Raw genomic sequence first — 144,179 nt, 5'->3', positions numbered from 1 at the left:
AAATAAATAAATCTTTAGGGAAGGGGCCAATGCTGTGGTGTAGCAGGTAAAGCCTCTGCCTGCAGTGCCGGCATCCCGGGCATCCCACATAGGCACCAGTTTGAGTCCTGACTGCTCCACTTCCAATCCAGCTCTCTGCTATGGCCTGGGAAAACAGTAGAAGATGGCCCAAGTCCTTGGGCCCCTGCTCCCACATGGGAGACCTGGAGGAAGCTCCTGGCTCCTGCCTTGGGATTGGCGCAGCTCCAACTGGCACTTGTGGACGGTTGGGGAGTGAACCAACAGATGGAAGACCTCTCTCTCTCTCTCTCTCTCTCTCTCTCTGCCTCTCCTTCTCTCTGTGTGTAACTCTGAATTTCAAATAAATAAATAAATCTTTTTACAAAATAAATATTTAGGGAGAAAAAAACTGTGAAGACAGCAGCAACAGAATATTAAACCAAGGGCAGGGCACCCACTCCTGCCTAGGCCACCCACCCATGGAGCTGGCCCTAAAGATGGGCCTCCTATCTCTGTTAGAAATTCAACACAAAATGAAACAAAACCCGCTGGGAGAGCTGCCTGGCTGTCTGTCAGATATGGAGTGGCGGCTTCCTGGAGGCTGTGATAGATGCTGGTGCTACAGGAGTGTGTGCCCGGTGACTCATCCAGGAGTCTGCCAGGGGTCTCGGGAGTCAGGCCTATGAAGGTCAGCCTGGCTCCGTCCCTGAATGGCAGCCAAGGGCAAGTCAAACCCCCTGATGGATGCGAGCTCAGAGACCCGCAGAATTAATCACACATTCATTACAGCTCGCCTCTGGGGGCTGGTCAGGTTCTGGCCTGGCAGTTGTGGGGCAGAATGCATCATGCCCACCTCCAAGAACTCACAAAGTAAAAGAAGACGACGGGCCGGCTGAGTCACCCATGGTAGGCAGTGTGGCTGACAGCAAAGCGACAAAGAGTGCTGACCAACAGCGGCGACCATCCAGCGCTCGGCCCAGCTCATGAATGGTTAAAAATTTGGAGCACAATCAAGTACATCTGAACCAGGCAGAGCCCATCAGGCAAATAGAAACCATTCTGGCTATTTCAAACAGAGGGAAGGTAACATCGGCAATTGGTCACTGTGATAAAATAGTGTGCAATTGCCATCTTGACCCAGTTTTGAAGTCAAGGCTACAAACATTGAGTTTCACCAGCTGACTGCTTCCCTCATTGGACTTTTTTTTTTTTTTTTTTTTTTTTGACAGGCAGAGTGGACAGAGAGAGAGAGAGACAGAGACAAAGGTCTTCCTTCGCCGTTGGTTCACCCTCCAATGGCCACCGCAGCCGGTGCGCTGCGACCAGCACACCTCGCTGATCCGAAGGCAGGAGCCAGGTGCTTCTCCTGGTCTCCCATGGGGTGCAGGGCCCAAACACTTGGGCCATCCTCCACTGCACTCCCTGGCCACAGCAGAGAGCTGGCCTGGAAGAGGGACAACTGGGACAGAATTCGGTGCCCCGACTGGGACTAGAACCCAGTGTGCCGGCGCCGCAAGGCAGAGGATTAGCCTACTGAGCCACAGCGCCGGCCCCTCATTGGACTTTAATGTGCCTGAACTACAAGTACCACACGTACCCAAAGCCAGACACCCCAGATGCCTAACACTCAGCGCTGGTCCCTTAATCAGGGGTCCAAAAAAGTACTACAAATATCCAGTCCCTAAGAAGCCCATGCATTTGTGGCACAGTGGGTAAAAGCTCTACCTGTAATGCTGGCATTCCATATGGGCACTGGTTCCTTTCTGGGCTGCTTCACTACCAATCGAGCCATCTGCTAATGACTTGGGAAAGCAGTGGAAGATGGCCCAAGTGCTTGGGCCCCTGCACCCATGTGGGAGACCCAGAAGAAGCTCCTGGCTCCTGGCTTCAGGTCCGCCCAGCCCCAGCCGTTGTGGCCACTTGGGGAGTGAACCAGGGGATGAGAGACCTCGCTTTCTCTGTAACTCTGCCTCTTAAATAAATAAATAAGTAAATAAATAAATAAGAAGAAGAAGCAGCAGCTCATGAAACCCATCTCCCCACACCCTGCCCGCCTCCAGTTGCTGGCTGTGGAGTCCCCGTCCTGGGTGTAACCCCACTGGGGCTGGGGCCCTGTTGAGCAGCCTCCTCCACTGGAGCTGTGACCAAGATATCTGCCTGTCATCTGCTGTGTTGTGTCCCACGAGCCAAAGACTGCGTCTAGGGGAGCATGTGTCCTAGCAGTTAGCATACTGCATCCCACATCCGAGCGCCTGGGTTGGAGCCCTGCCTCTGGCTCCTCCTTCAGCCTGGGAGGCAGTGGCAGAAGCTCAAGTAACCAAAGCCCTTGCCACCCTGTGCGGGAGACCTGGGCTGAGTGCCCGCCTCCCAGCCTCCGCCTGGCTCGGTCCCAAGCATTATGGGTATCTGCAGGGTGAAACAGTCCGGGGGAGCTCTCTGTGTCCCTGTGCCTCTTGGGGTGGGGGTGGGGGAATGAAAAAGGAGACTCTTTAAATGTTATACCATAGTGTGATAGGGACCTTCTGGAAAGAGACGAAGAGAAGGGCCGTATCTGCTTGCTTGTAACTGTTTCAACGTCTGCTTGTCAGCACGGTGCGATGGTGCTGGCCAGTGCCAGCCAGCATATAGCTCACTATGTGTGGGGAAGAAATATTAGGTCTGTTAAGAGAAACTAGTTCAACGTTATCAGTAACTATGCACACATGAGTAGTCTTACATCTATTCCTACGTAGCATTAGAATAGCCAGTCAAAATATATGTATCCGTATAATGGAGAAAAAAAAAAAAAACTAAAAGGTATGTAAGAAAATGCCCATTTGTTCAGGGCCCAGTCCTTTTGGATAGGAATCCAACTGAGCCTTATGCTCAAGTCATAATAAAGATTGCTCTCTAAGGGTCTGTTGCAGTGGCAAAGCAGGTAAAGCAACTGCCTATAGTGCTGGCATCCCATATGGGTGCCAGTTCAAGTCCCAGCTGTTCCTCTTCCAATCCAGCTCTTCACCATGGCCTGGGAAAGCAGTAGAAGATGGCCCAAGTCTTTGGGCCACTGTACCCACATGGGAGACCTGGAAGAAGCTCCTGGCTCCTGGATTCGGATCGGTGCAGCTCCGACTGTTGTGGACAATTGAAGAGTGAACCAGTAGATGGAAGATATTCTCTCTCTCTCTCTCTCTCTTTCTCTGCTTCTCCTCCTCTTTATGTGTAACTCTGACTTTCAAATAAATAAATAAATCTTTAAAAATAGCCCCCAACATTTAAATGTATGTTTTGATGATATTGCTGTCACTTTCTGCAAGTTCCTTTTTTTCTTAAAGATTTATTTATTTATTTGAAATGCAGAGTTAGAGAGAAAGAGCTATATGGAGACAGAAAGAGAGTGAGAGAAAGAACATTTTATCTGTTGGTTCACTTCCCAAATGGCCTCAACCACTGGGCCTGGGCCAAGCCAAAGCCAGGAGCCAGGAGCCAGGAGCCAGGAACTCCATCCAGGTCTCCCATGTGGGTGCAGAGGCCCAAGAACTTGGGCCATCTTCTGCTACTTTCTCAGGAGCATTAACAGTGAGTTAGATCAGAAGCAGAGCAGCCAGGACTCAAACTGGCACCCATAACTGAAGTTTTTCAATGTATTTCCTTCAGAAGTGAGCCAGCCAATTAGCTCAAGGTGTTGGGGAATCTTTGATTGAGATCCCCACAGCTCTTGGCATACCCAAAGAATCTTCTGGAGCATGTTAGGTTTATGAGACCTACGAGTCTTATGACTCATATCAGCACTTTAATTTCCCACTCTCCATCCATGGTTATAAATTAACAAAGGGCTAAAATGCAATAAAATACTTAAAAGCGTGCACAAATAATTCCTTAAGAAGGCAACACCTCAGACACTGGCAGAATCCGCAGGTGAGATCACAGCCTGGCTGTCAACTCAGAGGTGAAAGTTCAAATCCAGCAGGAAGAATGATCCCAGGCGTGTGGGCCAGTGTGCATTGCTGACCTGCTCATTGCACAATCTGTTCTGTGGTACCCCTGAAAAAATATTCGGACTATAACAACAAACATTTTTTATTCCATCACTGAGATCCCAGCACATCCTAAGAGTTTACCATTTGTTCTTCATATTTTTTTCTAAAGAAATAAAACATTACAGATGCAGTAAGTTTAAGTTTCCTGGTCCAGTGTTGTGGTATAGCGGATAAAGCCACTGCCTGCAATGCTGGTATCCCATGTGGGCACTGGTTCGAGTCCCAGCTACTCCACTTCTGATCCAGTTCCCTGCTAATGCGCCTGGGAAAGCAGTAAAAGGTGGCCCACGTGTTTGGGCCCCTGCACTCATGTGGGAGAACGGGATGAAGCTCTTGGTCCAGACCCGGCCATTGCGGCCATCTGGGGATTGAAACAGCAGATGGAAGAGCTCTCTCTCTCTGTAACTCTGACTTTTAAATAAATAAATACATACATATTTTTAAAGTTCAAGCTTCCCATACACCTTTTCTCACCCTATTTCTCTCCTTTGAATAGTTCATATTGTACAACTTCAGTAAATTAATCACAGAAAAAGCTAGAAACCACCAATATAAAAATTTCCCTTCGGAGGCCCGTGCTATGGCTTAATGGATAAAGCCACTGCCTGTGGTGCTAGCATCCATATGGGTGCCAGTTCTAGTCCTGGCTGCTCCACTTCCAATCCAGCTCTCTGCTATGGCCTGGGAAAGCAGTAGAAGATGGCCCAACTCCTTGGGCCCCTGCATCCACGTGGGAGCTCCTGGCTCATGGCTTCACACCGGCCCACCTCCAGCCATTGTGGCCATTTGGGGAGTGAACCAGTAGATGGAAGATCTGTCTCTCTCTGTCTCTCTCTCAGTCTCTGCCTCTCTATAACTCTGCCTTTCACATAAATAAATCTGGAAAAAAAAAAAGAAGAAGAAGAAGAAAGGAAAAAAACTTCTACTTCGAAAAAGTACACTTTTTTGGTGGTAAAACTGAGAAGCATACTTAAAAAGAAAACACACAATTTACTTTATCAACCATTGAAAGTGCCAGCTGGGGGCAGGTGTATTGGGCAGCACATCAGAACACTGTATGGGACACCCACCTTTGTCATCAGAGTGCTGCTTCAAGTCTCAGCTGAAGCGGGAGACAGCTACGAGTTAACTGGAGAAGCTGAAAAAAGCAAATTCCAAAAATGCTTTTGTAGTCTGTCTCTAAGTCCCTTATCCTTGACCTTGAGGTGGGAGACATAAAAGGGATAATTAGGGAAGCTGAGAAAAAAGAAATTGCAAGCTTAAAACCCTTCACTTGGAAGCTGTATGGAGGGATGGCAGTGGCCGGATGGGCCACTCACCAGGTAACTTCAATAGGGCACTAAGAGCCCCTCCCCCAAGACCACCTCTTATAAAATCACAGCCCCAGTGATCTACCTTGAGTCTCAGCCTCAGTCTGAGCTTTGACCCTTGGCTTCTACGCTTTGAAGAAGTGACCTGTCTCTTCCTGGAATGAACCCTTGCTCTTATCCTTATCTGCGTGAGCTTCCTTCAATTCATTGTCACTAAAGAACCCATGCCAGGCTCTGTTCCCCTTTCTACTCTTGATTCCCACAGCACCACTACTCCATGCTTCCCATCCAGCTCCCTGCTAATGCTCCTGGGCAGGCAGCAGACGGCCCAAGCTCTTGAGCCCCTGCCACTCATGTGGGAGACCAGGGTGGAGCTCTTGGCTTCTGGCTTCTGCCTGGCCCAGATCCAGCTGTTGCAGCCATTTGGGGGGTGACCCAGCAGATGGAAGATCTCTCCCTTACTTCCTCCTCCTCCTCCTCTTCTTCTTCCTGTAAACCTACATTTCAAATGAATAAAAAGTCTTTTTTTTTTTTTTTTTTAATGTTGACAAGGACAGGCGTTTGACCTAGTGGGTAAGCCACTGCTTTGGATGCCCACATCCTACACTGGAGTGCCTGGGCTCAAATTCCTGCCCTGCCCCTGATTCCACCTTCCTGCTCAAGGGCACCCTAGAAGGTAGCAGGTGATGGCTCAAGTACTTGGTCTATGCACATAGGGGAGACTTGGATTGAGTGGCTGGCTCAGTTCTAGCCATTGCAAGCATTTGAAGGATTTGGGTAGTAAACCAACAGATGGGAAAGCTCTGTCTCTCTCCCTCTCTCTCAGACCACATCGCATGCATTTTTTTCCCTCTCTCTCTCTCTCTTTCTGTTTCTCAAATAAAAAGAAAGCATTTAAAATGGTCAGAGGGGGAGTTGAGGGACAGATAGGACACTAATTTGTGAATATCTTATAGTCTTAGGCAGCATTACACTTGCACAGTACTGGCGAATAGCGTTGCTCCAGCCCTTATGGATGTCACAGGTCACAAAGTTTCAGAGCTGGAATGTGTTTGGAGCCACCTTGAACTAATATGTTTGTTAGCAGAGATGAGTGGGATAGGTTCTTGTCTGCGCAAGAAAGAATTCAAATGTGAGACAGAGAACAGCAGTAAGCAAGGTGGTGAGGTTTAATATGGTGGAGCATCTGTCAGAATAGTTGGGACAGGATCCGAGAGAGAAAGTGCGCAGTCATTCAGACCAGGGGAAGCAAGGTAACATGGCTTAAGGGGGAGAATACACATGGCAGGAAAGGCAGGCATCTCAGGAGAGAGCTGAGAGCTGAGATCCAATCTGTATTTAGACTGGGGCTTATAAGGGATTGGGGGTCCAATTCTTCCCACCATCCCTCCTTCCCCTCTCCCTCCTCCTCCAGGAGTGTGAATTGGGTTCTTCCTTGGGAGGAAGGCTGAGAGCACCTGTAAAGTATGGACATGGGCAGGACTTAGTGTAAAATCCTGGGCTCCTTCCAAGGTCTGCTTCCTACCTCCTGCAGATGCTTTGTTTTCCTTAGGCCTTTCCTCACACACACGAGCTAATTTCTAAATTCCTACCTAACACTGTTGCCCCCATTTTACACTTGAGAAACTGAGGCCCAGAGAGGGGGAGCAACTTGCTCAAAATCACACAGGAGATTCATGACAGAGCTTGGTCTTTGTTTCCACATAGCATCACCTTCCACACCGGTAAGGAAGACAGATTTTGGAGGGGAGCTTTGCAAAGTGGAGCTCCTGGAGGGGTGAGAACAATGCTGAGGTGTTGGAGATGGGGGTGGGAAAGGATGGAGCCTGGAGACCTTAGGAAGCCAGGAAATGCCTATTAACTGTTCACCAAGGCAGGGGTGGGGGTGGGGATGTTGCCTTGTTTGTCTGAATTTCAGGTGTTGCCTGCTGGGACTGATATGGGGGAAATAGGCAGGAAGATGAGGTAGGAATAGTTGAGCTGGAGATTTTCCACAATTTGTGCTTCTAGCCCTGTCAATCTGGTATGCCCACTTTCCCATGATGCACCTGCTTCTCCTCCACCAGGTAGAAGAAGATGCCATACTGGCCACGTGGAAGTTAAAGTCCACATGGCAGCACGATAAAACTCCCAGAAAGCCTCACACGCACAAAGCCCTGCCCAAACCCCACCCAGTTTGTGTATGTAATGAGGGCAGGCGACTGCTACATGCGGGAGTAACAGTCTCCCTTTGCTTTTTGGCTTCTGGCCCTTGTTGGTCCTTCCTTGGCCTCCTCCCACTCTGCCCTCTCCCACTCTCTGGCCCACACATGACGGTATCTCTCCGTGTGGGGGTGCTCACCCGCACGCGTGAATGCATGTGCACTCGCCCCTGTGCCCCCAACTTTTGCCTCTGCTGTGATTTCTTCTCTGTGGGGACAAGCATTTGGAATACAAATGAAGATACTTTCCCCTAACAGGATCACCTTGACAACCAGAGCTTCCTTAGGAGGCTAAACTGGACTTGATCAGGCTGTGACCAGTCTCGAGGGGGAGGGTGGTTGCTGGAGGAGTTTTGTGGGTTCTTTCTCTCAGCTCAGTATAGGAATGAAAAGCTGGGAAACAACTTGTAAAGCAGCAGGAACTTTTATTTGATTGGCAGGAGACAGAAAAGCCTCTGGTCCGAGAGGAGACCAGGCGGAGTGCCCAAAAGGGACACTGGCTTTGAGGAAGTGCCCCGGGTTTTTAAGGCATTACCCTCTGTTCATTGGGTCATGCTATGGGGGTGCCCATTGGACAGGGTTTTCACATACGGTTTCTTGATTGGCTTGGGGCTCATAGTGGGGGTCTCCTGGAGACAGCCCAATTCTCCTTAGGGGCTGAGCCCCCTCCTCTGCTAGCTGTGGGTGGAGGATTGCAGCTAACTTAAAGATGCGATTTAGGGCCGGCGCCGCAGCTCACTAGGCTAATCCTCCGCCTAGCGGCGCCGGCACACCGGGTTCTAGTCCCGGTCAGGGCGCCGGATTCTGTCCCGGTTGCCCCTCTTCCAGGCCAGCCCTCTGCTGTGGCCAGGGAGTGCAGTGGAGGATGGCCCAGGTGCTTGGGCCCTGCACCCCATGGGAGACCAGGAAAAGCACCTGGCTCCTGGCTCCTGCCATCGGATCAGCGCGGTGCGCCGGCCGCAGCGCGCCAGCCGCGGCGGCCATTGGAGGGTGAACCAACGGCAAAGGAAGACCTTTCTCTCTGTCTCTCTCTCTCACTGCTCACTGTCCACTCTGCCTGTCAAAAAAAAAAAAAAAAAAAAAAAAAAAGATGCGATTTAGAACCACAGGGTCACACATGCAGCACAAGAAGCTATAGCGGGGGAGATGTCAGCTGGACCGGAAACACGCTTTCCCGCCACAGCTGGCAGCCTGCTTGTGAAGAGGGGCCCACGGACCCCCAGGCCCACTGGGCGGCCTCGCAGGCTCTGCTCTTAAACTGGGTGCAGGGGCCTCGGTATTCTGAGGGCCCCAGAAAAGCCGGGATGTGCCAAGGCCATGGCCGGCTCCTTCTCTGGGACCAGCTCTGCAGGGGCATGGTGGTTGCTTTTGTCGTTTGTTTTTGTTCCTACGCTTTAAGGGAGGTTGCTGGCTTCTTTTGGCATTGGCTCCTTTACATTTTGCTGTGGTTTTAATAAAAACCAGGAACAAAGAATGGATTTAAATTTCGTTTCCTTCTTGAAATGAGGGATCCTATCAGATTAAGTGAATCCCAGGGACATTTTCAACAGGGTATTTTATTTTTTAATGTTCTTAAAAGATTTATTTATTTGTTTGTTTGTTTGAAAGGCAGAGTGACACAGAGAGAGAAAGTTTATCTACCTGCTGGTTCACTCCCCCAAATGGCAGCAACAGCCGGGGCTGGGCCAGGCGGAAGCCAGAAGCTTAGAATTCCATCCAGGTCTCCCATGTAGGTGCAGGGGCTCAAGCACTTCCACTTCCACTCCCAAGCATTGTCCACTGCTTTCCCAGACGCATTAGCAGGGAGCTGGATTGGAACCAGTGCTTATATGGGCTGCAGAGTTGATGGCTGCCCTACAATGCCAGCCCTCCTGCAAGTCATTGCAACCTAGTCAACCTTTTCAGATTATGGGAAGCAATCCTGTTACCTAGCCAAGTCCCCTGCCACACTGAGGATTTAGCACATGGCTCAGAGGTGCTTGAAGCAGCCGAAGGGCTCTTTGTTTCTGGGAATGCTTGGCAGCCTTCCCTGTTTTTCCCAAGGCGGGAGTGGAATTTGCACTTTTAAAAATTGGCTGGGCTAACATCCGGGACTCCATACTGATATAAACAGATGCCTGAATAAATAAATAAATTGGGGAGAAGACAGGACTTCCCCATGCAGAAAACCTCAAATAGTTATGTAGATTAAAAAATAATATGCACAATTTTAGTACAATTAAAAAAAACAGATTGCAGTGTTTAAAAAAAATCCCCGAACTTACTATTAATTCCTGAGTTTGCTGTGCTGCCACAACACATCAAGAAATTAGAGAATTAAATATTTAGGAACATTCAACATGAGAAAAAAGCCAATCAGAAAGCTAAAACCTGCATTAAATATTTTTTCTTCTCTACCAAGAATCTTACCAGATGTGCAAAAATCTGTAGCTTTTATACTGAAGCGGATATTGAGCTGTATGACTTCATATTTTAGCGAAACCATGACCTGAGCACACACGCACTCCCCACGCATGTGTCACTGGGTTCCAGATCTGAGGTTCTTCAAGAAAAGAATTTCTCGGCCCGGCGCCGCGGCTCACTAGGCTAATCCTCCACCTTGCGGCGCCGGCACACCAGGTTCTAGTCCCGGTTGGGGCACCGGATTCTGTCCTGGTTGCCCCTCTTCCAGGCCAGCTCTCTGCTGTGGCCAGGGAGTGCAGTGGAGGATGGCCCAAGTGCTTGGGCCCTGCACCCATGGGAGACCAGGAGAAGCACCTGGCTCCTGTCTTCGGATCAGCGCGGTGCACCGGCCGGGGTGGCCATTGGAGGGTGAACCAACGGCAAAGGAAGACCTTTCTCTATGTCTCTCTCTCACTGTCCGCTCTGCCTGTAAAAAAAAAAAAAAAAAAAAGAATTTCCAACCCAAGACAGAGAGTGGCAGTGAGCAGCTGACTGAGCTGGCGGGCACCTCAGGGAAGAACTGAGGGCACAGCCTGCATTCAGCCTGCAGTTCTTATGGGTACGGGCAAGGCCCCCCGGTTCTCCTCCCCACACCCTCTTCTGGGATATTGGAGGCTGGAGGGCTTTCTGGGGGTGGTGGAATTCCAAAATGCCTCCCAGGAGCGGGCAGAGAAGGGTCTCCACTCAGCTCCCCCAGGAGAAGGCTGGAACCCACCTAACAAGGCTATGGAACCAGGGCAAGCCTTTTTTTTTTTTTTTTTTTTTTTTAAAGATTTATTTATTTGAAAGTCAGTTACAGAGAGCCAGAGGCAGAGAGAGAGCTTCCATCCGCTGGTTCACTCTCCAAATGGCCGCAACAGCCTGGGCTAGGCAGATTGGCAGCCAGGAGCCAGGAGCTTCTTCCAGACTCCCATGCGGGTGCAGGGGCCAAGCACTTGGGCCATCCTCCTCGCCTTCTGGTTCATCCTTGGAGGGCCTCTCTCTTTAGTTGCGTTTGTGCCCTTGGCACGGCGTGTGGCAGTACCCGTTTCCCGTTTCCCAATCCCCTTTAGCTTAGCTGCTCTCTGCTTGCAGGGCGGTTCATCTTGGGCTTTTAGAGCACACCCCACCCAGTGTTTTTGCAGTGTCCCCAGCGAACAGGCCTTGGTGTTCATTGTTGGCCTTTGGGTAGTTGTCAAGGCAGAACAAAAGAAGGCAGCTAGTGGTCTCTTAGGAACCTGGGGAGCGCTCCGCTTTCCCTCTGGGGCACTTCTGGGGGAAAGGTAGTGTTCCAGCTCCTTGCCATGGCCAACTTTACCATGCTCTGTCTATCTTAAGACTTAAGATTCCCATCTCTCGGAGGAGTTCTTGGAGAAAGTGGCCAGATTGATGGGATGAGGACAGGGTGTTTCCTCTTACACACTTCCAGGCAGGGCTACACCAAGAGGATGTGTTGCTCTGCGGCTGCGTGGGCTCTCCCTAACCCATGACGCCAGAACAGCACCTGCGTGGTGCGAGATTTTCCCAGGAGTTCCGAAGAGCAGCTGGACCTAACAAGGACACTGCTTCCCCTGGGGGCTCCGTCCGGGTTGCCTTCCAGGAGTTGGAGCACAATTTTCCAGTCCTGAAGTGTGGGCGGAGCATCCTGACTTCCTTCGGATGAACCCAGCACAGAAAGGGAGAGAACCCACAGTGACTTTACCAGGAGAAACTTGCTTCCCTTCAGAAATATAGCCAAGCATGTATAACCACATAGTTCTAAATTAATGTGTCTGGGGCTGGCACTATGGCACAATGGGTTAAGCCTTAAGCCGCTGCCTGTGGCATTGGCATCCTGTATGCACACTGGTTCAAGTCCTGGCTGCTCTGCTTCCGATCTAGCTCCCTGCTCATGCACCTGGGAAGGCAGTGGAAGGTGGCCCACATACCTGGGCCCCTGCCACCCATGTGGGAGACCCAGATGGAATTTCCGGCTCCTGAATTATCCTGGATGATCTCTCTCTCTGTGTCTCTCCCTCTCTCACTCTCACTCTGCCTTTCAAATAAATAAATCTCAAAATAAAATAAAGTAACTATTACCTGAGAAGTGGAGATGGACACAGAGAGATGAGAGACTGAGAGAACGCCCATCTGTTGATTCACTACCCATGTGTGGCCAGCTTGGGCAAAGCCAAAACTGGGAACCAGGAACTTAACTCTGATCTCTCACGTGGGTGGCAGGAACTCAGTTACCTGAGCCATCACTATTGCCTCTGTTAGTAAAATGGCGCTGTCTTATCTGTGGCGTGATCTACGCCCCGGACACCATCCTAGGCTCTAGCCACCCTGCCGCCATCGCTGGAAGCCAGGTGACCACTCGACCCAATCACAGGTGTCAACTCCACCCCCACCCTAATGGGATTCCCTGGTCCTACTTCCCTGCCCCCTCTGCAAGGGTTTAATAGGAGCTGTTCCTGTACAGGTGCTCTCTCGCTCTCTCTCTCTTACACTCTCCTACTCTCTCTTACTCTCTCACCACCACCACCCTGCTGGTGGGGCTTCCCTCACCCAACAATAAACCCTATCCCTTACACTGGTGCTTGGTGTGCTTTGTGGTGGCCTTACAGCCTCCCATTGTTTGCAAGAGCAGGAAGCTGGATTGGAGGTGGAGGCTGGACTCCATCCCCGGCACTCTGATATGGAATATGGGTGCTCCAAGTGGCAGCTGACCCTGCTGCACCACAACACCTGCACGTACAGCCAAGTTCTGATCAACAGCCGACACTCATATGGGACATGACCACACAACACTGCCTTCCCCTGCTCTGCCTGCCAATAGCTAACGCCCTATCCCCCTCACTCACGCTGTGGATCCAAGTCTAAAGCAACTCCTGTTTTAAAATACAAGTGGGAATCCAAGGTAATGTCTCAACACAGAAAGGTCTACAGTGACTATGCTTCTCGCCCGCTCGGCTTCCTCATGTACCCTTGCCTCCTCTCTCCACCTTCCCTCTTCCTTACGCATGAACCTCACTGGGTTCCAATTGCTTCGTGGTCTAACTTCTGCGTTTTCCCTTCACCATAGGATTCGGACCTAAGCATAGCTTGCAGTGTTCTCTACATGGCTTTGCAGGATTGACAAGCTTGTTATGAAGCTCCCTTCTCCTCTGACTGTTCAAACACATGGTGTTACCCACGTAGGTCAGTGGAGGAGCACCCAGCACAGCGTAGTGGGAAGACGTTGGCTGTCCCCTGGGGCTTCAGATCAGACAAGCATTCGATGAACACGTGTGGACTAGTGAGCAGGTGCCAGGTGCTCTGCTGGATATGGGTTGAATTAGAATTCATCAAAGCACTTCCCTTCCATCTGCACACACACATAGAACAACTGTCCCAGGCTTCCTTGCAATTAAATGGTCCATGCGGCAGGATCTGGGCCCTGAAACATGGGTGAAAGTGATGTAGGCCCCTTCTGGGCCTGGCTCACAAACAGTGCCTCATCAACATCCGCTTTCTTTCCTGACCAAGAATTCCTTCCCCTGGAGCACAGTAGATGATGGACACATACTTGGTAATTAGGTCATCTGACTCAGATTGCAAAATGCTAACACTGGGAGGGATCTGTTAGGTTCCTATCACTGAGATGACTAAAAGCAAGTTAGCACCATTTATATTGACTTCCCTCTAAAACACATTCCTTTAAAAAATTTATTTACTTATTTGAAAGGCAGAGTTACAGAGAGACAGAGGCAGAGAGAGAGAGAGAGAGAGAGAGAGAGAGAGAGAGAGAGAGAAAGAGGTCTTCCATCTGCTGGTTCACTCCCCAGATGGCTGCAATGACCAGAACTGAGCCGATCAGAAACCAGGAGCCAGGAGCTTCTTCCAGGTCTCCTGTGTGGGTGCAGGGGCCCAAGGACTTGGACCATCCTCTACTGCTTTCCCAGGCCACAGCAGAGAGCTGGATCTGAAGTGGAGCAGTGGGGACATGAACTGTCGCCCATATGAGATGCCAGCACCGCAGGCGGCAGCTTTACCTGCTAAGTCGCAGTGCCAGCCCCTTTTTAAAGCACATTCTTAGGGCAGGCGTTTGGTGCAGGAGTTAAGCAGCCACTTGGAATGCCTACAAACTGTACCAGAGGGCCTGGGTTCCTGTCCCATCTCTGCTCTCCATTCCAGCTTCCTGCTAATGCACAGCCTGGGAGGAGCGATGATGGCTCAAGTAGTTGGGTCCCTGTCAACCCCAGGGGAGACCTGAGTGGAGTGCCAAGCCCTTGACTTCAGCTTTGCCAAGCTCAGGTTCTGGTGGGTATTTGGGAAGTGAACCAGCAGATGGATTTCTGTCTCTCTGCCTTTCAAAAATAAATAAATAAATAAATAATAAATATTGTAAACACATATTAAATAAAATACACCTTTGGAGTTTGCTCAACTGAGTGATGCTTGAAATAAAATTCCTAAATACCACCGTTTCCTTATCTATTCCACTTCCAATAACACTATTCCAAAGCAGTTATCCTGAACATTTAGTCCAGTCTTACTTCCAACATTTCTTCTGGCCCTGGGTAACATGGTTCATTGACAGTCAACCATCGCCACTCCCATAAAACATTTTGCTGCAAAGCAGAACTTCCAAGATTCATCCTGTGTGATGTTAAGCATTTTTTTTTTTGCTTGTGCTATAATTCTCAGATGATTATTGTAATTACTTTTCTTTCAGATTCCGGGGAATGTATAAAAGTTAAATTTGAAAAAAAAAAAAAAAAAAAAAAAAACAGAGAAAACCGGTCATCCTGACACAGCTTTCCGTGTGAAGCCCAGGCAGCTCCAGCAAAGAGTTGTAAAGTGTGAGCTGAGAACCGAGAACCAGGCAACAGCAGCTGAAGCCAGTCTTCCTAAGTGCTTGGAAGCTTCTGTGTCTACAGCAAGATAAATAAATATTAAAGATTTGTTTTATTTATTTGAAAGGCAGAGATACAGAGAGAGGGAGAGACAGATCTTCCAACTGCTGTTTCACTCCCCAAATGGCCACAACAGCCAGGACTGAGCCAGGTGGAAGCCACAACTCAGGAGCTTCTTCTGGGTCTCCCACATGAGTGCGGGGGCCCAAGCACTTGGCTCATCCTCTGCTGCTTTTGCAGGCCATTAGAAAGGAGCTGGATTGGAAGTGGAGCAGCTGAGACTAACCAGTGCACATATGGGATGCCAACACTGCAGGCGGTGGCTTAACCTTATGCCAAATGCTAGCCGCCAAAACACCAGCCCCATCTACAACAATCTTTTTTTTTTTTTTTTTTTTTTGACAGGCAGAGTGGACAGTAAGAGAGAGAGAGACAGGTCTTCATTTTGCCTTTGGTTCACCCTCCAATGGCCGCCATGGCTGGCGCGCTGTCCAGTGCACCGCGCTGATCCAAAGCCAGGAGCCAGGTGCTTTTCCTGGTCTCCCATGTGGGTGCAGGGCCAAGCACTTGGGCCATCCTCCACTGCCTTCCCAGGCCACAGCAGAGAGCTGGACTGGAAGAGGGGCAACTGGAACAGAATCCGGCGCCCCAACCGGGACTAGAACCCGGTGTGCTGGTGCCGCAGGTGGAAGATTAGCCTGTTGAGCTGCGGCGCCGGCCTACAGCAATCTTAATGACAGCATAGATGCTCTGTTGGACAAGGGGTTAGAGTTCTGCTGTGCTTCATTTTTGACTCTCAGAGTCTTGGTTATGAGCAGGTCAAATAAGATCAACCATCAAGCAAAGATAATCGTTAACAAGAAGGAAAGAATCCTGGAGACTTTAATAAGCTGGTTGTGTTATAGGATATGGCTAGACAGAGGTTCTTGTCTTCCTGTAAAAAGAGAATTTCAAACGTGAGACAGAGAGTAGAGGTGGGCAGGCTAGCAAGTTTTAAAGGGATAGAGCCTGTCAGCATGGACGGGCATCCCTCCAGGTGGATCTGAGAGTGCCCAGTCATTCACATAGGGGTAAGTGAGGTTACAAAGTTTAATGAAGAGAATACAACTGAGATGCCAGGCGACATCTCAGCAAAGAACAGAGAGCTGAGAGCCCAGTCTGCATTCACACGGGGCTTGCAAAAGAACCCAGTCCAGCTCCTCTGGCCCTTTCTCCCTTCCTTTCATTCTCTTCTCTTGGGAAAAAGGATTTGCTGGGTGTGAAATTCCTCCCAGGGTTTCACTCCCCAGTGTTATCAGGCTGGGTAGCCCCCCCCGGGGGGGGGCAGAGAGGGTTCTCCTTGGTGGTGGTGGGGAGTGGCCCAGCAGGTGTGGGAAAGGCGAGGACCACCTATCAAGTTACAGGGGTAGGGCAGGACTTTGTAGTGTAAAAATCTGGGCTGCTACCCAGCTTCTGAGGCTACTGCATTCCTCTGCACAGGTGCTTTGTTTTCCTTAGGCCCCTACCACACACAGGTAGGCTCATTTCTATCTTCCTAACAGTTACATCCAGAGAAAATGTTATTTATTTTTTAGAAGGAATATTTCTTAGACCTCGACTGTTGCCATCTGTCTCCCGGAAGTCACAGCCCAGTGATTCTGACCTATCAGGCTCCTGCTCACAGAGGGTGGGATGTCTGAGTGAGGGAGCAATGTCTGGGGACTAGCAGGCAAGCAGCACTGGACACGCTCCTGGAGGGTGACCAGATGTCCAGGGTAGCCTGGGTCAGGGGGTGGGCATAAAAGAGAAGGGTCCAGAATGCAGGATTTGCAGTGCTAAGACCAACAAAGTCCCATTAAGGTAGCTAGGTAGACAAAAATTTATGTGTGTAAGGGGGGCCAAAGAAAATAAGACTTTTTTAAGGAAAAGATTTATTTATTTATTTATTTGAAAGTCAGAGTTACAGAGAGAGAGAGAGAGAGAGAGAGAGATCCATCCGCTGGTTTCACGGCTGCAGTGATCAGGGTTGTGCCAGGCCGAAGCTGAAGCCAGAAGCTTCATCCAGGTTTCCTATGTGAGTGGCAGGGGCCCATCTTCTGCTGCTTTTCCCAAGCCATTAGCAGGGAGCTGGATCACAAATGGAAGAGCTGGGACTCCAACCAGCACCCAAATGGGATGCCGGTGTCACAGGTGGTGGCTTTACCTGCTATGCTGGCCCCAGAAAATGAGAATTTTTAAAGAAAATGAATTTTTGTGCAATGGAGCAAGGACAGAAGCCCTGAATGCAGTCTTGCAGTTATACCTGAAGCCACTGCCCTTGTTCTCTCTCCCTGTGAGGGGTTTCAGCTCTCCTGAGGGGGGGTCCCCAAGGGAATCCCCCTGCCATAACACTGCGCTGATGTGAGGAGTCAGACGTGTCAGTAGGCAGTTAGGCTAGTCCCTGTGAACAATGAGGAAATGGGAGTCCCTCTAAGAGAGTGCAAGATGCTTGCTCCCCCTCCAAGTCTTTAGCAAGATCAAAGTGCCAAATCCCACTGTTTGTCCCTGTAAGCTGCCTTTAGCAAAACAAAAGTACCTACCCCACTCCTAAGGAGCTTCCAGTTTTATCATGAGAACAGCAAGGAAGAGGAGAGTCCACCCTTCTGATGAATTTTTGTCTTATCTTGAGCAAGCTCGACAGGACAGGCAAGATTGCAAACTCAGACTTTTGGTGGGTTGTGTCGCCGCCTTCTCATTGTTAGCTGCTGTTCTGTTTGCTTGTTTGCTTCCCCAAAAAGTGTGCTTAAAAGACTCAGACCCTCACAGTTCAGGGCGTCTGTCTCTCTTGGAGCCCCCTGCAGGCCACTTTCTAACTTAAATAAATCCTGCTTTTCTCTCTGCCTTGTCTGCGTGGAAATTCTTGCATGCAAAACAAAGAACCGAGGTCAGAGGTCGTCTTTTCACTCGTAATACTGATGGCATCCTGGGAGGATCTGCAGGAACTTACATCCAGAAATCCCCTACCCACAATTTCCCAGAGGAAGGAGGAGAGGGAAGAAGACACAGGAGACGCAGGGGCCAGCGCTGTAGCATAGCGGGTTGAGCTGTCAATTGCAATGCCCAGCATTCCCTATGGGCCTGGGGTTCCATTCTCAGCTTCTCCATTTCTGTCCCATCCCCATTGTCACAGACGCTCTCCCACTTGTTATCAAAGGGCCAGGTGGGTCTACAAAAAACCAAGTTTCCCCACCTGCCATAAAGGCCTAGTCCCATACCTAAGATAAGATAGCTGTGTGCCTTCCGAAATTGCCTTTAAGTTATAATTCCTGTATCTTTTTTTTTAAAAAAGTTTTTATTTAATGAATGCATTTTTTCATAGATACAACTTCAGGAATACAGTGGTTCTTTCCTCCATGCTCACCCTCCTGCCCCCCCCCCCCACTTTTTTTAAGATTTATTTTATTTATTCGAAAGAGTTACAGAGAGAGGGAGAAACAGAGAGAGAGAGGGAGTGGGGCTTTAACGTACTGGTACTGTCCCACAGCTTAGGCCCCTAATTCTTATATCTTAAAACTGTCTTTCCTTGCAGTTGTGATTTGTTAATCCCCAAGGACCTAAGATAGCAGTGTGCTCTCAAATTAACTCTTTACTGCCTTGCTAAATTTAGGCTATAAAAGTAGGGAAAGACAAAGGATCAGGCTTTACTCATGAGACACCGGTCTCGCCAAGCCCAACACTGTGCCTTTCCTCCTGAGGTCTCCAGGGCCGTCTGGTTTCTGTGGTCTTTGTAACATCATCACGTGGTATCTCTATGCCTGATTTATTTCATGTGATACAATGTCCTCCAAGTTCACTCATGTTGCTGCAAATGATAGCATTTCATGCTTTCATTTTTTAAAAAAAGATTTATTTATTTATTTGAAAGTCAGAGTTACACTCAGAGAGCAGGAGAGGCAGAGAGGGGGGAGGGAGGGGGGGAGGGAGGGAGAGAGAGAGAGAGAGAGAGAGAGAGAGATCTTCCATCCAATGGTTCACTCCCCAGACGGCCGCCGCAACAGCCGGAGCTGCACCAATCTGAAGCCAGGAGCTTCTTCGGGTCTCCCACACAGGTGCAGGGGTCCAAGGACTTGGGCCATCTTCTGCTGCTTTCCCAGGCCACAGCAGAGAGCTGGATTGGAAGAGGAGCAGCCGTGACTCGAACAGGCACCCATATGGGATGCTGGCACTGAAGGCAGTGGCTCTACCCTCTATGCCATAGCTCTGGCCCCTATTTATTTTTTCTAAGATTTATTTATTTGAGAGGCAGAGTTACAGAGAAAGAGAGAGAGAGAGAATCTTCCATCTGCTGGTTCACTCCTCAAATGGCCACAACGGCCAGAGCTGGGTTGATCCGAAGCCGGGAGCTTCTTCTGGATTTCCCACATGAGTACAGGGGCCCAACCACTTGGGCCATATTCCACTGCTTTCCCAGGCCACTAGAAGAGAGCTGGACAGGAAGTGAAGCAGCCAGAACTTAAACTGGCGTTGCAGATGGAAACTTAACCTCTTATTCCACAGCACTGGCCCAGCGTTCCATCCTTTTTATTTTATTTATTTTTTTATTTTTAATTTATTTGACAGGTAGAGTTATAGACAGTGAGAGAGAGAGACAGAGAGAAAGGTCTTCCTTCTATTGGTTCACTCCCCAAATGGCTGCTATGGCCAGAACTACACCAATCCGAAGCCAGGAGCCAGGAGCTATTTCCTGGTCTCCCATGCAGGTGCAGGGCCCCAAGCACCTGGGCCACCCTCCACTGCCCTCCCGGGCCACAGCAAAGAGCTGGACTGGAAGAGGAGCAACCAGGACTAGAACCTGGTGCCCATATGGGATGCCGGTGCTGCAGGTGGAGGATTAACCAAATGAGCCACAGTGCCAGCACGCATCCTTTTAAAAACATTAATTTATTTGAAAGGCAGAGTAGTAGAGAGATGGTGACACACACTCCCATGTGCACACACACACACCTATACAGAGTGATATCATCTGCTGGTTTACTCCCCAAATGGCTGCGATGCCACGGCTGATACAGGCTGCATCCAGGAGCTGGAACTCTATCTAGTTCTCCCACTTGGGTGGCAGGGGCCCAAGCACCGGGGCCATCATCTGCACATCAGCCCAGAGGTGGATGGGACACAGAGCAGTCAGAACCTCTAACTTATTAATATGAGAGGCTGGCATTGCAAGCCACTGCAGCACAACACTGGACTGTCATCCCTGTTATGTTTTGGTACTATTCCATTGTGTGTATGCACCCCCTCTCCCTTATCCAGTGATCTGTTGATGGTCATCTAGGGTGAGTAGCATTCCATTGTGTGTATGCACCCCCTTTCCCTTATCCAGTGATGGACATTTAGGGTGAGTCCATGTCTTGGCTATTGTGAATAGTGCTGCAGGGAGCATGATGGCTGGCACCGTGTCCTGAACATTGCAGGTTCTCAGTACTGCAGAAAGAGAGGGTAACTCGTTGGCTCTTGTCTGCGTTGGTAGGCCAACTGCAACTTCTTTATAAAGTGGGCAACACGTTTGACCTGAATCCATCTATAGATGTGGCCATCAAATGAATATATTTTAGCATTCCGACTAATTCAGATTAGTTGTGGGCTTGAGGTGCCAGGGATACACTGATAAGCCCAACAGATACAATCTTTTATACAGGACGATGTTTAGAATAAATTCTTGGCAGCAGATCTGAGCTTGGCTGGGCTCACCTTCTCTTTTCCTTCAGAGGAGTTTTAATTCTGTGCTTCTTACAGTAAGTATTCAATAAATCTTAATTGAAACAAGGACAGAGTGGGAGATTTTAAATGTCCTCATTATCATCCCAATTTCCTCTTTAAAGATGTCGCTCGGTCACTCTTCCCTTTGAAGTTTTATAGCGCTGCAGAAATGAGCAGTTGGATAATAAGCGTGGGATATGAATTCCAATTCCTTTTCTGAGAATGTGTCTTTGTAACGCTCTGTACCGTTTCTCTTTGGACTTTGGTTGTGTAGAAATTTATGCAGAAGAGGCTTTCAGAGGCAGCTGGGCACACAGCATCACAATGTTATCTTTCCTGCTCCCAAGTTCTTAGCATTAAAGGTCTGATGTGCCACGGAAGCCCCCAGCTGCCATCCCCATTTCTGTACAGATTCTTCAAAGACCCATTTCCCTAAGCCTGAGATGTAAGTTCACTTCCAGTCAGTTATTGGAATAAAAATAGTATTTTCTATTTTTCCATCTTACATACATGTTTGTTCAAAAATGCATTTCTCGGCTCATCTGCCTTGATGGAAAGGAATGGAAGCAGCATATTCCAGACTGGGGCTCTCCAAACGATGGAGTCTATTAGTGTTAACATGACCAGGTATGGGCTTAGGTGAGATCAAAGACAGACGTTTTTATTAACCAAGGTCAGTGTATTCTGATCTAAACACAAAGGATTTCTTTTCTAAAGATTTATTTATTTGAAAGCCAGAGTCACAGAGAGGCAGAGGGGAGAGAGAGAGAGAGAGAGAGAGAGAGAGAGAGAGAGAATCATCTATCCACTGGTTTACTCCTCAGATGGCCACAACAACTGGAGTTGGTCTGATCTGAAGCCAGGAGCCAGGAGCCTCTTCTGGGCCTCCTGCATGGGTGCAGGGGCCCAAGGACTTGGCCCATCTTCCACTGCTTTCTCAGGCCACAGCAGAGAGCTGGATTGAAAGTGGAGCAGCCGGGACTAGAACCAGTACCCACATGGAATGATGGCACTGCAGGCGGCAGCCTTACCTGATTCGGCCAGTACCTGACCAAAGGGTTTCTTTTTCTCCATTGACACCTTCATTTCCCTTTCCTGGCCCTTAGAGATATGCAGAGGACTCCCCCATTTTCCCATCCTCATCAGTAATTCAAAGTCCACTCCAGGGGCAGGTGCTGTGGGGTAGTGGGTAAAGCCACCAGCTGCAGCACCTCCATCCCATATGGTTCAAGTCCTAGCTGCTCCACTTCCAATTCAGCGCTCTGCTATGGCCTGGGAAAGCAGCAGAGGATGGCCCAAATCCTTAGGCCCTGCACCCACATGGGAGACCAGGCTCCTGGCTTTGGCCTGGTCCAGTGCTGGCTGTTGTGGCCATCAAGGGAGTGAACCAGTGGATGGACACGTGCTCTCTCTCTCTCTCTCTGCCTCTCCTCTGTGACTCTATCAAATGAAAAAAAAGAAGAAAAAAGGCCCACTCCAGTGTATTATTTATTTTTTTAAAGATTTACTTATTTCACTTGAAAGGCAGAGTGACTAAGAAAGAGAGAGTTGCTTCCATTTGCTGATTCACTTGTCAAGTGCCCACAATAGTCATGGCTAGGCCAGGCTGAAGCCAGGAGCCAGGAACTCCATCTGGGGTCTCCCACGTGGGTGGCAGGGGCCCGAGCACTTGGGCCACCCTCTGCTGCCTTCCCGGGTGCACATTAGCGGGATGCTGGACAGGAAACAAAGTAGCTGGGTCTGGAATTGTCACTTTCATATGGGATGTGGGCAGCCCACGTGGTGCTTCAACCCACAACGCTGACCCCTGTAACTCCAGCTTACCTCGGGCCTGTCCTCTCCCAGTGTGGGCCAGGCTGCTGCCTGGGGAAACACAGTCGGCTGGAGCATGCTGGGTGCCTCCATCTCTTGCCCTCTCCCACTTGGGAAGTGCAGGTGGGGACTAGGGTCCTCCTTGGGGACTTGCTCTTCCAGACTCCTCGTTTCTCTGATCCAGGAGAGAGGAGGAATCTATCTTCCAAATGAAGGCTCCTTTCTGTTGGAGGCTGTGACGCTTAATGGAATGTGTCACAGGCGGCAGCTTCACCTGCTGTGCCAGTGTCAGTGCCCGCAGTGGGCTGACAGAGTGCACACGGTGAAGGGCTGTCTTAGATGATCAACATTAAGGCAGTAGCCTTTGACACAGAGTATTCTTCCTCTGGGGGATCCCTTAGCGGCTCTGAAAGAACAGCTGAGACTCCCACAGGGGGCAGGAATTCTGCCTGCAGTCTGCCCGTGGGCTCAGCGGTCAGCCCCGGCCATGGCACGGCCAGAAGTACATCCCTCTGTGCCTCGATCCATCGGTGGCGTTTCTCTGGAGGAGCCCGGTATCGGGGTTTCCGCTGATTCTCTGCCGTCGCCAGCTGGCCCGGGTCGGTGGAGACGCTGTCTGCAAGCAGCCCGATCCGCGCAGGATTTCTCCCGGCGTTCCTCTTCGTTCTGCAGGTGAAGCACACTTCCCCTCTCCGCTGCCCAAAGCGGAGGGAAGCCCGGAGGCTGCTCTCCATCACATTCCGCCCTTGCCACTCTCTTCCCAGCTCCCCTCCTCGGCCTTTCTGGATGGCAACCGGGATGGACAAGACCGACGGAGGACGCCCCGGTGTCGGCAGTTCTCTTTGGAATGGGGCATATCTAGAGGCCCTTTGTCCTCAGCCAAAGGCCTCAGTGGTCAGTTCCAGGGCAGTGGGAACACTTCAAGTCAACATCAGTTACAATAAGCTTCCAGGATGCTGGAAGACAGTTCTTGAAAAATGAGTTCCAGGGCGGGCCTTGTGGTGCAGCAGTTAAGTGGCTTCTTAGGGACACCCACATCCCATACCAGAGTGCCTGATTCGAATCCTTGTTGTGCTTCTGGTTCCCACTTCCTCCTAATGAGCGCTCTGGGAGGTGGCAGATGATGGCAGGTTCTTGGATTCCTGCCACCCACATGGGAGACCCGGATGGAGTTCTTGGCTCTTGGTTTTACCTTGGCCCAGACCGGGCTGTTGTAGGCATTTGGGGAGCGAACAAGTAAATGGAAGATATTTCTCTTTCTGTCATTCTGGCTTCAAATAAATGAAAATAAAGATAAAGAAAATTTTTTAAAAATGAGTTCCAGGTAGAAATATATTTAAGCATGACTAAATGAAATAAGCCCTTTTCTTTAGTGTAGGGCTTCTCTGACTCAGTAATATGCTGATATGCTGATGTGAATGTAAACGCCTCAGAGGGGAAATAGCTAGAATGCTTTAAAAAAAAAAAAAAAAGATGTATCTGTTTATTTAAAAGGTGGCGGGGGCAGTGCTGTGGCATATTAGGTTAAGCCTCTGTCTATGATGCTGGCACCCCATGCGGGTGCTGGCTCCTGCCCCCGCTGCTCCTCTTCTGATCCAGCTCCCTGCTAATGCACCTGGGAAAGCAGGGGAAGATGGCCCAAGTGCTTGGACCTCTGCTCCCACATGGGAGACCCGAAAGAAGCTCCAGGCTTGTGGCTTCGGCCTGACCCAAGCCTGGCTGTTGCAACCATCTGGGGAGTGAATCCGTGGATTCACTTCGATCTCTTTCTCTCTCTCTGTCTCTCCTTCACTCTGTGTAACTCTGCCTTTCAAATAAATAAGAAAACTTTAAAACAAGATTTGTATTTATTTTATAAATAAAATAAACCTTAAAAAGATTTTTTTTTGTTTATTTTAAAGGCTGAGTTACAGGCCGGCGCCGCGGCTCACTAGGCTAATCCTCCGCCTTGCAGTGCTGGCACACTGGGTTCTAGTCCCGGTCAGGGTGCCGGATTCTGTCCCGGTTGCCCCTCTTCCAGGCCAGCTCTCTGCTGTGGCCAGGGAGTGCAGTGGAGGATGGCCCAAGTGCTTGGGCCTGCACCCCATGGGAGACCAGGAGAAGCACCTGGCTCCTGCCATCGGATCGGCGCGGTACGCCAGCCACAGCGGCCATTGGAGGGTGAACCAATGGCAAAGGAAGACCTTTCTCTCTGTCTCTCTCTCTCACTGTCCACTCTGCCTGTCACAAAAAAAAAAAAAAAAAAAAAAAAAAAAAGGCTGAGTTACAGAGAGGAAGAGACAGAGAGAGAGGTCTTCCATCTGCTGGTTCACTCCCCAAATGGCTGCAATGAACGGGGCTGGGCTGATCTGAAGCCAGGAGTCAGGAGCTTCTGGGTCTCTCATGAGGGTGCAGGGGCCCAAGGATTTGGACCATCTTCTCCTGCTTTTCTAGACCATAGCAGAGAGCTGGATCAGATATGGAGCAGCCGTAACTCGAACCAGTGCCCATATGGGATGTTGGCACTGTAGGCAGCAATTCTACTCGCCACACCACACCACCTCCCCTTCCCCACCTAAAAAAAAACCCAATTTTTTTAAAATTTTTTTTATTTTTATTTTTGACAGCAGAGTGGACAGTGAGAGAGAGAGAGACAGAGAGAAAGGTCTTCCTTTTGCCGTTGGGTCACCCTCCAATGGCCGCCGCAGCCGGCGCACCACGCTGATCCGATGGCAGGAGCCAGGTACTTATCCTGGTCTCCCATGTGAGTGCAGAGCCCAAGCACTTGGGCCATCCTCCACTGCACTCCCTGGCCACAGCAGAGAGCTGGCCTGGAAGAGGGGCAACCGGGACAGAATCCGGCGCCCCAACCGGGACTAGAACCCAGTGTGCTGGCGCCGCAAGGTGGAAGATTAGCTTATTGAGCCACGGTGCCGGCTAAAAAACCCAAATTTTAACAACAAGAGAAAAAGGCAGAGAGACAAATCTTCCACCAAATCATTCACCTTCCAAAAGGCCAGGGCTAGGCCAGATCAAAGCCAGGAGCCAGAAACTCCATCCTGGGCTCCTGCACCTGGTCTCCCACGTAGGTGAAGGAGCCCAAGTACTTGGGCCATTTTCCTCTGCTTTCCCAGGTGCTCGGTAGGGAGCTGATTAGAAGTGGAGCAGCCAGGACTCAAACCGAGGCTCCAATATTGGATGCTACAATGCTGGCCCCATTGAATTCCAAAACTTTGATCCTGGCACACTGGTTTGAGACTCAGCTCGTGAGAACTCCTCAAAGTGTGTCACCGGTGGTGACTCTGTATTCCCTGCCGATTCCCAACTGGACAGCCTCTCTGGTGTCTGGGACTAAAACAGCTTCCTGAGCTTTTGTGACTATTTGAGATGATATCCATAAAGTACCCGCTGGAAACAGAAATTTCATAAGTAATCTATTAATTAAAAGCATCTGAGGTTCACACATGTGGATAAACACTCATCATTAAAAAGTATATTTTGGGGCAGTTGTGACGTAATGGATTAAGCCACCGCCTGCAATGCCAGCATCCCTATGGGTACCAGTTCGAGCCCCAGCTGCCCCACTTCCAATTCCGCTCCCTATTAATGTACCTTGGAAAGCAGCCAATTATGGCCCAAGTCTTTGGGCCCCTGCACCCACATAAGAGACCTGAAAAAAGCTCCTGGCGCCTGGCTTCAACCTGGCCCAGCCCTGGCCATTGTGGCCATTTGGGGAGTGAGATCTCTATCTTTACCTCCCCCCCACCCCACTAACTCTGCTTTTCAAAGAAATAAAATAAATCTTTTTTTTAAAAATTTTTTTTGACAGGCAGAGTGGACAGTGAGAGAGAGAGAGAGAGAGAGAGAGAGACAGAGAGAAAGGTCTTCCTTTGCCATTGGTTCACCCTCCAATGGTCGCCACGGCTGGCGCACCACGCTGATCTGAAGGCAGGAGCCAGGTGCTTCTCCTGGTCTCCCATGCGGGTGCAGGGCCCAAGCACTGGGGCCATCCTCCACTGCACTCCCGGGCCACAGCAGAGAGCTGGCCTGGAAGAGAGGCAACCGGGACAGAATCCGGCACCCCAACCGGGACTAGAACCCGGTGTGCCGGCGCCGCTAGGCGGAAGATTAGCCTGTTGAGCCGCGGCGCTGGCCAATAAAATAAATCTTAAAAAAAAAAAAAGTATATCTCACCATGGTTTTTTGTTGTAAGAATCATCTAATGTATGATTTGCTGTTCAGCACAAAACCCAAAATTTTGAATTCCTTTTTAAAAACATTTCTGCTCTACTCACCCTTTTATTTTGCCATGTTTCAAACTTCATACATAGGAGAAATCAGAATATTTTCCTCAATCCTAAGAAGATCTGATCAGCTGTTTTTACTGATCACTTTAACTTCAAAGAAATGAGTGAAGTCACCAAGCTGGTTAAATATTAGAAAAGTCCATTTCCTATTACAAACATGCAAGCAGTAACCAGGATCTCCTGCAACAAACAAACAAGTAGAACCCAGGCCAGACAGGCCCTGAGATAGCAGGGATTGGGGTGTCACTAGGTTGTGTTAGCCTCTGCCCCGCCCCTCTCCATAGGAGGAGGTTGGCCTTGCGCTAGTCAGTGAGCACTTCCCTGTATCAGGGTGTGGTCAGAGTGATAACTTTCTGTTATCTTCATGCTGGTGCTTTCTGAGATGGTATAGACTGGCTGAAATTCGGTCTCAGAATGAGAGCTTGCAAACAAAGCGTTTCAAATTTATCATGATAACATGTGAAGGTACTTCAAGAAGTTTATGGGAAAATGGAATTAAGATATAATTTTATTTATTTATGAGAGAGAGCTGGAGGGCAGGAGAGAGACAGGGAGAGATTTTCCACCTACTGGTTCATTCTCCAGATGCCTGTATCAGCCAGGGCTGGACCAGGCCAACGCCAGGAGTTGGCAGAGACCCATGTACCTGAGCCAGGACCTGTTGCCTTCCAGGGTGCAAATGAGTAGAAAGCTGGAATCAGGAGCAGATCAGGATTTGAACCCAGGCGCTCTGACTTGGGAGGCCGGCAGGCCATGCTGTGCCTTAGCCACTAGGCCGAAGGCCTGCTCCTCCACCACGTTTTATCCACTACTGTAGGGTGAATGAGGAAATGACTTAACATTCAGTCATTTCTCACATGCTCAGCTGCAGGTGATAACAAAGCAAATCAACTGTCCCTAGGTGGAGTTTAAGGCTGCTTACACAGCAGCGTTATCGCATGTGACTTACTTTGGTCTAAGGCAAAGTTTATCTATCCATCATCTATCTGTCTATCTATCTAGCAAGCAGAGAGAGAGAGAGAGAGAGAGAGAGATTGAGATCTTCTGTGAGGCCGTCCAGTGGGGCTGGGGGTCTGTGGGCCCCTCAGATGTAGGTAGAATGTCCTTCACAAGCAAGCTGTCAGCTGTGGCTGGAAAGCCTGTTGCTAGGCGGAGGGCATCTCTCCCACTAACAGCTTCTTGTGACCTTGGCTTTAAATTACACCTTCATGTTGCAAGCTTCCACTCACAGCTAGCAGAGCAGGGGCTGCGCCTCTAAGGAGACAGGCCATCTTCAGGACCCCCCCCCCCCCAATCTCCATGAGCCGCAAGCCAATCAACACGTGCATGTAAAAACCCTGTCCAATGAGCCCTCCCCATAGAATGGTCCAGCGAACAGATGGCAATGCCTTAGAACACGTGGGACACTCCCTCAAAGCCAGAGTCCTACTCGGGCACTCCCCCTGGTCTCCTCTCAGACCAGATGCTTTTTCTGTTTCTTGACAATCAAATACAAGTTTCTTTTCTGTCAAATAAACGTTTCTGCCTTTTTGCAAATTGTCTCCTGGCTTTTTATTTCTACACTAAGCTGAGGGAAAGAACCCACAAAACTCGCCCTCTGCTCTGCAACCTGCAACCGGTAACACTCTATCCACTGGTTGCTTCCCACATGGCTAGGTCCAGGCTGAAGCCAAGAGCCGGGAACTCCATCTGGGTCTCCCTTGTGGATAGAAGGGGCCCAAGCACATCTAATTTAAATCTAAATTTATGTTTTAAAAATATTTATTTATTTGAAAGTCAGTTACAGAGAGGGGCAGAGAAAGAGAGAGAGAGCGAGAGCGAGCTTCCATCTGCTGGTTCAGTCCCCAAATGGCTGCATCAGCCAGGACTGGGTCTGGGCCAGGCTGCAGCCAGGAGCCAGGAGCTTCTTCCGGGTCTCCCACATGGGTGCAGGGGCCCAAGCACTTGAGCCATTCTCCACTGCTTTCCCAGGTCATTAGCAGGGAGCAGGATCGGAAGTGGAGCAGCCAGGACACAAACTGGTACCCCTATGGGATGCTGGCACAGCAGGCCAGGTCTTTAACTTGCTGTACTGATCCACCACAGTGCCAGCCCTGGCAAATGGCTTCTTGAGTCTGGTGACTAGAACCTTGTAGGGCCAGCTGTGCCACTGCCTCATTTCAGTGAATTCCTTTGATACAGGACAGTCAAGGGACACCTTGGGCTAAGGCTGGGTCCTGCCTCTGCTTTACTGGAGAACGTGAATTTGGAGGCTGGGGAAGTGGAGACAGAGATTAGAACAAGAGGAAGAGAAAGGCTGTAGGTGGAGGGAAAGACAGGGAGACAAAGAGACACAAAGGGACAGAGATCTGCGGAGAGAGAAACCTGGGCCAGTGTTCAGAAGCACCTGCACGTGACCACACAGAGTCAAGAGAAAGGCACTCTGACTTCAGGGACAGGTGCTCAACTTCCCATTCGCCATTTCCTCTCTTGAACCATGGCAGGCACGGGACAGGGAGAGGGAGAGAATGCCCCGTGTCGAAATCGCCACCTTGTGGTAGCTTCAGATTTCTCCTTGAAGTCTTAACAATTAATTAGTTGGCTGGCGCTGCGGCTCAATAGGCTAATCCTCCACCTTGCGGCACCGGCATACCGGGTTCTAGTCCCGGTCGGGGCGCTGGATTCTGTCCCGGTTGCCCCTCTTCCAGGCCAGCTCTCTGCTGTGGCCCGGGAGTGCAGTGGAGACTGGCCCGAGTACTTGGGCCCTGCACCCCATGGGAGACCAGGAGAAGCACCTGGCTCCTGCCTTCGGATCAGCGTGGTGCGCCAGCCGTGGCAGCCATTGGAGGGTGAACCAATGGCAAAGGAAGACCTTTCTCTCTGTCTCTCTCTCTCACTATCCGCTCTGCCTGTCCAAAAAAAAAAAAAAAAAATTAATTAGTTAATTTGAAAGAGAATTACAGACAGAGAGGAAAAAAAAAATCTTCCTTCCACTGGTTCACTCCCCAGATGATTACAATGACTGGGGCTGGGTCAGGCCGAAGCATCTTCTATTGCATTCCCAGGCACAATAGCAGGAAGCTGGATTGGAAACCCAGCAGCTGGACTCCAATGGGTACCCATAGGGCATGACGTGGCTTAAGCCACTGCACCGCAACACTAGCCTTTTTCCTTAAGGTTTCTAAACCTGTCCTGTGGCTAACAGACAGAGGACCTACTTACCAGCAAAATCATTTCCTTGGAATAAAGATACCCTTAATAGGGCCAGCATTGTGGCACAGCAGGTAAAGCCGCAGCCCGGGACACCAGCATCCCATACAGGCATCAGTTCATGTCCCAGCTGATCTACTTCCAATCCAGCTCCCTGCTAATGGCCTTGGAAAAGTAGGCCACCTATGTGGAAGAGCTGGATGAAGCTCCTGGCTCCTGGGTTTGGCTTGGCCCTGGCCAATGGCCATCTGGGGAGTGAACTAGCAGATGGAAGATCTCTTTCCCTATCTCCCTGTAACTCATTTTTTAAAAGCTTTTTACTATTTTTTATTTTATTTATTTTTTTTGACAGGCAGAGTGGACAGTGAGAGAGAGACAGAGAGAAAGGTTCTTCCTTTTGCCGTTGGTTCACCCTCCAATGGCCGCCGCAGCCGGCGCACCGCGCTGATCCGATGGCAGGAGCCAGGTGCTTCTCCTGGTCTCCCATGGGGTGCAGGGCCCAAGGACTTGGGCCATCCTCCATTGCACTCCCTGGCCACAGCAGAGAGCTGGCCTGGAAGAGGGGCAACCGGGACAGAATCTGGCGCCCTGACCGGGACTAGAACCCGGTGTGCCGGTGCCGCAAGGCGGAGGATTAGCCTAGTGAGCCGCGGCGCCGGCCTCCCTGTAACTCTTTCAACTCGGTTATCATCTTCAGCTGTTTCTTTATAAGCCCCACTTGTCCCTTAGGGTCCTATGTATGCTTTTGTTTGCTCTGGGTTTGCCTTAAAGCCCCGGGAAGGGAAGAGGGACACACTGCAGCTGTGTGTCTGCACAGGTGCACCTGCCACCTTTCTTTTTCTTGCAGCACCCTCAGTTTTATTTTCTGTTGCCTCCTGCCTCAAAACACACACACACACACACACACGCACACACACACAAGGATACTTCAGAAACATGGCGGGTCAATGGAATTAAAAGACAAGTTTATTTTATGTAAAAAAAAAAGAGAGAAAAATCCACACATAGCTTTCTCATAATATGCATTTTCCCTGAACTTTTTGAAGACCACCCCCTCCCATATATGCATGGATTTCAGCATTTTTTGTACCACGGTGTATCTTTGGGGGCAATGGTTAAGATGTCAGGATACCTGCATTCCATATGGGAGTGTTTGGATTTGAGTCTTGGCTCTGCTCCTGATTCCTGTTTTCTGCTAATGCACACCCCAGGAAGCAGAGATGACGGCCCAAGTGCTTGGGTTCCTGCCACTCAGGTGGAAGGCCTAGGTTAAGTTCCAGCCTCCTGGCTTCAGCCTGACCCAGCCTTGGCTGTTGTGGGCATTTGGGAAGTGAGCCAGCAAATGGGAGCTCTGTCTTTCAAAATAATTTTCTGGCACCGAGGTAAATCTACCTTTGAATGATGTTTTCCATGAACCTTGCGGATATGCTCTATGGAACAAGACTACGTGATTTTTGTCTTGCTCTCATTCTGCAAGTTTTTGACCACTTTGGACCCAACGAATCATACTTATGCTCTGAGTTTACATGTCTGCTCATGGATGCCATTCGTCGTCTCCTGGAAAATCCTTGAGCAGAGTGTGGTATCAACACACGTGTCAGCAGAACTATGCTGGGGGAAATGCTGGTCTTGGTTCTGGGAGTTACCAGCTGCCTTTGTATCACTAAGTCCTCCCTCCAGAGGAAGTGACCCGAACTACTTATCTCCAGGCAGCACAAGCTGTCCCTTGACTTGTGACATTGCTTCCCGGGGCTTGCGTTTTATCTATTTGGCTGCGTACTTTTTCCCCCTGTAGTTAAGTTGTATCAATCTTTTGAAAAATTGGAATTATAGTTGCACCCCCCTCCCCGACGCACATCGTATTTCTTCTAATATTTGAAAAGTTTGGTTTTTCTCATGTGGCTCTCTATTCCCTTGCCTTTTTTTTTTTTTTTAAGAGATTTATTTTGTTTATTTGAATGACAGAGTTACAGGGAGGGTAGAGCCAGAGAGAGAACCATCCATCCATTGGTTCACTCACCAAATGACTGCAACAGCCAGAGCTGAGCTGATCTGAAGCCAGAAGCCAAGAGCTTCTTCCGGGTCTCCCACCTGGGTGCAGCAGCCATCTTTTACTGCTTTCCCAGGCCATAGCAGAGAGCTAGATGGGAAGTGGAGCAGCCAGGACTCGAACCTGTGTCCATATGGGATGCTGGTGCTGCAGTCCACGGCTTTAACCCACTGTGCCACAGCGCTGGCCCCAGTCGTTTATTCTTGTGCATGGGGTCAGCAATCATTTGGTCCGTGTGCCCACAGGCCAATGCCACACTCACTGGCACAGCTCTTGTAGTGGCTGCAAAGTGGGCTTCTCCTGAGAGCTCCTTCTGTTCCGTGCTTTCTCAGCTATCGCCTGCTTCTTCTCCCATGAGCTTCTGTGCCACCTTCTCCAGCTTGTTATGGTTACTTCTGGTTTTTAAAGTAGCACCTGATGGCTCTCCCCAAAGGCCTACAACAGTTGATGCTGTCACCTGCATCCTCATTAGCGACGGGAATTCTGGCTCTTCTGGTTTTCTTTTTTTCCCCAACTCCTGCCGGTCTGATGGGTTTGAAGGGAAAGTTCTTTTCTTACTGAAATTCGTGCTTTCTTGGTGCTAGTGTGGCACAGCGAGTGAAGCAATCACCTGTGACAGGGTCATCCCATGTGAGCACTGATTCAAGGCTTGGACTTTCGATTCTGCTCCACTTTCTTTTTTTAAAGATTTATTTTTATTTATTTGAAAGAGTTACAGAGAGAGATAGAGACAGAGAGAGAGGTCTTCCATCCACTGGTTCACTCCCCAGATGGCCACAACAGCCAGAGCTGTGCTGATCTGAAGCCAGGAGCCAGGAGCTTTCTTCAGGTTTCCCACGTGGGTGCAGGGACCCAAGGACTTGGGCCATCTTCCACTGCTTTCCCAGACCACAGCAGAGAGCTGGATCGGAAGAGGAGCAGCCGGGACTAGAACTGGCACCCATATGGGATGCTGGTGCTTCAGGCCAGGGAGTTAACCTGCTGCGCCACAGCACCGGCCCCTCAGCTCCACTTTCAATCCAGCTCCCTGCTCATGTGCCTGGGAAAGCAGTGGAAGATGGCCCAAGTGCTTGGGCCCCAGCCATCCATGTAGAAGATGCAGATGGAGTTCTAGGCTCCTGGTTTCGGCTTGGCCCAGCCCTGGCTGCTGTGGTCCTTCCTGGAACGAAACAGCAGGTGGAAGAGCTCTCTCTGTCCTTTCCTTTCTCCCTGTAACTTTTAAATAAATAAATAAATAAATAAATAAGTAGTTTTTCAAATAAATCTTTAAAAAAAGAAAATTTGAGCATTTTAAAATATATTTGTAGTGCTTATACACTGATTATTTATTCCCATGATTTGTTTATTTTTTTCTCTGGAGTTTTTTCTCTTGTCAATTCTTTATGCATTTAAGTAGTAATTTGTAATTTATCAGCTGTGTTGCACATTTAAAACATTTCCATCTGACTGTTCTCTTCATATATGTAACGTTTGAGGTTTGTATATTGTTAGTTACATAAATGCAGCCCTTGAAAAAAAATTTTTATATTTATTTAAGGACAGAGTTACAGAGGGGGAGGGAGAGACAGAGACAGAGATAGAGAGGTCTTCCATCCACTGGTTCACTCCCCAAACGGCCACAACAGCTGGGACTAGGCCAGTTAGAAGCCCAGAGCCAGAAACTCCATCTGGGTCTCCCCCATGAATGGCAGGGACCATCTTCTGCTGCCTTCCCAGCCAAATTAGCTGGGAACTGGACAGGAAGTGGAGTATCCGGGACTTGAAGCAGTGCCCATCCAAAGCCAGGAGCCAGAAGCTTCTTCCTGGTCTCCCACGTGGGTGCAGGGGCCCAAGGACTTGGGCCATTTTTTTTTTAATATTTTTATTTATTTATTTGAAAGTCAGAGTTACACAGAGAGAGGAGAGGGGAGGGGAGGGGAGGGGAGGGGAGGGGAGGGGAGGGGAGGGGAGGAGAGGAGAGGAGAGAGGAGAGGAGAGGAGAGGAGGGAAGGGGAGGAGAGGGGAGGGGAGAGGAGAGAAGTCTTTCATCTGTTGGTTCACTCCCCAACTGGCCACAATGGCTGGAGCTGCAATGTTCTGAAGCCAGGAGCCAGGAGCTTCTTCCGGGTCTCCCACATGGGTGCAGGGGCTCAAAGACTTGGGCCATCTTCTACTGCTACCCCAGGCCATAGCAGAGAGCTGGATTGGAAGTACAGCAGCCTGGTCTCGAACTGGTGCCCATGTGGGATGCCGGCGCTTCAGGCCAGGGCGTTAACCTGCTGTGTCACAGAACCAGCTCTGGGCCATATTCTGCTTTCCCAGGCCATAGCAGAGCTGGACTGGAAGTGGAGCAGCCGGTACTAGAACCGGCACCCATATGGTATGCCAGTGCCGCAGGCAGAGGATTAACCTACTGCACCATGGCGCCGGCCCCTCCTGTTGTTAATTTAATGATTAACACTCTTATTTATTTATTTATTTATTTTTTGACAGGCAGAGTTAGTGAGAGAGAGAGAGACAGAGAGAAAGGTCTCCCTTCCGTTGGTTCACCCCCACAATGGCTGCTACGGCTAGCGCGCTGCGCCGATCTGAAGCTTCCTCCTGGTCTCCCATGGGGTGCAGGGCCCAAGCACTTGGGCCATCCTCCACTGCACTCCCGGGCCACAGCAGAGAGCTGGACTGGAAGAGCAACCAGGACAGAACCGGAGCCCCAACTGGGACTAGAACCTGGGGTGCCAGCGCCACAGGCGGAGGATTAGCCTAGTGAGCCGCGGCACCAGCCAACACTCTTACGTATGACATCAGTGATCACCCGAGGCTCTTGACATGAGCTGCCTTGGCTATGGAAGCATTTTGAATCCAGAAACTCCGTCAGTATTATTTAGACAAGGCCTTAAGCAAAGTGGAAGTTCTCTCCTCCCTTAAGAGAAAAGTACCTCCTTTCATGACCAATTCTTTCCACTGGGGTCTCACTCACTGAGGCACTGAAGTAACTTTTAGTATTTCATCCATATCAAGTTTTTTAAAAAATCTAAATTTGGGATGGCTATTCAACTTTGTTAAACACCTCATTGGCATAATGTCATGATCATATACATTTTTCAGCTCTTATTCTGTGAGAAAATATGTGTACATATCAATACATTTCATTTGACCCATGTCTGCATTTTTTAAAAAACTTTTCCATGTGGTAAGAACATTTAACATTAGACCTACTCTCTTGTCAGATTTTAGTGGGTTTATTCTGATATTATTTGAAAGAGAGACATAGACATCTCCCATGTACTGGTAGCTCAATTACTTAGCCATCTTCCCTGAATAGGAGGCTGGAATTGGGAGCGAAGCTGGGACTTGAACTCAGGCTAATACTGATGTGAGCATTCCAAGTGGCATCTTAACCACTGCATCAGGTGCCTGCCCCACACCTGCATCCTTGATTAGTTTTTATAAACTACTGGATTTGCTAATAGAAATGTCCCAAGTTTCTGCCATTTGGGTGCCTTCTTTCCTAGTGTCAGTGATATGAAAGGCTTCCTCTCATTTTTTTTTTTTTCAAGATTTAATTATTTATTTGAGAGCCAGTTACACACAGAGAGGAGAGGCAGAGAGAGAGAGAGAGAGAGAGAGAGAGAGAGAATCTTCCATCTGCTTGTTCACTTCCCAGATGGCCACAACAGCCAGAGCTGCACCAATCCAAGCCAGGAGTCAGGAACTTCTTCCAGGTCTCCTGCATGGGTGCAGGGGCCCAAGGACCTGGGCCATCTTCTACTGCTTTCTCAGGCCATAGCAGAGAGCTGGATCAGAAGAGGAGCAGCCGGGACTTCAACCGGCGTCCATATGGGATGCCAGCACTGCAGGCAGCGGCTTTACCCACTATGCCACAGTGCCGGCCTCCCCATTTTTCATTATTTTGGTCATTTCACTTCTGATCAGACATGGGAACAGCTGTCACTTCTGCAAGTAACCTCATGTTTTTACAGTATTTCAGACTGCTCAGAAGAGGAAGAAATCAGCTGTAATTACACCAGCTTGCTGCGAACAGCTCTTGGTGTTTTGCCACAAATCCGCTTTAGAGTTTGTCAGTCTCCAGTCCCATGACAAACTTCACGAGACCTCAATCTAAGCAGGGCACTGGGGCTCTTGGGACTCTGGGGGATGGCTGCTGTCTAGCAGAGAGCCTTGCTACCTGTCCTTCCTCTTAGCAAGGCTGCCACGTGCAGCTGTGTAACAACTCTGGGCCATGGTCATGGTGCAGTGTCTGGAGGAGGGCACTGGGAGGAAACTGTCAGGACAGCTTCCTGAGAGCAGGTCAGATGATCCCCAGGACCCTTAGCCACTCCTGGCACCAAAAAGGAGCTGTGCTAAGTCAGGCATCTGAGAGCAGCATTTTCATCCATGCCTTTCCTTAATCCTTTTACCAAACCACAAAAAAGGTTACTCCCAATGTTCCCTTCCAAGTACTGTTCTACTTAAAAATAAAAAAGCATCTTAAATTTTTCATCCACTTGAAAGGCAGAGTGAAGAAGGGAAGGAAGGAGGGAGGAGGGGGCGAGGAGACACACGTGCACACACAAAGTATCTTCCATCCATGGGTTCACTCGCCTAACATCCACAACTGCCAAGGCTGCCAGGCCAAAGCCAGGAGCCCAGAACTCCATCAGTTCTCTCACCAGGTGGAAGGCAGATGCAGTTATCATCTGCTGCCTCCCAGGGTGCATTAACAGGAAGCTGGATCCAAAGTGGAGGTGCCAGGACCAGAACCAGCGATCTGAGAGGGGACGCAGGTGTCCCAGCAGTGGCCAAACCTGCTACACAACACTCACACCAATGTTTTATTTCTTAAGCAGAATAATGATGGTTTCAGCGGTGTTCCTTTTATTATGCTGTAAACTTTATGTACATGTTACATATGTTCATGTTGAATGCTTCGATAGAAATGAAAAGTGAAAGCACAGAAATACAAACAGGAATAGGATTATGAATGACCTTGACTCTGCTGAAGTTTGCTTTTAAGTTAACCCATTCACAAACCTCAGGACTGTATCATCAGTCAGCAAACATGTTACAACAACACTCATGTTTTGATGCTAGGGTTAGGAATAACCTTCCTGATACAGAGTACTTGGGAAAAACAGAACAGTAGTAATGCCTTTTTGATCTTTTAAAGATTACTTTATATGCCATAGTTAATTCTTAAAGCTGGTAAAATTCATACTTGCTGTGTTAGTGTGATGGCAGGCTTCTAAGTTCTCTCAGCTGTCTCTAGAATTCAAAGCAGTCACTGAGTAGCAGAAATGTCTTCTAGAATCTATTATATTGAAGTTGGGACATTATTAGCCACGACTCTGAGTAGCATGCAAAAGCCTTCGAAGTTCCTGCTTAGCTAGAAAAGCTGAAATCTGACCTAAGAAATGAAGTTTGGGTATAGGAGATACACAGGGTGTCAACTGCATGCCAGAGACTGCTGGTGGTGACCAACGTCCAATCCTTTTCTTCGTCAGGAATGGAATACTGGCTGTTAGCTGGGCCCATGAGTAACAGAAGGCTTATTTCCCACACTCCTTCACTCTGGTGCAACCAAGCAACTAAATGTGGAATGAAGTGTGTGCTGTGGGTAACTTGCAGAAGTGTTCCTAGAGGAGAGGGGGCACGTTCTTTCAACTGGCTCAAATGCGGAAAGGAAGTTGCTAGCTGGGGCACTTGTCTTCAAGCATGGCAAGAAAAGCCACAGTTGGGAGTGAGGAGGAGCAGTGTAGCAGGAAGCCGGGTGCCTGGCCCTGTGCAGGGTCACACCAGCCCTGGACTGCCTTCCCAGACTTTACCCCGTGAGAGAAACAGACTCCTACTCTGCCTAGGTCACTACTGTTGGGGGACACGTAAACTAAAGCATATGCCAGGCGTTAGTCTCATTTCTTTAACCTAAAAGGTGACACATGGCAAGTGACACATGGCTCCTGCTGGCAGAGTCATGTTCTGCTAAGACGATATAAACACAAGAGGTTTCCCACAGTGAACACCGTGTGTCACAAACATGAGTATTTTCAGAGGTGTCTGACTCCACAGATTTGAATTCCCGGTGGTAAGGCCTATACCTTGCATTTCAGGGAAGAGAAAAAAAATTAAAAACAACAAAAAAGTAAAGCTGCCTTTTGACTAGCGTAGGATGCAAAATGACTGACAAAGTCCCTTCCCACAAGAGAACTATAGCAAGCAATTTACACAAAACAAAAATGGCTTGTTTTATTTACAATACTCAAAGCATCTTACAAATAACATATTTGCATTCCCTAAGTCTTTTGGAAAGTAATTCCAGTTTGTGCAATCAGTTTACAGGAAAATCTTAAGACATCTATTAGATATCTTAAAACTAAATTCTAAATTTTGAAAGATAGTTCACACTGTGTTAATAGAGGACTGCTTTTATTTATTTAAGAAAAACTAAACTCTGTTGTTATATATTGCCCTCCAGTATCTTTAACCCAAATACAAACCGGATTCCCCTATGAAGTTATCTTTAGATCTGGGTGAATTACTTTGACCTCCCTTCCCCAATAAAATGCATGCACAAAGTAAACATGGTAAATTACATGAATCACATTTTACTTCAATCCCTTTTTTTTGGACTCTCTCAACTGTTGTTTTGTTTTATTCAATACAGGGCATAAAAAGGTAGGATTCCAGTGTGGAGAAACCCTAAAGCACTACAGCTCCAGAACAGGGCGGGCATTCCCCAAGTATGTGGAAGAAGGCCAGGATTCAGGGGACTTCAGTGGCTTCCTGGCAGGCCTTGCTTACTAATAGGAACCAGGTCCCTCCCCCAGGCCTCACAGAGCCTGGAGGGGCCAGGGAGACCCCCACTGGCGCTTCTGAGAGCATCAAACCTGTGCCAACACAAGACAACACTCTCCTTTCTCCCCTCCTCCTGGGATCTCCACCTAGATCTCACTGCCTTCCGAGCTGACGGAAAACAGGTGCCCTGTTAGATGTCAGAAACTGCTTCGGTGTTAGGGAAGGGTCACACGAACACCTAAAGAATAAGGACCAACACTTTCTAATTGTCTAAGAGTTTGTATCTCACACATTGGGAAAGAGAATGGGACTAATTTTATCACTCATACAGCTGCCATCTCTTAAAATATAAAATCCATGCCCTGCTTAGTTCTGAGCAGAGAAGGGACAGAGCTACCTCTGTGCTGGATCCACCCCAAGTTCATATGTGCTTCATCTCCACAAACATACAGCTTTCCTTCAAAGATGGTGTTTTTAACACCTGGCACAGGTGGCTGAATGGGGAGATCCTAAGCTGCAGAAATAAAGCCCAATGTTTGACACAGCCACCGGATAAAAGGAATGGTGAGGTAGAGTTGAGAGAGTTCAATTAAACTTCTGATCATCGATCTTTTGGCACATTCTAAAATTATAGACTCCTTATTAAATTCTCTTTTGTGATACCATTCCAAAGTACTGACAACTTAGGAATCCTCACATCTATTTAAGAAACGTCTGTGTAAAGCTACTGGAATAAAGTCCTTTGAAAAAATCCTTTCCTGGCACTTTAGCTATTGTTTTCCCCCGTATTGAAGCAAATAAAAACAATACTATCCATTTGCTGAATTTATTTAAACAAATCGATTTAGAAATACCATAAAATTAAACAAAACCTCCGACATGTAAACATACCGCCATGTTCCTGAAACAGATGTTAACACCTGATAAAAGTTAACCCTTGTGAGGAAAGCCTCTATTAATAAGGCCAGTCTTCAGCAAAACTAAAACCATTCTGTTTCTTTAGCTTTCCTGGTCTGACAATGCAATATCATAAAACCACAATCAAAGACAACGCTGGATGGACAGATCAGTACCATTGGTTACAGCTGTTAAACAGGTTCATTCTTGGCGCCACATAAAAACAAGTAAGCCAATCACATCAAATAAATCATGGCTTTTTTTCTTTATCACAAGTCACTAAGTGATGTTAATTATGGTCCTTGTCAAACACGTTTGGTAAAGGCTATTTACAGTGTACATGGCTGAGCATGCACTATTTATAGTTACAAAGATACCTGCCAGTTTATTACAATAGAATTACACAGTGCCTGAAAATGGTGAAACATCTCACACATCATTTAAATCAATACAATTTCAAGCAGGAAACGTTCCTTATTTGACCACAATTGCAATAATTACATGAAAATTCTTATAAAAACACGAATCCTCTTCAAGAAATTGATGCATATTCTACGTACTACAGGTTAAGGCAGTAAAAAAATGTATTCCTGATAACTGGAGGTCTTGACAATGTCAATTAAAGCTGTCTGACTCTAGTTTTCATTCTCCATCATATACTCAAAGTGTGTGAATGATTTCAATTTTAAAGTCAAAAAATTACTAGCAACTAAGAGTTGATGCTGGAAAGAAAAGTAACTGCTAGGGAAAGGAAAAATGTGAGCTGGATTTTGCCTGAAAGTTTTCAAATCATAAACAAGAGCATTATTTGTGAGTCTGAACCTTAAATGTATATAAAAGAAATACATAGTTTACCTTTAATTTAAAATATACTGTACTTTGAACAATTCAAGTAATGCAAGACTATCAAAAATAACTTCATAAGCCATACAAGTGTCAATTGCATTTTCAATGTCTGAATTAAGAATATTTTAAAAATTGTAAACTAAACCATGACAGTTTAGTTAAATAAATGATAAATGACTTTTTATTTGCACTTGTGATTCTTTTAATACAAATTGCTACCAACAAATATGTAAAGATATGGCAGATTATGCATTTGATCAAAGCACTTTGATTTAAGCATAAAATAGATTCAAATGGTGCAAGTTCGTGCATAAGATCCAAAGAGTTGCCTGCTAATTTGAAGGCAATCCTTCTCTAATCAGAATCCGTTATTCCTCAGCTGCAGATGAGATAGGGCACAATCTGTTGTAAACAGGGCACTGTTGTAAAACCAGGATAATATTCTTAAATTAAGATCATTCTCGTTCAATGAAAAGACTTTCCCAAGTGTCTTCCAGCACTGTATGTAGAATATTCTGCTGACCTCTTAATTTCATAAATTAACTTTTCTTTGATTCCATTTTTACGGTGGTTGTGTTCACAGTTTTGTTTTAAAAATTGGTTTAAATTTATATAAAACTCTGTACATGTCCACAAATTATTGCATAAACAGCATAATCTTCAAGACAGTGTTTGCAAACACATGTCCAATACAGGGAGAGAAAAAACATTCACGTTTCCCGTCTGGCTTTTTTCTTCTTTTTTATTTGTTTGGGAGATTCCCAGTTAGTTTCAGACTTGGCTAAAGGAAAAAAGGGGGGAGAGGAATAAGGAAAGAAAGAACAGTTAGGAGGATGGTAAATATTCTTGTGTTTCAATAACATAGAAGTACGAATGCTGAAAAAAATGCTACAAAATTCTCAGACTTCATGTTTAAGTTTTCAAGTCCTAGTTACATATTTTTAAGTTACTCTGTTTGCCACTCTTTTCAAGCCTGATGTATTATTAGGTTTAACCACATAGAGCTACTGATATTCAACCAGCTGCCACCAAGAAAAGCCGCCCTTTAATACTGCTCATTCTAACTACTGAGATAAAACGGAGTAGAAAACAATTTGCATCCAGACTGACAGGCAGGCAGGTGCCAAGTCTGCTCTGTCCCTCACAACTAGTCAGTCAGTTCATGTGATTTCAAGGAGTCCGGCATTCGCAAAGGAAGGAAGGGCTGGACTGTGAAACCATGAACTTCCTAGATCAGAAACTGAACGTTTACACAAGGAACATGTAAACTGTACAATACAAGAAGAAAAAGGTACAAAGGAACCAAAAAGAGGATCACTTACGCTGGGAAGGAGGCACACTATTTTGCTTCATATTTGACTTGGATTTATCTGTCTCTGATAGCATCGGTGGCACTTGGGAAGAGCTCTTGTCTGAATCATTCTTTGATAAGCTAACAGATGGCTCGGTAGAAACAGCAGGTGGAAGAGTCTTGATGGGCTATGTTGAAATAAAGTTATCTCAATTTTTTTTGTGAAAATTTCAAATAAAACTAAATATAGTGATATCAAGAAGTTGTTAACAGCAAGTAAATACTAAGATTTCTAAGATTTATCAGCAGTAACACTGTAACTCACGTCTGCCCTCTAGTGACAAAACCAAATAAAACATTACCTACAATGGGACTGCAGGCTGAGATAAAAATGAAAGCATAAAATCAGAAAAGTCTATCGAGGGGTTGGCGCCGTGGCTCGCTAGGTTAATCCCATATGGGTGCCAGGTTCTAGTCCTGGTTGCTCCTCTTCCAGTCCAGCTCTCTGTTGTGGCCTGGGAAGGCAGTGAAGGATGGCCCAAGTGCTTGGGCCCTGCACCAGCATGGGAGATCAGGAGGAAGCACCTGGCTCCTGGCTTTGGATTGGCACAGCTCCGGCCATAGTGGCCATTTGGGGGGGGCGAACCAATGGGAGGAATATCTTTCTGTCTCTCTCTCTCTCACTAACTCTGTCAAAAAAAAAAAAAAAAAGTCTACTGAATCTTAAATAGGTGAAAATAATGCCATTTTCACGTTCTTTTACATTTGCTTGCTTCATTATAAATGGCATGATTTTATATTTGTCAGAGATTCAATGGTATCATCTACTTCCCATTGAACTCAAACCTTTTTATTTTCTAGGGCTGGTGCTGTGGCTTAGTGGATAAAAACCACTGCCTGTGGTGCTGGCACCCCATATGGGCGCTGGTTTGAGTCCTGGCTGCTTCACTTCCGATCCAGCTTCCTGCTAATGCTCCTGGGAAAGCAGTGGACTATGACTCAAATAATTGGGCCCTTGCACCTATGTGGGGGACCTAGAAGAAGCTCCAGGCTCCTGGCTTTGGATCGGCTCAGCTCCAGCCATTGTAGCCATTTAGAGAGCAAACCAGCAGATGGAAGACCTCTCTCTCAACTCTGCTCTGCCTCTCTGTAACTCTGCCTTTCAAATAAATTGTTTTAAAAAACCCATTTTTTTATTTTCATTATTTTTTATTTATTTGAGAGGAAGGGAAGAACGGGGATAGGGAGAGCTTCACCCACTGGATCATGTCCCAAATGACTGCAACAGCCACGGCCGGCCTGGGTTGAAGCTTTCAACCCAGGTCTCTCACGCAGATGGCAGGAGCCTAAGTACTTAGGCCATCACTGCTGCCTCCCACGGTCTGCTTCAGTAGCAAACTGGAGTCAGGAGTCAGAGCTGGGACTGAACCCAGGCACTTTGGTGTGGGACAAGGGTGTCTTATCTGTTAAAGAGTTTTATCCAAGCTGGCAGTGAAATTAGAATGCTCAGGGCAGGACCTAGATTCTTGAGCCTTGCTTCTCCCTAGCCTGGGAGCAGAAAGGAGATAAAACAACTTTAAATTTGCTTCACTGAAGCGATACTTGGAGTGCCTTGAGGGTATGAGATGAGTAGATCATTTCACCCTAGAGCTCTGCTTGTGAGCATGATTCTGCCCACGGAAACCAGGGTGAGACACATTTCTCCTCTTTCAGACTCCATGGGTTCCAGAACAGGAAGCGGGCATAAGAAGAGGAAACAGTGTCAGTCATGGGAATTGCTAGTGTTTCTTTTTGCTATTTCAGGTATCTGAAGCTGTATTTGTGTTGCTCAATTTCTTTATCTTTATGCTCCCTGTATTTTACTTCATATCCTAAAGCTTTATTACCTATTTTTTTTTAAATTTACTTATTTATTTGAAAGGCAGAGTTATAGAGAGGCACAGGCAGACAGAGAGAGAGAGATCTTCCATATGCTGGTTCATTCCCAAAATGGAGGCAACAGCTGGAGCTGGGCTGATCAGAGGCCAGGAGACAGGAGCTTCTGCTGTGGGTGCAGGGGCCCAAGGACTTGGGGCCATCTTCTACTGCTTTCCCAGGCCATAGCAGGGAGCTGGATCAGAAGTGGAGCAGCTGGGACTCGAACCAGAGCATGCCCATATAGGATGCTGGCACTTAGATGGTGGCTTTACCCACTTTGCCACAGCACTGGCCCCTATTACCTATTTTTTAATCTCCTTTCCCCTCTATTTTCTCATTCTCTTTTTTTTCTTTTTAAGACTTTATTTATTTATTTGACAGGTAGAGCTACAGAGAGAGAGAGAGAGACAGAAAGGTCTTCCTTCCGTTAGTTCACTCTCCCAATGGCCACAATGGCCGGAGCTGCGCCGATCCGAAGCCAGGAGCCAGGAGCTTCTTCCAGGTCTCCCACGTGGGTGCAGGGGCCCAAGTACTTGGGCCATCTTCCACTGTTATCCTGGGCCACAGCAGAGAGCTGGACTGGAAGAGGAGTAGCCGGGACTAGAACCGGCGCCCATACGGGATGCCGGTGCCACAGGCAGAGGATTAACCTAGTGTGCCATGGCGCTGGCCCCTCTCACTCATTCTTAAAATAGATTTATTTGAAAGGAAGAGTTGGAGAGAGAGAGAGAGATATGTCTTGCATCCACTGGTTCACTTCCCAAATGGCTGCAATGGTTGGGGGGCAGGGCCAGGCCAAAGCCAGGAGTCAAGAGTTCCTTCCAGGTCTTCCAAGTGGGTGCAGGAAATCAAGTACTTGGGCCATTCTCCATTGCTTTCCCAGGTGCATCAGCAGGGAGCTGGATTGGAAGCAGAGTAGCCAGGACTTGAACCAGTGCCTATACAGGATTCTGGTGCTGCAGATGGCAGCTTAACCTGCTACACCACCGTACCAGCCCCATCACTCATTTGCAATAAATCAGAGAGGGACTCAAACATTCTTTACAAGATGACTTCTGAAAATGATTTAAGCAAAATATCAAAATGTCAAATAACCCCCTTCTACTTACAATGAATCCTATGATACAACTGTATCCTTTTATTTCAAAATTACCTTAGGGAATTAGATAAAATCCAAATAAGCATGATTAAATCACTGTTTTTCATACAAGACTGTTAACAAGCTGTTTCACTAGATGTGTAAACTTCACAAAGGCAAGGCACAAGCATTCTGTCTGTTTTGTTATCTGTTGGATCCCAGCACCTCAAGCAGTGTGGGGCATACAAATGGTTCACAGCATTTTTGGAATAAGAAAATAAATGAATTATGCAACTCTTGTAGATTTTAATATATTTTAATACAATATTTACTCAAAAGATTTTGATTTCTTCAGGGCATTGGCCTAGACCTTTTATAAAATAGTCCATGTAACCGTCATTATTTTTCACAGAAGGCACATAATTCAAAAACATGTCACCAGGACTAGTGTTGTGTCGTGGTGGGTAAAGCCACTGCCTGCGACGCCTGCATCCCATATAGGTGCTGGTTTGTTTCCCAGCTGCTCCACTTCTGATCCAGTGTACTGCTAATGGGCTCAGAAAAACGGGAAGATGGCCCCAAGTGTTTGGGCCCCTGCACCCACATGGAAGACCCAGAAGAAGCTCCTGGTTCCTATCTTTGCCCTGGTCCAGCCAGGGCTGTTGGGGTCATCTGGGGAGTGAACCAGCGGATGGAAAATCTCTGTCCTTCCCTCTTTCTTTGTTACTCCTTCAAATAATAAATAATTCTCAAAAAAAAAAAAAAAAAAAAGGTTACCAAATTTTAAACAAATGTTACTTTCTGGAGGATGAACCTGTCCTATTATGAACAGGCTTTGGGAAAAATACAACAATTTACATTTTTCCTAAGCTATCTGTCCTTTACATGTACAGATATTTAGAAGAAGAAAATACAACATAGTATATGATACAGTACAGTAGTCCCCCATTCTCTGTGGGGGACACATTCCATAGGCTCCAGTGGATGTCTGAAACAGTAGATGGTACCACTAAGCTTTTTCCAATTTATTCATTCTCTAGATCTTAGCAATCTCAGCATATTGTTTTCTTTCCTTAACTCAAGAACTTTCACCTTTTCATTTAAGTAAGCACTTTATAGCTTCCCTTTGGTAGGTCTAAATTGCCAGCATCACTACTCTCGTTCTATGGGGCCATCATTAGCTAAGGACTACCTGAACACAAGCACTGTGATATGCTGACATTCAGCTGATACCAGGAGGCGCTAAGTGATTAACAGGGCATTGGTACTTGCAATGTGGATATGCTGGACAAAGGGATGAGAGTGACTGTCCCTGGAGGGATGGGATGGGATGGATGGGATGAGTATTCCTCAGACTACCCCAGAATCATGCTCCAATTTAAACTTATGAAGTGTTTATTTCTGAAATTCTCCAACTAGTATTTTTGAACTTTAGTCAATCACAGGTAACTGAAATGGCAGAAAGCATAATGGTGGGTAAAGGAGGACACTCCCATATAGTGGCTTTGAGTTTACTGCTGGTAACATGACCTTGGGCAAGTTACTCCACTTCTCTTGCTTTATTTACATAATGGGTCCTATCTTTCTCTTGGGGATGTTTTATAGACTAAATTAGCGTATTTAAAATGTTTAGCACAGTGCTTTGATAAAATACTAGTTAAGATACAATTCTCAAGTCAACAAAACTTTATTTCCAAGAATTACCTGACTATTTTTGACGAGTACTTCAGGTGGATCACTAGTGCTTACGGTCTTCGAGGAAAAAACCTTTTCCTGTTTTGGACGGGATTTAGAGGTATTCACTGGAAGCTCTTCTCTAATTTCTTTTTCTAATTCTTCTGTGTCCTACACACAAAAGTATTAGATAATATGAATTATTTGCTTTAGTAACTAAAATCTATTACTGTCGCTCCCCCTCTTCGCGGAGGAACGACACAGGACCCTGCGTTGTTCTTTTGTCTGCTCGGCCCTTCCCGGGTTTGCTGCTGGTTCTTCCCGGGTTGGCTGCCGTCCCTCCACCTCCGTGGAGGGGCGGGCCCCCTGCCACTTTCCCCACTTCCGCGGGGGAGTGGCACACCGCCGGCCGGCTTTCTCGGGGGTTGCTCAGATGTTATCCGGATGTCCCCCTTAGATGTTCCTGGTGCATGTTGTCTCTCTCCTCCTTTATAGTCCTCTTCCACCAATCCCAACTCTGCTACCCAGATGCCGAGTACGCTGCTCTCCTCCAATCAGGAGCAGGATCAGCTCCTGCAGGTTATTGGTCGAACTGGAGGCAGCTGTGTAAAAGCTGTTTACTCCTCTCCCAGCGCCATATTGTGGGAGAGCAGATGCATAGAATAAGGCTTAATTCCAGTAACTTAGTCTAGTCCGAGTTGCTCCCCACATATTACTGCCCCAAGGAAATAACTGCATTTTACAAACTGTCCAAACAAGTTAAAAAGCATATAAAATAACAAAATAATTACTCAAAATATTTATAATATATATATGTACATTGGAATACACATTCATTATTCCATGCTTTCCCCAGAGTTAAAATGTCAATTAAAAAATATATGGGGCACATATTGTGGAGAGGCAGGTAAAGCCACTGCCTGTGATGTCAGCATCCAATATGGGCACCAGTTCAGGTCCTGGATGCTCCACTTCTGAGCCTGCTCCCTGCTAATGCTCCTGGGAAAGCAGTGGAAGATGGCCCAAGTGCTTGGGGCCATACCACCCACATGGGCGACCCAGATGAAGCTCCTGGCCCAGTGCTGGCTGTAGTAGCCATCTGGGGAGTGAACCAGAAGTCGGAAAGTCTACCTCTCCCTCTCTTTGTAACTCTAAAAATAAAAACACACACACCAAAATGGGAACTGTTTTAATTTAAACAGACCAACTCAAACAGAATAAACTAAGCTGGTATATTTTCTGTTAAAAACAAAAGTATACAATGAGGGGTGGATATCTGGTACAGTGCTTGAGGCACCACTTGTGAGGCCTGCATCCCATACTGCAGTGCCTGGGCTGGAGGCAGCAGGTCAATGATTCAAGTAGTTGGGCTCCTGCTACCTATGTGGGAGACCCAGATTGTGTTCCAGGATCCTGGTTTCAGCCTGGCCCACACCTGGTTATTACGGGCATTCGGAGAGTGAATCAGAAGATGGAAGCCTCTGTTTCTCTTTTTGTAACTCTCTTGCATGTGCTGTCTTTCAAATAAATAATCTTTTAAAAAGCACATAATGAACTAGTCATGTTTGAACTGAGATTTTTAAAAAAAAGCATTTCACTAAGTGACTTCTTCAAGGAATGAAATATTTCTATGTAAGTGAAACTTCTAGATAGACTGAGTTTACACAGTAGAAAGGATATAGACAGGAAATTCCAATTTTAGCCCTGCCACAGTTTAGCTATTTTCAGGGACAAATCAGTTATTCTGAGCCTCAGTTTCTTCAACTACAAAATAAAATTTGTCTATATGATTTCTAAGGTACTATCAAAGCGTCAACACTTCCATTCTTAGTCTTATAGAATTTTAAGTAGTGTTAAGCACTTGAGTCATCATTTGCTGCTTTCCTAGGAGCATTAGCAGGCAGCTGGATCAGAGGTGGAACAGCCAGGACACAAATTGGTGCCTGTATGGGAAGCTGGTGTTGCAGGCAGTGGCTTAACCTGCTGTGCCACAAAGCTGACCCCAGAAAATTTCAACAAAGTAATTCTAAAGCACATTATATGCATGTATGTGAAAAATAAACACCACTGTGAAATGAACTATTCTTCAGCAAACACATACATTTAAATGGCTGTAGTTCTTTTCTTTCTTTCTTCTTCTTTTTAAAGATTTATTTGGGGGCTGGCGCTGGCTGTGGTGCAGTGGGTTAACGCCCTGGCCTGAAGCGCTGGCATCCCATATGGACGTCGGTTCGAGACCCGGCTGCTCCACTTCCTGTCTAGCTCTCTGCTATGGCCTGGGATAGCAGTAGAAGATGGTCCAAGTCCTTGGGCACCTGTACCCGCGTGGGAGACTGGGAGGAGGCTCCTGGATCCTGGCTTCGGATCAGTGCAGCTCCGGCCGTTGCGGCCATCTAGGGAGTGAACCGTCAGATGGAAGACCTCTCTCTCTGCCTCTCCTCTCTCTGTGTAACTCTGACTTTCAAATAAATAAATAAATCTTTAAAAAAATAAAATAAATATATAAATAAAAGTTTTGAAAGGCAGAGGCAGAGAGAGAGAGAGACAGAAAGTCTTCCACCTGCTGGTTCATTCCCCAGATGGCCCCAATGGCTGGAGCTGCGCAGATCTGAAGCCAGGAGCTTTTTCCAGGTCTCCCACACAGGTGCAGGTGCCCAAGGACTTGGGCCATCTTCTACTGCTTTCTCAGGATACAGCAGAGAGCCAGATTAGAAGTGGAGCAGCTGGGACTCAAACTGGTGCCATATAGGATGCTGGCACTACAGGAGGTAGCTTTATCCACTACGCCAGAGCGGTGGCCCGTTTTTCTTTTCAACTACCGGCTAAGATGATCTTAGAAGTTTCTTTTCGAGAGGCACCAAGATGGCAGAATAGGGAGGAAGCTTACTGTTCTAGTCCAGGGTAAGATAGTAAAAAAAAAACATGGACAGAGTGCAGTGTCAGGGAAGAGTTTGGGAGAAAATGGCTGAGCAAACTCCATGAAAATTAGAGGGACACTGTGGATCTACATGAAGGGTGTGGACGCGCTCAACTGAGGACCCCAGCAGCCGAGAGCCTCAGCTCCAGCTTTGGAGTGAGGTGAGACCAGACTGCAGCACCCCAAGCCACTGGCAACAAAGCTGCAGAAGAGCCTGGAATGAGCTCTGGCTTGGAGCCCTGTGGGGTTAGTATACTTGCCAACATAAAGGAAAAATAAAGGAGGCACGCTTCTCTTTCCCCTGACCCCCCAGCACCAGTGTCCTGTAACTAGCTGAGTGGGCAGGCGCCATTTTGGACATATATAACAGCTGCGCCAGCTTGTGTCTGTACCCAGCAACCAGCTGAGAGGAGACGCCTGAGGCAGGCTGGGAGAACTGACAGGGAGCTCTGTGCTCATGACTGTGGGAGCTTTGCGTGCTAGGACTGTGAAAACACTGTGGCTGCATGTAAGGGCACAGGGCTCCTTGATTCCCTGGGGAGGGTCACTGCCACCGAGGACTGCACGGATCCTTTGCATGGTTTTTGTGGTAGCGTGGATGAATGTTGTACCCACTGGGGCTAGGACTCAGGCATTGGTCTCCTTGGAGGAGAGGCAGTAAGCATGAGACTACGCCAACAGAGCTGAACAAACCTCCCCTCTGTTAAAAAAAAAAAAAAAAAAAAAAAAAAGATTTATCATGCCCAATTTGAGAGTCACCTTGGACACTCCCCTCACCCTGGAGCACTGACCAGAGCTCCCTGGCCACACCCAGCACACATCTCAGGGTATTCACTGAATGAACAGACACTCCACTAGGCCATCACAGGCAAAAAAAATAAACCAACAAGTATCTCTACAAATGCCTGAAAATAAATGCAGCAATTCAAGAAACAAGAATAAGGAACATGACGTCCCCAAAGGAATACAACACTTAATACTAGAATGTGAAAATGAAGAGACTGAAGGAATGCTAGAAATGGAATTCAAATATTGATCGTAGGATTCCTTAGACGTAATCAGAAGTGAATCCACAAACTAAAGAAATCCATACATGAAATTAAAGAAAATTTTTCTTATGAAATTGAGATTTTTTTTTAAACTTTTATTTAATGAATATAAATTTCCAAAGTACGATTTATATAATCAAGAATGCATTTGAAATATCTGGGATTTTATTTATTTTTGGATTTTAGCTATACTTTTGATGAGGTTTTAGAGCAATAAACTTTTAATTACAATATGCTATACTGCTTAAAATAGATTGCAATTTTTCAAATGTTTTCAACTTTGATGTCTTATATCTCTCTCATTTCTCTCATCTGTGCCCCTCATCTCTAACAACAGTACATCATTTTTTCACAATATCAGCAGTAGGTAAGTAACAAATGTTTGCTGTTTCTATATGTTACCTGTGCAAGAGAGTTATCTTCACCTTGCTTCTTCTTTTTCTTTTTTTTCTTTTTAGATTTTCCGCTTGGAAGAGCTCCCTCTCCCTTTTCTTTATCATCATCTGAAATCTGTGTAAAGCAAAAATTTAAAGTGAATCATGCTGTTTCCATTATTCAGAATTTATGAATTAAAATTTTATACATTAGATTCAGTCTTTATCCCCTAAAATGTAAATAAGAATAATAAGTAATAAAACCTGATCAAAACTTACTTACATATTAAAAAAAAACAATGAAGGAGCCAACATTGTGGTACAGTGGGTTAAGCCATCTTATACAATGCCAGCATCCCATGGGAGTTCTGGTTCTAGTCCTGGCTGCTCTACTTCTGATCTAGCACCCTGCTAACGCACCTGGGATCACAACAAAAGATGGCCTAAGTATTTGGGCCAAGGCCACCCACATGAGATACCTGGATGGAATTCCAGGCTCCTGGTTTTGGCCTGGCCCAGCCCCAGCAATCAAAGCCATTTGGGGAGTGAACCAGTGATGGAAGATCTTTCTTTGTCTCTCTCAAAGCCTCCACTTGCAGTGCCAGAATCCCATATAGGTGCTGGTTCTAGTCTCAGTTGCTCCTCTTCTGATCCAGCTCTCCGCTATGGCCAGGGAAAGCAGTAGAAGATGGCTCAAGCGCTTGGGCCCCTGGACCCACATGGGAGACCCAGAAGAAGCTCCTGGCTCCTGCCTTCAGATCGGCTCAGCTCCAGCTGTTGTGGCTATCTGGGAAGTGAACCAGTGGATGGAAGATCTTTCTGTATCTCCCTCTTTCTGTAACTCTACCTCTCAAATAAATAAATACAATCTTTAAAAACAAAGACAATTAGACAGCTATGCAAATCTCAATTCTAAAAATTCACTGGATAACTAATTCTGTTTTATTTTGGAGTTCCAATGCAGAGCTACTACCATTAAAATATAATTTGATCCTGTTAAGAGAATGAAATGACAAGTTATAGGGTGGAAGAAAATATCTGCAAATCGTAACAGTTCCCACAAAGAACTACTATCTAGACTACATAAACAACACTCAAAATCAGCAGTACAAAAGAATACAATTAGAAAACACACATAAGACATGAAGAGACATTTCACCAAGAATATATACAGACAGCAAAGAAACATATGGGAAGACGTGCAAGACCACTAGCCATGAGGTAAATGAAAGTTAAAACTGCAATGTGTTACCCTTATACACCTGATAGAATGGGTTAAACAAAAAAACAATGACAACTGCACATACTGGTTAGGATGCAGAAGAACCAGATCACACAAATATCAAGCAATACAGTCACTTTATGAAACAGCTTGCATGTTTCTTGAAATTTTAAATATACAATTGCCACACTATTCAGTGATTCACTCCTGGGTATTTGTTTTCAATGTGTTTAGAAGCCTTATTTTATAATAGCAAAAAACTGGAAACAACCTAAATGTCTTTCAATAGAATTAAGAACATGCAAACTGAGGTATACCCAGGCAATGGAGTTATCTATCACTCAAAAGGTTCACATTAGGGATATACACAACAGATTGGATCTCCAGAGAATTCTCCTGTGATCAAAACAAACAAACAAAAAGCAACAACAAAAAACCACGATACCAAAAGGTTATATCATACAATTCTATTAATATAACAGTTCTGATATGGAAAAATTAAGAGGTAGGGAATAGAATCCTGGCTGCTGGGACTCTGGAAGGGATGAAGATCAGAGGGAAGAACGTGCAGCCCTGGAAGGTAACATGAGGGGCTGGGGGGCTGGTGCTATGGTGTATTGGACTGACACTGTTTGTGATGCCAACATCCTTTATCTGAAGGCTAGTTTGAGTACTGGTTGCTCAACTTTTTTTTTTTTTTTTTTTTTAAAGATTTATTTTCTGAAAGGCAGAGTTACAGAGAGAGAGGTCTTCTATCCACTAGTGTACTCCCCAGATGGCTGCAGCAGCTGGAACTGTGCTGATCTGAAGCCAGGAGCCAGGAGCCAATGGCCTGGAAAAGCAGTAGAAGATGGCCCAGGTCCCTGGGCCCCTGTACCCATGTGGGAGACCTGGAAGAAGCTCCTGGCTTTGGCTTGGCTCAGCTCTGGCTGTTGCAGCCATTTGGGGAGTGAACCAGCAGAGGGAAGACCTCTTTCTCATTCTTTCTCTCTGTAATTCTGTCAAATAAATAAAATAAATCTTTAAGAAAAAAACTTTAAGACAAGGGGTACTATGAGACATTATTGTGATGGAAACATTCTGTATCTTTTTTTATTTGAAAGGCAGAGTTATATACAGAAGTGAGGGGTAGTGGAGAGGGACAGAGAGAAAGAGAAAATGAATCTATCTATTAGTTTACTACCCAAATGGTTGTTAACAGCTGGGCCTGGACAAGGCTGAAGCCAGTAGTAAGGAACTCCATAAAGGTCTCCCATGTGGGTTGCAGAGGGGTCCAAGCAGTTGGACCAGGACCACCTTCCACGAGACTTTAGCAGGGAGGTAAATCAGAACTGGGGCAGCTGGGACTCGAACCCCACTCATATAGGATGCTGGTGTCCCAGGCAGCAGCTTAACCCACTGTGCCACAATGCTGGCCCCTGCATCCTGCATCTCGACTGCATTGGTGCTAACATCTGAATTGTGATTTTGTACTATGGTTTTTCAATATGTTACCATTGCTGGAACTGGGTAAACAGTAGAGGAGATTGCTCTGCATTACTTCTTACAACTGCGTATAAATCTATAATTATTTCAAAATAAACGGCTTAGTTAAAATTGAATGTGGGGGGCTGGCATTGTAGCACAGTGGGATAAGCTGCTATCTGTGATGCCAGTATTCCATGTGGACACTGGTTCAAGTCCCAGCTACTCCACTTCTGATCCAGCTCTCTGCTATGGCCTGGGAAAGAAGTGGAAGATGGCCCAAGTCCCTGGGTCCCTGCACCCATATGGGAGACCTGGAAGAAGCTCCTGGCTCCTGATTGGCCCAGCTCTGGCTGTTGCAGCTATTTGAGGAATGAATCAGCGGATGGAAGAACTCTCTCTCTCTGACTCTGCCTCTCTGTAAATCTTTCAAGTAAAAAAAAAAAAAAAAAAAAAGAATTTGAGAAGGAACGTTACTGAAAGTAACCTGCATGCCAAAAATATGTCAAATTAGGACTATTAATATAATAAGTGCTCACAATGATTCCTTTTCACATATACTAGGTAGTTGAACTATTTTTTTTTTAAATTTATTTGACAGGTAGAGTTATAGACAGTGAGAGAGAGAGAGACAGAGAGAAAGGTCTTCCTTCCACTGGTTTACTCCCCAAATGGCCGCTATGGCCGGCGCGGCGCCGATCCAAAGCCAAGAGCCGGGTGCTTCTTCCTGGTCTCCCATGCGGGCGCAGCCATCCTCCACTGCCCTCCCGGGCCACAGCAGAGAGCTGGACTGGAAGAGGAGCAACCGGGAATAGAACCCGGCGCCCACATGGGATGCTGGCGCCGCAGGTGGAGGATTAACCAAGTGAGCCACAGTGCCGGCCCGGTAGTTGAACTATTTTAAGATTTATTTATTTGAAAGGCAGAGCTAGAGAGAGAGAGAGAGAGAGAGAGAGAGACAGACAGAGAAAGAGAGGGAAGGAGAGACAGAGAGAACTTCCACCTGCTGGTTTAGCTTCCAAATGGCTATAATAGCTAGAGGTGGGTTGATCAGAAGCCAGGTGCCCCATCCAGGTCTCCCACATGGGTGCAGATTCAAGCACTCGAGCTATCCACCATTGATTTCTCAGGCACATTAGCAGGGAGCTGGACTGGAAGTGGAGTAGCCAGGACTCGAACTGGTGCCCATATGGGATGTCAGCGCTGCAGATGGTGGCTTAATCTGCTGTGCCACAGTGTCAGCCTCTATAGTTTAACTTTCTATGGAAAAGTGCTATTTCTTTACTCTCAGAGGTGACAACTTAGATTCCTAGATTACCTTACTGGAAGAGATGTCATGGTTAATTGCTATTTCTCTGCTAGCATCAATAGCAATTATGTTGAGATTTCGATGATCTCATGAACAATCAAATAGCTTTACAGAAGTTGATAGCAGATGGGAAAAAAAAAAAAAAAAACCAACAAAAGTGGGCACAACAGGCAGGGGTTTGGCCTAACAGTTCTAAGATACTCATGTCCCACACTGGAGCATGCAGGTTTGATTCTTGGCTCTGGCTCCTGGCAGTGGTGATGGTCCATGTGATTGAGTTCCTGCCATCCGACCTGAAAAGAATTCGTAGCTTCCTGCTTTGGTCTGGAGGATCATCATGGACATTTATGGAATGAACCAGCAGATAGGAGCTATGTCTCTGTCTCTTAAAAAAAGAAAACAAAAACAAAAAACAAAACCTGGCCCTAACTTGGCTAAGCAATTTTAGTTGGCTGGCATTGGTGGAGAGAAGTATTCACAGATGAAACCCCCACATGAATATATGCATCCTATTAAGGATACTCAGGTCACAAGGACTTTCTTTGGTTTTCTTCTGAGTCTATTAGAATCCAACCAAACAAGAAATGTAGTTCTCCACAGCAAAATAGTATTTTTGTTAATGGCAAGAAGGCGGAAAACAACCTTGTATCAACCTTTTAACTCATATAAGAATTAATACTTTGACAACTTTATTTTTGGTTTTGTAAAAAATTTATTTTTCCATTCCCCAACTGATGGGTATTTAGATGGCATCCTGATTTCTGAATATATTTAGAAAAATAATTGCTATGATGTGTGATAAAGACTTTTCTTCTTTGAAAAGATTTATCTATTTATTTGAAAGAGTTAAAGAGCTCTCCAACCACGGGTTCACTCCCCAACAATGGCAAAGGGTGGGCCAGGCTGAAGCCAGGAGCTTCACCCAGATCTACCATATGGGTGTCAAGAGCCCAAGTATTTGGGCCATCCTCTGCTGCCTTCCCAGGTGTGTTAGCAGAAAGTTCGACTGGCAGCAGACAAGTTGGGTTTGGAACTGGCACTGTGATACAGCCAGTGGCTTAAGCCACTGTAACACAACATAGGCCTCATAAAATCTTTACTACATTCACTGGTTCAGTTTGATTTTGGTGATCCGGCCCATTGGAGAAGCGAAGTTCCAGTGGAGAAATAAAGACTTTTGGTTGTATATTTACTAAATGTTCAACAGCTATTTGAATGATAGTTGTGTGCTAAGGGGCTGTACTAGGAAATTTGCATAGGCCCAATCTAAAACCTTTTTCCCTTTTCAATTTTCACATGCCCTGTCAACTGTCTCTCTCTATATTTATTTATCTGTTCTCCTTGTACCTCTCCCTTTCCCTGGTCTCCAAAGCTGAGAGGTATTCTATGCTACTGAAGGTTCAACTTCTACTTGTGCCTTTGGCTTCCTTACCCCCAATACTGACTGTCTCTTCAAGAACATCACTCTCTTAGTCAATCTTCTCTCATTTATAATCAACATTTTCCTTTGGATTCTTTCCTTTCTCTACAGATATACTAAAGCAGATGCTGACAAATTACTAATTCTGGCTAATGTCAATTTTTAGAAATAAAGTTCATTTCTGTATCACCAATGGCTGCATGTAGCACAGTTAAGCAGCTGCATCAGACTGTGTGGCTTTTTCAAAGTCTGCTGTATCTGCACTAAAATCTCTCTTATCATAACATCACAAACAACCCCCCTCAACAAAACCCTTCCTGATAGCACATGCTGTCATCTGCTACTTCTCCATTCCATCTAGACTTACTTGCTATGACTACTTTTTTTTATGTTTTTTTTTTTTTTTTTAAAGATTTATTTGAAAGGCAGAGAGAGAGAGAGGTCTTCCATCTGATGGTTCACCCCCCAGATGGCCACAATGGCCAGAGCTGCGCTGATCAGAAGCCAGGAGCCAGGAGTTTCTTCTGGGTCTCCCACATCGGTGCTGGGGCACAAGGACTTGAGACATCTTGTACTGCATTCCCAGGCCATAGCAGAGAACTGGATTGAAGTGGAGCAGCTGGGACTTGAACTGGCACCCATATGGGATGTTGGCACTGCGGGTAGTGACTTTACCTGCTACGCCACAGGGCCGGCCCCTACTTTTTTTTTTTTTTTTTTTTTTTTTAAAAGGCAGTTAGAGAGAGAGGGAGAGGGAAGTAGAGAGAAAATCTTCCATCCATTGGTTCACTCCCCAAATGGCCACAATGGCTGGAGCTGGGCCAATCTGAAGCCAGGAACCAGGAGCCTCCTGGTGCACTTGGGCCATCTTTCCCTGCTTCCCAAGCACACTGGCAGGGGGCTGGATTGGAAGTGGAGTAGCTGGAACTGGAACTGGTGCCCACAGGGGATGCAGGCATAGCACTGGCCCCTATGGTTATTTTTTATTCCTTATTCACTCAGCTCACTGCAATACGGCTTCTAACTGTTCTAACATACCAGAAAGCAAATCCAGTGCTATTTTTCAAGCCTAATGTTACTAGTTTTGCTCTGCAGGTCCTGATGCTGTTGATCACTGTCTCCTTCTTGACAAGCTCATCGGCCTCAGCTTCTGTGATCCAGAACTCTCCTCCCTTAGTCTCTTTCATTAACAAATAAACAACTACCAAGCCCTTCCACTCACTCACCTTTTGATCATCAGGAATTGATTCTTGAGACTTCAGAAGTGAAGCTCTTTCTTCATCTACCCAGTTCCCCCATTCTTCTGCTGGTGCATTCCAATCAGAGCTGGGATCAGCAGAAGACAGACCATCTAAAATTTAACAGTGCTGATTAGGTATCTATCATTTCTGCCATAATCTAAAATGTAAAAACTAAAAATTCCTTATATTAAACTAAGCTGTGATTTTAAACTTTTGTTCTTTCTCCCAAACATTATAGCGCTAAAAAAAAAAAAAGAGCCAAAAATATGATGGTAACAACCTTTCTCCAAATTCTCCTGGGCTATATGTTTGGTTGTATGGAATTAATATACTCCAGTAAATTTATTAATGAACCATTTAATTTCACTCTCCCTGTTCTTTATCAGTTTCCTGAATTTGCATTCCTTTCCCTGTCCATCTGCTACTTTGCCCTGATCATCACATTGTTGTAACTGATTTATTTTATAGGTTATGGAACTCATAATCACCAATATTATACTCCCCTGTCATTTCACATCTCCTCCCATCTATAAGCTTTTCAAGATTAGGTTCTTCAAATTCACCAGGTCGTGACAGAAAAACAACTTCTTCTTTTCTTTTAATATGTAACCTGTACAGATTATTTCAGGCTCTTTTTATCTGAACATCCCAAAGTATTTGAATCACTTTCAGAGCATCAGTCATACTAATCTTTAAAATACATTTTATTCTAGATTTCCTCTAGGAGGTACTTTTGTTTTTTATAAAAGATGACAGAGCCTGGGCTTTATTTTCAAATGGTAAACATGCTGTTCTAACATTGCTTGGCTGAAAATTCCAACCATTTCCCATTAATACCTAATGCTACTATTGTCTAATATTAAAATTATTTCATAGGCGCTTCAGTCTGTTTCTGAAATTTCTATTCCACTGATCAATTCCTGGGATAGTGCTACACATAATTTAACTCTGTAATACATGTTGGTATCTAGAACAGGGGTGGGGAACGTCTAGCCCCAGGCCATGTAAGGGCTGTGAAATCATTTCGTCTGCTCTGTCAAGACAAAGGGATTTGAAATTCAATAACCCTAAAAACAGGCTAATTTTTCAGCTGATCATTTTGTATGGCCTGCAAATAATGTTATAAATATCCAAATGGCCCTTGGTAGAAAAAAGGTTCCCCATGCCTGGTAAATCTGTTTGCATTACTTTTTTTTTTAGTTATTCATTTTCCATGTGAACTCTATTATTTTTGTTAAAAGGGGCAGTATTATGATATAGCCTCATAAAGACTTCAACATTCATGTTTTGGAATAATATATAATGACGTGGGAAAATACACAAAATTGCATGATATAATCCTGTATCATGAAGAAAATAATCAATATATGTTTAATAGTGGAATTACAGGAATTTTGTTTGTTATTAAACACTATGTACTAGAACACACATACACACAGATAAAAGTATTTATTTATCTGAAAGGCAGAGTTACAGAGAGAGACACAGAGAATCTTCCCTGCACTGATTCACTCCCCAGATGATACAATGGCTAGAACTGGGTCTAGAGAGAAGCCTGAAACATCTACTTTCTCAGACACATTAGCAGGGAGCTGGATCAGAACTGGAACAGCCTGGGCTTGACCTGGCACTTAAATGGGATACCAGCTTACTTGGCTGCACCACAATGTTGGTCCCCATTGGGCTGTACAAAGCCCATGAAATCATCTATTCTGGCCCTGCCAAGATACTTGTAGGTGGGACTCGAAATTCAATAAATCTTCAGCAATTTTTAAGTTGATAATTTTGTATGGCCTGTGAATGATGCTATAAATATCCAAAAGGCCCTTGGCAGAAATAAGGTTTTATATCCCTGTAGGGCGTGGCTAAAGACGAAAGACAGAAGGGGCTGTGGAAACAGAAAAGCTCAATCAATAGATGATAGGAGGATGAAGATTAAGCCAAGAATCTACAGTCTAGTAAAGGGAAAAACATAGAACAAGTGACTATACATGTGAAATGTGTTACCAAAAAATGAGCTCCTTTTTAATTTCTCTAAATTCACGACCAGGAGTAGGTATCCCGAGTCAGTATTACACAGTATTAACAGAAGTTAAAAGCATGGGCATTAGAGTCAAACAGAAGTAATGTGAATATTGTTCCACTACTTTAGTAATAGTGCAATTTTGGTCAAGTTGCTTAATCTCAATGAACTATATACCAACTTCTTGAATTGCTGAGGTTTATATGAGATATATGTAAAGCAGTTCATAGCAATGCAAAAAGTGTTCAATAAGAGGTATCTATCATCTGTGATGATGTTAAAGCCATTTCTAAGCTATAAGGCATATTAATTAAGAATTTACTTTTTACAATCCTGATAAATCTTTCAGTAACATACAATTTGTATGTTTCAAATGTAGAATGATTTCTACAAGTACAAGGGGATGACCAACTGCTCACCTTACACCAAGCATTCATTGACACAACACTGTTAGGGGATTCAGATGCTAAAGCTGTCATTGGCTTTGCTTAAACCACACAAATAAGAAACTCCGATTTGGACAACTGCTGTCTATTAAGCCAGATTTCTAGGATCTCTTGACAGAAAACAAACTACAAATAAATTTAGGCAATTCAATGGGCAATATACAAACGTGTTCATATTCATTAATGGAGTTGTAGGGAAAAAAAAATCTAGTAAACCACTTAGCAGTATTATTTTTTAAAAGGCTCAGAGGGTTGCGCATTTAGCCTAGTGGTTGAGATGCTCGTTGCAATGCTCACTTCCCTCATCAGAGTACTTGTGTCAAGATCCAGCTCTGACTTCTGACTCCAGCTTCCTGCTAATGTGGACCCTGGGAGGCAGCAGTGATAGCTCAAGTGGCAGACCTGGGTTGGGTTCTTGACTTGCAGCTTCAGATTGGTCCTACCTCAGTCACTGTGGATATTCGTGGAGCAAACTAGTGAATGGGGGCTCTGTCTCTCAAATAAATGAAAGTTTTTTTTTTTTTTTTTTTTTTAAAGGGCTTAAGTGGCCTTAAAGTTTGGGGAACAAATATGACCTATGGCTTAGTACCTGTTAGAACACTAACAGAAGCATAAATCTCTAGTGACTTTATAGAAGTCTCATGGTGATTTTTCTATGTTTATTGATTTAGATTGTTTTTTCTTTTAATTAACTGGAACAAATAAAACAACTTTAAAACAGATCAATCAACCTAAACTTGCAAATCTTCACCAGGAGATTGTTCAATGAATAACTCTTAAGATTCATGGGTCTATTGTGCTAATAAACATTCTTAACCACAGTTTCCTTGAAAATGATACACAGTACCTAGTCTTTTCCATATTTAAATAGTTATTTCTCATATCAAAATTCTTCTATGGGAGCTGGTGATATGGTGTAGTAGGTTAAGCCTCCACCTTGGGCACCGGTTCGAGTCCCAGCTGCTCCACTTCTGATCCAGCTCCCTGCTAATGGCCTGGGAAAACAGTGGAAATGGCCCAAGTGCCTGGGGCCCTGCAGCCACGTGGGAGACACAGAAGCTTCTGGCTCCTGGCTTTGGATGGTCCTGGCTCTGGCCATTGTGGACATGTGGGGAGTCAACCAGCAGATGGAAGATCTTTCTCTCTGTCTCTCCCTCTCTATGTAACTCTGCCTCTGAAATAAATAGATCAATCTTTGAAAAAAAAAAAATTCTTCTATGAGTATATCAAATGCCTTCTCAAAAAGCCATTTTTTTTTTTCCAAAAAGGTAAGTAGAATAATGTTTGAGGTTTAAGCATATCATCGCTAGTCTATATTTGGTGTTCATCTACTTCTGTTAAAACTTAAAGCAACATTAGTTTTAATAAAACAAAATAATGTTAGAAAAACATTCTCCAGTGTTTAAACAGACAACATTAATTAACCCTACTGAGAAGATTATTAATTTTGCTACTCAAAGAACACTGTCAACAACAGCAACAGCAACACTGAGTAAATATTTACTATGTATAAAGTAGTGTTCTACGTGCTTTGTAAATATTAACTCATTCAATCCTCTCAAAAACTCTATGGAAAGGAATCATTATTTTTATGGACAAAAAAACAGAGGCATAGAATAGTCATGTAACTTGCATAATGGCAAAGGCCAGGATGCTAAGATTGAAATCCATGTAGCCCACCCTCTCTTAACCATTTCACTAGGAAATAGCCAATTAACTCACTCCTGCATGCCAAGAAAAATTTGATTCTTCATAGAGGTTATAATGAAGTTGCTCCTTTACGGCCATCACTTCAAGCCACAGGTACATTAATATGTTACTCATCTCAATGTAAATGTAAAGCTAAACTTTGTGGCTTAATCCCAAACACTAAATCATGTATTCTACAAATTCAAAATAATAATTAAATTCACTGACCACCAAAAAGTACCCATTAAAAATAGTAATATAAAACATAAAATATGCAGAGAAAATGAGGTTAAAGAGAAACTTTAGTCTTAAAGGAATGCTAATACAGCAAAACAAAGTTGAGAAAGATAGTGTTCCTATCCATAATGCTTTAGGGCCAGAATACTGTGGAAAATCTTTTATTTTTAAAAATCTTTTATCAGGTTTTTCATATTCAAAGAATTCCAATATGTGTAAGATAAAAGTACAGCTATCGGTCCAAGAAGGGAAAGCTGCAACCTTGTTTGCTGTTTCTCTCAGCTTCAACTCAAGGCAGCCCAGGATACCTTATTGTTAGCTATTCTCCTATAATCACTCCTCTTATTCCTAAATGACTCCTCAATTCTATTTTTTCACAGAGTTGATTATTCTTTCACAGCATAGGCTATGTTCTTAGAAAAATGTTGCTTTCATATCTTTGTAATACCTTAGATTTTAAGCTATGTTGTCATTTACAAAGAATTTCCTGTTCATACACCACCACATTAAAACCTCACAAACACCTACGGCATTACATGTGACAGATTATCCACTCCATTTTACACCTCCATCAATGCAGATTCCAAGATCAGTGACAAAGTCCAAGACACATGCAGTGCTACCCTTTAGAGACAGGACAGAAACAGATCTATGTTTCAAACTTCCCTAGTCTTTGGCCAGCAATGGAAGGCATTTCATAATATGCCCTCCTCTCCCCCACCCACCCCTGTCCCAATCGACCTTTCCAGACTTTTCTCCCTCACTCTGCAAGAACTGTGCTTCAACTACAGTGTCACATGCTTACCTCATGATTGCTATCATCACCAAAGCTGTACCAGGTAAGGGTTAAAAGCATGAAGCCTGAACCAGACAGCAAGGTTTGAATCCACCTTCTTCATTTCTAGCTGTGTGGCCTGGGGAATGTTAGGTAACCTTTCTTTGCGTCAGTTTCTTTATGGGAAAAGTATGCAAAGAAATACCTACCACAAATTGTTATAAGCATTAAATGAGTTAATAATTTGCAAATGACTTTACACCAGTGTCTGGCACACACAGCCTACTATTTTCTTTTATTATCATTAACACTACTGAATACCTATTCATAAAGAGCAAATGATAGTCCCTGCTCTTAGAAACAGAAATAAAATATATTATTTTTTTTTCGTGTGTGAAAAGACCACAGTGGTGGAGAATCCCACAGGGTAATAAAAGAAATAGTAGAAAAGTATATATAAAAATTCAGAAGAGTTAATTTTGAGATTTGGGGAAAAGATCCACATAGATAGACACATAGATATCTATTTAAATAAAGATAGTATGACCTTTATGAACATAAAAAACATTCTTTTTCCTTCCTCCATTAAAAAAAAAGACTCTTGCCTTTACTTTTCCTATGTTTTTACTTGAAACTGGGTTAATAAAGTGGTTTTCTATCAGCACAAAAATGTGCACATACCACAAATTCAGTTTTTCCTATATGTTCTATTCAGTCTGTTAAATCATGAGAAGCAGAACATTCATTTAAAACAAAAACTTTTTTAACTAAAAATACTACAGAGCAATTAGAAGAAATGTTGAAATGTTGCCTCAATCATCATGAAAGCTTATTTTGAGTTCTGTAGCTATTCGATAATTATGTTTCTAGTACATTTAGTATTAAATTATATTACACTATGACCTTTAAAAGTGAGAAGTTAGGAGTAAAATTAAAACAAAGCATGAATTCAGGTGCTAGAAAGAAAATTCAGAAAAAAAAAATTGATAATTTTTAAAAGGACATACTTAACCCAGACCATTCATCATCGATATAGGGTTGATTACGGCTAACATCCCACTGATAATCAGAAGTGGTAGACTGAGAAACTGGCTCAGCTGTAGACCCTTAAATGAAAAATGAATGCAATAAAATTAAAAAAGGAATTTCCTAATGATGGTTTATAACAAATTTTTATACTTTCCACATGGAGACTTTACTTTTTAAATTTCTCCTGAAAGAAAAAATTCAGACATTAGAAAAAGAGTAAATTAAAAGAAAAAGTAGAATTGAGGGTAATTTTAGATTAAGTATAATAATCATTTGATCTTATTAATCAGAAATATATTTTCCCTAGTATCAGTTCATTAGATTTTGTCTTTTATAATATACACTTCAAACTACTTATCTATAAGTTTTAAGAAGTCAGTTTTCTTTTTTTGTTTAATGAAAAATTATAGAACACAAAAGAAATCTCTATCACTCATCATTCTAGTCCTGGATGTTTCAGGGTATGCCTATAACTAGAAAATATCTGAGTTAGCTAGATATTTCCTTCTGGCTAAGGAAAGCAACATAAATTAGGTGATTATCTAGAAAGGTGGGCAGAGAGAAGCCAGAGACAAGCGCTGCTGGAGGTTTAGAGACAAGTTAAGTGCAGGTGCATTTAAAGAAAATAGAATGCTGCCTTTCAAGTTTTGTTTATTTACTTATTTTTTGAGGAGGGGGAGTATTTGGGGAAAGATTAGGGATTACACAAGTCCTTTATGAATCTGATAAAGATGTGATGGCCAACTATCTAGAAATTAACAAAAAATTTGCAAATATTCTTTCAGGGCCATACAAATTCATGGGCACCACCTCTAAAACCCTTACTCTATCACCGTACATTCATTTCAGAATGGAAATGTAGAGCATTGGTTCTCCATTCCACTTATAGCCCAAGCATTCTAAATTAGAATCTCTGTGTCTATCAGAGTCCTTAAGTGACTCTGATAATCACTTTGAATTCACAGTCACTGAATTGGTTATAAGGAAATGATATCTGATTAGTATAAAAGACTTCCATCTACCATTTCTTCTCATTAGAATCCTCATTAATTCATATTTTTCTACTTGGTTATTATTAATGATCACACTAGCATTCCACTATTATAACTCTGCCTTATATATACCCAAAATAGTTATACATTTTTCATGTAGATTTTAAACAGAACCCTATAAAACTTATAATAATTAGCATTTTAGCTCCTGAGGAGCACTAGTATATAATGCTGCTTTTTACTATTCTTTCGTAGCCCCTGTTGCTTTCTTTAACTACATGAAGAGAATAGCATCTGTGTTGCACAAAGTCACAAGTGAGGAAAGCAATTAATCTGGATCTTTGGAACTGAGACACAGTCTATGAGATCAGGCTTTGGCAAACTATGATCTGCAGGCCAAATCCAACCATTTCATTTCTGTATGGCTCATGAGCCAACAACAGTTTTTACACTTTTAAATGGTTGGAAAAAAATTAAAAAGAGTAGTATTTCAGAACCAGCCCCAATTATTTGTTTATGTATCATACTTAGCTGCTTTCCTTGTACAATGAGAGTTGTGTAGCTACAACAGACAGTATGTCCCACGTGGCTGAAAATATTTACCATCTGGCTCTTTAAAGAAAGCTTACTGACTTCTAGTCCAGGCTAGTGATTCCAGACATGGTTGAAATACAGAAGTAGTTAACTGGGTCCATGAATTCCAGTGTGGAGCACTGTAAGCTAACAATGTCTCCCATATTTATGTAATATTTGTTAAATACATATACCAGGGGTCTTCAATACAGTCACGGGAAGTCAGTTTAAATTTTTTTTTTTCACCAAATCACAAGCTTATGAATCAGTTCTATTTTTCCATGAACTTTCTGGAGTACCCTTATGGCTTCTATACGTTTACTAAAAGGCATATCCATTTATGTAATGGTGAACTGACAGTAGTTTATAGGTAACAGTGTGTTTTCTAAATCAAGACAAGGTGGAGTTATTATATACAGGTTCAAAAAACCTGAAAGGTTTAGCTATAAAACTTAAGGTGAATAAGGGTGAATAGAAATAAAATGCCAGATTTCAACTAGTAAGTATGCCTGGAGCATATGAGGAATAGAAGAGTACAACTCTGTAAGAAAGGCTGCCCATGAGTTATTGTGTGCCAATGCATTCCTCACTCTTCTACAAGCATTTAGGTCTTCTTTCTTTTTGTAAAAGGCCTCTGTTACTCTTTTATTTATATTGATAGCAGTATTTGATTCTGATTCTGTTTTTCAAATAACAAGTGCTAAAATTAATTTAAACATAAATTTTTTTGTTAACTAAATGAAAGACTGTTTTCACATACCAGAAACAGCAGAGTTAAGTGTGAGAGATGCAAAAGAAGCAGAATTCTGTTCAGAGGTATTCATTCCCCTATCCACACTAGACCAAGCAGCTGTTAAAATAAAGAACGTCACTTGGAACCTTCAACTTGCAATGAAACTTGAAAGATATGTACAGAGTTAAACTACGATAACAAATTTAAAGAAAAATTTAGAAATTAGAACCATAATACCAAAAGCTACTACTTATTCAATGTCTATTATTATTGAGCCTCTTACACCAACCACTTCTAATCCTTACAGCAACTCTGCTAGGCACTTTCAGCACATAAGTGACTTGCTCAAAGCTAGAAAACAGCTGAGCCATGATTGGAACTCAATTCATTTTCTAAAATCTATACTATTTTCATTTCACCAAAGTACTAGATATAATCATTTTGGGCCAGGCATTGAACTTGGTACTAGACATTCTTCATAATCAATCCTCACGACTTAAATATGAGGTACATACAAGTAACTAGCTTAATGTCCATAGAAGACAGCAAAAATACAAAAACAGGGATTTATAACTAGTAGATCTGTATGAACTAGTTCATATTCATCTTTTCTGTTTTCTTTTCTCAATCTTTTCTTAATATTTCTCATCTTTTCTCAATATTTTCAAGAAATTTCTTTCTTATATATGAATACAGCTGTGCGCTGAATGACATTTGGTCAATGGCAGACTACATATACACCTGTGTTCCCATAAGATTCTATCACCAGTGACATTGTAGTCATGTTAGTTGGTGTAAGTATACTCTATGATGCTCACACCATGATAAAATCACCTAATGACATGTATCTCAATTTTCTGCAATACTAAGTGATACACAGCTGTATTTTAAGGAAAATGCAACTCCATGAAACCAGTCACACCTGTCCCTTCTGAATGATTCATTACAAGCTTAATTTAACATATACTTAATATATTCTCTTTCAATTTCAACAAAGTTCCTAATCCACATAGGCAGGAACTCTAATTTGCAGCTTAATTTTATCTGTAGCAATTATAAACAAGTACCATATAATCTATGTCCTAATCATGAAATGCTACAGAGCTTTCATAAGTAAATTGCAGATACTGCAAAAGATTATAGTTCTTAACGTTACTCCATAAAACTGCACTATTTACTTAATTAAATATGACAGAATGTTTCACTGCATAGAAATGTGTGTTTTCTTCTCTGCTGAAAATGAGGACAAGAATTTAGGGAGTGTCTTTCCAAAAAAGTTTTGATATTTCTACATAAAAATTGATTATGAAATGAGGAGGCGAAAGCAAACTTAAGAACAATATTAATAAACTGGAGTTTGCGTCATGAGGGTGTTAGCTTTTTTCTAAAAAAAAAAAAAAAAAAAGAAGAAGAAGCTAATAGCAAAGGAAGATATTTTTTCTATTTAAAAACACTACAATTTCTATCGCCCATTGCTCCCCCAAATTAAACAAAAATATCTGCAAAAGGTACAATAGAAAAAACTGTTATGTTTAATGCACAATTTGATTATATAAAAAAAACCAAGACAATAAAAGGCCATTAGATAAATGGCAAAGAACATGAATACACAATTCATAAAACAAATAGGGGCTGTTGTGGTACAGCAGGTAAAGCCACCGCCTACGATGTACAATGCTGGCATCCCACACAGGCCCTGGCTAGAGTCCCACCTGCTCCACTTCCAATCCAGCCCCCGGCCAAGGGGCTGGGAAAAGCAGTGGAAGATGAAGATGGCCCAACTGCTTGAGCCCTACCACCCACATGGAGACCAGGAAGAAGTTCCTGGCTTTGGCCTGGCCCAGCGCCAGCTGTTGCAGCCATCAGGGGAGTGAACCAGTGGATTGAAGATCTAACTCAAAAAAAAAAAAAAAAAAAAAAAAAAAAAAAAAAAAATCAAGAAAGTTGTAGAAAAATATCCAACTCGTTAGTGCTTTTAAAAAGTTAACCAAAATACAAAATAATGTATGTGTTTTTGTTTAACTAACTGCAAAAGATTTTTTAAAAAAGTAAGAAACCTCCTCTTTGGTAAGCTTATGATAAATGGGCCCTTATACTAATGTTGAGAGCCTAAGTCAGAACAATTCTCGTAGAAAACACTTTGACAGTAAAGAGCAGAGCAATAAAAACATTCATAGTCCCTTTACCCCAGTATTACAATCCCAAGGATCTATCCTAAAGAAATAACCCAAAACCAAACATATTTAACACAACCTTATTTACAATGGTTTAAAAAAATGATTTATCCAGGGTGGGTGCCGTGTGGTGCAGAGGGTTAAGCGTCTGCAGTGCTGGCATCCAATATGGGAGCCAGTTCGAGCCCTGGCTGCTCCACTTCTGATCTGCTCCCTGCTAATGTGCCTGAGAAAGCAGCAGAGGATGGCTCAAGTGCTTGTGCCCCTGCACGCACATGGGAGATCCAGATGAAGCTCCTGGCTCTTGGCTCAGCCCAGGCTGTGGCAGATTTAGGGAATGAACCAGTGGATGGAAGATCTCCCTCTCTGTCTCCACCTCTTTTTCTGTAACTCTGCCTATCAAATAAATAAATAAATCTTTATAAAAATTATATATCCAATTATATGGGACTGGTTACGTAAATTATGCTATGCTTATACAATACTCATATAGCCATTAAATAAAAAGAGTAAGAAAAATGCTTATGTTACAATGTGTCTTAAGTGTTTGTGTGAGGGGCATAAAAATGCAAATCTTCTTTGGGTTATGCAAATAACAAAAAAACCAAACCTGTACATGGGGGAAAGGAGAGGAGATCATAAAGAAAATACAAAAACTAAAGTGATTATCACTGGGTGTTGGTGTAAGATCAAGGGGTTTTTCCTCTTCTTTTTTCAGTTTTCTGATACTTATCACAGATTTCTTTTCTATAATACACACTTAAAGATTAAGATGCTTTTAACTTGACGGTTCACAACAGAAATAAGCTTCTCAACTTTTGAGTCTTTACCATTAAAATCCAGGCGAAAATTTAATTACAAATAGGCATTTTGTAGATTGTAAAATAGTCTATAAATAGATGCTATAAACTTAAACAGACTCGACAGAGCTGTTGTAATTAATCTTAAAGTAGGCTCATGTATTACATTTATCACATCACAACCATACCAGTTTGTTACACTGATAATCAAATGTGATAAAGTATATGGAAGCACTAGATATATAGAATAAGCAATAAATATCATGATTCACTTATTTAGTTACCACTTTGCTCCATGCAAAGGATCTCTGATGATCTCATTATTACTATTATATCTTCATGGAATTACTAACTTTTCTATTCATGGATTTATTTTTTCATTCCTGGAATATTCAAAATGTACCAGAACAGCAATTTTAAATGAACTTAAAAAAATTTTTTTAACAGTTCTTACCAATGCCAGAAAATATTGAACGGTCACTCCAATTCCTTCCCCAGTCTTTTCCATTTGCATTAACATCTCCAGTGTCCTGACTCCAAGCAGATGGCTCAGTTTTCCTCTTGCCTGCAGTAGTAGGTGAAATAGAATTCCACTTCTCCTCACCTGCACTGATCTGTGAGGAGAGTTTTATAGATTTTTCATTCCAGCCTCCTCCATTGACAGTGAGGTTTTCATTTAATCCTGAAGAAACTTAAAGAAAAGAAAATAAAGATTAAAACCAGGTACATGACATCGTATTAAAACTGGGATGTTTTCAAACTTCTATAATTGCTCAGTTTATATTTCTCACTCATTGCTCCCCCCACTGTCCTTTAAGTATTTAAGAATTTTAAAGTAACATGATCACCATTAATGTCTTTTAATTTAAAAATTAAAGAAGGTTTGAATGTGAGACATACACTAGTGATGTTTCAACAGCAGAATGACTTGCTCAAAGGAAGTACAACAGAGCAAACAGGAAAATGATACATATTCTGGTATACTCAATATACTCACCCACTATAAATATGAAGACCTCTATTTAGTTAGATGTTCTTTCCTTAAAGATTTATACATTATAATATGTATAAAGCGGTGGTTCTAAAACTTGGCTGCACTTTATAAAAATCAGCTGAGAAATTTCTTAAAAAAATAGACTGAACTGCCTTGGCTTAGAATCAATTAAAATCAGACTCTCTTGGGTTGGAGTCCAGGTCTCATATGTGTAAATGTATATGTACACACGACATACGTGTGATTGTATTGTTTTAACACTTTTTTTATGATAACAATGTAGAGCCAGGATTGAGAACCAAGGCTTCATGCTTTCATTGCAAGCCTGAAATGAGAAGGTGCTTTTTTCATTTCTGAATTTATGTTTCATAACATACTTATTTTCTAGCCAGACATACCACTCTACTTAATTTAATCATTTCATGAATGAGTGAATAAAATTTACTTTCTATTTGTGAAGAACTGGATAACATTAGACTATAGTTCATTTATTGTGAAATATTCGATGCTGTCAAGGAGTGAATTTTAAAAATTATACAAACTAAGGCTTTTTTCTTAATATACAGGGGGAAATTCTTTTATCCCATATATGCCTATATTAAACCCATGTCCAACAAAGATCCTTCTCAATTGGCTTAAGTGATGCAAATAAGAATCAAAGTTGCATATTGCTTTCATATATGGGGGAAAAAAACTAGAACATACCAAAGACTGTTAGAAGTGAGAGTGATTTTTCTTTTTATCTATTTTCCAAAATCTCTGGTCTGTGATTATGTTACTTTAGTAATTAAAAATCATTTTTAAAGCCTTTTTCTTTCCTTCTGCGTCATTTATGTGAGGAAAGAGACATGTATGTAAGTTTCTATTCTGATGGGCCTTCAATTTAAGTTACATGTAATTTCTCTCACCCTGAAGTGTGGAATCTCCTTTTCCAGACTTAAAGTTGCTAACTTGAACATTTAGATGAGAATCACCTGGTTGAAATAGAAATAAAATTTATTTAATACTAAATAGGCCAGTACGCACATTAAATTAGGAGTAACATACAAATTGATTTTTACTTATTATCTTTCACAAATCGCTCCTTTAACTGCTAAATTCTTACACTGGAGAAAGTCAATTTTACAACACATTTCACATGTCCATGAGGAACTGAGTTACCATCCTCCTAGTCAACTAAAATGCCAATTAAGGACCTGGAAAACTGCCCAAGTATAAATGGAATTTGCTATTCTATAATGGTTATCGAGATTCTGTTAAGTAGGAACTGGAGAATTGGGCTCTGTAATTGGATTCAACTTTGCCACCTCTAGCAACACCAGCTGCCTTTTTCAACAGTCCTGGAAGCAAACACATCAACTTCAGAACTTTGCCAGTATTTGGGACCAGGACTTAGGAAATATGGCAAGAGGTGAGACTACATGTTGTAACACAAAAATACTATTTCTCTTACACTAAAAAGCATAAATGATCACAATGTTTCAAAAAACCAGCATGACATAGGATTGTGCTAGCAAGGAAGGCATGCACAAGACAGTGAAAAAGAGTCACCAACAAAAATACTAAAGCATAGCTAACATGTGACAGTGAAAATGAATAAGTAGAAGTCACTGATATACCATGGCAATAAATTCCAAGTTATCAAGCAAAAAAGTAAAAAGTAACAAGGCTAAGAAAGTGGTTTTGAAATAACTGAAAGATGAGGAGGTGGGAAGGTCATTAGCAAAAAGAGGAAGGAAGAAAAGCCAATTTCTTGAAGCAAATTGAGCAGTATCACTTTGCAGACCGCTATCTCCAGGGTAAAAATGATGGCATTGGAAAGAGCTAGCAAGAAGCCATCAGCAATGGGGTGTGTGAAGATCTGAAACTTGGGAGGAAGAACACTGACTGACTAAATAACCTTTGAAGTTCTGGTCTAGCATTATCAAACACCTATGGCACTTTTAGAAACCTGGGGTGATAAGTAGTCCAGACAGAACCTGCACTAACTAGAACATGCTTGTTTCATCTTGGAATGAAAATGCTCAACATGCAGAATGGTGATAAATAATTCCACTTAATAAATGTCCTATCCACGGTAACAAATGGAGATGCAAAAGAGTTGGGGCAAAGCAATACACACAAAGAAAAGAAGCAACATCATTTTCTTATGTGACTCAAGGCAGAAAGGCAAACTTCAATTTAATAGGCCATTCATTAGGCAATATGTAAGAAGTAACGCTGCTGGTGCTAGGTAAATTCACACATGGTTCACAATATTCTCATGAAGAAGGGTATATCAGCACAATGGTGTTAGCAGTTCAAAACAGTCAGATTCTGACATAGTGATATGTTGTACATCTGATTAAAAGGAGTTTGATTTGATGTACCACTTTTTTATGTTCCACTAATATACCTTTATTCTTCTTGGAACCAACAGGAAATGATGCAGTTGTAAGTTGCTCGGTGGGAACTGTGATGATATTTTCTATCCCAGGGATAGTTGAATCCAATGAACCAGAATCAGTCAGCACTTTATCACGTTTACGCTGCTGTCGTTTCTCTCTGTGACTAATTTTAGTTTCCCAGGCTCCTAACATAGCCCCAGAAAAAAAATGTTATTCAGTAAGGGCAAGACAAAAAAGTTGTAGTTTTTTTGGGGAAACGGGATGGGCATACAAAATATCATGATAAATTTAGGTATTAAGCTAAAACCCAAGAGTGCTGATTGTATTAATTTATACTATGAATCTATTCTAATCTTGTGTTATTTTAGGCAACAAACTGCTACTATTTATGCTGTTTTTTTTTAATCAAATCTGTCATCTATGGTTTAGAAAAAGCAATAAAGAATCTTGTATATCCTTTTATTTTGCTGGGTAGAGGTGATGAGAGAGTGTTATATAAAACCACTGAAAAAAGGTGTAAGTGATGATAATAAATGGCTTACTCAAGAATTTTGTACACAGCATTCCAGGATGATATATTTAACAGGGAGAAAAAAAAAAAAAACGCAAAAAAACAAAAACCAAAAACCAAAACAAAAAAACCAAACCCACACCACACCTCTAGGAAACAAAGACAAGATGAATGGCTTTTCAGTTGCTCAAAATACTGAGCTTAAACCTTACATTTCAAGGCAGTTTCTTCAAGGAAAGCACAACCAGGTTCTTAATTTAAACAAAATTTTAAAATAACATCATAGATTTGCTTATGAAAATCTGTAATAATTAAAAAGAGCTAGGTATATAAAGTAAAACAAATGCAGCTTTTATATAATACACCTTGGTAAAAAGGATTAAAAGGTTTCTACAGTCCTTTCCCTTGCTTAAGTACCTTCATCAACTTCCTTTCCATCATGGCGAGAACTGTTTTGCACTGCTTTAGCATCTGACTTTGATTTCTTCTTATTTTTCTTTGACTGAAAGTAAAATAAAATGTTACTTAACATTTGGTATATTTTCAGAAAAATAGGAGTCAGTAAAATACATAATGAAATGTATGATGCTGACAAATGAAAAATTTAATGCTTGATTTTTAAAACATATTAAGTGGCAATAATATGAGGTTACATTTACTAAATGGTACTTTATATTTAGTGTCTTAAGTTTTCCTAGGGGGCAAGAAAAACATCACCCTGGAGATGAGCAAACAGAGACTTAGAGATATTAAGTAGGCTGTACGGAGTCATATTTAGCATTTTCTTTTTCTTTTTTTTTAATAATCAGAACTGTTTAAAATTTGAACAGGGGAAAGACAGGAGTGTGGGGGAGAAGGAGAGAGAGAGGGAGAGAGAAACTCATCCATCTGCTGGTTCATTCCTCAAATGGTCACAACAGTCTGGACTGGGCCAAACCAAAGTCAGAAGCCAGGAACTCCATTCAGGTCTCCCACATGAGTGAGAAGGACTCAAGTACTAGAGCCATTATCCACTGCCTAGCAGGTACATTAACAGGAAACTGAATTGGAAACAGAGCAGCTGGGATTCAAACCAGCACTCTGATCTGGGATGTGGGTATCCAAAACAATGCCCAGCCGAAGTTAATAAATTAAGTTGCAATTAGGAACTAGGCCTTGTTTGGCTCCAAAGTTTATGCTTTTAGACATCATATCTTAACTTATATTATAAATAAGGTATACTATAATACAAACCAATAAAACTAAAATCTATTTCCAGTGTTCAGAAAGAAAGTGTCATATATTTGTTTTCGAACCATATAAAACAAATTGTTGATATGCTCCATGGATAACAATGAGAGTCAAATTAATGTAAGAAATATTTTAACAATTTCAAAGCAATGTGAAAATATATATGATCAGATGTTTTAACATAAATAATATATTCTCTTTTCAAAAATTTGCTAAAAGTTCTATAAAGCCATGATTTCTATATTTAGGTAAGTGTTCCCAGAAAATAATCAACATTTATAAAAATTCTTTTTACTTAATACTTTGTATTCACTCATAGCTACTTACTGAGAATGTTAAGTTTACAACTAAATAAGGTTTTATATCTCATCCTTTTGTATGAGCAAAGCAATAAATGACAGCTAATTTTTTCCTATCAACAACTTGCAAATACAGTTAGCCTCTGAATCTGCTGGGGGTTCTGCATCCTCAGATTCAACTAACCAATGACTGAAAATATCTGAGGGGAAAAAAATTGTCCATACTATGTATTTGTAAACTTTTCTGTGGGTCATTATTTCCTAAGTGATACAGTAGAACTATTTGTATTGTATTAGGTATTATAAGTAATGGAGAGATGACTTAAAGTATATGGGAGGTCATGGTAGAAGGTGAGATTCAAATACTATGTCAATTTATATAAGGGAGTCGAGCATTCTCGATTTTGGTTTCAGAGTAATGCCCTGGAACCAATTCCCCACTGACACTGAGGATGACTGTATTCTCAAGTGGCATGATTTCTTAAAGGTGACTGTCTCTCAATGGAATATATATTAGAAAAAACTATTTCTTTTACTGTTCTCATAATTGACTTGCATTTGTTTCTTTGCATGTTCTCATTATCATTAGCTTGTAGCATGTTTAAGGCACTGCTTTATTTTTTTTTTTTTTGACAGGCAGAGTGGACAGTGAGAGAGAGAGAGAGAGAGAGAAAGGTCTTCCTTTGCCGCTGGTTCACCCTTCAATGGCCGCCGCTGCAGCCGGCGCACCGCGCTGATCCTGGCAGGAGCCAGGAGCCAGGTGCTTTTCCTGGTCTCCCATGGGGTGCAGGGCCCAAGCACCTGGGCCATCCTCCACTGCACTCCCTGGCCATAGCAGAGAGCTGGCCTGGAAGAGGGGCAACCGGGACAGAATCCGGCGCCCCAACCGGGACTAGAACCCGGTGTGCCGGCGCCGCAAGGTGGAGGATTAGCCTATTGAGCCACGGCGCCGGCTAAGGCACTGCTTTATTATATCTAATGAACCAGGTTCATAACCACTCTAACATTTTTTAGATTTTTTAAAAATTTATTTTGTTGATTTGAAAGGCAGAGTCAGAGAGAGAGAGAGAGAGAGAGAGAGAGAAATAGAGAGAGATCTTCCATACATTGCTTCACTTCCCAAATGGCTGCAATGGCCAGAGCTGAGTCTATCAAAGCCAGGAGCCAGGAGCTTCTTTCAGGCCTTCCACGTGGGTTCAGGGGGCCAAACACTTGGGCCATCTTCTACTGCTTTCCCTAGTGTATTAGCAGAGACCTGGATCTGAAGTGGAGCAACTGGGACCTGAACTCAGTGCCCATATGGGATGCTGGTGTTGCAGGTGGAGGCTTAACCTGCTATGCCAACACTGGTCCCCATACCCACTTAAAAAAAAATTATTTATTTGAAAGGCAGAGCTACAGAGAGGCAGAGGCAATGGTTGGAGCTAAGCCCATTTGAAGCCAGGGGCCAGGAGTGTTTTCCGGGTCTCCCATGCGGGTGCAGGGGCCCAAGGACTTGAGCCATCTTCTACTGCTTTCCCAGGTCACAGCAGAGAGCTGGATCAGGAGTGGAGCAGCCAGGTCTTGAGCCAGTGTACATATGGGATGCTGGCACTGCAGGCGGCAGCTTTACCTGCTGCCAACAGCACTGGCCCCACCCATACCCATTTAAAAAAAATTGAGATATTTTCCATATATTATAATATTCATACTTTTAAAAGTATATATAATTCAGGCTTTTAAGTATCTGAGGTTGCACAGCTAATCACCATTATTGTCTTTACTCTCAAAAAGAAACTCTGTAACCATTACCACTCATTCCCCATCCCTCCGGCAACCACAAATCTACTTCTGTGTCTCTATCATAACTACTCAGAACACCTGTTAATTCCAGTCTAGATCAGGGGCAGCAAGCCTTTTCTTTAAAGAACCAAATAGGAACCATTTTAGACTTTGCAGGCCATCTTTTTTTTTTTTTTTTCCCCCGCCCCCCCAAGATTTATCTATCTATCTTAGAGAGGAGATAGAAGGAGAGACAGACCTTGCATCTACTGGTTCACTCTCCTAATACTTGCTACAGCCAGGTCTGGACTGTCTAAGAGACAAGAGACAGAAAGGGAGAGACACATCTTCCATCTGCTGGTTCACTCTCCTGATACCTGCTAGAGCCAGGTCTGGTCAAGACAGAAGTCAGGAGCCAGGAACTCCATCCGGGTCTCTCTCATGTGTGTGACAAGAATCCAAGTACTTGGGTCATCATGTGGCTTCCCAGGTGCATCAGCAGGAAGCTGAATCAGAAGTGGAGTAGCTGTGTGTGGTTGTACTATTATTTGCCCCAGCCATCTGATTGCATTGAATGTCTTATTTCTAAGTGGCTCCACTTCTACTAAGGCTATTTAAGGAAACATGGAGGTGGGGTAGATTATCACTAGCCTTCTTTGTGATGATCTTCATGCAAACAAGATTTATAAAATAGCTACTATGTGTCACACATTGTCTTAGGAGATATATAAACAGAATTGAGTAAAAGTCTACTAACAACTGTGCTATAATTAATAGAAGAAATGAAAATCAGATATCAGGAGAAATTCTTATCTTTAAGGCCTTCCTTTCAAATACTTATCTCCCAACATATCTATACTAGTCCAATTAATTTTCATTCTCACTAAAAAAAACCCATAGATATTTCCTACTACCTACAGACACTAACTTCATTATGACACACAAGGTCTTCCACAAACTGATCTCCACCTTATATTCTTTTATTTACACATACAACCATTTGGCTCCTACAAGACTGATACCTCTCCGTACATTCCTATCTTTGCCCAAGCTATGCTGACTGTAGATTTTCTCTTCAGAACAAAGTGCAGCAGCCAGCGTATAGGGTGTTTTTCTTTTCTTTTCTTTTCTTTTCTTTTCTTTTCTTTTCTTTTCTTTTCTTTCTTTCTTTCTTTTTTTTTTTTTTTGGACAGGCAGAGTTAGACAGAGAGAAAGGTCTTCCATCCATTGGTTCACCCCCCAAATGGCCACTAGGGCAGGCGTGCCGCGCCGATCTGAAGCCAGGAGCCAGGTGCTTCCTCCTGGTCTCCCACGTGGGTGGAGGGCCCCAAGCACTTGGGGCATCCTCCACTGCCCTCCTGGGCCACAGCAGAGAGCTGGACTGGAAGAGGAGCAACCGGGACAGAATCTGGAGTCCAAATAGGGTGTTTTTCTTAGTACCTTGAATCATCTGCTTTCCTATGATGAATGCATGAAATGACCTGTACCCATTTTTCTAACCCAATTCAAGTTCCACTCCATCTGCTTTATTTCTGTCATTTGGACCCATTCTTTTCCCATAAATACATATAATCTTGTATATCTAAACACTGAAAACTCATAATCTGACCATCTGTCACAGACTTCCTTATGACATTTCTAATAATAATATGAAGTTACTGAAAACAAGAGATTAAAAGATATTTCACTATATTCTCAATAGAATGCTTCATGAATGGAGTCTGTCTAGCAGGGTAAACAAACCCTAAACCAAAAACTTTGGTTCAAACAGTTATCACTGACTATATCACAAGTGTTCCTAAAAATCCTATTGGCTTCCTTTACAATTTCACATTGTCTTCTGATAATAGTTCCACTAGAAAAAATGTTTATCCACGTTGAGTATGTGTATACATTTATGTACATGTATATGTATGTGAGACATCCTCCCCAACACTTCTGAGAGGAAGTAATTAAATGAACAATGAATACACACTTACACAATAGGTATTCAGTGTATTGGAACCTAAAATAATACTTGCAGTTGAACAAAAAATGGCCCTATTCTTTTAAATCTAAACAATGAAGAGGTCCCGATAGTCATTGGATTTACTATTACTATTTTCCAACACTGCTAAATAATAGATATAAGATAGACTGATAATTCCTTAGGAAATTATGATGAGTATGAAGTTTAGAAATTTTTTTTGAAAGATTTATTTATTTGAGAGGCAGAGTTATAGACAAAGAGGGACAGAGAGAGAGAGAAAGGTCTTCCATCTGCTGGCTCACTCCACACAAACGGTTGCAATGGCCAGAGCTGGGCCAATCAGAAGCCAGGAACTTCAACCGGGTCTCCCACGTGGGTGCAGAGGCCTAAGCATCTGGGGCATCCCTGCTGCTTTCTCAGCCCATAAGCAGGGAGCTGGATTTGAAGAGGAAATGGGATGCCGGCGCTGCAGGTGGAGGCTTAGCCTACGACACCACAGCACCGGCCCCATCTTTTTTCTTTTTTAAAACATTTATTTATTTGAAAGAGTTACAGAGAGAAGTGGAGACAGAGAGACCTTCTATTGGCTGGTTCACTCCCTAGATGGCTTCAATGCCTGGGGCTGGGCCAGGGTGAAGCCAGGAGCTTCATCTGGGTTTCCCACTTGCGTGGCAGAGGCCCAAGTCCTGTTGCTTTTCCCAGGACATTAGCAGGCAAGGAAATTGGAAGTAGAGCAGCCAGGACACCAACTGGTGTCCATGTGGGATGTGGGCATTGCAGGCGACAGCTTTAAACTGCCTCAAGTTTAGAAAATTTTAAAATTTCATTAGAAGGAGTTATCCAAACTATACAAATAAGGAGCACAAACAGCCACCTGGTTATCCATGTATGAAAAATATGAATGTGGTAACTCACTGAAATAGTTAAGTAGGCATGTCAGATAGAGGTTTGCTATTGTTTTCATACTTCACTGGGGAAAAACTAAGCATATTCCCCAAAATATTTATTTTACAAATTTTATATATTTCCTTTCATAGTGATGGTTATACATTTTTTTTTTAAATTTTTTTTTGACAGGCAGAGTGGACAGTGAGAGAGAGAGACAGAGACAAAGGTCTTCCTTTTGCCGTTGGTTCACCCTCCAATGGCCGGCGCACCACGCTGATCCGATGGCAGGAGCCAGGTACTGATCCTGGTCTCCCATGGGGTGCAGGGCCCAAGTACTCGGGCCATCCTCCACTGCACTCCCTGGCCACAGCAGAGAGCTGGCCTGGAAGAGGGGCAACTGGGACAGAATCCGGCACCCCGACCAGGACTAGAACCCGGTGTGCTGGCGCTGCAAGGTGGAGGATTAGCCTAGTGAGTCGCAGTGCCGGCCCGGTTACACATTTTATAAAATGTTTTAGTGAGAGCAATGTGAATGAATGAACCATTTTTTTAGTAACTTCTAAATTTCTTCATTTTAATACTTGGTATTAAATATTATCATTAATCTAGAGGTAGACATTTGGCACAGTGGTTAAGATACTACTTGGGATACCTGCATCACATTTAGGAGTGCTTGGGATCCTGTCCTGGCTCTGTCTGTGATTCTACAATCTTGCTAATGCATACTCTGGGAGGCAGCAATGATGACTCAAGTACTTAAGATGTGGGAGACCCAGACTGAGTTGTGCCTATGGCTTGGTCCAGGCCTGGCTGTTGTGGCCATTTGGGGAATCAACCAGAGGATGGAAGATCTCTTTTCTGTCTCTTTCTCCTTTTCAAATAAATAATAGTGTCATTTTTTTGAGGGGGAGAGATCCAAATGGCACATATCATTAGCCATGCTCCTAAATTATGAAACTCATTTTTCCCTAAAGATCTATTTATTTATTTGAAAGGCAGAGTTACAGAGAAGGAAGGAGGGAGGCAGAGAGGGACAGTTATCTTCTACCCGCTGGTTCACTCCCCAGATGCTCACAATGCCATGGATGGGCAGGGCCAAAGCCAGGAACCTGGAACTCCATCCAGATCTCCCATGTGAGTAGCAGAGCCATCTTCCACTGCTTTTCCCAGGTGCATTAGCTGCAAGCTGCATTGGGCTCAAATCAGCATTCATATGGGAAACCAGCATCCCGCCAGATGCCAGACCCATGGCACTAATTTTTTTTTAAAGATTTATTTATTGGAAAGGCTGAGTTACAGAGAGGCAGAGGCAGAGAGAGGGGTGGAGGATGGAGGGAGGGGGGAAAGAAGGGAGAGGGAGAGGGTAAGGTCTTCCATCTGCTAGTTCACTCCTCAAATGGCCACAATGGCTGAAGCTGCACTGATCTGAAGTCAGGAACCTGGAGCTTCTTCTGGGTCTCCCACGTGGTGCAGAGGCCCAAGAACTTGGGCCATCTTCCACTGGTTTCTCAGGCCATAGCAGAGAGCAGGATTGAAGCAGAGCAGACAGGACTTGAATTGACACCCATATGGGATGCTGGCACTGCAGACAGCGGCTTTACTCGCTAAGCCATGGTGCCAGGCCCAATACTATTTTTTTTTAAAGATTTATTTATTTGGAAGGCAGAGTTATACAGAGAGAGAAGCAGAGAGAGGTCTTCCGTCCACAGGTTCACTCCCCAATTGGCCACAGCAGCCAGAGCTGCACCAATCTGAAGCCAGGAGCGAGGAGCCAGGAGCAGGTAGCCGGGAGCTTCTTCCAGGTCTCCCATGTGGATACAGGGCCCAAGGAAAACAGTAGAAGATGGTCCAAGTGCTTGGGTCCCTGCACCCGCGTGGGAGACCAAGAAGAAGTACCCGGCTCCTGGCTTCAGATCAGTGCAGCTCTGGCCCTTGTGGCCATCTGGGGAGTGAACCAACGGAAGGAAGCCCTTTCTCTCTGTTTATCCCTCTCACTGTCTGTAACTCTACCTCTCAAATAAATAAAGAAAATAAAAAAATAAATAAAATCTTTATGGGCCCGGCGCTGTGGTGCAGCAGGTTAACGCCCTGGCCTGAACCACTGGCATCCCATATGGGTGCTGATTCAAGACCCGCTGCTTCACTTCCGATCCAGCTCTCTGCCACAGCCCTGGAAAGCAGTACAAGATGGCCCAAGTCCTTGGGCCTCTGCACCTGAACAGGAGACCCGGAAGAAGCTCCTGGCTCCTGACCGGTGCAGCGCAGGCTGCTGTGGCCAATTAGAGTGAAACATCGGATGGAAGACCTCTCTCTCTCTCTCTCTCTTTCTCTCCTCTCTCTGTGCAACTCTTTCAAATAAATAAATAAATAAAATCTTTAAAAAAAATGGTTACTGTGATGCTCTGGTTTGCAGAGTAATGGCTATTGTATACAGTTTTTCACTTACCCATGACAAAAACTAGCCTATTTTCTGAGATTTTTGTCCTTTCTACCTCCATTGTGTTGAAATTCCTTTCATTTTTGTAACTGAGAATTTTTTAAAAATGCACCTGACAAAATTAAGTTGTTAGTACCATTTATTTTGAAATTTTTAGCAGCTGCCCTTCAAAAAGTCTGGGAACCATTGTTTTTAGAGTCAATTTCATGTACTTTCTGCTCAAAGAAATATACAAGTCTCTATTTTATATAGCTCTGTGTGTGGTACTATTTATTTTTCTCACTTATTTCATCACATTCACAGGTTGGATGGATCAAGAGGCATACTAGTTTTATTTCTCTGTCTATACCAGTAGTTTCAACCTTAGTAACTGTGATATAATGTCAGGAATTATCTGGACATTTTGTGAAAAGTGTTACAATTTTTTAAAGGTTTTATTTATTTATTTGAGTGGTAGAGTTAAAGGAAGAGGCAGAGGCAGAGAGAGAGAGAGAGAGAGAGAAAGTCTTCCATCTGGTTCACTCCCCAGATGGCCTCAATGGCCAGAGCTGAGCCAATCTAAAGTCATTGAGCCAATCCAAAGTCAGGAGCCAGGAGATTCTTCTGGGTCTCTTATGCAGGTACAGGGGCCCAGGCAGTTAGGCCATCTTCCACTGCTTTCCCTGGCCTTAGCAGAGAGCTGGAATGGAAGAGGAGCAGCCGTGACTAGAACCAGTGCTCATATGGGATTCTGGCACCACAGGCAGAGGCTTAACCCACTACACACAGCGCTGGCTCCACAATTTTTTTTTTTAAAGGTAGAAACATTTGCAACTGATTTCTTTCCTCTTGTGTGTGTGTGTGTGTGTGTGGTATAATTTAAACTAGATTCAAGATTATTCCACTTTATACAACTGTGATACTTTCCTGAATGGAAGAAGCAGGAACAGAATTTCAGGTGCAGGGAAGTGCCTACAACCTGTACTTTACTTCTGTCTCCTTAAACTGTTTTCTTTCACAGCACTTAGCATCTGACTTTAGAGAATATGCTTTTTTTTAATAGTTGTTTTCTCCATTAAGCTTCATTAGAGTAGGGATTCTTGTTTTATCAACCATTGTAATCCCAGTGCTAGAACAATACCCTTCACATAGAAAATATTCAATTACCATTTGGTTTATGCAAGACTAAAAATTGACTGTATAACATAGCCCTGTCCACGTCACTTTCACTCTGTCCTCCTACTCAAATAAAATCTGAGCTATTGTATGTGCATAGTTGATCCATCACTCAAGTCATTAAGTTATTTGAATATGCCTGGAGTAGCTTCATAAGGCACAGTCTACGGTATAAGCAGTATGCTTAAAATATTTGTAAGAAATCTTCCTAAAGAACACGTTTTATCTAGCCCTGAACTCTTTCCCATATACGTGTCTCCTCGTTAAGATATAATAACAAATTCTACATTGAGACCCCATTCTCATTTAATTTTGGCATGTTTAAGATCAAATACACAGGACCAGCACTGTGGCGCAGCAGGTAAAGGTGCCATCTGCAGTGCCGGCATCCCATATGGGCGCTGGTTCAAGTCCCAACCACTCTACTTCTGATCCAGCTCTCTGCTATGGCCTGCGAAAGCAGCAGAAGATGGCCCAAGTTGTTGGGCCCCAGCACCTGCGTGGGAGACCTGGAAAAAGCTCTTGGCTCCTGGCTTTCCATAGGTGCAGCTCTGGCCGTTGCAGCCAACTGGGGAGTGAACCAGCAGATGGAAGATCCACCACCCCCCTGGCCTCATATAATAAATTTTAATAATAATAATATTTTCAAATAATAAATAAATCTTTAAAAAAATCAAATACACGGAGGGGACCATGGGAGGTGGCAGTGATGGCTGAAGTATTTGGGTTCCTAACATGGGAGACCTGGATTGATTTTCCAGCTTCTGGCTTCTCACCAACACCAGTCCTCACACCCCAGCACTCCATCACTGTGAGCATCTGAGGAGTGAATCAGTGGATGGGAGTGCTTTCCCTTCTCTGTCTTACTTGCTCTGTCTTTCAAATACATAAAACACCAAATTCACCATTTCACTGTGCTTCAATCTCTTCTTGCAACTTCCTGTCTGGTACAACCATGGTAGGGTAAAAAACAACGGACTGGGGTAGAAATCTTGGTTCTGGTCTCAATTCTTCTATCTGGAGTTTGGACAGTAGTCTGTGGGCAAAAAAAAAATATGAAGCTTCCTTGGAAAGACACTGTCTTTTACAGAAAATGGATTTGTTTACCTGAAAGGGAGCTCTGAAAACTAAATTCTTTGTGGGGGAACCAAAGAAATCACGAGGCTAGTGATTTTGTGGTACAAAGGACATAGGCCCAAAAGGTCGAGTCCAAGAGCCATAGAATCAAACCAAATCAAAGCACTCCAGATAAAACATTTTAATGAATCCAAAGGACTACAATGAGTTTAGACCGGGGTTCAGCCAAACAGGAAGGGGAGTTGTGGCACAGACCGTAAATATTTTAGGCTTTGCTGGTCCTAAGGCTTCTATTGCAGTCACCTAACTCTGCTGTTGTAGTACAAAAGCAGCCACAGACAATAAATAAGTATGGTTGCATTCAAATAAAATTATTTACAAAAACTGGCAGAGAGCCAGATTTGGCCATGGTTTGTCAATCTGGTCTTAAAGCTTATCTTTACTCATTTTTTAAAAAGAATCATTTTTTGAAAGGCCGAGTTACAAAGACAATGAGATATCAAATCAACAGAGATACTTTCCACACACATACGATATTGGAGTCACAGGCAGGGGCTTAACCCATTATTCCACAATACTGGCCCAAAATCTTAGTTTCTTTCTTTCTTTCTTTCTTTTTTTTTTTTTTTTTTTTAAGATTTATTTATTCATTTGAAAGTCAGAGTTACACAGAGAGAGAAGGAGAGGCAGAGAGAGGTCTTCCATCCGCTAGTTCACTCCCCAGTTGGCCGCAACAGCCGGAGCTACCGAAGCCAGGAGACAGGAGCCTCCTCCTGGTCACCCATGTGGATGCAGGGGCCCAATCACCTGGGCCATCTTCTACTGCTTTCCTAGGCCACAGCAGAGAGCTGGATCAGGAGTGGTGCAGCCATGACACGAACTGGCCCCCATATGGGATGCTGGCACTGCAGGTGGCAGCTTTACCAGAAACGCCACAGAGCCAGCCCCTATTTCTTATTTTTTTTAAAAAGATTTATTTACTTATTTGAAAAGCAGAGATATACAGAGAAAAGGAAGAAGGGAGGGAGGGAAGGGGGGGGTGGAGAGAGAGAGAGAGAGAGATAAAGAGAGAGATCTTCCATCTACTGGTTCATTCCCCAAATGGCTGCAAGGACCAGGGCTGGACTGATCCAAACCCAGGAGCTTCTTCTAGGTCTCCCATGTGGGTGCAGGGGCCCAAGTACTTGGGGTCATCTTCCACCGCTTTCCCAGGTGCATTAGCAGGGAGTTGGATTGGAAGTGGAGCAGCTGGGACTCGAACTGGAGCCCACAAGGGATTTCAGCACTGCAGGTGGAGGTTTGATTCTCTAAGTCACAGCACTGGCCCCAGAATCATAGTTTATAAGATGCATTATATAGGCTGTTTGGGCATGCAGGTATTCTCTGTTTTGCTAAGAACCGCTCTAGTTTATGTCTGTTTAAATGTCAGCTGCCAGGGTATTATTTTGGTCCTTCTAGATGCTCATCATTCCTAAAGCAGCAATTCTTAAACTTCTTGGTCACAGAATATACCTTCAAATTAATATAATGTATTGAGGATGTCAGAGTGCCTTTGTTTATATGAGTATACATTTAAACTAAAAAATTTAGATATACAATTTCAAAGTAAACATAATAAATGAATTATGTATCTATGTAAATCAACATTTTCAAAAACATTTTTATGTAAAGAATGGCATATTTTACATTTCACAAATATCTTTAATGTCTGGCTTAAGACAGATTCATGTATCTGCTTTTTTATTCATTTTATTGTCACATGTTGTTTTTGACTGAAGCACATGAACAAAATGTGGCTGTAAATACAAGGATATATAACTGCAAAATGCATGTTTTAATAGTTCAGATGACTGTGGGTATTTTTCCTTGATGGTACACCGGAGATTAGTAGTTGTCAGGGGCTGGGAATCAGTGGAGGAGTGGAAAAATGTTCTAAAGTTAGAATGTGGTGATAACTAACCAGCTCTGTAAGTACACTAAAATCATAAACTGCTTAGCAAAATAAGAAAGAAAACCAAGGTGGCTGGGGCTTAGAGAGGCTAAGAAGTGGGAGATGAGACTGTGACACATGTATAGCTTTTAAAAGGTCATGTTCAAGGTTGTGGAATATTTTCTAAGAGCACTGGGAAGGTATGAAGGGTTTTTGGTAGAGGGAGGAAAAAAACTCACCAAGTGGTAGTTTTTAATAGTTGTTGCAATATGGAATCTGAAATGGCATCAATGAACTTTCCACACTTGATTACAATAATTCCAATTAGCCTATTTTGCACTTTAATGAGTGATTTTCCAATATGCAAGCACTGGTCAACTGAGAAATACTGGTTTACTAAGTTATGCATATTTTCCAAAATGTGAAAACATTCTACTTTATATTTTTCCCACAAAATCTCATTTGTTAATATCACAACTGCTATTATCAGAAATTCTTTAAATACTAGGAAGGTGTCAAGCTCATAAAAGCAGACACAAATTTCCAATTTTTATTTGGAAACAATTTTATCATTTATAACATATACTATCAGTTGTTTTCCTTGATGTAACAGGATCATCCTTTTTTTTTTTTTTAATGTTTATTTTTATTTACTTGAAAGACAAAGAGATATAGAGATAGATCTTCTAGTGCTGGTTCACTTCCCCAATGCCCCTAACAGCCTGGGCCAGGCTAAAGCTGAGAGTCAGGAACTCCATCGTGGTCGGGAGACCTATGTGGTGGTAGGGACTCAAATACTTGAGCCATTGTCTGATATGTCTCACCCAACCAAGATACACATTAGCAGGGACTTGATTTGAAGTAGAGATGCCCAATAAGAAATGTGGGCATCTCAAGCAGTGGCTTTTGTTTTTTTAATTAACTGATTTATTTAAAAGGCACAGAAAGACAGATAAAGATACACACACACACACACACACACACACAAATAGATTGATTTTCTATCTGCTAGTCTGCTGGTCCACTCCCTGAAAGGCTGTAATAGCCAAGGCTGGGCCAGTCTGAAGACAGGAGCCAGGAACTCCATCTTGGTCTCCCACATGGGTTGCAGGATCCCAAGTTCTTGGCCCATCCGCTGCTTTTCCAGGCACATTAGCAGGGAGCTGGATCGGAAGAGCAGTGCACTCAAACCAGCAATGATATGGTATGCCGGCATTACAAGTGATGGCTTAACCAGCTGTGCCACAATGCCTGTCCCAGGAGAAAACAGTAGAGAAATATCCAAGTCTAAATAATTATGGTTTTATCCATCAGTCTTTCAAGTAAACCTGAAGTAACAAGTGGCTCAGGACAACCATCATTCATATGCAGCATACTTTATGCATCTTTCCCATTTCACACATGGAATTAAAAAGTATGCATTCACAGACTGAGATTTAACAAAATTAATAATCATTTTCACTGCATCAGCAAGGACATTCTTAGGTGAAATTACATTTTTTTTTCCTTTCCAAAAACTGTGAGTGGAAGACAGCAAAGAGTACAAGGACTACTGGTAGTATGGTGTCACTGTTTTGATTCATGTTAAGGCCGTCAGCAGCTTTATTCATTATTGCTTTTGCACCATTAGCGCAAGCAGCAACACAGTTAAAGGGAAAATACTGTTTTAGTTATCAGGAAAATAGTTTTATCTTCAGGGACCCAATAAAAGGGATCCTGGGGCTTGTTCCCAGAGGTTCAACTGACCACAGTTTGAGAACTGCTTCTTTAGAGAAAGTGAAGCAGCATGACTTACTAGCTACATGCTCTTGGGGAATTCACTATTATTTTTATTGGGCTATCCAAATGAATTATAATATCCCCCCAGAGTTGTTCAACAGGATTGAGATGTAAAAAAGTTTATATAATGTGTAGCATAATAAAAATGTAAGAACTTATTAATAATACTTATAATGAAGGATATCAGGATTTCAGGGCTAAATCATTGACTTTATCTTGAAAACCAACCTGGTGGTGACCAAATTTTATACAATCTGCTACTGTAGTTTCTCTTACTAGCAATCTTTATACATTTACTTCAATTCAGACCCTTACAAACATAAATGCAAAATTGCTTCATTAATTATAAATGGTACTGTCAGCTGAACACATCTAACAGCTGAACATATCTAAGTTTTTTTCCTATAACTATTGTACTCTGACCAGTAAAGCTTATCTAGGGCTTTCCCTCAAGTATGCTGGCATATGTTCACTTGTTTCATCTAAATAATATCTGTGCGCATTTCTCTCCCCTTTCAAAATTGCCCACTCCCCACCTTCTGCTTACTGAAATATCATATCAATAAAACCAGGCTCTTCTGGCTACCCAAGTAAAATAACCTTTCTATTGTTAATACTTGGCACCTAATGCCTGATATTACTTAGTATCTTCTCTTTGTCTTTCCTTAACTAGACTGTAATTTATTGGAGGGTAAAGAATCTTGTATTTCTCTTTATTCCCTTTGATATCTATTAACACAATGCATTCAGCCTGATTAATGGTCCTCCTATGTGTATTTTATAAGAGACAAGCATCAATGAAGCACTGACCTTCATAATAAGTAGAGACCTAGAAAACTACACTTTATAGACCTAGGATATACAGCTCTTATCACAGAATTTCCAGACAAAGTTCTGTCTGTAAGGCTTACCCAACTGGCAGGACAGGGTAACGAATGTCACAGTTTAGAGCACAATTACTCTATGGGGAAAAATTGTATTTTCCCAAGTGCCCAATATGTGGTTCTGAGAGTTAAACAATATATGACAATGAACACTAAGGTGCATAAATCACCTATTTGAGACACAGAAACATACACAGTGCAACATAAAAAAAGAACTGAAATGAGTTACTTGGGCTGAATCAAGTTAAAAAGCATAAATTCTAGATTCCAGATGGCAAAAAGGAACATCAGGCATGAGGCACAGCATGACTTTATTTAAAAAGTCAAACCAGGGCTGGGCATTTAGCCTATTATTAGGATACTAAGTCCTGTCTCCAGCTCCCAATTCCAGTTTCCTGCTGTTGCAGACCCTGGGAGGTAGCATTACTGATGGCTCAAGTAGTTGGATTCCTGCCACCAATGTGGCAGATCTATATTGAATCCCCGGCTCCCAGCTTCAATGGGCCCAATCACTGCCATTGTGAGCATTTAGGGGAATGAACCAGAAGATGGGCGCTCTGTCTCTCAAGTTGAAAAAGGAAAAACACCAAAAAACCAAAGTCAAATCAACTAAGTCAACAAACCAAAGGTTGAAGCTTTGTACTGAAAAAGCAAGAACTGAAAGGTGGTACTGTCAGGTAATAACAGGAGCAGAGACTTTGGTGTCAGAATAAGATGGGTTCAAATCCTAGCTCAGAAATTGTATGAAATCATGAAAGCCTACACTTTGGAGCCCTTACCTGTAAAATGGGACTACTGCTATCTGCCTAGCAAAGTTTTTGAGAGGATCAGAAACACAGGGGAGTATAAACTGCAGACTTTGATATGGGTCTGGGTTACAACTGATAGTATTCCTTTTAAAAAAGATTTATTTATTTATTTGAAAGTCAGTTAGAGAAGGAGAGAGAAAGAGAGAGAGAGAGAGAGAGATAGATAGATAGATTCTTCCACCTGCTGGTTCACTCCCCAATTGGCTGTAACAGCCAGAGTTGCACTGATCTGAAACCAGGAGTCAGGAGCTTCTTCCGGTCTCCCATGTGGGTGCAGGGGCCCAAAGACTTGGGCCATCTTCTACTGGTTTCCCAGGCCATAGCAGAGAGCTGGATCGGAAGTGGAGAAGCTGGGACTTGAACCTGCGCCCATGTGGGATGATGGCAGTGCAGGAGGCAGCTTTACCCACTATGCCACAGCACCAGCCCCAACTTATAGTACTTTTATACTTAAGACTCAGGTTTCTCATTTTTTAAAAAATATTTTTAAAATTTGAGGGGCTGGCGCTTTGGTACTGATGGGACAAGGACATAAGGCTCAGCCATTCTCCCTCATTGCCCAAAAGAGATAAACTTTGGAATGTATTCCTTGCCCTTGAAACTCATTTGGGTCTCACACCCTATTGCCTTCATACCCCACCCTGCATTCTTTTCCAGGTTCCCAAGGCCTCGCCCAGTTCCAGGATTCCCCTCCACCTGCTGCCCCCTACTCCCACCCCCACCCCCAGCCCTCCTTAAAAATGCCCGGCCCCTGGGAGTCAAATACAGGCAGGCAGTTGGTCATCCACCTCTATGGATTTATTTTCTCTGAATAAATTCGGTCTGGCTGTAAATTAATACATTGCCTCCTCTCTATTCTGTGACTCTTTTCCTAAAATATTGGTGCCCCGTGAGAGGAGGCACCAATCTGCAACTCTTTCCTAACAGGTACAATGGACTAAGCTTCCGCCGGTGGCACTGGCATCCCATGAGTGTCGGTTTGTGTCCTAGCTACTCCTCTTCTGATCCAGCTGTCTGCTATGGCCTGGGAAAGCAGTCTCTCAAATGAATAAACAAAATCTTAAATTTTTTTTTTTTTTATTTCAAAGTCAGAATTAGAGAGAGAGAGAGAGAAACCTTCCATCTGCTGGTTCACTCTCCAGCTGGCTCCAATGGATAGGACTGGCCAGGCCAAAGCCAGGAGCTTCATCCAGGTCTCTCACATAGGTGTCAGGGGCCCCTGCTGCTTTCCCAGGCTATTAGCAAAGAGTTGGGTCAGAAATGGAACAACCAAGACATGAACTGATGCCCATATGGGATGCTGGCATTGCAAATGGCTTTACCTGGTATCTGACAACACCAGCCCCAAGTTTTCCATTTTAAGATAGGTATGATGAAATCTCCTTGAAGCTCTTGTGAGGGGGTGTATGTGTGGTGCTGACTGTTACACTGCTGTTTGGGGGGCTAGTGCTGTGGTGTAGTGGGTAAAAGCTGTAGCCTGTGATACCGTCATCCCATATGAGCACTGGTTCAAGTCCTGGCTGCTCCACCTCCAATCCAGCTTCCTGCTAATGTGCCTGGGAAAGCAGTGAAAAGCCCAAGTACTTGGGCCCCTGCACCAACATGGGAAACCTAGAAGATGCTTCTGGGCTTCAGACCAGCCCAGTCCTGGCCATTGTGGCCTTTTGGGGAGCAAACCAGTGGATAGAAGATCTCCATCTCTCTCTCTCTCTCTCTGTAATTCTGCCTTTCAAATAAATAAATGCATCTTTTAAAAAAAAATATGCTGCTTCGTATGCCTACGTCCTATATTGCAGGGCCAGTGTGAGTCCCAGTTCTTCCACTTAGGGTCTAGTTTCTTGCTTATGTGCTGAGGAAGACAGCAAAGGACAGCCCATGTACTTGGGTTCTGCTTGTGGGAGTTCTGGATGGAGTTTCTGGCTTTTGGCTTCAGCCTAACTCAGAACGGCTGTTGTGGACATCTGGGGAGTGAACCAGAGGATGGAAGATCTCTGCCACTCTGCCTTTCAAATAAATAAATCTCAAAAAAAAAAAAAAAAAAAAAAAGTTTTATGAGGATAAATAAAACAATGTCTATAAGGTGGTTTTTTTTTTTAATTTATTTATTTGAAAGGCAGAATTACAGAGAGGCGGGGGGGGGGGGGGGGTCTTCTATCTGCTGGTTCACTCCCCAGATGGCCACAATGGCCAGAGCTGCACTGATCCAAAGCCAGGAGTTTCCTCTGGGTCCCCAACGTGGGTACAGGGGCCCAAGGACTTGAGCCATCTTCTACTGCTTTTCCAGGCGATAGCAGAGAGTTATATTGGAAGTGGAGCAGCCGGGACTCGAACTGGCACCCATATGGGATGCCGGCCCTGCAGGTGGTGGCTTTACCCACTGTACCACAGCACCAGCCCCTGTAATGTCTTAAAAGTATACTTAGAGTTTAGTAAGTTGTCTACTGGGTATTATGTAGATATATTCATATATATACCTCACCTTACATGATGCCTGCTTTAGTATATCTAATATGTGTTGACTAATATGTATTTCTAATCATGAGAAACTCCAAAATAATCATTATAAACGATTATAAATGTTAAAGTGTGATTTTACACTTTGTAACATATGACTAACTGATCAAGAATAACAGAAGTTCATTAATTATTCTAACTATTGACTTTTTTCAGGATAATTCAGGGAGTGGAAGAAGGATTAAGCACAAAATGCTTATTAACACAGAGGAAGTCCAACAGCAAGGAAACACTAGGTGGGAGATATGTAAATCAGTATCAGACATATCAACTATTCACCCCAAAAACTTGCAGTCCTTAAATTACATACTCATTTGTTAATCAAAGTCATTTACTAATTTTTTGCCAAAGGCAAAGTCAGACATAAATTTAATTCTTTCTTACAACCCTCCTTTACATCAAGCTACTACCTATAGTTTTCTTGGCCCTAGACCAATTTCACTGGTTTTGGGAGAATAACTAACTCACCAATTGTTCAAAGACATTTTGAAATTCCAAGTGTTCAGAAACCAGAGCAACCATTTCACATCACCATTCGGGGGGGCTGGAGCTGCTATACCCTGGTTCCTAGAAACCAGCTGCTCACCTGCGGTAGTTGAAAATTTTTCTGCCTGAAACAGTTATACATGTATAAAGTGAAAAAAGGGGGAGGTAATTAAGCGGCTAAGATGGAATTCAGTAACGTCTCTCCCCAGCAGAAAAAAACCACTATTAAGGATTTATTTTGCCTACTTCTAAAATAGATTAAGTTAAGTAAAAGTTCTTTTAACATAGACAGCTGGAAAATTAACAAAATCCCAGGAATGTACCATTTATAGGCTACAACAGATTGTCTTAAAGGGAAAACCTCCCACCCAAGCTAAAGTGTACAACCAGACCTCTTAATAGAGACTTGGGCCAATGTTGTGGTGCAGTGGGTTAAGCTGCCACTTGAGACGCCAGCTCTGCTTCCGATCCCTGCTGATGTGCCAAGGAAAGCAGCCCTGAGTACTTAGGTCTCTACCACCCAGGTGTGAGACTGGATGGAGTTCTGAGCTCCTGGTGTTGGCTTGGCCCAAGCCCAGCCATTACGGCCACCTGGGGAGTGAACCAGCAGAAGGAAGAGGGATCTCTCCCCCCCCCCCTTCCTCTGTATTTCTGCCTTTCAAATAAATAAATCTTTTTTTAAAATGATTTGATTAAAGAACATTTTCATTTGTTAAATACAGTTACACTGTGTCCAACATGTAGACAATTATGTCTCCACCACAATAGAAATCACCTTTAACGTAACGGTGGACAACTCTACTAAGCTTTAATGCTAGAGGTATACTGTTAACAGGGTAATACAATTCTGTTTTTGAACAAGAGTTACATATCTGGAAACTTACTCATACAAAAGATGTTCAAGTCATGAGTAAAATGTTTTTGGTGTAATGAATATTTAATAATACCACAGCGATAACACTTGGTGATAAATCTTTCCTTTAAAAACAAACAACACACTTAAAACTTTCACTATCTGTTCACCATGAATAATACAATTTTTAGTTTTACTCAAATGGGGGTTTACATACAATCTTACAAAACAGAAAAGCATCATTTTAATATGTTACTCTTTTTTCTTAGGAACTCTGCATACAACTTCATATGCTCCCAAATTTACCTTTTCATTTTTCTTGTCTGTCTCTGGTGGCTGTTTTGCTGTTATACTTCGAGGAGTTCGAACAACTTCATCCTCAGCCACTTCAACAGTCCGTCCATTTGGCTGCAGAAGCAAAAAAATAAACCATTTTACCACACTGCCTGGCAGATCAACCAGTCTTACACTCAAGAAAAAGCATAAACTACAGTCAAATTCTGCCCCGATCCAAATTAAAAATGTTTTGTATAGTAATATTATCTCAGACTTGTGGACTACTGCCTCTAGTAACAGTGTTTTGTATAATTACAAAATTCTGAACCACAAATTTTCTCATCTCATCCAGATATCAATATCTCTTACAAAAATAATGGAATAGAGGCAGCTAAAAGGAGAAATAAACTGTATTTGGACTTTGCCCACCAATTAGCTATGCAATCTCAGATCATTTCACTCATTATCCTTGAACCTTTTTCTCCATATACAAAATGAAGGTTTGATCTATTTAAAATTCAACAGATTTTTTTTTTTTCTATAAAGGGCCAGAAAGAACATATTTTGGGCTTTGTGTGCTATAGCATCTCTGCTGTAGCTGCTCAGCTCTTTCAAGGGCAGCACACAAGCTGCCATATGCAACATATAAACAAATGAATGCTGGATGATTTCCAGTGTCTCCTATAATTCTACAATTTAATGCCTCTACTGTTTTAGGATGAAGAAACCTTATCAACCCATTGCATTGGCTTAAAGATGCTACCTCAGCTTTCTTAACATTCCTAAAACAAAATAACAGCACTTAAAGATGTTCATAAGAAAAATCAAATCTGTGATCCCCAAATCTGGCTTTTAGTCAGATTTTTTTTTTGTTCCTTTTAAATGCACATCTGAGGCCTATGACCAGAAATGTAGCAGATTGAGGAGTATGAAGAATGGTACCGAGGTATCTGTATTCTAGCCCTTTTTCTGGACCCTACTTCTCCTCCTCACTTGTGCATTCTTATCATATCCAACATGATACAGTCAGTAAATCAATGTAGTAGTGTCAATGGTTTTATGTACAGTTCTTACAGAAGACTTCTACTAGACTGCCTCCTCACTAGCAAAGCTATACTCAAAGTTATGAATGTTTGAAGTTTCTATGTTATCTGCAATTGTTAAGAATGATTAGAGATAAAATAGACATCATTTATATATATATTTTAAAAGATTTATTTATTTAAAAATTAGAGTTACACAGAGAGAGAAGGAGAGGCAGACAGAGAGAGGTATTCCACCCGCTGGTTCACTCCCCAATTGTCTGCAATGGCCAGAGCTACGCTGATCCTAAGCCAAGAGCTGGGAGCTTCTTCCCGGTCTCCCACATGGGTGCAGGGGCCCAAGCACTTGGGCATCTTCTACTGCTCTCCTGGGCAAGAGCAGAGAGCTGGATGGGAAGTGGAACAGCCAGGACTCGAAACAGCGCCCACTGAAGGCCGCGGCTTTACCCACTTACAGTGCCAGAGTGCTGGCTCCATTTATATTCTAAAACACAATTTGTAGACTTTCCAATGATCTGTGGCAGAAAATCAAAACAAAAGCTGTCTTTTAGCTGATTAAATTCGCATTTAATTCAAATTTAATCTGCTGGTTTGAGGCAAGCCTCCCAAATGAAAGATGAAATAATCTTTCTTTTCAGTACCTAAAGTTCTCAATCAGTGATCAACAGCAGGCCTGTAGGTTCAAGAACATTCTGCTTCTATTTCATAGGCTCTGACTGGCAAGGTATCTCCTATCTGTGCCAATTTTAGTTGCTTCTTTATAACATCAACCTATACAATGTCTGTAACTTCAGCTATTCTCTGTGGCCTATGCAGACTTCCTAATTTTCCATGAATTCTGCAGATTTATCACGCTCTCATCACTATTGGGATTCCAGAAATTATCAAGAATTCCCTATACACACCTGATACCATAAAACAATAAGCCTCCTTTCCCAAGAATAAAGTTGGGTAGCAGGAAAAGGATACACTGTGATAGTTCCCCTATCAAGCATCAGCACCAATCTGTCCTTCTATTCTCCCACTAACTGTTCAATGAGGAAAATCACTGACATTATTTAAATGCAGTATTATATAGATCTGTTCACATAAAAGGTAACTAGCTGCAAACCAACGCTTCAAATCCAATGTGTCTGCTCTTCTGAACTGTGATGTATGAGAATATGGTAGGTTCCTTTCTTTTTTTTTTTTTTTTCAAATTGCTTTCTGATTGTTTTTATACTTTTTTGAAAGCTTTTATTTAATAAATATGAATTTCATAGGTACAACTTTTGGGATATAGGGGTTCTTCCCCGCAAACCTGCCTTCCACCCCCACTCCTGTCCCGCCTCCTATTCCCTCTCCCATCCCATTCTTTGTCAAGATTCATTTTTAATTATTTTTATATACAGATCAACTCTATACTAAGTAAAGATTTCAACAGTTTGCACCCACACAGACACACAAAGTATAAAGTACTGTTTGAAGACTAGTTTTATCATTAATTCTCATAGTACAACTCATAAAGGACAGAGGTCCTACATGGGGAGCAAGTACATAGTGACTCTTGTTGTTGATTTAACAATTGGCACTCTTATTTATGATGTCAGTGATCACCCAAGGCTCTTGTCATGAAGTGCCAAGGCTATGGAAGCCTTTTGAGTCCACAAACTCTGACATAACTTAGACAGGGCCCTAATCAAAGTGGAAGTTCTCTCCTCTCTTCAGAGAAAGGTGCCTCCTTCTTTGATAGTCCCTTCTTTCCACTGGGATCTTATAGATCTTTCATGTAGGCCATTCTTTGCCACAGTGTCTTGGCTTCCATTGAGTTTATGGTAGATTTCTAGCAATTATATGGTCCTTTCATTGTAACCCAGTAAAAAATTCTCTGGGGCCAGTGCTATGGTGCAGCAGGTTAGCTGTGGCCTGCAGCGCCAGCATCCCTTATGGGTGCCGGTTTGAGTTCTGGCTGCTCCACTTCCAATCCAGCTTCTGTTAATGCACCTAGGAAAGCAGTGGAAGATGGCCCTAGCGCTTGGGCCTTTGCACCCATGTGGGAGACCTGGAAGAAACTCTTGGCTCCTAGGTTCAGCCTGGCTCAGTACTGGTCATTGTGGTCATTTGGGGAGTGAACCAGAGGATAGTACATCTCTCTTTAACTCTGCTTTTCAAATAAATAAATACATCTTAAAAAAAATTGCTGGATATCTTTGAGGTGTTTCCTCTAGAACCAACCAAAGTTAATTTCATAGAGAGTATACAATCTATAATTTATGTTAAAGATGTCCTTCAAATTTGATGAAAATCAACCAGAAACAGAAAAATGATACAACTGTTTAGTTTATATGGACAAATTCCTCACAGGCTTTGTGATGTCTACCTTATTGTTTTAACTCCTCAACTTTCATCCCCAGATCCTTTTTTAAAAACACATGCACTGAAGAACTCTGTGTGTGTGTGTGTGTGTGTGTGTGTGTGTGTGTGTAGGGGGAGGGAGGCAGCAATCTAGAATGAAGATATCTAGCTGATAATTAGATGGAATGGAAGCAGGAGCCACATTGCAGTACAGCTAAAGCTTATTTCATGAATCCTGATTTTAAGGAAATAAAATTAAAATTGTTGGGGCCAGCATTGTGGTGTAGCGGGTAAAGCTGCCGCCTGCAGTGCCAGCATCTCATATGGGCGCTGGTTTGAGTCCCGGCTGCTCCACTTCCCATCCAGCTTTCTACTATGGCCTGGAAAATCAGCAGAAGACGGCCCAAGTCCTTGGGCCCCTGCACCCGCGTGGGAGATTCAAAGAAGCTCCTGGCTCCTGGCTTCGGATCAGTGCAGCTCTGGCTGTCGCGGCCACCTGGGGAGTGAATCATTGGATGGAAGACATTTCTCTCTCTGCCTCTCCTTTTCTCTCTGTGTAACTCTGACTTTCAAATAAATAAATCTTTAAAAAAAATTATTCATGCTAGTCAATCTTCAATTTATTACACCATATAATTCTATAAATGTTAATAAATATTTAAGTCCCAAGCACTGGACAAGAACTGTGAGAACAGTTTATATGAAAGGAATCTGTCCTCAAGGATTTTAAAATTCAGAACAATAAGATATGCTGTGCAACAGGCTTCTACTTCATTTGAGCAGTCCTTACATACAAATTGCAGAAGAACTTCTATCTATGGCTCACTTGGCTAATCCTCTGCCTGCGGCGCCGGCACCCTGGGTTCTAGTCCCGGTTGGGGTGCTGGATTCTGTCCTGGTTGCTCCTCTTCCAGTCCAGCTCTGTGCTGTGGCCCAGGAAGGCAGTGGAGGATGGTCTGAGTGCTTGGGCCCTGCACCCGCATGGGAGATCTGGAGGAAGCGCCTGGCTCCTGGCTTTGGATTGGCATGGTGTGCTGGCCCTAGCAGCCATTTGGGGGGCGAACCAACGGAAGGAAGACTTTTCTCTCTCACTGTCTAACTCTGCCTGTCCAAAAACAACAACAACAACAACAAAAAACTTCTAAGGTAAGCATATATAAAACTTAACATTTGACTTCATTTATAACCTTACTTTCACTTAATTATATAAATTTTGTTTCTTGCCACAAAATGTAAAGATCATAATTTCAAATTATTTGGAAATCTATCAGGTTTAAAATCAGAAGAGCAGTCTGCCAACTACCAAAAACTGAAATAGGAACAGACCATGGGCTTTGCAATTAGAGAAACCTGGGATTAAAGCCCAACTTCTATATTCAATACTGTGACTTTAAGCATTTTCCTTGACTTAATCCTGGATTTCATAATTTGAAAATATGAGAAAAAATGTGTACTGTGTAACAGGTTTCTTGTAAGACTTCACCAAGTGAGACGGCATGGAAAAGCTCAAGAAACAGTTTGTCTAACAGCATTTTCTCTGCAAAGCTTTGATGACCCACAGTAACTATCCCCGCTGTTTAGTATTCAGGTCACTTTTCATACCAACAAGTGCAAAATAAATTTTAAATTCTGGTGGTGAAAAGGGTGTGGACATGCATCTGCCAGGCCCAAGGCTTCGGACAAATTCTTTTAACAAATATATCCTTTCCGAGGCTAAAAACAGATCAGGCTTACTGCTTTCTAAGAAAACAACAATATTCTATGTTCATTTACTGAACTCTCATGTAAGCAAACAAAGTAGAATCACACTTAGAACCATTACAACCTTGAAACAAAGCACATTCCTGCCCTTAAGAGGCTTAGAACTGCAGCCAGTGCTGTCCTGTACTGGGCTAAGCTGCTGCCTGCAATGCTGGCATCCCATGTGGGTGCTGGTTTGAGTTCCGGCTGGCTCCACTTCCAATCCAGCTCCCTGCTAACGGCCTGGGAAAGCAGTGGAAGATGGCCCAATTCCCTGGGCCCTTGTACCCATGTGGGGTGATGGGATGAAGCGCCTGGCTTCGGCCTGGACCAGATCCAGTCCTGGCTGATGCAGCCATTTGGGGAGTGAACCAGATGGAATCTCTCCTCCCCACCCCGTAACTCTTTCAAATAAAGTAAATAAATCTTTTGTTTTAAGAAGCTTAGAATTCAATAAACAATAGAACATACTAAAATACAAAAAAAAAAAAAAAGGCAAAAAAAGCTCTCCTTTTCTAAGAGAAAAAAAAGGATGGGTTTTGAAGCCAAAATGAGAGACCAGAGTTGAAATCCCAAAAGTTTGTCACCCTGGGCAAGTTACTACTTTACTGGAATCTCAATTTTCTTTTCTGAAAGCTATACTGAGCATATAGGTATATTAAATGAGGGGGCTTCATGAAGTTTAGGGAAAATTCATAATCCTCTTACTATTATGTCCATTAAAAGAAGGCAAGATATCATAGAAATTCAGAAGAGACATATTCTTGAGCTGACAAGTTAGACTTGAAGAGTCTAACAGTAAGCTAATTATTTCCAAATACTTGTCATGGGCCAAGCCCCTGCTAGATGCTTTTACATACATTGTCTCATCAATGGACAAGACCTAGAACTGGTTAATTTCTTTTTTTAAAAGATTTATTTATTTGAAAGTCAGAGTTACACACACTTACACACACACACACACACAGACAGAGGTCTTCCATCTGCTGCTGGTTCACTCCCCAATTGGCTGCAATGGCTGGAGCTGCACTGATCCGAAGCTAGGAGCTTCTTCTGGGTCTCCCACATGGGTACAGGAACCCAAGGACTTGGGCTATCTTCTACTGCTTTCCCAGGCCACAGCACAGAGCTGGATTAGAAGTGGAGCATCCGGGACTTGAACTGGCACCCATATGGGATGCCGGCATGGTAGGTGAATGCTGGCACAGTAGGTGGATGCTTAACCTACTATGCCACAGCATTGGCCCCCATACTAAATTTTGAAAGTGGTGAAATAACACTAATTCCTCACTTAGATCTCTTGGATTTTGCTTGAGTAACAATTAAAAGTACTTTCAGGGGAGGAATGTTTAATCTAGAAGTTAAGATGTTTGCATTCTGCATCACAGTGTCTGGGTTTGATTCCCAGCTCTGGCTACAGATTCCAGCTTTCTGCCAATGCAGACCCTAGGAAGCATCAGTGATAGCTCAAATAAGTGGGTTCCTATTACCAGTGTGGAAGACCTCAATTGAGTTCCCAGCTCCTGGCTCTAGCCCCAGTTGTTGCAGGCATTTGGGGACAGAAACAGAAGATGGGAGCTCTTGGCTTCTGTCTCTCAAATAAAAATAAAATAAATTTAAAAATATTCTCAAGGCTTTCACAACCTTCAGAGGTAGTACAATAATCAATAATGTGGAAGGACAGCAAAAATAAGTGTTCAGAGGGTTTACTGCTATTCTTGGTATGTAAGATCAGCATAACTATATGCTTGGCCTCTGGCAGAATACAATGAAAAGATGAAAGTCCCATAATAACCAAACAGATAGAGCCAAAATTCTGGAGCTTTTGTAAAGGTCATTATAATTTTCAGCAGAAACTTCTGATTCTAAAAGTAACAAAGCTGTAACTCAGGAAAAACAGAATTGTTATCTGAATGTAATATCCTGAATATGCAACTGAAACCAGAGAGGGTATAAGTATAGAAAAACAAAACAAAACAAAACAAAAAAAAGACAGCCTAGAAATTAGGATACTGTTTTATCTTCAAAACTCTTTTGTTCTATGACCTTGAATAATTCACTTCTCTCTGAATCTCAAGATTCTTCCTGCATGAAGTTGGGAATATTTGTTTTACCTATCACTTGGGAGTTTGGTTAAATGTAAGAATTAAAACAGATATAGTGACTTAAAGGTAAAAAGAAAACCCTGTAGATGGCAAGTGATATCATTTACTTGTAATATTACCACCAAGACCACAAGCTAAACATAATAACACAATTCTAGTGAGAATATATTAAGAAGAAATTATTTAGCTCAATAATGGATTATCCCATTAAACTCTCGAGATGTCATTTTAGCATTTAGTTTAATAACAGATTAATTACCAAAGACTAGCACTGTTTACCGCTGGCTTACAATCTAATATGGGGAAAGACCCCCCAAAAGTAAACACATAAGTAAATAACTTACAAACTGTGATAACTAATTTGAAGGGAAACATTAAGATGCAGAGACAGAAAACAAAAGACGATGCCTATTTCAAATATGGTGATTAGAAAAGGATTTTTCCAGGAAGGTGACTAAAGGTCAGATGTAGACTGTTGATGGTGCTGGTGCTACGGCATACTAGGTTAAACCTTCACCTCTGGCACCGGCATCACATATGGACGCTAGTTCATGCCCCGGCTGCTCCATTTCCAATCCAGCTCACTGTTAATGTGCCTGGGAAAGCAGCAGAAGATGGCTCAAGTGCTCAGGCCCCTGCACCTATGTGGGAGACCCAGAAGAAGTTCCTGGCTCCTGGCTTCAGATTGGCCCAGCCCCGGGCCATTTGGGGAGTGAACTGGCGGGATGGAAGACCTCTCTTTTTCTATCTTTCTGTCTATAATTCTGCCTCTCACATTAAAAAAGAAGAAGACGGCTGTTGACAACTGTTTCAGAGCATTACTGATACCTCAAGTAAAGGCACTAGGCTATGAAAGAATCTGAAGAACTGAAAAGAGTGGTGTAGTTAGAAATACCAAATGAGAGGAAACAAATTCAAAATTAGCTTGGAACGAAAAGCAGGAAAAAAATTTGGATTTTAAACATAAAAGCTACTAAAGTACAGTTTAAAAAAAAAAGATTTATTTATTTGAAAGTCAGAGTTATAAAGAGAGAAGAGAGGCAGAGAGAGAGGTCTTTCAACCGCTGGTTCACTCCCCAATTGGCTGCAACGGCCAGAGCTGTGCCGATCCAAATCCAAGAGCGAGGAGCTTCTTCTGGGTCTCCTATGTGGGTGCAGGGGCTAAAGACTTGGGGCATCTTCTACTGCTTTCCCAGGCCATAGCAGAGAGCTGGATTGGAAGTGGAGCAGCTGGGATTCGAACCAGCACCCATATGACCCATATGGGATGCTGGCACTGCAGGCGGTGGCTTTACCCACTACATTACAGCGCTAGCCCCAAGGTATAGTTCTTATGCAGGCTGTGATGTGTAGTTTTTTTTTTTTAAAAAGATTTATTATTTATTTGAAAGAGTTACACAGAGAGAAAGGAAAGAGAGAGAAGTCTTCCATCTGTTGGTCCATTCCCTAAATGGCCACAATGGCTGGAGCTGAGCTGATCCAAAAGCCAGGAGCTTCTTTCGGGTCTCCTACATGGGTACAGGGGCCCAAGCACTTGGGCTATCTTCTACTGCTTTCCCAGGCCATAGCAGAGAGTTGGATTCGAAGTGGAGCAACTGGGGGTTTTGATCCGGCACTGCAGGTGGTGGCTTTATCTGTTACGCCACAGTGCCGGCCTCGTGATATGTTTCTTAAAAATATTTTATATATATATCTCTTATTTGACAGAGTTAAGACAGTGAGAGGTACAGACAGAGAGAGTCTTCCTTCCGTTGGTTCACCCCACAAATGGCTGCCATGGCTGGTACTGCACCAATCCGAAGCTAGGAGCCAGGTGCTTCCTCCTGGTCTCCCATGTGGGTGCAGGGCCCAAGCACTTGGGCCATCCTCCGCTGCCTTCCTGGGCCACAGCAGAGAACTGGACTGGAAGAGGAGCAACCAGGACTAGAACCCAGCGCCCATATGGGATGCTGGCGCTGCAGGCAGAGGATTAACCAAGTAAGCCATGGTGCTAGCCCCACTTGATATGTTTTTAAAAAGATTCCTTACTAGTATCTTAATAAAGGTTTGGAGGCAGTCAAGGAAAAGCTGTTGCTCAGGTGAGCCAAGGTGAAAGTAGAAAGAGACAGTGGTCTGGATGCAAATACGGACAAACATACAGTTCATTTGTACTATTGATCCTGCATTGCTGAATTTGTCTACTTGCTAAAAATTTTAACTTCTAAGTCAGCACTGAAGGTGCTTTTGTGGTCATTTGTGGACATACACGATACTATAAAAATTGAGGTCAGAGCAGCACTACTTTGTTTTCAACACTCATAATTGTAAAAAAAAAAAAAGTGTCCTTTATGAGGTCTATGTAGTGCCACATATTTTACATTTGCAGGCTCTTAGTTGGTAATTTTGCCTTTTTTGGGGGGGGGGTTGTTTGTGAAAAGATTCATCTATTCACTTGAAAGGTAGAATGACAAAGAGGGATAGAGAGAGAGAATGATCTTCCATCTGTTGGTTCACTCCCCAAATGTCTGCACAAGGCCCGGACAAAGCCAGGAGTCAGGAAATCCATCCAGGTCTCCCAAATGGGTGGCAGGAACCCAAGCACTTGGGCCACCATTCTCTGCCTCTCGGGTGAATCAGCAGGAAGCTGGAAGGAAAGTGCAGGGTAGCCAGGACTCAAATCAGATATTCAGGATACAGGATGCAGGCATCCCAGTGGCGGCTTAATCTGCTGCACCACAACTCCTGCTCCAATTTTGTTTCTTAAAATGGCCTCAACCATAGTGCTGAAGTGCTGTCCAGGGTGCCTACGTGCAAGGCCATAATGTGCCTTACAGAGAAAACATGCACATTAAATAAGCTTCATTTGTGCATAAGTCTACTGTGGGCCATGAGTTAAATGTTATTCAATCAACTATATTAAATAAGCTGTTTAAATAGAAACACATATAAGACAAGGTTATGTATTGATTGGTTGGTAAAAATACTGTCACAAGAGACTTGCTAAGAACCTAATCTTGCATTTTCCCTAGGAGCACCAGTTCACACCACTCACAAATTCAGTGTTTATTGCCACTTTACAGAGCATAACTACTACGATAATGAGAATCAACTATATTGATCTGTTCCTTTACTGTTTAGCTGGGGAGCTAGGGAAGGCTTTACAGTTGAAAATTTCTGTGGCTGGGCAAAAATTGGTAGAAAGAAAGGCCTTTTACCCAAAGATAAGAAAGCAAATGATGAGATACACACAAATAAGCTAGCTAAGCAGAAGTGATTACTTTAGGGGTAATCGTGAGAGAAGCCTAAGGTACAGGTAGATCATGAAGAGGTCAGTGTACCATACCATGGACTTTGAATTTTATTCAACAGATTATAAGGAAATTATTGAAAAGATGTGACCATGAAATGTCACATGAACAGGATTGGGCTTCAAAAGATTCACCTTGCATGAATGGGTAAAAGAGACTGTGGAGTAGAAAAACCATTTAGGATGTTGTTCAGGGGCCAGCACGGTGACACAGTAGGTTAATCCTCTGCCTGTGGCTACGGCATCCCATATGGGTGCCAGTTCTAGTCCTGGCTGCTCCCTTTCTGATACACTCTGCTGTGGCCTGGGAAAGCAGTAGAAGATGGCACAAGTCCTTGGGTCCATGCACCCATGTGGGAGACCTGGAAGAAGCTCCTGGCTCCTGTTTTCCGACTGGCCCAGCTCCTGCCATTGTGGCCATCTGGGGAGTGGACCAGCAGATGGAAAACCTTTCTCTCTGTCTCTCCCTCTCACTGTCTGTAACTCTAGCTCTCAAATAAATAAATAAAATTTTTAAAAAAATAGTGTAAGCAAAGGGTAATGAAAGTCCTAAAGTAGGGCAGTGGCAGTAAAACCAGAATAGAAGTAATAAACTCAAAACACATTGCTACCACTAGAATAATACTTCCATGGGTCACCTTATTATATTATGCATTCAATTTTTTTTTCATATTTTTTAAACATGTATTGATTTATTTGAAAAGCAAAGTGACAGAGAGATCTTCCAACTGCTGGTTTACCCCATAATTGTCCACAATAACCAGGGATACACCAGGATGAAGCCAGGAGCTTGAACTCTACCTGGGTTTTCCAAGCACTTGAGCCATCCTCCATGCTGCCTCCTAGGACACATCAGCAGGAAGCTGGATGGAATAAGCAGCAGCAAGGACTTGAATTGGCACTCTGATATGGGATGCAGGTGTCCCAATGGCCGCTTAATGTGCTGTGCCACAATTCCCTCCCCAATAATAATTTTTTTAAAGTGCCAAGCATTATGCAAGGCTGTACAGTAGCAAACAATATTCTTTAATTTGCTTAGCACAGAAATATTGACAATTACACTATGGCAAATCTTTTTTTTTTTTTTTTAAGATTTATTTATTTAATTTGAAAGGCAGAGAGAGTGAGTCAGAGGCAGAGAGATAAAGACAGGTCTTCCACGTAGGTGCAGGGGCCCATGGAACTTGGGCCATCTTCTACTGCTTTCCCAGGACTATGACAAATCTTAATGAAATTTCCTACAGTAATATACAGATAACTTGCTCACTGAAGTAAATTTTCTTTGGAGTTGAACCTGATTATGTACTTCTGGTTGACATTCAACTTCTGGATGTCCTAGGGCCGGCTCTGTGGCACAGCGGGTTAAGCTGCTGCCCACAGTGCTGGCATACCATATGAGTGCTGGTTTGAGTCCTGGCTGCTCCACTTGTGATCCAGCTCCCTGCTAATGAGCCTGGGAAAGCAGTGGAAGATGGCCAAAGTGCTTGGGCCTCACCACCCACATGGGAGACTGGGATGGAGCTCCTGCATGGCCCAGCCCTGGCCACTGTGGCCATTTGGGGAGTGAACCAGTGGATGGAAGACTTCTCTCTCTCTGCCTCTGCCACTTTCTCTCTGTAACTCTGCCTTTCAAATAAATAAATCTTAAAAATAAACAAAGACCAAGTATCTGAAATCTCACAGCCATCTAAGTTATTACTCAGATTAAAAGTCAAATGAAGAAATATTAACAGAGTGCCTATTTAACATGTACATTGAACTACGTGTCATGGAAAATACGTATGATAATAATGACTTCAAAAATGCCAAGAACTTCGTCAGTGTAAAGTCTCTTTCTTTTCAGTTTTAATGTTAGAACAAACTGTAATTCATACCCGGAAAAACTTACTGCAATATTTTATTAAGAGATAAAAACCAAATGAATCCAAGAATTTCAAAAAATGCCTATGACTAGATTGACATACAGTTTATAAAAAACAAACTACCACCTATTCCTCAAATAAATCATTAGAAACAAATTTTGAAAATAGAAGTTGTAAAATTTTGAATGATTCAACAGAAAACTAAAAACAGTGGAATAAACAAATGAATGTAAAATTATATTTAAGTACAATGTCCAAACAAAAGTTCTTTCAAGGAAACTAGTTTACATCATCTAACCTACTTGAATAAGTATATCCTAAGATATCAAAATGATGCAGTAATGAAGACATGGACTATAAGATTAAATATGGCTCCACTTGGAGATCTTAACAGTCTGGTTCCAGTAAGTGATTTTGAAACTAATGGGCAAGGACTCAGCAAAACAGCGTGTTAAAAATGGAAATCCCTTGGAACCAGTTCCAGATTTTAAGTTTGTAAGATCTATAGCAGGACCTAGGAATCTACAAATTTTAACAAGCATTCAGTGATTCTATTCCAAGAGCCTGAAATGATACTTTAAAGAATCCTGCAGTGTTTTAACTCAACTAAGATCTTCCATTTATCAATAAGATAAGCTAAACAGGGCAAGGCTGAGAGTCCCCCATTCCTGCCAGGCTGATGGATTCCCACTCTGGGCCTCTGCTGCTTCATAGGTTTCTCCCACAAGCTTGGTTTTATCTACTTTCTAAGCCAACTCCTGTGATAAGGCATTTTATGCCCATCTGAACTCACCCTGGGGTTGTGCCATCAATTTTTCTAGCAAAGTCATTCCTAAGTAACCGGGGGAATCTTTTCCAGGATCCTCCTTGGCTAACAAAATCTTTTGGTGATCAAATCCCATATATGAAAGATTATGGTATTTGCATATAACATACATACATCCTACCATATACTTTAATCATATCTAGATTACTTATAATACTAACCAATGCCATGTAAACAACCATCATATTTCATTATTTAGGAGGTGACAAGGGGGAAAAGTCTGCACATGTTTAGTACAGATGTAATTTTTTCTTGAATATTTTCAACCAGTGGTTGAATCTGAGAATGCAGAACCACAGAGAGCTGACTGTATAACTTCTTCCACACTGGAATTTACAGCCCCATGAGGAGAAACTGAGCTTTTGCTTTTGTATCCCCTTTTCAGTAAGACATAGGAATATTGTATTCTCTTTGAATGCTTTCAATATGTAAGCAATATCTTCCTTTTGTGCAAGTACTTAGCACAGTGTAAGGCATAGACTGAGTCTTGAATAAATGGCAACTGCTTCACAGTTAAATGTAAGAACAATTTAGTGGGTCACAAATAACAGTAAAGAAAACAAGTTATATATATATATATGTTGTGATGTATGATGTATTTTTCTTATTGTGGGTTGCAGTAAAAAAAAATATGAAAGTCACCACTTCTTAAATATTAAGCTAAAGTTCTCCAATCCACCTTAAACATTCAGCAAGCAAAGATACTTTCTCATTCGATTAACAAGCATCTGGCCAGTGCTGCAGTTCACTAGGCTAATCCTCCGCCTTGCGGCGCCGGCACACCGGGATCTAGTCCCTGTCAGGGCGCCAGATTCTGTCCCGGTTGTCCCTCTTCCAGGCCAGCTCTCTGCTGTGGCCAGGGAGTGCAATGGAGGATGGCCCGAGTGCTTGGGCCCTGCACCCCATGGGAGACCAGGAGAAGTACCTGGCTCCTGCCATCGGATCAGCGCAGCGCACCGGCCGCGGCGGCCATTGGAGGGTGAACCAACGGCAAAGGAAGACCTTTCTCTCTGTCTCTGTCTCTCTCTCTCTCACTGTCCACTCTGCCTGTCAAAAAAAAACAAAAACAAAAACAAAAAACAAACAAACAAAAAAACACAAGCATCTATCCAGTTTCCAATTCTCCAATCTTCAAAGGTAACACTGAGTTCGTTTATTCATTCCTCCCTTCCTTAGGCTTAACTCAAATGAAGAGGCGGCAGTAAGTCCCAGGTCTAGCGAGCACTTTTCACAGTGTACACATTCACTGGAGTCTGTGCTCCTTCAGATTAGTCAGCTGAGTGTTATGATGCACTTCAGATGAGCTCTTAGAGCACCTGTCTCTCAACTCAAGTCCATCTGAAATTCTAGACATCCCAAATAAGGCCTTGAAATGTTCCCAACCTGCTTCATCCACACAAGGCTTAGGATTAACGTGTGCAGTTTTCAAGATCACCTTCCTTCCTCACCTTGGAACCAGATTCACTGTTTCTACCACAAAACTACTTTCTGGTAATCCTTGACACTTTCTACAGATTTTTAAATTATAATATGTTTCAAATAGGTCTTTATTTTTCTCTTCCACTACTATCCACATTAACAGTTATGCCCTTTTCTAGGTTTTCTATCTTGCATCTTCTCAATCAGCAAGCAACACATGAATGCTTATCTAGGCCTAATAATGCATTAACTATGATCTGTCACGTGTCTAATACAGCTTTCTTTTTTGCTGTTACCAACAACACTCTGATTAGTTTCAACTCCAACACCACTTCCTCCAATAACTTCCACTGCGATCAGTCTTCCACTCTCCAAACTTCATTCACCCTCTATACATACCTTGACATCACCTATGGCTCTGCAATATTAGAATTATCTATGAACCTGCTGCCTGTACCAGTCTCTACACTGCCTCTAACTCCTATGTGTGTATACCTCCAACTGCCCACCAAAGAGCACTCCACACAGTAGGGCCCTTCTGCTGGCTTACTGAATGGTACTGAAAGGTGAACAGCTTAATCCAGCAGATATAAAAATAGGTTAGGAGATGTTTCTAATTCTGCTCATCCTTCATATTCCCAGTTTGCTCAACTGTAAAGTATCTTAAAATATATGCATAACGCTGCAAAAGACATATAATGGAAGAACCATGAGCAAGTGGCAATAAAGAATGTAGAAGTTAACACACAGAAGGAAAAGGCATGTGATGCCCTCTGCATTTCCACACGTGGTCCAGTGAGTTGGTGCCTGAAACCCTCTCTCAGCCTTCACCATTCTGCCCTGTCATCCCCTTTTACTCTATTTCAAAAACCTCCCGCGGCACGGAGGAACCGCAGACCACTTCGCTGAACTTGCCTCAGTCCTTGCTCATTGAGTCACATCCCACCCCCACACCCCCCGCCATCCCCCTACCAGTGTATATTAGGTAACCGACTCCCGTTCCGGCCTCCACAGGCCACACTCCCCAGAACCAGAGTGGGCAACCATTTCCCTTCAACAGTCCCAACTAAAATGGAAGTGCGTCTGGACCTGGACACCCTTAATCCCCTGTAAGCCTCTGAGTTTTCTAGGTCACCAGAGTTCTTCTACTAGCTACTGTCTCGACGTGACTTGAGATAGCCATCTGTCTTTCCACAACTTTCCAACACTACCTCCAGGTCCCATTACCAAGCTCCACATGCAGCCTACCCCGTAGGCCTCAAGCAAGGATGGGCCGCAGTTCCTGCGGTCAAGGCTCCTAGAGACGTCTAGAGCTCTGGGCACTTAGACTTAATTGTACCCCGAGTGCTTCTAACTACTTTTCCTCGAAACTGGGCTTCCCCTCGTGTCCATACTTCGCGAGTTTCCCCCATTCTCACCCACTACCTCCTCCACTCTGGGGGATCTGCGTCTTGACTCCCCAGAACCTCTCTCTCTCTCTCTCCTTTTCCCAGAGGGGTTCAGCCTTCCGTCGCTCGAGGGTCTCCACGCCGGCGGCCCAGGACCGGCCCCCATCCCCTACTCTCCCCCGCCGCTCCTCCCCTACTCACTTTGGGCTTCTCGGGCAGTTTCTTCCGGTTCTTCTTCTTCTGCTCCTCGCCTTTGAGATTCTTCAGCAAGGCTAGGTCGTCAGGGGCCGAGGCTGGCGAGGCCGCCACCTCCTCCCGCTTGCGGGGCGGGCTCCTCCGTTTCTTGCGGGCGCCGGCGCAAGCTGCGGCCCAACCGTAGCCCAGCAGGAAGAGCAGCAGCAGCCCGAGCGCGCCCGTGCCCACCAGGATCACCCAGCCCGGGTACCGCTTCGGCTCCAGGCCCAGGTCGAGGCCCAGCTCGGTGCGCAGAAAGCCTAGGACGGCCGAGAGCATTTCCCGCAGCCGGGCCGAGCCCTCCTCGGCCTGCTGGGCCAGCTCGTCCTGCCAGCTCCGTGCAGCCATCTTCCCTCCCGGCAGAGGGACTTGCAGGATGACGCTGGGGCGTAGGAGACGCCTTGGAAGTCAGGGGAGGGGAGGAGGGCCGGGCCGGAGAGCCTCAGGCCGAACGCATCGCGGCCGCTCCTCGTGCCGGAGCCGGGGATCGGCCGCTGCCGCCGCGGCGAGGGCAGAGAGGGCTCCCAGGTTTCCCCAAGTCAGCCTCACTCCGCCGCCGCCAGGAGGAGAGGGGCAGGCGGGAGCGAGCGTCTCCAGTGCCGGCCGCTAAGCGGCGTCTCGGCGCCAGCGCCAGGCCCCGCTGTCCTCCCTCGGCGGAACAATGGCGGCTGCGGCCGCGATCCACGCCGCGCGCGGGCACCGCCGCAGGTCACGTGAGGCTCGGGGCGGGGCGTAGGGGTCACGTGGGCGGGGCCGGAGCCGGTGCAGCGAAGGCACGGCGGTTGCGGTTGGCTGTGGCCCACTTCGGGCCTGGTTGGGGCGCGGAGCTTGGGGCTGGGTGACTCTGGACTGGGGGCTGGGAGGGCTTAGCCGGGGGAGGTCTCCCCCGGGTGGCGGGTGCGTCGGAGCTAGGAGACGTGGCGTTCTGAATGAGTGCAGGGGAGGGGCCCGCGTGGAAGCGGGGCGGGGAAAAGGGTGAGGAGCGGGGAGCCGGGTCGGGGGGTCTCGGGCAGAGTCGCCGGGGTAGCCGTGGGGCTTTTCGTTCTTTTATTCTGGAGTGGTGTTGGCGTGAAAGAGGCTTTTTTCCCGCGGTAGTCTCGACGCTGCCCGAGCAGACTCGGCGGAGCCGGAGGCCGGGCGCTGTTCTTGCGAGGCCTGCGTTTAACAGGGTGTTTCCCTCACGCGCGCGCCAGCCTGGCTGGGCGCCTTCGCGTCGTGCGGCGCCTTCGCTTTGGCCCTCGCTGTGGTTCGTCCTGAGAATTCAGAAGTGGAAAGTGCCGTGGGCGGCCTCGCTCTTTTCTGCTAATTTGTAGCTTTTGTGAGAAGAGGGAACACATAAGATTGTGTTTACTTGTCGAGGTCTATTTCTCGTTGCGTTTTAAGCCTTTACACCCCTAGAAGGATACAAAAAGATTCTACTTTTATGTGCTGTGTTGACCATTTCTAGGACATAGCATTAGAAGGAAACGAATTACTTTTCTAGGTTTTTAAGGACCAAAAAAGAAGAAAAAAAGACGTTTGGGGGCGGCCTTAGGGTTTTGAAATTCCACTTTACTATAAGGAGGCAGTGTTTTATCATTAAAAGATAATTAGCTTGTAATCAAGTGTCTTAAGTGAGCTAAATACAGGCTTTCTCAAAGAATAGCACAGGGGTATTATTAATAAGTCCTGTGGGCTAAAAATGTATGAAGGGGTATTTTGACCTACTTTGCAAAGGTGTTGTAATGCATGTTGGGATTAATGGGTGTATGACCATTTTGTAGATAATAAATGGAACCTGCTCTTTCTAAGCTTTATACTAACTTCTAATTAAAGACTTCAAGTTACTAGACCAAGAACTTAGATGTTATTGGCATCTGCTTTAACTCTAAAAATTTCCAAATTCCATTTATTTTTGTGAAGATTTATAATCCCACATACCTATTTTGGTTCCAGGGACAGGAAGGAAGGGGATTTTCTTAAGACGCTCCACTGACCATTCTAGATTAATATCCTGTGGATTTATAACTTTATTACACTAGTAAGATGGGTTATGCCGGTCCCTTTGACAGCCTAGTAAGTATTGATTTGCTCAAGTCATTATCACCTTTCTTCTTTGTGACTGCCCTTTAATATTTTTTAAGATTGATTTATCTGTTTGGAAGGCAAAGGTAGATTTTCCATCTGCTGGTTCACTCCCCAGATGACCACAAGGTCTGGGGCTGCGACGCTGAAGCCGGAAGCCAGGAGCTTTTTCCAGGTCTCCCAAGTACTTACATCTTCTGGTGCTTTCCCAGGCTGGTTAGTAGGGAGCTGGATCAGAAGTGGAGCAGCTGGGACTCGAACTGGGACTGCTGGCGGATGCTTCACCTTCTATGCCATAGCACCCGCTCCTGCCCTTTAGTATTAAAAATAAAACAATTGTTTTCTGTTACTTGGTATTACAGATATGCTCTTTTTAAAAAAGATTGATTTAGGGGCCGGCACTGTGGCGCAGCGGTGAACACCCTGGCCTGAACCACTGGCATCCCTTATGGACGCTGGTTCTAGTCCCAGTTGCTCCACTTCCAATCCAGCTCTCTGCTATGGCCTGGGAAAGCAGTGGAAGATGGCCCAAGCCCTTGGGTCCCTGCACCCGCGCGGGAGACCTGGAGGAAGTTCCTGGCTTCAGATCAGCGCAGCTCCACCCATTGTGGCCAATTGGAGTGAACCATTGGATGGAAGACCTCTCTCTCTCTCTCCTTTCTCTGTGTAACTCTGACTTTCAAATAAATAAATAAATCTTAAAAAAAAAAAAGGGAGATTGATTTGTTTATTTGAAAGTAAGAGTTAGAGGAAGAGAAGCAGAGAAAGAGGTCTTCCATCTATTGGTTCATTTCCCAAATGGCTGCAATGGCCTGGGCTGGGCCAGGCCTAAGCCAAGAGCCTGGAACGCCATCCAGATCTTCCACATGGGTGCATGGGAGGGACCCAAGTACTTGGGCCATCCTTCGCTGCTTTCCCAGGCGATTATCAGGGAGCTAGATTGGAAGTGGAGCAGCCAGAACTCTAACCATTTCCCATATGGAATACAAGCATCACAGGCGGAGACTTAGCCCACTGAACCACAATGTTGGCCCTAAGATACACTGTTGTTGTTTTTTTTTTAAACATATATTTCCATGTATTTATATTTAAAAACAAAAATTAGACCATATGCTATTTACCGCTTTGCTCTTGTTGTCTTGAGCATTCATTTCATTCAATATAACCTATTTGATAAAGCCAACTAGGAACACACCTGTAGTTCCACAAATTAGGTTAATTTGCATCTGGGTGCTTAGAAAAACTCAGCAGTGCTGTATGTAAAAGACCTAATATGCAGTCTGGTTTGAGTGGACTAAGAATCCTAATTCTTTGTGAATGACAAAGTTAAGATAAAATGTAAAATGTTGTGTCTGAAACCCTTGCCCAAAGCTTTGCACCTGGATTAGAAACAAGGGCTGCTTTTTCTTTTTTTAAAGATTTATTTATTTGAAAGAGTTACACAGAGAGAGAAGGAGAGGCAAGAGAGAGAGAGAGAAGTCTTCTATCTGATGGTTCACTCCCCAATTGGCTGCCAGGTGGAGCTGCATTGATCTAAAGCCAGGAGCCAGGAGCTTTTTCCAGGTCTCCCACACAGGTGCAGAGGCCCAATGACTTGGGCCATGTTCTACTGCTTTCTCAGGCCATAGTAGAGAGCCAGATTGGAAGTGGAGCAACTGGGACTTGAACCAGCGCCCATATGGGATGGCACTGCAGGCGGCGGCCCCAAAGGGCTGCTTTTTCTAGGAGTGACCCATTCAATGGAATACCACTGAGAACTCAAAAGGAATGAACTGTAAATACATGTAGTGAATTTGAATGAGTCTCAATATAATTATGTTGAGTGAAAGAAGCCAGACAAAAAAAGAATGTATACCATCTGACTCATTACATAAAACTAGGCAAGCTAATCTACAGTGACAGAAAGCAAATTAGCAGTTATTTGGTTTTGTGGGGGAGGAGCAAGGAGAGGTGGGAGGGAGAGATTACACAGGAATACCAGGAAGGTTTCAGGAGTATTGATGTGGTGCTGGGCTTACAGGTGTATATGTACTTCAGAATTTACCAAATTGTATACTTTATTGTAGTTTATTTTAATTTTATCTCAAAGTTTTAAAAAAAGTGACTCGGATAGCTCCAAGCAAGAATGGGATGTGCCATTCCCAAAGGATTTTGTGCAAAGGTTTTGTCAATCTATGATTCCAAAGGACAGGTGTTCACAACATTATTTCCTTGATGTTAATTAATAAAAGGAGTTTATTTTTTACAGATTTGCATAGTAAACATTTATTTATAGTATTTTTTTGAAAGGCGTGGAACCGCTAGTTCACTTGCAAAATACGACAGCTGGGACTGGGCCAGATTGAAGCCAGAAGCCTAGAACTTAATCCCACATGGGTGGCAGGGACACAAGAACTTGAGCTGCCTCCAAGGTGTGTATTAGCAAAGCTGGATTTGGTAGTGGAGCTGGGACTCAATCCCAGGCCCTTTGGTATGGAATGCAGGTATCCCAGATGGCATCTTAACCTCTGTGGGAAATGTATACCCAGGTTCGGTATTTCATTTTGCCATTAAATGTAGTTTTGTCCTGACCATGCTTATAAAGCAATCTTTTTTTTTTTTTTTTTTTTTTTTGACAGGCAAAGTGGACAGTGAGAGAGAGAGAGAAAGGTCCTCCTTTTCCGTTGGTTCACCCCCAGTGCCTGCTGTGGCCGGCGTACTGCTCTGATCCGAAGCCAGGAGCCAGGTGCTTCTCCTGGTCTCCCATGCAGGTGCAGGGCCCAAGGACTTGGGCCATCTTCCACTGCTTTCCCAGGCCACAGCAGAGAGCTAGATCGGAAGTGGAGCAACCGGGACAGAATCCGGTGCCCTGACCGGGACCAGAACCCGGGCGCCAGCGCCACAGGCGGAGGATTAGCCTATTGAGCTAATAGAGAGGTAAAGATAGAGAGAAAGGTCTTCCATCGGCTGGTTCACTCTGCAGATGGCTGCAATGGCTGGAGCTGTGTCGATCAGGAGCCAGGTGCCTCCTTCGGGTCTCCCACGTGGGTATAGGAGCCCAAGGACTTGGGCCATCTTCCACTGCTTTCCCAGGCCACAGCAGAGAGCTGGATCGGAACTGGAACAACTGGGACTAGAACCGGCACCCATATGGGATGCCGGCGCTTCAGGCCAGGGTGTTAACCTGCTGTGCTACATCGCCGGCCCCTTATAATACAATCTTCATGAATACTCAAAACCCCTTAGGATAGAATCCTGGTGCTATAATTGAGCCATAGCCCACACTACTGTATAAGACATTCTCAGTTTGAAAATTTTTTTTTAAAGATAGTTTATTTGAAAGGCAGAGTTAGAGGCAGAAGAAGAGAGAGGTCTTCCATCCTCTGGTTCACTCCCCGAATGGCCACAACAGCTGGAGCTGGGCCGAACTGAAGCCAGGAACCAGGAGCTTCTTCTGGGTCTCCCACACTGGTGCAGGGGCCAAGCACTTAGGCCATAGCAGAGAGTTGGAGTGGAAGTGGAGTAACCGATTCTCAGATGGACATCAGCATTGCAGGCAGCAGCTTTCACAGAGCCAGCCGCAGTTTGGAAGTTTTAAGGGACCTGCAGAAGTGCTACTTTCTCATGTTATAGGCAGGAGGGTGAAAGAGTCAGAGTGGCTGAGTTCAGACTAGAACCCAGACCTGTCGTTGCCCTTGATGTATATTGTGCCTCCAGTCGCTGGGGTTAATGTGTGGACTAGTTTGCTAAGACTGCTATAACAAAATAGAACAGACTAGGGCCGGCATTGTAGCTTAGCAAGTAAAGCCACAGCTTGCACTGCCAGCATCCTATGTGAGCACCAGTTCATTTCCTGGGTGCTGCAATTCAGATCCAGCTTGCTGCTAATGGCCTAGGAAAGGCAGTAGAGGGTAGCCTCAGTATTTGGGTCCCTGCCACCCACATGAGAGACCTGGAAGAAACTCCTTGCTACTGTTGCAGCCATCTAGGGAGTGAACCAGCAGATGAAAGATTTCTCTCTCTTTGTCTTGCCCTTTCTGTAACTCTTCCAAAATAAATCTATAAAAAAAGAAACTCCAAAAATAGAATAGACTGGGTGGCTTAAACAACAGATAGCTGTTTTCTCACAGTTTTGGAGTCTGGAAGTCCAGTAGGGTGACAGTGTGGTTGGATTATGGTCATGGCCAGGGCTCTTCTTGGGCCCTGCACCTGCATGGGAGACCAGGAGAAGCACCTGGCTCCTGGCTTCAGATCAGAGCGGTGCGCCGGCCACAGCGGGCTTTGGGGGTGAACCAACGGAAAAGGAGGACCTTTCTGTCTCTCGCTCTCACTGTCCACTTCCTTCTGTGTCCTCATGTGGCAGACAGCACGTGAGCTTTCCCTGATGTCTCTTCTCATAAGGACATAATTCTTTCAGATCAGGATCCTACTCCTATGATCCCAGTTAACTTTAATCACTTTCACAAAGGCCATGTTTCCAAATGTAGCACATTGAGTTAGGACATCCATATAGGGATTTTGTGGGAGACACCAAACATTCAGTGTTGGAACCTGACTTCCACGTAAGTAGTTTCTGTCCCAAGACTGATGAAAAAAATATATTTGTGTGGGTCTTTGTAGAGATTGCTGGATCATGGGGTGGCATACCTTGCAGTGTGATTTTACAGTAGAGCAGAGAGCTATAGTTGTGTGTGCCAGGAATTGGAGTTGCAGTCAGGAAAAGGCCATGCTTAGAATGAATAAAGAAACTGCCTTCAGGGGCTGGCATTGTAGTGCAGAGGGTTAAGCTGCTCTTGTGACGATGGCATCCTATCCTAGCTCCTCTTCTGATCCAGCTCCCTGCTAACGTGCCTGGGAAGCAGCAGAAGGTGGCCCAAGTGCTCAGGCTCCTGCCACTCACATGGGATACCTGATGGAATTCCATGCAGTGATGAATGTATCATAGAATGGAATATTTACATCTTTATACCATGCACTAAAAGTGTAAAAAATAAAAGTGTGCAAATGCATAGGTAATGATATAAAACTATGCATTAGAATAATTAGTATCGGCCGGCGCCGAGGCTCAATAGGCTAATCCTCCACCTAGCGGCGCCAGCACACTGGGTTCTAGTCCCAGTCGGGGCACCGGATTCTGTCCCGGTTGCCCCTCTTCCAGGCCAGCTCTCTGCTGTGGCCCGGGAAGGCAGTGGAGGATGGCCCAAGTGCTTGGGCCCTGCACCCCATGGGAGACCAGAAGAAGCACCTGGCTCCTGCCTTCGGATCAGCGTGGTGCGCCGGTTGCAGTGCGCCAGCCGTGGCGGCCATTGGAGGGTGAACCAACGGCAAAAGGAAGACCTTTCTCTCTGTCTCTCTCTCACTATACACTCTGCCTGTCAAGAAAAAAAAAAAATTAGTATCAAATTTGGGATGCTGGTTATTACTAGGGAGAGTGGGAGAGAAATGGGATTGGCATGAAGTATGGGGGAATTGTAAACATATCTATAATGTTTTATATTTTAAACTAGGTTATGAGTACAGAGCATGCCTTATTATTTCTACTGTTATGTTCCTGACATACTTTGTAATTAAATTTAAGTGACAGAAATTAAATAACATAAGCACTAGTTTAGGAGCAGGAATTGTGGGGCAGCTGGTTGGTGCCACTTCAGATATCATCATTTCATACTGGGGTACCTGGGATCTAGTCCTGCTTCTTCCTGGCCAGCTTCCTATTAATGAGCCTGGGAAGCACAGATAATCACTCAAGTACTTGGGTCCCTACCACCTATCTGGGAGACCTGGGCATTTAGGAAGTGAACTAATAGAAGAAATCTTTCCTCTCCCTCACTTCTTTCCCCCTCTGCCTCTGCCCTCTCTCTGTCCCTCCCCTCCTCCTTCCTTCTCTCTCTTTCTCTTTTTCTGTTGCTCAAGTTTTCAAATAATAATAAAGTAATACTTTGCATAGAAACTAGACAAAATAAATAGAGTCTTCCCTGACTGCAGAATTGCTGGGGAATCTTACATTAGGGAAAAAGAACATTTGAGTGATCTAAGCTCAGTAGATCTCTCCTAAGGTCATTGAACCTCCCTTGCTTTGATTTCATGCTCAATACACCACATCCAGATTGTAATGTGACTCCTCCCATAGATTTTACTACCTAAGGAGAATGAGCTGAAGAACTGACTTAGGAAATCTGACCCTCTTAGCGGTTGCTGGTGTTAATTTTACATTCTCAAAGGAGCGATGTGGTTCCCCTAGTGGTGAAAATCTTTAGTTCTCAGAGACAAAAAACTTAATCTTTAGTGTATAAAATTCAGAACGATTATGTACACAAACATACAAAGCATCTATGCAGTCCAAACTTCATAGAGAGCCACTACAAAAGGTCTAAAAAGGCTCCTGTAGAGGGTGAAAATGAAAAATGATTGAGAAACATTGGGATGTAAAGGAAAGAAATTGACACTTGTCAGTTAGGATCCTGTCAGTCCACTTAGGTCATTTATTCAGTTATTCCTTCACTAGATTTTTATTAAATTCCAACTCTGCTTTAAATACATGGCATCTATTCTAAAAAAAAATCTCAAAACCAAGCAAGGACAGGGAAATCTGCCTTAGTACAAGGAAATATGGCTACTGTGAGTTGCTTTGAGCATGGAGATTGCAGTGGATACTGTGATGCAACTCCTGGATCCCCCTTCAGGAATGAAGACTTTATTCCCCAACACTAAGGGTGTTGCCAGAACACATTCCTTTGCTGTTGTACTTTTGGGAAGATTACTGAGCAAAACATCCTCACCCAAGGTCATGCCTCCTTCCAGGACAGCCCACATCCAATGAATGATCATTCTAGGAAGGTATCAAGTCATGGGCTTCTTGTTCAAACTTGGAACAATCCCCAGGGCCACCCTAGTCCCAGTGGACACCATGGGCTTGGCTGACTGTTGGTACAGTCAGTGTACCACTCCGTGCTCTCTCTCCAGTCATACTTCCTTGACCTTCCACTGGCATTGGTTCCAAGATCACTTCCTGATAGACATCCTGCAGGCTAGTCTTTCTCAAAGTCTACTTCCCAACCTGTAACAAAGATGGTGAGTTACTCACCAAGTGTTTGATCTCACTGAGAAAGGAGAGATGATTTCTGCACAGGAGTAGTGAGCACTTCAGATGCCATATGTTTAGGTTCAGTCTGGAAGGATGAGTTAGGTTGTTGTGGGAAGAGAAAGGAGTGAGAATGGAGAGGAATTTCCCAGTGTGATGACCAGCAAAAGCAAAGGCTTGGGAATGTGAGAGTACATGATGTGTCTGATTATGTTGAGCACTGTTGTGTAACTTAGTGATAAAAGCTGTAGGATTTGCTGAGGGGTGGAGAAGAGGAACTTGTCAAGAATGACTTCTAGATTTCTCACCTCCATTTGGACAGTTGCTGGTGCCATTCACTGAAATGGGCAACACTGGGAAAGAAATTTTACAAATGAAGTTTTGTGCAAATTGATTTTGAAATATTCATAGGAAGATGCCAAAGGCAGGTGGTGCTGTGAGTGTAGAGCCAGAGAGATTGGAGTTGGAAGTACCACTTGGTTTCCTTGTTCCAGCTTTTCATTCTTCAATCATCTGATGCTGTCTGCAATCACAAGCCCCTTGCACTTGCTCTTCCCTGTGCATGGAATTCATTTCCTTGGTTCTCTTAGTCAATTCCTGCTTTTTTTTAATTTCAAAGAAATATCATTTTCTCCCAGAAACTGTGCCCAATCACTAGATCAGGTTACCATGAACTTTCATGGTATTTGTCAAAATCATAATTTGTCCTTTATGCTTGCAATTATTTTCTCTTTCCTTCTATAATTTCCATGAAAACAGGAACTGTATTTTTTTTTGCTCACCACTGTACTATATCCCATACCTAGCATAATATCTTGGATATGGTAGATGCTCAGAATAGTTTATGTTGATATTCATGTGTATAAAAAGACTAACAGTTATTTACATTTTTGGAAACAAAGATGTATCTGTAATTGAAGGCATCTGTTAGTATTTTGTGGAGGAAACACGCTAGATGCCCACCAGTTATTCCCACCTGCTAATATTCACACCCTGTGTAATCCCCCTCTGTTGAGTATGGAAACCTGTGACTTGATTCTGATTGATAGAATATGGCAAAAGGTGATAAAATACCACCTTCAGGGTTATGCCACATAAGATTATAGCTTCCATTTTGCTAGTGTGCTGTTTTCTGGCTTTGTTGCAAGAAACAGGATGGTGTCTTACCAGCAGCCAGCAAGGAAGCAAGACCCTCAGCCTGACAACCCAGAAAGAATGGAGTCCTGCCAGCAACCTCATGAGTCTGGAAACAGATTTCTCCCTGGCTGAGCATCAGAAGAGACCAAGCACTTGGGCCATCTTCCACTGCTTTCCCAGGTGCATTAGCAGGGAGCTGGATCGCAAGTGGAACAGCTGGGACTCGAACTGGTGCCCATAGGGGATGCTGGCACTGCAGGTGGTGGCTTTACCTGCTATGCCACAACATTGGCCCCCAATAAATACCTTTTAGAAAGAAATACCTAAAAATGTGGAAGTGGCCAGAGGGTAGACAAATTTTGAGGATCATAGTGGAGAAAGTCCAAATTGCCTCAACAGTGAGAATATTTGTAGCTCTTTTCCTTTGTACCACTGTAAATTGGTTTTCTAGTGGGGAAGAAAACCTGTCTCTCTGAGGTGGGCATTTGGCTAGGACACCCACATACCATATGAGATTACCTGGGTTCAATTCCTGGCTCCAGTTCAGACTCTAGCTTCCTGCTAATGCCTTCTTGCTTTCTATAACCCCATTTCCTTACATAATTTGCTGCTAACTTAGCTCGTTGAGTGAATGTCATTTTGTGATCATATTACAAAGGTTTCTGACTTCTGTCTGTCTAGCAGACTTTATCCTTTGGTGGCTGTGCTAAGGCAAGTTGCCATGTTGGAGAGGCATACGTGCTAAGGGACTGAGGGCAGCCAGCTGGGGACCAAGGCCCTCAACCCAACAACCAAAAGAAATTGAATGTTGCTGGCAACCATGTAAGTGAGCCTGCAGGTGAATCATTTGTCAGTTGAGCTTCCTGATGAGACTTCAGCCCTGGCTCACATTGATTGCAGCCTGGTGAGAGACCTTAGGTACAAGACCCAGTGAAGCTGCTAGGACTCCTGATTCACAGATGCTATGAGATAATGTGCTCTCCCTGCTATGTTTGTGGTAATTTGTTACATAGCCATAGAACTAGTATACCTATTATACTGCCAGCATGATAGAAGATGGACAATACCCAGAGTTTGCAGGGTTGTAGGGGAAGAGGCATTCTCATACAGTGTTAGAGTCAGTTGATAAATGATATTCACTTATCTTTCAGAAATATGCTTATTACTGAACTATAAAAAATTTCTTCTGATAGTTTTAGTTAAAATTACTTAATTTATTTGCAAGGCAGAGAGAGAAAAAGAAAAGGAAAGACAGAGTTCCCATCCACTGGTTCACTCCCCAAATGCTCCTAATGGCTGAGGCTGGGCCAGGCTGAAGCCAGGAGCCAGGAGCTTCATCTGGGTCTCCCACATGGGTGCAGGGGCCCAAGGGCTTGGGCCATCCTTCACTGCTTTCCCAGGCACATGAGCAGGGAGCTGGATTGGAAGTGGAGCAGTTGGGTCTTGAACCAGTGCCACAGGGTCACCCCATATAATTTTTTTTAAACAAATGCTCGGTATAGTTTTTTTTTTTTTTTTTTAAGATTTATTTATTTTACTTGAAAGAGTTACAGAGAGAGAGAGCGAGCCTTCCGTCCACTGGTTCACTCCCCAAATGGCTATAACAGCCAGAGCCTTGCAGATCCGAAGCCAGGAGCCAGGAGCCTCTTCTGGGTCTCCTGCATGGGTACAGGGGCCCAAGGACTTGGGCCATCTTCTACCACTTTCCCAGGCCACAGCAGAGAGCTGGACTGGAAGTAGAGCATTCTAGACTTGAACTGGTGCTCATATGGGATACAGGCAGCAGCTTTACCCACTATGCCACAGTGCCGGTGCCCTGCCCTGTATAATTTAAATTTAAAATGCCTCCTTGGGAAATGCTGTCTGAGAGTTACAGGGCTTATTTAAGTGCTGTGTATTGAGGCTCATTTTGCTGAATAATGGCACCACTAAATGTTGGCATGTCAATATCCATGTCATTTATTAATATACCCTGTGGCTTGGAATTTTCCAGTTAAACCTTAAGATGTTTTTCTAAAGCTGTGAAACCTTTATTACTAAAAGGAAAAAACTTCTCTAGGAGGAGCCTCTCCTGAAAAAGAAAAAAAATAACACCTCAAACCACACTTAAGACCTAAAGTTCATGAAAATGAGCAGCTCTTCTGGTGGCTGAGCAGAAAGGAAAGAGACAGCTGTGCCTGCTGGGAAGGACCAAAGGGTTTATGTAAATTAGTAACCTCAGATACTCAGAAGCCAACAAAAGAACCGAGAGTATAATCTAAAAAATAAGCTTTGGCAATGAGCAAGCTTACAGCACCATGTGGCCTTGCTTTAACTCATAAATTCTACATCTGATAAATTACTGGAACGCAACAATTTTTCTTTTTCTTAGTATGTGGTACATGTGGATTGCAAGTATGGTTTCTTTTTGGATTAAATTCATGTTTTCCAAACTATGACCCTTACTCCTGATAAGCCGTTTTATGAATATTTATGATAGGTTTGACTGCTTTAGTACAAAGTTATCACCACTACCAAAAAGATCATTTTGGTATGTAAAATGTCTTTTTCAGATAAATGTTAGGGCATTCTTTTTTTTTTTTTTTTAGTTTGAAAAAGTATTTTCGGAAGTATCATTATGGGCCTAATATTGTATATATGAGATCTGTTCTTTTTATGTAAATAAAAAATCTTAAAAATTAAAAAATAGGGGCCAGCGCAGTGGGTTAAAGCCCTGGCCTGAGGTGCCGGCATCCCATATGAGCGCCGGTTCTAGTCCCGACGGCTCCTCTTCCGATCCAGCTCTCTGCTATGGCCTGGGAAAGCAGTGGAGGATGGCCTGAGTCCTTGGGCCCCCGCACTTACATGGGAGACCCGGAGGAAGCTCCTGGCTCTTGGCTCCTGGCTTTGGATCGGCACAGCTCTGGCTGTTGCGGCCATCTGGGGAGTGAACCAGTGGATGGAAGACCTCTCTCTCTCTCTGCCTCTCCTCTCTGTGTAACTCTGACTTTCAAATAAATAAAATAAATCTTTTAAAAAAATTTAAAAAATAGAGAACACATTTTTTTAAAGATTTTTTTTTTATTTGAAAGAGTTACAGAGAGTGATAGAGACAGAGAGAGAGGTCTTCCGTCTGCTGGTTCACTCCTCAGATGGCTGCAATGGCCAGAGCTGTGCCGATCCAAACCAGGAGCCAGGAGCTTCTTCCAGGTCTCCCACGCAGGTGCAGAGGCCCAAGGACTTGGGCTATCTTCCACTGCTATCCCAGGCCATAGCAGAGAGCTGGATGGGAAGTGGAGCAGCCGGGACTAGAACTGGTGAACCCGTGCCCATATGGGATGCCAGCGCTTCAGGCCAGGGCATTGACCCACTGCTCCACAGCGCTGCCCCCCCCCCCCTTTATTTGACAGGTAGAGTTAGAGAGAGAGAGACAAAGAAGTCTTCCTTCCATTGGTACACTCCCCAGATAGCCACTATGGCCAGTCCTGCACCTATCCGAAGCCAGGAGCCAGGTGCCTCCTCCTGGTCTCCCATGTGGGTGCAGGGGTGCAAGCACTTGGGCCATCCTCCACTGTCCTCCCATGCCACAGCAGAGAGCTGGACTGGAAGAGGAGCAACTGGGACTAGAACCCGGTGTCCATATGGGATGCCAGTGCCACAGGTGGAGGATTAACCAAGTGAGCCACAGCACCGGCCCCTAAAATTTTTATGACATAAAAAATTGTACATATTTATGGAGTACCACATGATTTTTTAAAAAAAGATTTATTATTTATTTATTTGAAAGGTGGAGTTGCAAAGGCAGAGAGAGAAGACTTCCATCCACTGGTTCTCTCCCCAAATGGTCCCAATGGCTGGAGCTGTGCCAATCTGAAGCCAAGAGCCAGGAGCTTCTTGGTCTCCCACGTGTATGCAGGGGCCCAAGGACTTGGACCATCTTCTGCTTTCCCAGGCCATAGCAGACAGATGTGTTGGAAGTGGAGTAACTGGGACACGAACTGGTGCCCATATGGGATGGCAGCACTGCAGCTGTGATTTTACCTGCTATGCTACAGGGCTGGACCTCCCAGTGTGATATTTTGATACAAGTATAGTATAATATCCAATTGGGGTAAACATGTCTGTCTCCTCAACACTTAACATTTCTTTATGGTGAAAACTTCCAAAATCCTATCTTCTAGTTTTCTCTTTTCTTTTTCTAGAGACATATACAGTGCTCTAGCATGATCTATAGTCACCCTATTGTGTGATACAATTCAGAAACTACTTGCTATAACTTAGCACCTGCTAATTAAACTTTCTCCATCCCTTCCTCTCTGTTTTCCTCTTCAGCCTCTGGTACCCACCATTATACTTTTACATCAATGAAATCACCTTTCTTTAGACTCCATATGAATGAGATCATGTGATACTTGTCTTTCTGTGCTTGGCTAATTTCATTTTAATAATGACCTCCAGTTCATCCATCTTTTTGTGAATGACAAGATGTCTTCCTTTTCATGGTTGAGTAGTACTCCATTGTGTAGTAGTTTCATCTACTCATTAGTGGGTGGACTCTTAGGCTGTTTCCATATCTCAACTATTGTGAATAGTGCTGTAATCAATATGGGAGAGCAAGTGTCTCTCCAACAGACTGACTTAATTTCTTGAATATACACCCAGTAGTGGAATTGCTGAATTGTGTGGTAGATATACTTGTAATTTTTGAGGAATTTTTTTTTTTTTTTTTTTTTTTAATTTTTGACAGGCAGAGTGGACAGTGAGAGAGAGAGACAGAGAGAGAAAGGTCTTCCTTTGCCGTTGGTTCACCCTCCAATGGCCGCCGCTGCAGCCGGCGCACCGCGCTGATCCGATGGCAGGAGCCAGGAGCCAGGTGCTTTTCCTGGTCTCCCATGGGGTTCAGGGCCCAAGCACCTGGGCCATCCTCCACTGCACTCCCTGGCCATAGCAGAGAGCTGGCCTGGAAGAGGGGCAACCGGGACAGAATCCGGCGCCCCAACCGGGACTAGAACCCGGTGTGCCGGCGCCGCAAGGTGGAGGATTAGCCTATTGAGCCACGGCGCCGGCTTTGAGGAATTTTTTCTTCTTTTTAAAAGGTTTGTTTGGGGCTGGCACTGTGGCACAGTGGGTTAAAGCCTCAGCCTGCAGTGCCGGCATCCCATATGGGCACCAGTTCGAGACCTGGTGCTTTACTTCCAATCCAGCTCTCTGCTATGGCCTGGGAAAGCAGTAGAAGATGGCCCAAATGTTTGGGCTCCAGCACCTGCATGGGAGACCCAAAGAAGCTTCTGGCTCCTGGCTTCAGATCAGCACAGCTTTGGCTGTTGTGGCCAGTTGTGGAGTGAACCAGCAGAATGGAAGACCTCTCTCTCTCCCTCTCTCTCTGCCTCTCTGCCTCTCCTCTCTCTATGTAACTCTGACTTTCAAATAAATAATTCTTAAAAAAAGAAATTTGTTTATTTATTTGAAAGGCACAGTTAGAGAGGGAGAAATGGCCGAGAGAGGGAGAGAATGAATGAATATCCAGGGGCCGGCTCTGTGGCATAACAAGTAAAGCCACCTGTGGTGCTGGCATCCCATATGGGCGCCGGCTGGAGACCTGGCTGCTCCACTTCCAATCCAGCTCTCTGCTATGGCCTGGGAAAGCAGTGGAGGATGGCCCAGGTCTTTGAGCCCCTGCACCAGCCTGGGACACCCAGAAGATGCTCCTGGATCCTGGCTTTGGATCAGTACAGCTCCAGCCATTGTGGCCAATTGGGGAGTGAACCAGCAGATGGAAGACCTCTCTCTCTCTCTCTCTCTGCCTTTCCTTCTCTCTCTGTTAACTCTGACTTTCAAATAAAATAAATAAATCTTTAAAAAAAAAGAATGAATATCTATCTGGTTTAATCCTCAAATGGCTACAATGACCAGTGCTGGGCCAAGCCAAAGCCAGGAGGCTAGAACTCCATTGGAGTCTCCCACATGGGTGGCAGGGCCCCGAGCACTTGGGTCATCTTCTGCATTCTTAGACACATTAACAAGGAGTTGGGTTGGAAGTGGAGAAACTAGGACTAGAACTAGCAACCACATACATGCCAGCATTTCAGACAGCAACTTAACCCACTGTGCCACTCTGTCAGCCCCAAGGAATTTCTGTGCTTTTTATTATAATGGTTGGAATAATTTACATTCCCACCAACAGTATGCAAGAGTTCTCTTTTCCCCACATCCTTGCCAGCTCTTTTTGTCTTTTGTCTTTTTGTTAATAGCCAATCTAACCTTAGTGAAGTGGTGATATTAGGGCATTATTTTTTGGAAAAATATAGACAAAGTATAATAAGAAATACCTAATTGCTTTAAATTAAAATGCATAATTATACCTTGTTTTGGCCAAGATAATTATAAGCTTCCCTTGAATGTCAAATGAAGTCTATGTATGTGGAAGTGCTGGACACATGTGAATTTACCAAGCAGGGAGTTACTTTTTGATTGTTGTTCTTAAGAGGTTGTTTAGTTCCCTGTTGTACTTCATCCATAACTACAGTAAAGAAACCTATCATGCTTTAGTTGGCTTCACTGGAGCTGAGGGGTGGTGCCAGGTCTGGAAGAGCACCAGGATGTGTCAGTCCCCTTGGGCAGCTGTAATAGAACACTGAAACGACTCACAGCTTTGGAGGTCAGAAGTTCCAGACCAAGGGCCCGCCATGATCAGTTTCTCACCAGACCACTCTGGTTTGCTTCTAGATGATCTCCTTCTGCTGTGGCCTCACATGTCCTTTCCCCTGTGTGTCCTTGGAGGGGGACAGAGCTCTCTGATGAGTCTTCCTCTTATACATTGTCATTGTATTTACATTCATTGATACCCTCCCTATTTTCAGACCTGTTATGTTGCCATTCCCTCTCCCCTTTTCTTCACTATACCTATTTTTCCTATATCTTTGCTTTTAATTGACACATAATTGTACTTATTTATGGGGTGCCATGTGACATTTCAGGACAGGTATACAATGTGCAATGGCTTCCTTTCCTTGTAAGGACACCAGTCCTGTTGCCCTTGAGCCCTAACCTGTGGCCTCATTTAACTTTATCTCCTTGAAGGCTGTACGTCCCAATACCATCACGGAAGGCATTCGAAATTCATGTGAATTTGAAGGAGGGGGCACAGTCCAGTTCATAACACGAAGAAGATCTGGGATTATTCTGTAGTCTGTGAAGACAAGAAGTCATAAACTTAGTTTTCTAGCATCCTTTACTGGAACATAAACTCCAGGGGCACAAGAAACATGTCTACCCTGTATACTGTGGCGCTCCTGGCACTTACTGCAGTACCTATCATTATAAGTATTTGTTGAACTAAGAAATTAAGGAATGTGTGATTAAAAGGTGGGGGAAGGAGGCTCTTTCAATGGTAAGATATGAGATGCCAAGTGCCTGGATTCAGTGGTTGTGGGAATGAAGAGAAAGGGTGACTGTGAGTGACAATAAGCATTGAGAATAAGAAGTGGGGGTGAAAAGAAAGGAAGACTCTGGTGTTGCTGGTGTTCTGTGACTGACATGGCGATCACTGTTCCTTTTGTGAGAATCAAGCAGTTGAGAGAGATTAGTTCCTTACTGCTAATGCTCATCCTGGAATGAGATGACTCCTAGGGCTTTTTCTTGGTTTGTGAAGCAGAAAGTCCTCATGGCCACCCCCAGATGGTCGCGGAGGTTTCTCTGAAGTTGTGAGATTTCTTTCTCTTCCAGTAACATTCACAGCTCCTCTTTCCTGGCCACTTTAATCCTACTCTGGTGGCCCAAAGGTAGTTTGAAGCAGCAGAATACACATTTTCCTTCCCCTTCTAACAATACTACTTGTTTTCTCTGTAGTTGCCACAGTAGAAATAGAAATTATGGTTATATCTGGCATGACACTGACGTAAAACTTCTAAGCACTGGTGCTCTTTATTTCAAGATTATTTTTTTCTTTTCCTGACTGCTTCCTTGTCTTTATAAGTCTAAGAGAAATGACTCAATATGTTCTTTCTCAGTTCCCTAGCTGAGTTATTTATGAATGGAAATTTGCATCTAATAACAATCTACTTTCTGAAACAGCTCATAGTCACAGCAATCTCAGTTTACATTAGAATCTTTTTGAACTTCTCCATTATCTCTTCTGAATAAATTATTTTTAGCCAACTTTAAATCTGAAATGCAAAGAGGTACTCAATATAGATTTGGAGTAATTGGATTACATCTGCTATAGGATTTAGCATCATGAAATTACTTGTTTATCCTGAGTAATTGGGATGTTTTCTTCTAGCTTCTGCCCTAGCTATTCCAAAAAGTCAAGAACCAAGTTTAATGTTCAGACATAATTCCCTAAAAGGATGTTAATGTTCTTTTTAAAGAAATTATTTGATTGGTGCTGCCATAATGGCATAGTGGGTTAAGCTGCCATCTGCTGTGTCAGCATCCTATATGGGTGCCCGTTTGGAGTCTTGGTTGTTCCACTTCCAATCCAGCTTCCTGCTAATGTGCCTGGAAAAGCAGTGGAAGATGGCCCAACTCTTTGGGCTCTTGCACTCACGTGGAAGACCCAAATGGAGTGTCAGTTTCCTGGCAATTGCAGCCATTTGGAGAGTGAATCAGCTGATGGGAGATCTTTCTCCATGTGTTTCTTCCTCTCTGTAACTCTGCCTTTCAATAAATAAAGAACATCTTTTAAAAAATTATTTGAGAGGCAGAGAGAGCAAGTGAACACTCCTACCACTGGTTCACTCCCCAGATGCTTGGGACAGGTAGGCCAAAGCTGGGAACTGGGAGCTCAATCCAAGCCTCCTACACGGTTAGCAGGACTCCATTTTCTTAAACCATCATCTGCTGCCCCCCGGGGAAAGCATTAGCAAGAAGCTGGAGTCAGGAGCCAGAGGTGGGGACTCAAACCCAAGCACTCTGATTTGGGACACTGGCCTATTAACTGGTATCTCAACCACTGGATTAAGTGCCCACCCCAGTGTTAACATTCTTTATCAGTAGGCAACATTTTGCAGAACCTTGAGAATGGGGTTTGTTCACTGGATTTGGACTTTTATAATTCACTGATAAAATGATCTTTTGGAACCTTTCGTGATATTAATGGCCATCAATTTTAGCAGAATTATTGTTCCTCTTTGTACAGAAATATTTATAATTCTCTGGGTATTTTATTACTTTTGGCATTAAAGACTCTAACAATTAGTGAAAGTGAAATTGCAATTAATTAGTAATTTAAAAACATAAATTTGAAATGCAACACAATTGAAATAGAAATTATAGGATTTTTTAAAAGATTTTTTAAAATAATTATTTTATTTATTTGAAAGGGTTACAGAGAGAGGTAGAGACAGAGAGAGGTCTTCCATTCTGCTGGTTCACTCCCCAAATGAGTGCATCAGCCAGAGCTGAGCTGATCTGAAGCCAGGAGTCAGGAGCTTCTTCCAGGTCTCCCACACAGGTGCAGGGGCTCAAGGACTTGGGCCATCTTCTACTGCTTTCCCAGGCTATAGCAGAGAGCTGGATTGGAAGAGGAGCAGCCAGGACTCGAGCCAGCGCCCATATGGGATGCTGGCACTGCAGGCTGAGGCTTTAACCCATTGCGCCACAGTGCTGGCCCCAATTATAGGATGTTTTAATTAGGATAAAGATTCAGCTGCCTGAATGAAGACCAATAGCATTTAAACAAGTCTCCTGTGACACAGAGTGCCGCAGTGCAAGGGGCAGGGACTGCACCTGTGTATATGTTGCCTCTGGTTTTTCTTCCCCTCTTCCTACAAAGTCACTGTGATTCAGTCAGGTTGTTGGATTAAGTCTCCACCCTCTTGATACTTCACATTGGGCCTTAAACTTCACCACATAAAACCCTGCAGGGCACACTGATAGCACTTAAAATCCGTAGTACTGTGCATTGATGGAGAGTTAATTCCAGGACCCCTGGCCCTGTGGACTCCATCCAGACTCAGAGTGCTGCAAATGCACTGGAAGAGCTCTTGGAGGACTGACACAGAGCCCTAAGTCCCTTGGCGTTTCCTGGGTGATAGGAACACCTCTTGTTCTAAGGATGTGATCTCTGTGGGCTCCAGACTGGGGCACTGGGTACCAGAAAGACCCACTCCTGGTTGGAAGCTTGGTGCTGTCAGCTGCACCCTCTCTTCTGAGAGGACAGATGTTCCACCTCACCTGCTGTGCCTTGTTGTCCAGGTGTTCATATGCATCCTTTATTGATAAACTTGTAAACACAGTAAAGTATTTTCTCCTGAGTGCCATGCGCCACTCTAGCAAAGCAGTCCAACCCAAACAGGGGGATTGTGGCAACTCTGATTTAGAGCTGGTTGGTCGAGAGCACAGGTCACAACCTGAGGCTTTGTGATTGGCGTCTGAGGTGGGGACGATCTTGAGGTACTGAGACTTCAACCGACAGGAGCCGACGCTATCTCAGGGTAGATAGTGTCAGAACAGGATAGAGTTATGGCACCCTCCTGCAGAATACCTCGGTCAGTGTGGGGGCTGGGAATACCCACACCTTTTGTGTTATCTTTTGTATTGAGAGTGTGAGAGCAGAGAGAAAGAACTGTTTTTGTTATTTGGAGACTGCATCAAACACAGTGTTTAGGTACATCCTAAAGGAAAATTTCACTGGATCCTTAGATGCAAGTGCACATAATATGCCAGAAAAAAAGTTGGTGTAGCAGCACAATATTAAGACATAGTCTAGTTACATTGTTGACATTCAAGGATGACAAGAGAAGTCTCATCTCTGAGAAGGAGATTTAGACTTGCTGTTGACTTCCCCACAATGTTCAAAGCCAGGAGGCAATGGATACCTACAAACTTTTAAGGACAAGACAGCATACCCAGCAAAATTGTTGTTCTGTTATAAAGTCAGCAAGCATACCTCCTCCACCCTCCCTTCGATCATGAAGATCACAGGGAATGGTGCTCATAACCTAGACTGCAAGAGATTGAGAACGTTCAGGCTCTTCTCAAGATCATTTCACACTGAAGTCCAGCCAAAGGAATGAGTGAAGATCAAGAATTTAGGAGCAGTAAAAGTTCTAGAGATAGGCACTGGATCCATTTTAAAATAGAACAAAGATAAATAAACATGCGTATCATAACTGGGGCGGGTGCTGTCGCTCAGTGAGTTAAAGCCCTGGCCTGCAGTGTCGGCATCCCATATGGGCGCAGGGTTTGAGTCCCAGCTGTTCCACTTCTGATCAGTTCCTTGCTCAAGTGCCTGGGAAAGAAGCAGAGGATGGCCCAAGTGCTTGGGCCCCTGCACCCATGTGGGAGACCTGGAAGAAGCTCCTGGCTCCTGGCTTTGGATAGGCTCAGCTCTGGACGTTGCGGCCATTTGGGGTGTGAACCGGAGGATGGAAGACTCTCTCTCTCTCTCTCTTTCTCTACCTCTTTCTGTAACTATTTTTCAAATACATAAAGAAAATCTTTTAAAAAAGTATCATAACTGCAGACCACAGTACAATGGTTAATAACCTGACAAAGTAGAATAGGATATAAATAATGAAAAAAAGGATTGGCGAAAAGTTTAGGTAGGATAAATTAAGATTGTAATCACCTCATCTTTCTCAGCAGAAAGTCAACCCGTCCCATCTAAAATTAAACCATGCAGTGAAAAAAATAAAAGTCCCTACCTTGGTCGATTTCTATAATCTCTTGACTTAAGCTGAGAGCCAGTGAGGCTAGCCAGCATCTGGGTGCCATATTCGCCTGCAGCTGTTTTTTGGTTTGGCCAAGCCAGTGCAGTGTCCTTAAATATTTTAAAATCTGAATGTCCTTGGGTGTGAGTCCTCTTGCCAGGGAACCCCTGTTTTGCACCTTTGTATTTCACGCATTTAGGGGCCTGCCTGTCCTCATCTTTGGAAGACCCTTGAGGTACTAACATTTCGTACAGTTAAGAATTGTTTGTCTAAAGTGCAATAAAATAATAACTGGCCAATAGGTGCATTCCTCTCATTTGTTTTGTGAAATGCCTTGTTCTGTGGCTTAACGAGTGATGTTTTCCTGTATGTTATAATGACATAAATCTGTCCCTGGCAAATGTAGGTTCTGCTACTTCCACTTTCTTCTTAGCTTGGCAGTCATTGGGCCTATGAGTGTTCATGATGCACCGGGTGACTTTGGCGAACCAGCTCTCAGACCACAGAGGACTGCTCTAGGGGTATCTAGCTCTATTTAAAACCTTGGCGCTTGGCTTCTGTCACCTCTTAGCTATTTCTTGGCTCGACTTCAACTCTCAGTCCTTTAAATAGAGTACGGGTTGGAGCCAGAAGAAACAGCTGATTGGCTGTGAAGGCTCGGTTGGAAAGTTCTAACTGAGGCTGAGCCGGTCAACATTAAGAGCAACTGAGTGGGAAGCTCCAGAGTCCACTCTGATGGCTTTAGGAGGGACAACTGATGGTAGCCGGAGGCCTGGCATTGCAGCAGGGGACAAGAGATGAGGCATTGTAAAAAGAATCGTAGACTTCAGTTAGTATTTCCACATACAGCTGGAAGGGATCCCTGTTTAATGGATCTGTTGAAGACACAACTAATACTATCTTAAAAAGCAAAACAGGGACTGATTAATACATAATGGATTTATTCTTTTTTTAATGAATCAGTAAATATTTTTAAACTTCTAAGATTTAATTTATGTTATAGTAAATATCAATAGTTGTAACTTAGGACTGGTGTTGTGACATAGTGGGTAAGCCGTTGCCTGCAATACTGGCATCCCATATGGGTGCTGGTTCAAGTCGCAGTTGCTCTACTTCTAATCCAGCTCCATGCTAATCTGCCTGGGAAAGCAGCAGAAGATGGCCCAAGTCCTTGAGCCTCTGCACCCATGTGGAGACCCAGATGAAACTCCTGGCTTTAGCCTGGCCCATCCCCAGGCCAAACCTCTCCAAACATTTAAGCAACTCTTGTAAATATGAATACATTTGAATTAATATACAAATTTCTGTTAAAATTATTTATTTGAGAGGCAAACACACATACACATACAGACAGGGACAAGGACAGAAAGAGAGAGGTCCTATCTGCTGGCTCACTCCACAAATGCCCACAATGGTGTAGGTCAGGCCAAAACTGGGAGCTGGATTCTCAGGGTGCATATCACAGGAAGCCAGAGTCAAGAATGGAGCCAGGACTGGAGCCCCGGAACTCTGGTATGGGATGTGGTGTCCCAGCCAGCATATTAACCTCTAGGCCAAATGTCCACACCTAGATTTATAAACATAGCATATATTAAGGATTAAAATACTGTTTAAAATTATAATACAATTCTGTTACACATCCTAAAATAGTTTAAAAAAATTGAAAATTTCAAAAAATCATAGGGTTGTTTATTTCCATAATATATCAGATTCTCTTAAGCATTTCAAGCATCTTAAACTGCAAACACACTAAGATTTTTTTTTTTTTGAAGTTTATGGTACAACACAAACTGATACTTGAGTTTGGTTACTTCATCATCCTTATGTTTATTTTTATGCCTCCATAGTGTTGTAGAGTCAGTATCCAATGAGCAAATTCATCAACTCAGTTGGATGGGTAAATGGGTCTTGATACCCCCTGTAGGATTATGGGTTAGATCAGTGGTTCTCAAACCTCTTGGTTTCAGGATGTGTCCACATTCTAGAAATTATTGAGATCTCAAAGAGCTATTGTTTATGTGAGTTACAATTTTTTAAAAAGATTTTATTTATTTGAAAGGCAGAGTTAGAGAGGAAAAGACAAATATCTTCCATCTGCTGGTTTACTCTCCAAATGGCTGCAGCAGCTGGGGCTGGGCCAGGCTAAAACCAGGAGCCAGGAGCTTCTGAGTCTCCCACATGAGTTTAGGGGCCCAAGAACTTAGAGAATCTTCCACTGCTTTCCCAGGCACATTATCAGAAAGCTGGATCAGAAGTGGGGTAGCTGGGACCCAAACTGGCCCCACATGGGATGCAGGCATCACAGGTGGTGGCTTAACCTGCTACACCACAACACTGGCCCTGAGTAACAACTATGGATATTTTCTATAACAGAAATATGAGAGATTTAAAAATGTTTACTGATTCACTGAACATGAATAAATCCATTACATATTAACATATAAAATACAGTTTTCTGGGATAAACTGCTTTTTCTAAAGCTCCTCCTCCAAAATAAATCAGAGACACAGTGGCATTGTTTACTTTCTGCAACTCTTTTTCAATGTCTGCCTTAATTAGAGTTGTATTCTTTTCTCTGCTTCTGTGTTCACTCTGGTGACATCTCAGGTCATGTAGTCTTTGGAAAGCACCACTTAGATACTAGTGAGAGAATGAGAGAATAAACAGCTACTACTTACATGTTTTATCATGACAAATAACTTTGACCTCATGGATTCTCCCAAAAAGGTCTTTGACACCCCATGAATCCGGACCACACTTTGAGAACTACCAGAGTAGTCAAGCCAGGACCTGGGTGCTCCATACCTAGGTAATTCTACACAAGTCACAGGTGACCATCCTGAGCCCCTCTTATGGCTGATTTGTCTGCCGTGCCAATGGAGGCAAGTCCGTGCCTTTCATCGTGTGTCCACCAGGCATCTGTTAGGTTTCATCATGACTCAGCATTTTCAAATGTTGTCTAAGAAGATGGAGATCTTTCTCCTGCATGATTGGAACTCATGGAATTCTCCATTCCCTCCCATTCTAATATTTCTCTTTGATATCTGGTTGGACAGTGCATTGGTTTCATGTTTTTTCTTTTCTGGCTCTGGATGGCAGTTTTATGGTCACCTTACTGTTGGGACCCTAACTCATGTTCTCTTGCATGTAATGGCTGCTTCACCTGTGTTCTGCAGTAGCTGGTTGTTGGCTGGAGAAATTGTAGAAGCACAACTCTGTCAGTAGGCAGGAAATTGGACTGGGCCAATGATCGTAAAATTTTTCATCCTAAGAGCGAAGGCTCTTTTGAACCCTGAAAATGCCCAGGCCTTTCTGAGGATCAGTGTGGGACAGGCCCTGGTGCTTGCTTTCTCTCGGTTCGGTCTCTCCTCTTTCCCTCACGTGACAGACTAATTGTATTTAGAGCATTCAGGTGTCCAGTTAAAATGTTATTCCCTGGATCCTTTGCATCTAGATGCAGCCTCATAACCTTGTTATGGCCCATGAAATATAAGCAAAAGTCCTGAGGTTCCTGGAAAGTGATTATTTTTCTTATGAAAAAGGAGCACATCTAGAACACATGAATCTTTTTATTTCTTCCTGTCTGAAGAAACATGGATGCAATACTTAGAGATAGGGTAGCTCTCTGTGACCATGAAATAGAAGGCCATGGGGATGGTGTTGCAGCGTATTGAGTCAAGCTGTGGCCTGTGATGCTGGCCTTCCCTGTGGGTGCTGGTTGGTGTCTGGGCTGCTCCACTTCCAATCCAGCTCCCTTGCTAAAGCACCTAGGAAAAGCAGTGAGGATGGTGCAAGTGCTTGGGCCCCTGTACTCACGTGGGAGAGCAGATGAAGCTTCTGGCTCCTGGATTGTGACTGGAGTGAACGAGCACTTCTCTCTGTCTCTCCCTCTCTGTAACTCTGCCCTTCAAAATAAATAAATAAAAATCTTGGAAAAAAGAGCCGCATACTAAAACCAGATGATCACGAAGTAAGAGTAGCCTCCTTCTGGATTTCTTGCTACATGACTAAAAGATTTTTTCTTAAAGACACCGTAAATGAGGTTCTGTTACCTGTAGGCTAACACAAACCTAGCTAGGATAATGGAGGTGAAGGTGGGGGTGGGAAGTGCCTCAATTTAACTCAGCTTAATTGTCAATACATTCTGTACTAACCAGTTAGGTTGCTTTAGCCTTTAAGGAGGTCATTTCACCACTCAGGTATTTTGACAAAGTTAATGCCATGGTGCAGTACAAAAGAGTGATTTTGGAATCGGGCAGAAGAATCCTGGCTCTGCATCAAGAACTGTGTGACCTCAGGCAAGTTACTTAATCCCCTTGAGCCTTAGTTTCTCATCCATGGAAAGGAGAGTAGGATTTAATACCTCCTGGTTGTTGTGAGGATTAAATGAGATAACAGAGAAAATCTCTTGCACATAGTCATGTGGGTCACAAAGTAAATATTCAAGAAATGGCAGGCACTGTTTCTCTTTCTGTTACAGAAGTAAATTAGTCCCGTTCATTTTCAGTGACAAAGATTCCAGATCTATCGCCTACTAGTTTGAAGTGTAACAAAAATAGAACAGGATTTTTACATGCTGATGATTATGCAAATATTTGGACAGTAAACCAGATAAGGTGTGGTTGTCCATGACAAGTGACAGGCTGTGCAAAGGGGATGGGGATATCCATAAATCTATGGATGCAATGAATGGTGACTCTTGGAGGGTAGGAGGTCAAGAGATGATAGTAGCTATTAGCTATTAATATTTCTTTCCTTTTTTAAAATGGTTTTTGAACATATTTGTTACTACAATTTATTATACCCTCTTTGGCAAAAGGTATAATCCTGGTGGTCTTTGGCAAGAGGACATTCACATCAGTGTGATTTAACTTTTGTTTTTTAAAAAGATTTTATTTATTTATTTGAGAGAGTTACAGACAAAAAGGAAGAGACAGAGAAAAAGGTCTTCCAGCCTCTGGGTCACTCCTCAGATGGCCGCAGTGGGCAGAGCTGGGCTGATCTGAAGCCAGGAGCTTCTTCTGGGTCTTCCATGTGGCCGCAGGGGCCCAAGCACTTGGGCCATCTTATGCTGCTTTCCCTGGCCATATCAGAGAGCTGAATCAAAGAGGAACATCTGGTACATGAACTGGTGTCCATATGGGATGCTGGCACCACAGGTGGAGGCCATGATTTAGCTTTTGATATTATGTGTGAATAAGAAATTACAATCAAGATAAAATTCTAACAACACAATCAGGATAAAGGTAAAAACACCTGAAGTTATGTGCACATAATACTAACTCAGGACGTTGAATGAAAAACTTGGAAAATCTATAAACTTGATCTGATGCATAATTATAAGGAGTTATTTTCAGGCATCTTCTCAGTAAGTGGACAAGATCCTAAGATTTGTTAGTCTACATGTTGTTTGTAAACAGTTATTAAAATATTTCTAAGAAGCATGTATGGAAGTCTGGTTTGAAGGAAAAAATACATCAAACAATTTTAAAAGTAAAATGCACCCAAAAAATGCCAGGTTTTCCATTAAGATGATGAACCACATACAAAAGGTAAAGAATATCCAGAACCTGCCACATGAGGGCAGCAGGAAAATCTCATAAATTAAGAAACAGTTTTTGATGGCTTATTCATCACACAGTTATTTAGAAACTACATAAAATTAAATCTGATAGTTTACAAATACTTTCCAATTCACTCTTTTTTTTTTTTTTTTTTTTTTTGGACAGGCAGTTAAATGGAGAGACAGAGAGAAAGGTCTTCCTTCCTTTGGTTCACCCCCCAAATGGCTGCTACGGCCAGCGCGCTGCGCCGATCCGAAGCCAGGAGCCAGGTGCTTCTTCCTGGTCTCCCATGCAGGTGCAGGGCCCAAGCACTTGAGCCATCCTCCTTTGCCTTCCTGGGCCAAAGCAGAGAGTTGGACTGGAAGAGGAACAACCGGGACAGAACTGGCACCCAACCGGAACTAGAACCCTGGGTCCCGGCGTTGCAGGTGGAGGATTAGCCTAGTGAGCCACGGCGCTGGCAAGATTCTAGCTTTAACTCCAAGGTCATGCTTGGTGACCAAGCTATAAATCACTGGTGAGCTGCATGCCGTAAGGCTGTGAGAGTTGATTACTTGTGTCTGTTCAAATCTGTCATTGATGAAGTCACTTTGGTAGCTTGTTTGGTAGCTTGAGATCACCCATTGTGAAAGTTTTTACACCACCGAAATTGTCAAGTACCACAAATCAAGTCTCTTTCCTATTCCACTGTCCTAAGAGCTAGTTGTCAGACATTTGCCAGGAACATTATGGATGAAGAAACAGAATCTGGCTGTTGGGAGAGACCAAATTTTTTTTTTTTTTTTTTTTTGACAGGCAGAGTGGACAGTGAGAGAGAGAGACAGAGAGAAAGGTCTTCCTGTGCCATTGGTTCACTCTCCAATGGCCGCTGTGGCTGGCGTGCTGCGGCCAGCACACCGCGCTGATCCGATGGCAGGAGCCAGGTACTTATCCTGGTTTCCCATGGGGTGCAGGGCCCAAGTACTTGGGCCATCCTCCACTGCACTCCCTGGCCACAGCAGAGAGCTGGCCTGGAAGAGGGGCAACCGGGATAGAATCTGGCACCCCGACCGGGACTAGAACCCGGTGTGCCGGCGCCGCAAGGCGGAGGATTAGCCTAGTGAGCCATGGCGCCGGCTGAGACCAAATTATTAAGTAAGTAAAGGCAGAGAAGCCTCTGCAACCTTTGTCTTGAGTTGTTTGCTGGGTGGGAGAGACTTCTTTCTGGTGCTGTGGAGAGAAACGAGTCAAGCTGGAGTGAGGGTCTCCACCAGGACATACCCCTCCCCTGGGACATCTTCCAACTTCTTTCTGAGTCCCTCTTTTGTGGCAGGTGTTTCTCTGTGTCACACACAGAAACAGAAATAAAACAGAAGCCCAACTGTATCAGTCAGCTCAAGCTGCTGTAGCGAAATACCACACACTGGTGTCTTGGACGATAGAAATTTATTTCTCACAGACTAGTAGGCTGGGAAGTCCAAGATCAAGGAACTGAACAGATGAGGACTCTCTTCCTGGATTGTAGATGGTCAGTTCTCACATGGCGGGGGGTGGAGAGCGAGCCAGTTCTCTGGTGACTTTTCTTATAGGACACTAATGCAATCAGATCACTCCTCTCCAAGATCTCATTTAAACTTTATTACTTCTCTATCCCAAATATAGTCACATTGGGTGGTAGGGCTCCAACATATGAATCTGGGAAGGACAACAGTTGAGAAGTTTGCTTTTCTTGAGGGAAGCAAATAGGTATGCAAATAACTACAATTTGTTAAAAATGTAAGGAAATTATGCATATATTTATTAGTGAGGTAAGAATTTGTCACACGTATTGCAAGTAACTTTTTAAAAATGATTTATGAATCTTCTGAGGAAGAAATCCTTTCTTACAATGGAGTATAAGAAAAATAAAGGCTCAGATTATAAAGACTTCGTCACATTGTCCCAAGCCATGGTGTTAGTGTGCAGTTAGAGAAACCAAAAGGATCCCGATTAACATCTCCTGTTTTCCAGGTAACGTGATAAACAGGGCCAACTTTCTATGTCTGCGGTTGGCTTTCTTTTCCCACTCAGTAATTATTTCCTGGAATCTCACCAGGTTGTTGAACAGGAAGGGAACTCATGGGTCACTTCTGGTTTCCTGAGACTACAGGGCCATGCCTTGCTGTGTCCTGGGTTCTTTTAACATATGTGCAGTCTTTTAGCTTCACTTTTAGAACAAAAGAATATTTCTGTGTTAAAGGGATTTCAAGAGCTGATAGAGATGTTGGAGGTGAGAAAGAAGAGCAATATGAAATTTACTCCCCATTAAAACTCTTGACCGAGCCACAGAATAGAGAGGTAATGAGAAGAGGCTGGGGAAGGAAGGATTTCTGTAATTTTCTGTTGTTCACCTACATACTCTTTTATTTCTCTTGGCGAGGTCCAGGAGAGGCTTGTTCAGCTGATGGTGCTGGGGAAGAACAATTTCTGGGAGCTATGCTTGTCAGCAGTGAACTTGTGTCCCTTTGTCCCCAACTCCTTCCGTGACAGCCAGCCCTCCCTTCCCCAGGACATGTAAGAACTTTGTTTCTTCCTTGGGATCCTCCACCATCATCTGCTTACCTTCTCTTCAGTCCTTGTGGGGTTCAGGAAGTGGTTAATACATAAGAACCAATCATGGCCAGCGCCGCGGCTCACTAGGCTAATTCTCCGCCTTGTGGCGCCGGCACCCCAGGTTCTAGTCCCGGTCGGGGTGCCGGATTCTGTCCCGGTTGCCCCTCTTCCAGGCCAGCCCTCTGCTGTGGCCAGGGAGTGCAGTGGAGGATGGCCCAAGTCCTTGGGCCCTGCACCCCATGGGAGACCAGGAGAAGTACCTGGCTCCTAGCTTCAGATCAGTGCGGTTTGCTGGCCACAGCGCGCCAGCCACGGCGGCCACTGGAGGGTGAACCAACGGCAAAGGAAGACCTTACTTTCTGTCTCTCTCTCTCACTGTCCACTCTGCCTGTCAAAAAATAAATAAATAAATAAAATAAAAAAGTTAAAAAAAAAAGAACCAATCATTACAATTCCAAAAAATCTGTGAGACAGTTGTTAAACACAGCCATCATTGGAAATTAAAGTATATACACTTACAGCTAAATCAGTTACATGAAAAATAAAGACAGATGAGGCTATCGTTGTGACAGAGGGGCAAGCTGCTGCCTGCAATGCTGGCATCTCATATGGGTGCTGGTTGGAGTCCCAGCTGTTGTGCTTCCACTCCCGCTCCCTGCTAATGTGCCCGAGGAAAGCATTAGAAGATAACTCAAGTCCCAGGGCCCTGCCCACATGTGAGAGACCTGAAAGAAGCTCCTGGCTGTTGTGGCCATTTGGAAAGTGAACCAGTGCATGGAATCTCTCCCTCTATAACTCTGCCCTGTACATAAATATATAAATCTTAAAAAGATACGCGAAGTTCCTTACTCCCCAGTCATTTTACAACACTTTTCTATGATTTGAGTTCTTGGGGTTGTTTGTGTCCGTCCTGTGTGTATGGTGGAAATGCCGCATGCTGACACACGACTGCAGTGCTCCTCCTGACTCTGTTCCCCGTGTCCTGTGGCATCACCTTGCTTGCTTGAAGCTGACCCTGATGCTCCCATATGCTACATGGAAATCTGTAAATGCTACAAGTCAGGGCCTGCTTTATGTTTTAATATTATTTACACCTAAGAAAGTGATAGAGAAAATGCCAGTAATGCAGATTAAGTTTAAAAGTTTTTAATGTCTACAGTAGTCACATTGCATAAAAATTGAAGATATATTTTTCCAGTACCCAAAGCTAGTATCTGATTCAGTGAAAAGCTGCTTACCTCTTTGACGAATGAACCAAGTTCTGACTTAAGTCTTCATTGTTTCACTTTCATCTTGCTTGTTAACACAACTGAATATGTCTGCCCACATTCATGTTGGAACTATGTTGTGTTTCTTACCACAGTTGCAACTCTACATTGATTAAAGGTATGGGTTCAAGAAAAATCCGTGAAGGCATTCCATGAGAATCAGTTGTTTGCACTGATTTTATATAGAGTATTGTGTTTTATTATCTGTAAGTTCTGTGCTGCACATCCTATATGTCAGTAAATTTTATAACAAACCTAGGTAGCTATATATACACAAAAAGCTTTATCTGGGAGAGTGAAGGCATTGTTAATCATTTACCAGCACGCCGCTGCTTTCTGTTCCTCAGCACCGAGTGCAATCTCAGCTCAAGAACCAAATGGCTATTTTTAAAAATCTAGGGAGTGGACATGTGGCCCATCAGTTAAGCTACTGCTCAGAAAGCTTGTATTTCATATCAGAGTGCCTAGTTTGAGCTATAGAGTCTGATCCTGATCCATTTTCCTGCTAATGAGCATCCTGGGGGGTGCAGCAGATGATGGCTCAAGCTCTTGTGTCCCTGCCATCCAAGTGGGAGACCTGGATGGATATGCGAGCTCCTGGCTTTGGCTTGGTCCATTCCTGGCTTCATTTAGGCATTTGGGGGGTCGGGGGAGTGAACCAGTGGACGGAAGATCTCTCTCACTCTGTCTCTCCATCTCTGTCTCTCGGCTGGTGCTGTGGCATAGCAAGTAAAGCTGCCGCCTCAAGTCCCAGCTGCTCCACTTCTGATCCAGCTCCCTGCTAATGTGCCTGGAAAAGCAGTGGAAGATGGCCCAAGTGCTTGGGCCCCTGTACCTATGTGGGAGACCCAGAAGAAGCTTTTGGCTCCTGGCTTTGGATAGGCCCAGCCCTAGCCATTATAGCCATTTGGGAAGTGAACCTGCCAATGGAAGATCTCCCTCTCTGCCTCTGCCTCTCTGTAACCCTGCCTTTCAAATAAATAAATACATCTTTTTTTTTTTTTTTAAGAATGTAAGCTCTTTAATTGCAGAAAACGTTCTATTGTATTCAGAGTCATTTTCTCAAAGCCTAACTTGATGCCTGGCACATGGCAGGGCTCCATAAACATTCTTTGAATGAATGAGTAAATGGATGAATGAGTGAGTCCAAATCCTAACCTTCATCTTCCTGCTGTCCAAGATCCACATACATTTTTCTTAGAGTTAACATAATTTTAAATAATGAATTTTTACAGTTTCTTTGTTTTTAAAAGAATGATTTATTTATTTGAAAGGCAGAGTTACACAAAGAGAGACAGGGAGGGAGAGAGAGAGTCTTTCATCCACTGGTTCACTCCCCAGAGCTGGGCTGATCTGAAGCCAGGAGCTTCTTCTGGGTCTCCCATGCAGGTACAGGGGCCCAAGGACTTGGACATTCTTTTACTGCTTTCCCAGGCCACAGCAGAGAGCTGGATCGGAAGTGGAGCAGCCAGGAGCCAAACCCTTACGGGATGCTGGCGCTGCAGGTGGGTACTTAACCTTCTGTGGTACAGCGCTGGTCCCTCAGTTTCTTTTCTTTTTTCTTTTCCTCTCATTTTTTTAAAGGTTTGTTTTTTATTTGTTTGAAAGAGTTACAGAGAGAGGGAGAGACAGAGAGAAAGGTCTTCCATCCACTGGTTCACTCTGCAAATGGCTGCAACAGCTGGAGCTGCGCCAATTCGAAGCCAAGAGCCAGGAGCCTCCTCCGGGTCTCCCACGTGGGCAGGGGCCCAAGCACTTGGGCCATCCTCCACTGCTTTCTCAGGCCACAGCAGAGAGCTGGATCGGAAGAGGAGCAGTTGGGACCAGAACAGGAGTCGACATGGGATGCCGGCACCTCAGGCCAGGGCTTCAACCCACTGCACCGCAGCGCCAGCCCCCTTCTCTTTTTCTCTCTCTCCCTCTTTCCCCCTTTTTTCCTCCCTCCCTCCTTCCTTCCCTCCTTCCTTCCTTTCTTCTTTCCTCCCTCCCCTCCCCTCCCCTCCCCTTCTCTCCCCTCCCCTCGCCTTTCCTTTCTCCCCTCTCTTCCCCTCCCCTCTTAGAATGCACCCATGATTCTTCAAAAAGTATTTTTTCCTTGATAACAGGACTCTGATTAAATTATATCAAAACAGTGCCTCCAGTTCATTACTATTCATATATTGCTTTATTGAAATGACTCTTCTTAAATACATTCTAAACTTTTTGTCTAGGACAGAAATACATTTTACATAGCAGCTCCAGTGTGTATGTGTATATGTATATGTATATGTATATATGTATGTATGTATAAGGCAAAATAATGTGTGTACATTTTTTAAATAAAAGTTTCCTAAAACAAAATTAATGGATATCTTCCATCCTAAGCTAGTGTATCCTACATTATCTTTTAAAAATGTCTGATTTCACTCTTTCAAAAAAAAATGACCTAAATGAAAGATCTCTGCGAGTGAGATCCCAGTGGAAAGAAGGGGCCATCAAAGAAGGAGGTACCTTTCTCTGAAGGGAGGAGAGAACCTCCACTTTGACTATGACCTTGTCTAAACAAGATAAGAGTCAGAGATCTCAAGGGGCTTCCATAACCTTGGAAACTCATGACTGGAGCATAGGGAGATTACTGATGCCATAAACAAGAGTGTCAATTTGTTAAGTCAACAACAGGAGTCACTGTGCACTTACTCCTCATGTAGGATCTCTGTCCTTAATGTGCTGTACATTGTGATTTAATGCTATAACCAGTACTCAAACAGTATTTTACACTTTGTGTTTCTGTGTGGGTGCAAACTGTTGAAATCTTTACTTAATGTATGCTAAACTGATCTTCTGTATATAAAGAGAATTGAAAATGAATCGATGTGAATGGAAGGGGAGAGAGCGAGAGAGGGGAGGGTTGTGGGTGGGAGGGAAGTTATGGGTGGGGGGAAGCCATTGTAATCCATAAGCTGTACTTTGGAAATTTATATTCATTAAATAAAAGTTTAAAAAAATGTCTGATTTTGACTCTATAAGTTTTAAAATTAGTGGGGCTCAGTCTGCTTTAGAAAAATACATTTCTCTTGAACATAGTTCTCTCCCAGAAGGCATTCCAATTTCACTTTTTTTTAAAAGATTTTATTTATTTACTTGAGAGGTAGAGTTACAGATAGAGAGAGGGAAAGTCAGAGAGAAAGGTCCTCCATCTCCTGGTTCACTCCCCAAATGGCCATAAAGGCTGGACCTGGGCTGATCTGAAGCCAGGAGCCAGGATTTTCTTCCAGGTCTCCCATGCAGGTGCTGGGACAAGCACTTGGGCCATCTTCTGTGGCTTTCCCATGCCATAGCAGAGAGCTGGATTGGAAGAGGAACAGCCTGAACATGAGAGGGAACCCATATGGGATGCTGGTGCCATAGTGAGAGGCTTAGCCACAGCGCTGGCTCCTCCAATTTCACTTTTGACTGATTTTAGACAACTTGCTCACTATTTCTGTGTGAGGTTAAGGAAGAATGGGTCATGGTATGGTAATAAATTAACCTTTAGTTCTCATAGGCTTAGCACAGCAAAGTGCATCTCTTGCTCACAGGAAGATTTTGGTGAGAGCTAGCAAGATTCTA

At 43.8% G+C, this 144,179-nt stretch overlaps 1 protein-coding gene and 1 long non-coding RNA gene across 16 annotated transcripts; one reads left to right on the top strand and one right to left on the bottom strand.

The window, feature by feature from the left end:
• Positions 1 to 38,073: 38,073 nt before the first annotated feature.
• MTDH (metadherin) lies at positions 38,074 to 110,803 on the bottom strand. 15 transcript variants are annotated; one of them, XM_051843933.2, is made up of 13 exons: positions 109,262 to 110,803; positions 93,088 to 93,189; positions 73,128 to 73,212; positions 72,208 to 72,384; positions 70,721 to 70,786; positions 69,273 to 69,509; positions 65,872 to 65,961; positions 63,525 to 63,623; positions 57,333 to 57,457; positions 50,720 to 50,827; positions 46,382 to 46,522; positions 41,714 to 41,870; positions 38,074 to 41,172 (listed from the first exon to the last, which is right to left on the bottom strand). In XM_051843933.2, exons 1-13 carry the CDS (start codon positions 109,640 to 109,642, stop codon positions 41,102 to 41,104), a joined length of 1,839 nt encoding a protein of 612 aa, XP_051699893.1. In that variant the 5' UTR covers positions 109,643 to 110,803; the 3' UTR covers positions 38,074 to 41,101. The 15 variants fall into 15 exon arrangements, with proteins under 15 accessions (XP_051699893.1, XP_051699895.1, XP_017197085.2 ...); XM_051843935.2 differs by lacking the exon at positions 46,382 to 46,522; XM_017341596.3 differs by lacking the exon at positions 65,872 to 65,961.
• Positions 110,804 to 141,971: 31,168 nt separating this feature from the next.
• LOC127490600 (uncharacterized) lies at positions 141,972 to 142,720 on the top strand. Its single transcript, XR_007918678.2, has 2 exons — positions 141,972 to 142,096; positions 142,200 to 142,720. It is a non-coding gene; the product is annotated as an uncharacterized lncRNA (long non-coding RNA).
• The last annotated feature ends 1,459 nt before the right edge of the window (positions 142,721 to 144,179 follow it).

The sequence above is a fragment of the Oryctolagus cuniculus genome, chromosome 6, assembly GCF_964237555.1.
Source record: "Oryctolagus cuniculus chromosome 6, mOryCun1.1, whole genome shotgun sequence".
NCBI classification, from domain to species: Eukaryota; Metazoa; Chordata; class Mammalia; order Lagomorpha; family Leporidae; genus Oryctolagus; species Oryctolagus cuniculus.
This window is presented reverse-complemented; position numbering and strand designations above follow the sequence as displayed.

Excerpts from the sequence above, each read along its gene's own strand:
- MTDH (XM_051843933.2), bottom strand. The coding sequence starts at position 109,642 with ATGGCTGCACGGAGCTGGCAGGACGAGCTGGCCCAGCAGGCCGAGGAG. Across the intron at positions 73,213-93,087 it reads CAGACAAGAAAAATGAAAAG|TCAAAGAAAAATAAGAAGAA; the intron begins GTAAATTTGGGA and ends TTTTACTTTCAG. Across the intron at positions 63,624-65,871 it reads ACTTAACTCTGCTGTTTCTG|GGTCTACAGCTGAGCCAGTT; the intron begins GTATGTGAAAAC and ends TTTTCATTTAAG.